The sequence below is a fragment of the Chenopodium quinoa genome, unplaced genomic scaffold (assembly GCF_001683475.1).
Source record: "Chenopodium quinoa cultivar QQ74 unplaced genomic scaffold, ASM168347v1, whole genome shotgun sequence".
NCBI lineage: Eukaryota > Viridiplantae > Streptophyta > Magnoliopsida > Caryophyllales > Amaranthaceae > Chenopodium > Chenopodium quinoa.
Window position 1 is genome coordinate 3,974,494 of NW_018744626.1, and position 138,023 is coordinate 4,112,516.

The 138,023-nt window shown below is 35.9% G+C and overlaps 10 protein-coding genes, 1 long non-coding RNA gene and 1 pseudogene across 14 annotated transcripts; 5 read left to right on the forward strand and 7 right to left on the reverse strand.

Annotated features, from left to right (window-relative positions):
- Window positions 1-16,956: 16,956 nt before the first annotated feature.
- LOC110700796 lies at window positions 16,957-17,337 on the reverse strand. Its single transcript, XR_002507277.1, has 3 exons — window positions 17,257-17,337; window positions 17,114-17,171; window positions 16,957-17,015 (listed from the first exon to the last, which is right to left on the reverse strand). It is a non-coding gene; the product is annotated as an uncharacterized LOC110700796 (long non-coding RNA).
- A 13,330-nt stretch (window positions 17,338-30,667) lies between these two features.
- Window positions 30,668-34,209, forward strand: LOC110700573 (protein FAR-RED IMPAIRED RESPONSE 1-like). Of its 2 annotated transcripts, XM_021878129.1 has the most exons (3): window positions 30,668-30,797; window positions 31,448-32,759; window positions 33,313-34,209. In XM_021878129.1, the coding sequence occupies exons 2-3, from the start codon at window positions 31,867-31,869 to the stop codon at window positions 34,112-34,114; spliced, it is 1,695 nt and encodes a 564-aa protein (XP_021733821.1). In that variant the 5' UTR covers window positions 30,668-30,797; window positions 31,448-31,866; the 3' UTR covers window positions 34,115-34,209. The 2 variants fall into 2 exon arrangements, with proteins under 2 accessions (XP_021733821.1, XP_021733822.1); XM_021878130.1 differs by lacking the exon at window positions 30,668-30,797 and having other exon boundaries at window positions 30,812-32,759.
- Window positions 34,210-46,681: 12,472 nt separating this feature from the next.
- LOC110700574 (protein PHYTOCHROME KINASE SUBSTRATE 3-like) lies at window positions 46,682-48,760 on the reverse strand. The gene has a single exon (XM_021878131.1). It carries the CDS (start codon window positions 48,350-48,352, stop codon window positions 47,141-47,143), a length of 1,212 nt encoding a protein of 403 aa, XP_021733823.1. The 5' UTR covers window positions 48,353-48,760; the 3' UTR covers window positions 46,682-47,140.
- A 1,678-nt stretch (window positions 48,761-50,438) lies between these two features.
- Window positions 50,439-54,616, reverse strand: LOC110700797 (probable methyltransferase PMT2). The gene is made up of 7 exons (XM_021878391.1): window positions 54,428-54,616; window positions 53,405-54,039; window positions 53,001-53,211; window positions 52,569-52,848; window positions 51,865-52,254; window positions 51,574-51,651; window positions 50,439-51,187 (listed from the first exon to the last, which is right to left on the reverse strand). The coding sequence occupies exons 2-7, from the start codon at window positions 54,029-54,031 to the stop codon at window positions 50,956-50,958; spliced, it is 1,818 nt and encodes a 605-aa protein (XP_021734083.1). The 5' UTR covers window positions 54,032-54,039; window positions 54,428-54,616; the 3' UTR covers window positions 50,439-50,955.
- A 124-nt stretch (window positions 54,617-54,740) lies between these two features.
- LOC110700798 (cation/H(+) antiporter 14-like) lies at window positions 54,741-58,452 on the forward strand. The gene is made up of 4 exons (XM_021878392.1): window positions 54,741-55,338; window positions 55,811-56,779; window positions 57,136-57,748; window positions 57,866-58,452. The coding sequence occupies exons 1-4, from the start codon at window positions 55,069-55,071 to the stop codon at window positions 58,390-58,392; spliced, it is 2,379 nt and encodes a 792-aa protein (XP_021734084.1). The 5' UTR covers window positions 54,741-55,068; the 3' UTR covers window positions 58,393-58,452.
- A 1,438-nt stretch (window positions 58,453-59,890) lies between these two features.
- Window positions 59,891-62,818, forward strand: LOC110700901 (cation/H(+) antiporter 14-like). Its single transcript, XM_021878482.1, has 3 exons — window positions 59,891-60,133; window positions 60,443-61,411; window positions 61,659-62,818. The coding sequence occupies exons 1-3, from the start codon at window positions 59,891-59,893 to the stop codon at window positions 62,805-62,807; spliced, it is 2,361 nt and encodes a 786-aa protein (XP_021734174.1). The 3' UTR covers window positions 62,808-62,818.
- Window positions 62,819-63,343: 525 nt separating this feature from the next.
- Window positions 63,344-68,299, reverse strand: LOC110700575 (activating signal cointegrator 1-like). Of its 2 annotated transcripts, XM_021878133.1 has the most exons (5): window positions 67,964-68,299; window positions 66,399-67,031; window positions 66,203-66,301; window positions 65,393-65,781; window positions 63,344-63,724 (listed from the first exon to the last, which is right to left on the reverse strand). In XM_021878133.1, exons 1-4 carry the CDS (start codon window positions 68,111-68,113, stop codon window positions 65,431-65,433), a joined length of 1,233 nt encoding a protein of 410 aa, XP_021733825.1. In that variant the 5' UTR covers window positions 68,114-68,299; the 3' UTR covers window positions 63,344-63,724; window positions 65,393-65,430. The 2 variants fall into 2 exon arrangements, with proteins under 2 accessions (XP_021733825.1, XP_021733824.1); XM_021878132.1 differs by lacking the exon at window positions 63,344-63,724 and having other exon boundaries at window positions 65,152-65,781; window positions 67,964-68,298.
- Window positions 68,300-78,596: 10,297 nt separating this feature from the next.
- On the forward strand, window positions 78,597-83,014 carry LOC110700577 (putative pentatricopeptide repeat-containing protein At1g74580). Its single transcript, XM_021878135.1, has 4 exons — window positions 78,597-81,496; window positions 81,604-81,701; window positions 82,098-82,171; window positions 82,491-83,014. Exon 1 carries the CDS (start codon window positions 79,083-79,085, stop codon window positions 81,357-81,359), a length of 2,277 nt encoding a protein of 758 aa, XP_021733827.1. The 5' UTR covers window positions 78,597-79,082; the 3' UTR covers window positions 81,360-81,496; window positions 81,604-81,701; window positions 82,098-82,171; window positions 82,491-83,014.
- A 4,922-nt stretch (window positions 83,015-87,936) lies between these two features.
- Window positions 87,937-89,934, forward strand: LOC110700578 (berberine bridge enzyme-like 15). Its single transcript, XM_021878136.1, has one exon. The coding sequence runs from the start codon at window positions 88,013-88,015 to the stop codon at window positions 89,687-89,689; it is 1,677 nt and encodes a 558-aa protein (XP_021733828.1). The 5' UTR covers window positions 87,937-88,012; the 3' UTR covers window positions 89,690-89,934.
- A 578-nt stretch (window positions 89,935-90,512) lies between these two features.
- LOC110700579 lies at window positions 90,513-94,707 on the reverse strand (annotated as a pseudogene).
- Window positions 94,708-95,151: 444 nt separating this feature from the next.
- Window positions 95,152-96,826, reverse strand: LOC110700583 (glutathione S-transferase U9-like). Its single transcript, XM_021878141.1, has 2 exons — window positions 96,154-96,826; window positions 95,152-95,859 (listed from the first exon to the last, which is right to left on the reverse strand). Exons 1-2 carry the CDS (start codon window positions 96,472-96,474, stop codon window positions 95,494-95,496), a joined length of 687 nt encoding a protein of 228 aa, XP_021733833.1. The 5' UTR covers window positions 96,475-96,826; the 3' UTR covers window positions 95,152-95,493.
- A 13,805-nt stretch (window positions 96,827-110,631) lies between these two features.
- On the reverse strand, window positions 110,632-113,027 carry LOC110700584 (glutathione S-transferase U9-like). Of its 2 annotated transcripts, none has more exons than XM_021878142.1 (3): window positions 112,847-113,027; window positions 112,191-112,526; window positions 110,632-111,247 (listed from the first exon to the last, which is right to left on the reverse strand). In XM_021878142.1, the coding sequence occupies exons 2-3, from the start codon at window positions 112,224-112,226 to the stop codon at window positions 110,882-110,884; spliced, it is 402 nt and encodes a 133-aa protein (XP_021733834.1). In that variant the 5' UTR covers window positions 112,227-112,526; window positions 112,847-113,027; the 3' UTR covers window positions 110,632-110,881. The 2 variants fall into 2 exon arrangements, with proteins under 2 accessions (XP_021733834.1, XP_021733835.1); XM_021878143.1 differs by having other exon boundaries at window positions 112,191-112,530.
- Between the last annotated feature and the right edge of the window lie 24,996 nt (window positions 113,028-138,023).

Consider the following 138,023-nt stretch of genomic DNA (forward strand, 5'->3'; position numbering starts at 1 on the left):
CGGTGGTCACTTGGGGGGTGGCAATAATCTTCTAAAAAGCCACCGGTTCAAAACCGGTGGCAAAAACAAGTATTAACCGGTGGCAATAATGTCCTGCTTTTTTTTTTGGATATTACATATAAATGCCACCGGTTAACCGGTGGCAATAACATACATGATTGAATTTTTTTTTTATTTTGCTACAATTATAATGATAATAGTAATATAAAAAATTGTAGTTAAACTATCAGGCAAATACAATAGGAGAGCAATGAAATATAATTTCATTATATTCAACAATAACAGTAATTGTACAATACAAAAAAAAAATTACAATGAATTATAATAACAATGAAATTCAACTTCAAATTATTATTTTACAATACAAAATCAAAAAAAATATATAATAATAATTACAACATCAAAAACATTATTCCAAAATCAAAGTCTTGAATCTTGTTGCATCAATTAACACCTGCATCAATTAAAACCCAAAAATTAATAAACTCACAAAAAAATGCCTAATAAAAGCCAGAAAATTCGCCTAACAAAACATAGAATATCAGTTAACAAAATAAAACCCAGAAAATTCGCCTAATAATAATCGCATAAAAAAATTAATACGAAAAGGATGAAAATCCTAAAAAAAAAAAATTGTCTGTAGATCCGAAAAAACAAGAACTCTAGATTCAAAAAAAGTAATATGAAAATTAAAGGATGAAAACCCCAATAAATCAACTAAAATTAGTTTTAAAAAAAACCCAGAAAAAACCCACAAAAATAAAAACAAAAACCCCGAAATTGATTTTCATGAACTCAGAAAAAAAAACCCAGAATTAAAATCGAATTAAACCTAAGATATCGAATTAAAATCGAATAAAAAACTCAGAAAATTCGATTAAAAAAACCCAGAAAAAATCGATTTAAAAACCCAGATAAATTGGGTTTAAAAACCCAGAAAAACAAAGAAGAAATCGAATAAAATAGATTAAAATTAAATCAAATAAAGTTCGAATTAAAATCGAGTAAAACAGAATTAAAATCGAATTAAATTTTTTTTTAAAAATCGATTAAAATCAAACCCTAACCTCGATTAAAGTCGGTGTTGCTCATGCATGTGTTCGTGGTGTTATTGTAGCGGCGGTGGTGTTATTGTTGCGGGGGTGGTGGAAAAATTGGTGGTGGTGGTGGAGATCGAAGGAGAAGAGGTGATGGTGAGATCGAGGGAGAAGAAATGGTGGTGGAGATCGAGGGAGAAGAGATAATGGTGGAGATAGAAGGAGAAGAGGTGGTGGTGGTGGTGCAGATCGAAGGAGAAGACCGATTGAAGGAGATGAGAAAGAGAGGAGAGAGAAAGAGGAGGAGAGGGAAGAGGGGAGAGAGAAACGGCTGAGAGGAGAGAGAAAGAGGAGGAGAGGAGAGGGAAGAGGGGTTTATATGAAGAAGAAGGGCTGGGTTTTTTTTTAATCAAATATTGCCACCGGTTCAAAACCGGTGGCCTTAAACATTTTTGCCACTGGTTCGGTTTGAACCGGTGGCAATAATATTTGCCTTATACCCGCCCATTTTTTAAACCACCGGTTTATAAAAACCGGTGGCCTTTAAGCGGTGGCATTTTCAATTTTTCTACTAGTGTTACTGCCGTTTATGCTAGTCCGGCGACCAAAAGAACTGATCTTTGAAGAGAATTAAAAGACTTTGCGGCTACTCATAATAAACCTTGGATGTTAGCCGGGGATTTTAATGATACTCGTTTTAGTCACGAGAGAAGCTCTAGTTGTCCTGAAACCTCGAGGCGTGCGGCTAGATTTAATGAATGGGTTGAAGATATGGGCCTGCTAGAAATTGAATTCAGTGGCCCTAGTCACACGTGGGCAAGGGGAAATTCTGTTGATACTCGTACCAGTGCCAGACTTGACAGGGAATTATGTAATGGTAAGTGGAGTCTAAGGTTTGCAAATGCAGCAGCGAAAAATCTTCCAGCAGTCCAATCTGACCATTGTCCCCTATTGATTTCCCCGAATGGCTTTGATCCTATTTCCTCTATTAATAAGCCATTCAAGTTCCAGGAAGCTTGGCTTACTCATGAGCAGTTTCGGCCTTTTCTTGAGGAGAAGTGGGATAAGTCAGGGCCTCTTATTCCACAATTAAAAAGAGTAGCTTCGGATTTGCAGGAATGGAATAAAAACGTGTTCCATAATATTTTTAAGAAGAAACGAAATCTGGTAGCTCGAATTTCAGGGGTGCAAAAAAGTTTGGCAGAGCAAAAATCTCGTGACTTAATAAAACTTGAAGCCAAATTGCGTAAGGATCTTGATGAGGTACTCGAGCAAGAAGAATTACTTTGGTACCAAAAATCGAGGGTGGAATGGATTAGAGATGGGGATCGTAACACATCCTACTTCCATCTTAACACTATTGCAAGGAGATGGAGAAATAATATTACTGCTATTAAGGAGCATGCGAATGGAGATTGGCTTTATGAGAAGGAACAAATTCAAGATAATATTGTTTCTTATTTTAAAAATCTGTTTGCTGAAGAAGAATATCCCGTACACCTCCCTATGCCTACGGATATTTTTCCCGAGTTCACAAATAGAGATTGGGACATGCTCTCGTGGCCGTTTGCTAGATGTGAGGTAGAAAAAGTGGTTTTCGAGATGGGTGCTATGAAGGCTCCGGGACCGGATGGTTTTCAAGCTCTATTTTTTCAAAAACATTGGGACCTAGTGGCAGAAAATGTGTATAAGGTCGTTTTGGATGCTTTGAATGGAAAGGGCCTATCGGAAAATTTGAATGATACCTTCATTGTTCTTATCCCTAAAGTTGATAGTCCGGAGTTGGCTAATCAATTTTGCCCTATTAGTCTTTGTAATGTGGCATACAAAATTATTACGAAGACTATTGATTAGGGGATTTTGCTCCCACCAATCGGAATGCGCCACGTGGGCCAATCAGGTCCTGCCAAGTGTCCCCCAGTTGTACCTCTCAGGGCTTGCCACGTGGCACACGCTTATTCGTCCACCCTGGACCTATTATGTCATGACACGTGGCATACTTCATGCCTAATGGAGAAGTCGGCCACCTAGGCCCAACTTCCGAGGGAAGCCCAATCAGCCCAAGGTTAACCTAAACCTAGATTGGCACGTTTCCCGAGGTTATAAATACCTCCCTTAATCCTCATTAAGGGGGATTACGTAGATTACGCACATTAAACACTCTCACCTAGAGAGACCCAATCACTTTAATTTCCGCATTAATTACTCCTTAATCAAGTACTAACTTGACCGTCGGAGGCGGATCTCCAATCATCCGGAGCATCCGTTTGTTTTGCAGGTACAGGCGTCCGGTTCCAGTCTCGGAATTGTAACTCTCCCGCAGGACATCAGAAAACCCCGAAACATTTTGGCGCCGTCTGTGGAGAGAGTACTTCTGAGATGGCATCCACGTATGTACCCGCTCCTGAAGAAAGATGTCCCCTGGACGACCCTCTAGTTCAGTCGGACCACGATACTGAGAATGAATTTGAAGTTGAAGCTCACACAGCTTCAGACGGGACCCTAAGGGCCCGACGTACCCGTCATACCGAAAGGAGGGAACGAGAACATCTTTAAACTGTAAGCGAGCCAGCAGGCGCACCGCCTGTTCGGCAGCAGCCGACTGATGGGTCTGCTCCCATCACAAGGAACGAACTCATGACCTTCATGAGGGACTTCAAGGGAGAAATTCAAGAGTTGATCAACAAGAAGCCGCCTGCTCTGGACAAGGAGCAGTCGGCTAAGAAACCCTCCACTTCACGGAAGAGGAAGCCAGTTCAAGGGCGAGAGGCGACCCCTCATCCTAAATCTAGGAAGTGGGAGCCACCTGCCCTTGATTTCACAAAATACCGTTTTCCTACTCCAGGAAATAGGAAACTTGTTCGTCATATTCAGGCGGACGGGTCGAGGAAAACATACACAGACGCTCGGCTACTGCTAGAGCAGAAGAAGAGTGACCGATTGTCAGAGTCGGCCTCTACTTCAAACTTCCAAGACAGTCTGCGAAATACCTCGATGAGGCATACTCAGTCGTATCATGAGAGTCAGTCAGGCGGCACCTCCCGTCAGTCCGGCTTTCATAGCGACCAGGCGGTACCAAACTTACCGTTTGTACCGCAACAACAGTATTTTTTGCAGCCACCTCCGTTTGGTGGACATGCAGCAAAAAATGTCCAACCTATGGACTGGCAGCTACGGTTGCTTAGACTTGGCGAACAGCCGTCGGCCTTCTCCAAGGAAATTACTGAAGCCGCTCAGTCGGCCAAAGTGAAAAATGTATTAGTAGGCGCCTATGACGGCACTACTAACCCAGAAGACCATCTGATGGCATTCACCAACCTGACGTACCTTCAAGGGTTGGATGATCCAACTTGGTGCAAGTGTTTCCCAGCGACTCTCAAAGGAATCGCACAACAATGGTTCGGCAACCTGCCGACTGGTTGTGTAAATAACTTCAAAACGCTTGCTTACTTATTCACCTCCAACTTCGCCATGAACATCCCTGCGAAGAAGACGACCCTTGACTTAGGAACAATTCAGCAGGGCGAGAAGGAGGGGCTTCGTTCTTACATCAGGCGGTTTAACCTGATGAAAATACATATTCAAGGGTTACCGGATGAAGTAGCCTATACTGACTTTTTCAGAGGTCTCAAAGACGGGTCGACCTTCAAATTTGATTTGGTCCGAAAGAGGGTGGCGACTCTTCAAGAGGCCTTGATTGAAGCGGAAGCCTATATACATGCGACTGATCTTTGTAGTACGGTAAAATAGTCAGACGAGAAAAGGTCCGACAAAAGAGAAGGACGACAGAAACAGTCGTCAAACAAAGACGAAAAGAGAAAAGAGGTCTGGGCAACTGATTCCTCTAAACAGCCGTCCCAGAAGAAGAAAAAAGAATTCAAACCATACTCCCCAAAGTATGCGTTTAACAAGGATAGCCAATTTATCCTAAAGGAAATCAAGGGACGGATCTCAATTGAGAAGCCGGTCCCCATGAAGGGTTCTGCAAACAATCGGAACCAAGAAAAATTCTGTGATTATCATGAAGATGTTGGTCATCACACCAATGAATGCATCAGTCTCATGCGGTATCTGGACCGCCTAGCTGAGCAAGGTGATCTTGACACTTATGTCAAGAAATCTACGGGGAACACTTCCTCGAAAAAGCAGTCGGCCAAAAAGAATCAACAGGCCGACAGCTCCGATACAGATGATGCAGTCGTCTACACCATTGCAGGCGGCTTCTCAGGAGGCGACCCCACTATTAGGGGCAACAAAGACAATATCAGACGGCTAGATGTAAATTCCGTTCACCAAGAACGGCCCTCCAAATATTCATTTCCTGAGATTGTCATCACTGAAGAAGATCTAGGAGGGGTAAGAGGGCCGCATGACGACCCTATTGTTATTGAATGTAAAGTGGCCAACCAGAGAGTTGGCCGAATCCTCATAGATACCGGAAGCTCCTCAGATCTCATCAGTAGCAAATGTCTGTCGAAACTGAAATATCAGACTGATTGCATACATCCGGCATCCCACCCTTTAGTAGGGTTTGGAGGAGGAGTCGTCCACCCAGTGGGACGAGTGGATTTACCCATCCGCCTGGGTGAAAAAGGGGAAGGAAGACACATGGTAGTCCGGTTCCTGGTAGTAGAAGAACTCTCGGCCTACAACATGATTCTGGGACGACCAACCCTGAATAATTCCAAGGCTGTTATAATCCCATCTCTTATGTTGCTCAAGTTTGAGAGGGATAATGGAACAGTCGGGTCCCTAAGGGGAGATCAGAGGATGGCCCGAGAGTGCTATCTCTCGGATGTCAAGCCCACTGTTATGGCCGCTGGGTCGAGTGGGGGAAAAATAGATCTTGACAATGTCAAGGAGAGTGCGCCTGTTCAAGAAGCAGACGGCAAGAAGAGAAAGGCATCCCAGACGGGGGCCGCAAGAAAAGACAGAAATAGCAATCATTGGCAGAGGAGCGGTCGGATGAATTCCGCCCTCAGCCGGCTGGTGAGCATACGGACCTGATCTTAGATGAATCGCGTCCTGACAGAACAGTTAAAGTTGGGACGACTGCTCTAAAGGTCCTGGGTGACGATTTTCACAAACTATTGAAAGAATACAAGGACATCTTTGCATTCGAAGTCCATGAAATGCCAGGCATCAGTCCTGATCTGGCGGTACATAAACTGGCCGTGGATCCAAAAAAGAAACCGGTAAGGCAGAAGAAGCGGAACCATGGCGAAGAAAGAAGTCAGGCGGCAGCCGCCGAAGTTAAAAAATTACTTGATGCAGGGTTCATCCGGCAATGTTACTTCCCAGACTGGGTTGCAAATGTGGTGCTTGTTAAAAAGCCGAATGACACCTGGCGAATGTGTGTAGACTACACAGACTTAAACAAGGCGTGCCCCAAAGACAGTTACCCTCTACCTAAAATTGATAACCTGGTCGACTCAACAGTCGGCCATGCTTTGATGAGCTTTATGGACGCCTACTCTGGTTTCCATCAAATTCCTTTATGGAAGAAAGATCAGGAGAAGACGACCTTCGTCACTGATCAAGGGTTATACTATTACACGGTCATGCCGTTTGGTCTTAAGAATGCCCCGGCCACTTTCCAGCGAATGATAAACACTGTGTTCTTTGATCAGATTGGGAGAAATGTCGAGGCATATATTGATGATATGATTGTCAAGTCTAAACTTCAGAAAGATCATCTTTCGGACCTCCGAGAAACTTTCGCCACACTCAGGCGGCACCATGTCATGCTCAATCCCAAGAAATGTGTCTTTGGAGTTGAGTCTGGGAGATTTCTCGGATTCCTTATCAATCAGAGAGGAATAGAGGCGAACCCTGAGAAGGTGCAGGCGGTCATTGACATGCAGTCGCCTCGTACCATCCGAGAGGTTCAGAAGTTAACAGGTTGTCTGGCGGCCTTGGGAAGATTTCTAAGTCGATCAGGCGAAAAAATGCCTATACTTTTTCCAGGCAATTAAGAAAAAGGCAAGGTTTTAATAGGGGCCGGATGCTGAGGCGGCCTTCCAGAAATTGAAAGTTCACTTGCATTCCTTGCCGAGGCTGGTCAGCCCTTTGCCCAAAGAAGTACTCTACATGTACCTGGCCGTCTCTGATCATGCGTTAAGCGATGTTCTCCTTGCTGAAAGAGACGGCTGTCAGCTCCCGGTCTACTTTGTCAGTCATGTACTGAAAAATGCCGAGTTAAGGTATCCCTTAGTGGAGAAATTTGGTCTTGCACTCTTCATGGCTGTTAAAAAATTGAAGCCCTACTTTTTGGCACATGCAGTCGTCGTGTATACAGACCAACCTATCAAGCGGCCACTGACCGTCATGGAGTCGTCAGGCCGAATGATCAAATGGGCCATAGAAATACAGAGCTTCGAAGTTACTTTCGAGCCTAGAAAAGCAGTGAAGGGGCAAGCCTTTGCTGACTTTATTGTTGAGATGACTCGTCCTCCTGACTCTCAAGTTCCAAACCAAGTCTGGAAGGTATATGTGGATGGAAGCTCTACTTCAAATGGTTGTGGAGCAGGCGTCATATGTCAGTCGCCAGAGGGCGACAAGTACGAGTATGCTTTACGCTTCAGTTTTCAGGCCTCAAACAATGAGGCAGAATATGAAGCCTTACTAGCCGGAATCCGCATGTGCAAGGCGGCAGGGGCAAGAAAAATAGACGCCTGTTCCGATTCACAATTGATAGTGAGTCAGTACAATGGCGAATACAAAGCAACCCATCCGGCCATGATCAAGTATTTACAGGCGGTCCGACAAGCAGTCGGCTCCCTTGAGGATTTCCATCTGACCCAAGTGCCGAGATCAGAAAACAACCAGGCGGATGCACTTTCAAAATTAGCATCATCTGCCTCCTGTGATACTCCTCGAATTGTTTTTTGGGAAGTAATGGAGAGGAGAAGCATTGAGGAAGACCCTATTGGAATCTTAGACAGAAGCTCAACCTGGATGGATCCAATCAGGGCATATCTGACAAACGGTACCCTGCCGGATGATCATCAACAGGCGGCAGCACTGAAAAAACGAGCAACCAGTTTTGAAATGATAAAGGGAGAACTTCACAAAAGGGGGTACCTTCAACCCTTCTTGAAGTGTGTTACTCCAGAAAAGGGGCGAGAGATACTAGATGATCTTCACTCTGGTTACTGTGCTTCCCATATAGGCGGTAGGACGCTTGCTCAACGGGCAAGGCGGCAGGGCTACTTTTGGCCTACTTTAGAAGCAGATGCAATGGAGATGGTGAAAAAATGTGACAAGTGCCAAAGGTTTGGCAAGCTAATTCACCGTCCGGCTACTGACCTCACTACCATTCATAACCCACTACCGTTTGCTAAGTGGGGCATGGATATTCTAGGTTCATATACGCCTGCTACAGGCGGAAGGAGGTACATACTTGTTGCAGTCGACTACTTCACTAAATGGGTAGAGGCGGAGGCTGTAAAGGGAATCAAGACGAAGGATGTAATTTCATTCATTTGGAAAAATGTCATCACTCGGTTTGGGGTTCCCATGTCTATGGTCTTTGATAATGGTCCCCAATTTGAGATGCCTGTTCTCAAAAGCTGGTTGGGTGACCAAGGAATTGCACACTACTTTGCATCTGTCGGCCGTCCACAAGCAAACGACCAGGTAGAAGCCTTTAATAAAATCATCTCAGACGGTCTCAAGAAAAAGATTGAACGAGCAGACGGCCTATGGGCGGATGAATTACCACATGTTCTTTGGGCCATTAGGACGACTGAAAAAGGGGCGACTGGAGAAACTCCATTCCTCCTAACTTATGGTGCGGAAGCTGTTCTTCCAATAGAACACTACGAGCCGACTCTTCGAGTAATGCTATATGACGAAGAGGCAAACTAGGAAGCCATGCGCCTGGCATTAGACTCACTCCCTGAAAGGAGGGGCAATGCTGTCTTGCGCCATGAAATTTACCGCCTGAGAATGACTAGATCATACAACAAAAAAGTACACAGGCGTCCACTCAAAGTGGGGGACTTTGTACTTAGAAAAATGGAAGCAGTTGGTAGGGCTAATGAGTCTGGCAAACTAACTCCCAACTGGGAAGGACCCTACCGAATCTGTGAAGAGGTCAGGGACGGTACCTACCGTCTGGAAACACCAGACGGCCAACCGTTGCCTCGAACTTGGAATGTAGATAATCTTAAGAAATATTTCTTTTGAATGATGTAAATAGTCAAGGGCTACTTAATAAAAGTTTGTTGTTTCATTTAATTTTGTACTAAGAGGGGCATGCCTACTAACAAACAGTCGGCTACTCTCCATACTTAGTTTTCGTTTTTACTTAAGAGGGGCATGCCTACTGACAAACAGTCGGCTACTCTCCATGTTTAATTTTTATTCTTACTTAAGAGGGGCACGCCGCTTGTTTCACTCAACCGGCTACTCTCCCATAATACAGTTCACCAAGAACTATCAAAGGCTCATGGCTAAAATGATCAGACCCGGCGTCAAGCCAACTGATCAAAATATAAAAATTCAATTCGACCTGTCCCAACGTTATAGCAGGCGTCCGACGGCATCCATCCGGATGAAATTCGTCGCAGAGAGCAGCTCCCTTTTGGGTGGAACATTGTTCTATAAAATCATTACACGGCCCCTATACGACTGTCTAAACAAGACAACCACGTAGCCGTTTTCCGGACAAGGATATCTCTCACTTAAACTGACTAAACACGTCAAGCAAGTGTTCGCAGTAACCATCCGGGTCAACCGACCGACTGAACTACTTGGGATAAGAACAGTTGGTATTTTATGAGTTAATAGCCAACAAACATTGGCGAATAAAGAGGCAACCGGTACCAACCGCTTGATACCTCTACTACTCAGTCACTTGGTGACTAGGAAACAATCATGTTTACCTGGTCACTCCTTAAAAATTTAGTATGAAACAAAAAGGTGTCCATACAGCATCTGTTCACACTAGATTAAATGTGGCGGGGAACAGTCGGCCTAGACGGCCTAAAGTCTCTAGCCTAAAAACATGACAAGTAGGAAACCACTTTCCTACTTGGTTAATTTTACAAATGACAGGACCGCCTTCCTAAAGGGGATCCAGTCTTTAAAATGGTTCGAATACCGATTGGATAAATGGCCGACTGATCGTCTAGCCTGGAAACAGACAACCAGTCGTCCAGGGGCATAGGCGGCGTGACTAACTATCCGTACCTGTCTGCAACTATCTACTATGTAAAACAGTCGGTATAGTGTACAATTGGATATCAGAATATTCAATACTTAAACAAATTTGAAGCAAAACAAAAATATTCATTAAAAGGAAGCCGGTCATTAAAGACCGGCAAAATATTCAGAGCCCCGGCCCCCTGGCTGGGTAAATACAAACAAACGGCACGCAGGCCGTGGAAAGAAGACATAAAGCTTATGAAGGGGGCAGATCTTCAATATTAGCAGCTGCCGCCTGGTCAGCACTCTTTTTGCTGGACTCGGCTTCAGATGCATCCTTCTTCGATGCATTACCCCCAAGCGGCACAAGCGCCACTACCGGCTGCTTCTCCTCCTCCAACGCCTCTTCCTCAGCAGCCGCCAGGATCTCTTGATTATATCTATCAGAACACTGGCGGTACGTTTTTTCCCAGGAGGCAAAGTCGGCATTGGGGAAGAGGCGGCCCCAAGTCATGCGCTGGATTTGAGCAGAGTCTTCCATCATCTCCCGGACCAGCTCTTTCTTTTCTTGCTCGGCCTTTTCCGAGAGCTCCTGAGTAAGACTCTTCTCCTGGGTCACCAGGCGTTCCTTTACGCTCGCCAAGGATTTCTCCAAGGTTTCGTATGAGGACATCTTTTGGCGAAGAGGTCTCAACTCGGCCTTGAGGTTGTTGATGGTCGCCTCCAGCTCGCTATTCCTCTTCTGGGCCGCCTCTAACTGAGCCCGGATAGCGGCGGTAGCCTGCGCCTGATAATAAAGAATATCAATTGTCAGAACTTCATTTTGGGCAATTTGAAACATTGCCTTATCACAGTCAGAGGCGGCCATAGCTTTGGCAGCCTTTACCTCTTTGTTCTTCCGGTCAAGCGGCTTGCAAAGGCCGTTTACTCGGAGCAGGGCCTAAGTAAAAAGGGAACAGGCGTCAGTTTCCAAACAAAAAAGAAAACAGGCGTCCTGGAATTCAAATACTCAAAAATATGCTAAGTATACCTCAGCAAGGACCCATGCAATCCCGTCTAGGTCAAGGGTGCCGACACCCCTGACCGCCTCCCTTTTAGCTGGAGGAACGACCTTGATCATAGACTTGGCCACCTCGACCAAGTCAGGCTCCTGAGGGCTGGCTGCATCAAGCATAAACAAACGGATTAGACCTAGTAAAGAAGGGAGCAAGTCTAAAATTTACAAGGACGATTTCATAGTTCTAGGTGATCCAGTTGGAGTTTTAGATGGAGTGGCCGGCTGTTTCTCAGCCGCCGCATATTTCCTGGCAGAACCAGGAGAGCTCGCAACAGTCGTCCTCCGGGCCTTGGGGTCCGGCTGTTGGGAAGAAGAAGCTCTTGGAGCGCCCGTCTAAAAAAGAAGAAAAGAGTCAGTATATGCATAAACACAACTCCAAAAAGAGTGAAAGGTTCGAAGCCCACCAAGGGTGCCCCCTTGTTGGGGGAGTCAGTTGAAGACTGTTGCATAATGGAGGCCCGCAACATGGCCGCCGCAGTCTTGGAGGCGGTAATTTTTCTCATGGCGTCCGCTGTAAAAACAAATAGCAAAGTTAATAAAAGTCATAACAAGAAATGCACGGAACAACAGAGTATTCGACAGGCCGGCTACCTCTTGAGCACCGACTGCTGAGGCCACAGGCGGCCAAAAAGTACTCGTCGTAGAGCCATTTGAAGCTCGGGACGCAGTGCAGGGGTACTTGCTCTCGTACCCCTGAAGTAGAGTTCACCTTCGACTCTACTTTGAAGAGTCCTTTATCTAGGATCTCTTTCTTAGCCTTGGGGGGAACAGGCGGCATGCTGCGGCCGCCTGCAAGAAGGGGCGGATTCCCGTTCCACCTGTTGAAGCGCTTGTTCAGCTCTGTGTCTGAACTCTCAATGATAAGGAAGGTGCTCCGCCAGTCCTTCCATTTGTTTGCTTTACCTCTTGTCATGAGGTAGCCCCTGTGGCTCGTCAATTGATACCAGCCGGTACCACCTGCCTTAGGGGTCCGGCTAAGGTAGTTCATGTGGGCGAAAGCCTCGAAGTTCGGCTCCACCCCGTGCAGTTCGCACCCGGCCACATAGCCGAGTACGTTGACCCAGGAGTTTGGGGCTAACTGCCATAACCCTAACTCATACCCATCCAAGATCCGCTGAACAGCCAGATGTAGTGGGAAGCGCAGCCCAGCCTTGATGGCCGCCTCGTAGCAGCCAAAGCAGGCGCCATCATAACTTGTACCAGCTGGCCAGACGACTGTGTCTTCTGGATCCGGCACGAACACTAAAAAGTCGGGGCCCATTGTGTGGTTTGCGATAAAGCTCCCCACTTTCTCTTGCATGGCCGTGATCCGGCCCCGAGGTACTGTGCAGTAGTAGGGGGTATTTTGCTCTCGGTGAGAGGCGGATGGCTCCGCCTAATCGTCCCCCTTCTCAACTGCGTGAGAAAGCCTCGCCTCTTGTAGACGACTGTTTTTCTCTTCTGTGTCCAGAGAAGCATGGCCAGAAGAGCTAGACTCGGATTCGTCCTCGGACGAGTCCGAAGAGGACGACTCCTCCCCTCTCCCGGAGGGGCCCGCCTCCTCTCCTTTAAAAGGAGCAGGAGAGAATGTAGAATTGTCAACTGTAAAATGGGAAGGGGTCACTTTGACTCCTCCCTCAGAACTGCCGGCTTTCAAGCCGCTTTGTTTCACTTCCACATCTGGCGCCTGGTCAGATGTTTCACTAATCGGCACCCTGTGGGAGGAGCCGTCTGAGTTTGAGATCCTGACAGTCTTTTTTGTTCTGGCCATCATGTTCTGCATAGACACAGATACAGTCGGACTTTGTATAAAGGGCAAAGATGGGTCCAGAAAAGGGCAGGCGGCACTCCTAGTCCTAGATTCAGCCGTCCCCGGTGACCGGCTGATCACTAACCTAGGTCGTGTCGTGTGCTTCCGTGGTGCCATTTCAAAAAAGAATAAAGTAAAGAGAAAATTAAGAGTAAGAGAACCGACGGTTACCTGAACGAGTGACGATTGATGAAGTTCTGAAAATCCTTTGCAGTCGGCTTGTCAGAGCAGGCGGTAGGTGGAAAAGGTCCAAAATGTCAGAGCAAGTTCAGGGGTCCGAATGTTCTCTCACAAAGTTCTCAAGTGTGAAAATGACCGAAGTCAACACTCCTTTATATAGGCGAAGTGAGAAGGCAAAGAGTCACTTCCAGAATTCAAAATTTTGGCGGGAGAATCTCTCGGCCTTTCGCCGAGTGACACCTGTAGCAGGCCGTCGCCTGTTACAGGGCGACACCTGTCACAGGTAACACGTGACCAGTCACGTGCCACCTGTGAGGGGCAAATGATTAGGGGATTTTGCTCCCACCAATCGGAATGTGCCACGTGGGCCAATCAGGTCCTGCCAAGTGTCCCCCAGTTGGACCTCTCAGGGCTTGCCAAGTGGCACACACTTATTCGTCCACCCTGGACCTATTATGTCATGACACGTGGCATACTTCATGCCTAATGGAGAAGTCGGCCACCTAGGCCCAACTTCCGAGGGAAGCCCAATCAGCCCAAGGTTAACCTAAACCTAGATTGGCACGTTTCCCGAGGTTATAAATACCTCCCTTAATCCTCATTAAGGGGGATTACGTAGATTACGCACATTAAACACTCTCACCTAGAGAGACCCAATCACTTTAATTTCCGCATTAATTACTCCTTAATCAAGTACTAACTTGACCGTCGGAGGCGGATCTCCAATCATCCGGAGCATCCGTTTGTTTTGCAGGTACAGGCGTCCGGTTCCAGTCTCGGAATTGTAACTCTCCCGCAGGACATCAGAAAACCCCGAAACAACTATAGTGAACCAAATCAAACCAATGATGCCTCATCTCACTTCTTGCACACAAACTAGTTTTGTTCCCGGAAGACAAATAACGGACAATATTGTCATTGTTCAAGAGGTCATACATACTATGCGGAATAAGCTAAGTGGAAAAGGTTTAATGGCTATTAAAATCGACTTCGAGAAAGCTTATGATCGATTGAAGTGGGATTTTATCTGTGATACTTTGTATGAAATCCGGTTCCCCCCTCTTATTACCGAGCTTATTATGGAGTGTATTACCACCTCTTCTATGCAAGTCTTATGGAATGGTGAGCCAACAAGTTCCTTCAAACCGAAAAGAGGAATTCGTCAAGGTGATCCTCTCTCACCTTACATTTTTGTGTTATGTATGGAACGGTTAAATCAATTGATTGAAGAATCTATCATTGGGAATTTTTGGAAGCCGATTTATGCAAGTAGAAATGGCCCAAAATTATCAAATTTGTGTTTTGCTGACGACATCATTCTCTTTGCTGAAGCCTCTTTCGATCAAGCTGTCATAATACAAGAGGTATTAGCTCGGTTTTGCAGTGCCTCGGGACAAAAGGTTAGCTACCCCAAGTCCCGAGTATATTTTTCAAAGAATATGGATTCTGATGAAATTGTTGGTATTTGTCACGCGTTAGGCATCGATGAAACACTTGACTTGGGTACTTATTTGGGGATGTCGACCCTTACAAGTAGAGTGACTAGAGACACTTTCTCTTATTTATGTGAAAAGATTGATCGGAGGCTTGCGGGATGGAAATCAAAGTATGTTTCTCTAGCAGGGCGTATTACTTTGGCCAAAACAACTCTAACTACTATGAGTTCTTACGCTATGCAAACGGCTAAGATACCTCGTACTATTTGTGATGATATTGATAAGCGAACTAGAAGGTACATTTGGGGAGGAGATGAAGAAAAAAGAAGAATTCACTTACTCTCTTGGGAAGTTTTGCAACAGCCGAAAGATCAAGGTGGCCTTGCTATTCGATCTGCAAGATAAATAAATACTGCTTTTTTGACAAAATTGGGATGGAGAGTCTTAACTGAGCCTAATGCTCTTTGGTCTCGTGTCTTAAGGGCGAAGTACTGCAAAGGTCGATGTGATATCGACATGTTTGAACCTAAATCAAACATGTCGAATGTTTGGAGAGGAATCTCTGAAAATGCAAAATTTATTTCCCAAGCACTAGGCGAAAAATGGTAATGGCCACCGGTTGAAAACCCCCCATTGCCACCGGTTAACCGGTGTTAATACTAATTATGGCCACCGGTTAACCGGTGGCAATAAAAAATTGGCGCGGTTTTTTTGCTGCTGAAGGCTGACTATTGCCACCGGTTCGAACCGGTAAACCGGTGGCAATAAAAGGATCTAATTTTTGTTGCCTGCAATTATTCCTGTAATTATTTCTGCAACTGATCCTGCTATAATATTCTGCCATATTATTGCTAAAAATTCTGCCATAATATAATTATTATTAATAATCATAACAAGAATTAAAAATATATATTTAGACTACTTTTATAATTAAAAACCAAATGCAATACAACAAATTAAATAAAGTGTGATATATAAATAAATACAAACAATACTAATAACTAGTTAATGTTGTAGTTTAAAAGTTAATAATAAACAAAGTATAATTCATAATGATGCCACATTTACAAATTGAAGGTGATGAAAGATGCCAACATGTCTCGAACTTCATTAAGCTCCTTGCTAGTAAACGAATCCCCCTTTTGCCCCTTGCAAAACTTGGAATATATATAAGTTATGTTAGAATAAATTAAATTAATATGTAAAAAATTAAATACTTGGGAAAATTAAAAACAGTCGCAATTTCATCCAAAATAACCAAAATAAGGCCTATTTGACTTCTACTTGCCCATTTTCTACATTTTAAACAAATGACCAAGTTGTTTCTCATAACATGTCAATTATACTTATTTATAGGTGGCTAACCCTTGAAATCACAGGAAAAGGGCATTTTACTAAGTTTAAGGTCGCATTTTCATCCAAAATAGCCAAAATAAGGCCTATTTGACTTATACTTGCCCATTTTCTACATTTTTAAACAAATGACCAAGTTGTTTCTCATAACATGTCAATTATACTTAGTTATAGGTGGCTAAGCATTGAAATCACAGAAAAAGGGCATTTTACTAAGTTTACGGTCGCAATTTCATCCAAAATAGCCAAAATAAGGCCTATTTGACTTCTACTTGCCCATTTTCTACATTTTTAAACAAATGACCAAGTTTTTTCTCATAACATGTCAATTATACTTATTTATAGGTGGATAAGCCTTGAAATCACAGAAATAGGGCATATAACTAAGTTTAAGGTCGCAATTTCATCCAAAATAGCCAAAATAAGGCCTATTTGACTTCTACTTGCCCGTTTTCTACATTTTTAAAAAAATGACCAAGTTCTTCCTCATAACATGTCAATTATACTTAGTTATAAGTGGCTAAGCCTTGAAATCACAGGAAAAGGGCATTTTACTAAGTTTAAGGTCGCAATTTCATCCAAAATAGCCAAAATAAGGCCTATTTGACTTCTACTTGCCCATTTTCTACATTTTTAAACAAATGACCAAGTTGTTTCTCATAACATGTCAATTATACTTAGTTATAGGTGGCTAAGCCTTGAAATCAAAGAAAAAGGGCATTTAACTAAGTTTAAGGTCGCATTTTCATCCAAAATAGCCAAAATAAGGCCTATTTGACTTCTACTTGCCCATTTTCTACATTTTTCAACAAATGACCAATTTCTTCCTCATAACATGTCAATTATACTTATTTATAAGTGGATAAGCCTTGAAATCACAGAATAAGGGCATTTTACTAAGTTCAAGGTCGTACCTCATCAAGATGTATGGTGTTGGAACAATGAGTCGCTATCTCAAGCATGAATCTCATCACGTATAATCCACAATCAACTCCATTATCTTGTTGTGGGCACTAGCATAGGAACAAATCAAATGAATCAAATGTCACATAAAACCCACAATTGTTTTAGCAATGTTTATTAAGATAATCACAATATGATGTGGCATTACCATAGGTGATTTCCATGTAGGACCCCGTGGAGCACGACCATGTATCTTCTTCATAATACTATAGGAAAGTAAAATGAAATTTGATTAGTTTGACTACTAAATGAGTTAGGTTAAGATACTCAACACTAGGTAGCTATATTTACTTTTGTAGTACAGACATCACGAGGTACTTCTTTGTTGATCGAGCTGAATCAAGGTGAAAGATTGTGTTATTAGCAGGACAAATCACCATGAGGAACCGATGATACCTACATAAATTCACAATACACAAACACATCAATAATTAGGGTACAACAAATAATTCAAATGTATAAAGAATTGAATTACACATGGTTAAACGTACTCCTCATAACATGGGGCGAATATGAACTTGTCTCCCGCACGCATTGATTCCCGAATATTATGGTTAACATAATACATCACCTCGGGGGAGTTGTGTAAGATTCTAGTCTTGGATGTCTGTTCGGGGCATAACCACCCAACTTTACTAGGGGAATCAGTGTCACTTAAGTGCTCCCGTAGTGCTCTACGTGCATGTGCAATGAAAAATTAATTGACATATATATGAAGGATAAACAACACTAATATATACAACAAATTAATTTAAGTGGCATGAGCCCGTACCTCATGAATATTTGAATGAGAGAAATGTTAAGCATTGAACCGCTTAAAAATTCCTTCACATCTTGTTTGTTTAACCATACACTTGCATCCTCATCATAATGGAACATTGCCTTAGGAAGTGCAATTTCAATGGGATCGTCACTAGGCAAATGACTAAAACGATTGTGTAGAAAAGTTAAATCCTTAGTGAGCGATTGAAGGACATTGTCTCCAACAAGTGGTGTAGGTTGCATGGTTGAACCTTTCGAAGAATTCTTCTTCGACACTTGTTCACTCTTCGACCCTTGTTCACTCATCTTCTTTATAGGTTGATCAACGCTTTTAGGCTTCACCACCTTCCTTCTCTTTGATGGTTGACTTTTTTTCGAAATCTGATCAAAACAAAGATAATTAGAGTTTAAAAATTTTTGGCCGGGGTTTAAGCTACTAAGTACGCATCAAGATTTGTTATTTTACACAACATCAAAATAAATATTACCTCATCGATCAACCTCACCCAAGCACGTGGCCATTGCACATAGCTACCCTTTGCTTCCCAAAGAAGAGTAATCCCATCATCCACTATAGGCACCGGTAGTGGGATGTTTTCAAACCCAGCAATGTAAGAATTGGTCCCGACCGAATAATGTTGTGGCCTAAGCGATTGGAAATGGACCGTATCACCAGTCGTTGCTTGTGCACTACCACACGCCACCAACTGCAACTCTCCTCCATTTGATAGCCCCGGGGCTAGAAGTGTACACTCGGTCTCTACCTACACCAGTAACGAAATTCACTTGTAAAAACTGAAATTATCAAAAAGGGTCTTTTCCTACACAATTGATCATGTAACGAAATTCACTATGTTAAAACAAAACACGCTCCCTCGAATCCTAAATTCACCTCTAAATCTGGAAATTCATGGGGTGTTGGATTATCAACCTCCCTCGGGTCCGCATGTGTGGGAGTAACAACCTGCAATAATTAATCAATAATGCCACATTAGATCTCACGTAACTCACAAGCTAGGCCAAAACTAATAGATAGAACACTACCTCATGTATCTCCTCTTCTCCTTGTCCTTTTGGGTGACTACTAGAGTCGACCGGTGTAGTCGAGGGGAACGACAAGGGTAGGTTCATTTGCTTCGCCCAAGAATTGAATTCACCTATTAACTCATTGCGAACTTGTTCCTTGATGGATGCCACCTTGGCATCCAATTCTTCCGGTGAGTTAACACTTCCTCGAGATCTTCCCTTTTTTGTGTATTCTGAACCCATCACCTTCTCCCTCCTAGCAACGTCCCTCCCATACCTACTACCCGGCCTGGATGGTAGGGCTTTCCCAAAGCCAAGGTGAAGGGGTCTTTCTCTATAGTCGGGACCAGCTTGCCTTCAACAACTTCTGTAGTGTACTCAAGCTGTAGCGTAAGAAAAAATGTTAACATGAATACATAAAATGTTTTTGTATGGTAAAGTTATGCTAAAGTTTCAAATAGCTTACAAGTTTATCCGCCACTTTTTTTTTCCGGTTCCTTGATGACCCATTTTTCGGTGTCCTTATCAAAGGTATGTAGGGAACAAATGAAATCGCCAGCACGACTAACCAACGTAGTGATCGTGGAGTTGGAGGGTTCTGAGGATGACCCTTGAGTCAAAGCGGGGTATATACCCTTCTTCTTCCAAGTTTGCCTCCATTCACCAAATGTCTTGGCCCCCGTACGATGGCGGTACTCCTTCTTCAATGAATTTGCCTTGTTTTGCTCTCGAATTTCCTACATAAATAGTAACGTAGCATCATTACTGCAAAAAGAGTCAATATTTTATACAATTCTCATTAGATTTAGTAGTTCTTACAATTTCTTTGGGTCGAGTTCTTTGAATAACAAAGTCTTTCCACTCGTCCTCTGTCACGCTCACTACTAGAAAACAGGTTCTTTGAATAACAATTGCTTTGGGTCGAGTTCTTTGAATAACATTTTCAAGCACGGCAAAGTCCCTCGTAAAATTCCGACGGAATTGAATTCCGTCGTAAATGCCCGACGGAATTTCAGTCGGAAAATGCTTTAAAAAACAAAAAAAAGGCCACCGCCACGATGTACCACCGCAAGCCGTCACCCCACACCACCTACCCCCACCTCACACAACCAGCAACTCACCAAGTCACCTAACCCACACCCAACCCCACCAACCGTATCACCACCCACACCAGAGCCCTACCCACCAGCCACCTACACCAGATCCACCACCCCACTACCCACCTACAACCACCACCGCCACCTAACCATATTTACCACCCCACCACCCACCTAAAATCACCATCGCCACCACCAAAAATCATCACAATCCAGAAATTAACAAAAAAATAAAAAAATTAAAATTCGTACGCAACCCACAAACACGATCTCCATCCAACAGCCACCACCCACCACCACCATAAATTGTAAAAATAAAATCCAATAAAACAACAAAATAAAATCAAAATTGAAAAAAACGAAATACATACCTTAATTAGACCACACATAACCTCGAAATTGGGTTTAAGAGGCCAAATTCGACCATAAAAACTCTAGATCTAGAGTATCATGGTCGAATTTGACCCAAAAACCTTAGTTTTAAGCATGAAGAGAGAGAGAGTAAGGGCGAAATAGATGAATATTATTGTTGATGTTGATGTCGGCGATGGTGTTGTTGATGTTGGTGTTGTTCATTGTTCGTTGTTCGTTGTTGATGGCGGCTATGGTGGGAGATTTGAGGGGAAAGTAGAGTAGAGAAGAGATAGAAAAGGAGAACGAGTGAGATTCAGAGATCGAAAGAAGGAGAACGAGTGAGATTCAGAGAGAGGAGTGAGAACGAATTGAAAGAGAATCAGAGAGAGGAGTGAGAACGAAAGAGAAGGGGAGGAGAGAGAAGAGGAAAGTTAAGGAGGAGAAGAGGCGGAAAAGAGAGGAGTGTTATTCTAGGGTTGATTTTTTTTAAAAAAAATTCCGACGGAAAATTCCGTCGGACTAAAAATTCGTCGGAAAAAGTAATTTCCTACGGAAATATCCGTCGGAAAGCCCATATATTACGACGGATTTTTATTCCGTCGAAAATTTCCGACGGATTTCCGACGGATTTTTAGAATTCGTCGGAAATATCCGACGGAATTAAAATCCGTCGAAAAATTCCATATTTCCGACGGAATAATTGGTCCGTCGGAAGTAGTTCGTCGTTATTTCCCTGTTTTATTGTAGTGGCTTGGCCATTTTTTCCACGGTGGGTCTTGTTCCTCAACATCTTCCTCATTTCCACCTTCACCTTTATTTCCCTTGGAAGCTTTCTTCTTGTGTTTCTTTTTCTTATAGATCCATCCACTGGTCAAGTGGGTCTTGAAGCCTCTGAATCTCTCCGCTAGTAAAGAATCAAACACCCTTCTCTTCTGGGGATCATTAGGAATACTAAACAGCTTCTGCAATCACAAATACAAGCCATTATTATTTTCCATTTACAAACTAACATTAGGTGAAATTATTTGTAATACATGTAAATGTGCATTTGAATAAAACACTTGCCCTGGTATCATCCCAAAATGTTTGAATCAAGCCTGGAGGTACTTGCTTCCAAGAAAGTGTAATGGGGATTTTGCGCGAACATATGCCAACTTGGTTTGCATATTTTCGAATCCATTGGCCAGTAGGTTGGCCTCTTTTGTCATACTCCAACACCATGGGACCGGTTGGCTTCTTAAAACTTGTTGTCGGACCCCTACCCTTTCTCTTAGCTGCTGCCTTTACCCCCACTCCACCACCTGTGTTCAATTGCTCCTTTCCTTGGCTTTGAGTTTGAGGAGTAGTGTTCTCACCAACAATCTCAACAATTGTAGAATCAATAGCAGGCGCACGTTCAGCTAAAATTTCAAATTCATCAAGCCTTTGCTCATAAGCATCTTGTTCCTGATCTTCTGGCTCACCCAAATCAGTCTCCTTGTTGACATCATATGGATTGTCCTCATCCTCATCCTCATCCTCATAGCCATCATCATCATCCTCCAAATCCTTTACTAGTGGGTCATAATCGTCCTCCATGAGTTATAAACACCTGTCAATACAAACATAACACGATATTAGGTCCATAAGAGATAAAAATGTTGACATATAGGTCATAATACATGTTAGTATATAAAATATTAAATTCTATCATTTTTGATGTATTTTGACATAACACTAAAAAAATTAAATTCTATCATAATATGTCAATTTTGAGATATACTTCATTCATTAACAAGAATTTGTGAAAATTTAGCAACTAAGATAACAATATCATACATTTTCCCTCCAACTATTCATAAAATTACCTAACTTCTGATTAAATTTAATAATACTTTTAATTGCTTACAATTTCAAATTAAATGGTATAGTACCTCATTCTAATATTCCTTCGTTGTGGTCTGACCGCATATAACATGTCTGGTCGTCTATGTCATTTGATGCAATAGGTCTAGGAACAGTGAAAGGTGCTGAATCATCAAATGCATCGTATTCTTCCTCATCTTCAACATCTCCAATGCCTAGGATTCTTCTTTTCCCAGCTAGCACAATGGACCATCTTGAATCGACTGGGTCAGTTACATAGAACACTTGCTTAGCTTGAGAAGCTAGGATGAACGGTTCCGCACTATCATTCAAGTGCCCAAGATATACAAGAGTAAAGTCATCATACTTGACATTACGCCTGATATTATCAACCCACTTACATTTGAAAAGAGCAACCGTGAAGTTACAATAATCAAGCTCCCATATTTCTTGAATTCGACCGTAGTATGACAATTTTGCATCGACAGGTGATTTATCCTTAGCACTTGCAAACTCCCTTGACGATGCCACAAGCGTTACTCCACTGTTTTGGGTCGACGTAGATTTCAAATCCCGACCCTCTATCCAAAAAGTGTACCCATTGATGTCATATCCCTCAAATGAGCAAACATCATCCCTAGGACCATAAGCAAGCCACCTTACTGTATCGGTGACACTATCATCCAAGCGACTCATCACTTGTTGACTAAACCAACTCACAAACCTCTTATTATGCAACTGCATTAGTGCCCTTTCACCTTTCAATGGAAATTCATCACGCAAACTAGCCATGTGCTCATCTAAATATGGGTGAACATCAGTAACATGGTGCAACACATAAAGGTGTGCTTGTAAGAACTGATCTCGATCCGGTGACATTCGTTTCGACCCAATTGTGCCATGACCATCTAGTCTCCCTTCATGTCGAGAAGCAGGAAGACCAATAGGTTCAGCAACGGCTAAATAGTCGGCCACAAAATTACCAATCTCCTCACTCACGGTCCCTTGAATCATGCTTCCTTCCGGATGAGCCGGATTCCTTACTTTATCTTGCAATGTGCCCATATGTATTTCAAAAGGATAGCACCACCTCAAGAAAACTGGACCGCACAACTTAATCTCACGCACCAAATGAAGAATGAGATGCACCATTATGTCAAAAAAGGGGGGTGGGAAATACATCTCAAATTTGCACAAAGTCACAACCACATCCGTTTGGAAAGCATCAAGTGTACAAGGATCAAGCATTTTGCTGCATATTGTATTGAAAAACGAACATGGGCTTGTAATATATTCTCTCACGTGCTTCGGTAAAATACCACGTATTGCAATCGGTAGAAATACTTGCATCAACATGTGACAATCATGGGATTTCATACTTGTCAGCTTCAGTTCTCCACTTAAGGATACAAATCTTTTCATGTTAGATGCGTACTCAGATGGAACCTTAATGCCGTAAAGACATGCACAAAACATCCGCTTTTCTACCCTTGACAATGTGTAGCAAGCCGGTGGTAAATACTTCTTCTCAACCTTGCCTTTACCCTCATCTCTACTCTTTGAAGCATCCGCAGCCTTTCCCTTTCCCTTGCTCTTCCCCTTTCCTTTTTTCGAAACATTTACAGTTTCTTGCTCCGGTTCCTTTCCCTTTCTGTCCTTCCCCTTTGTAACCTTGTCTTGAGGCCACAATTCCGAACGAATCCCGATCTCTTCCAAATCTAACCGTACACCCTTTTCATCCTTTGTTTTGCCTGAAATATTAAAAAGTGTTCCCAAAAGAGCATCACACACATTCTTCTCTATATGCATCACATCTACACAGTGCCTAACATCATGTTCTTTCCAGTACGGAAGCTTCCACAAAATTGATTCTTTTTTTTAAAGAGCTGTTGAGACCGGAGCTTTTTCAGATTTTCCAAACACTGTTCGTATACCCTTAACTTGAGCATAAACCTCAACACCGGTCAATGGCCTAGGCGCAATCTCCTCTTCCACTGTCCCATCGAAAGCCTTTTTTTGCCTACGGTACGGGTGATCACGCCTAAGGAACCTTTGAGTCCTTATATACACATCTTTGTGAGAATTCTTAAGGTATATGCTTGATGTTTCATCAATACATATGGGGCATGCTTTTTTCCCTTTAACCTTGTACCCACACAGGTTGCCATATGCAGGGAAGTCATTCATGGTCCACATAAGGGCTGCACGCAATGTGAACACCTCGTTCTTATGAGCATCAAAACAAGAAACCCCTTCGTCCCACATCTTTCTCAAATCGTCAATTAGTGGCGCAAGGTAAACATCTATGTCATTTCCAGGTTGCCTAGGCCAAGTGCTGTGTTGGGTACTAAGAGTGCCAAATGGATTCATCCCGTCTGTGCACAACCCAAGTCTTAAATTTCTGACTTCATGACCAAACTCCATAAACTTCAAATCAATGTTCTTCCATTGCGAGGAGTCAGCCGGATGCTTCAGCATTCTGTTTTTCTTCCTTCCCTCGGCATGCCACCTCAGGTTTTTAGCGTCTTTTGGTGTTGAGAATAGACGCTTAAACCTTGGAATAATAGGAAGATACCACAACATCTTAGCAGGAGGTCCCTTCGTACCAGGATTGCAACTCATGCGCTTGTAGCGCGATTGCTTGCATCGTGGACACTCCTCCAATTGTTCATTCTCATTACGATACAAAATACAATCATTAGGACAGGCATGTATCTTCTTATACTCTAAACCAAATGGACACATAAGCTTCTTTGCATAATAGTAAGACGTAGGAAATTTCATTCCCATCAGGCAACATCTCACTTAATGCGGTCAACAAAGAAGTAAAACTAACGTCCGTCCACCCATGCTTCGACTTAATGTTAAAAAGTGTTAGCACGGCAGAAAGTTTAGAGTATTTTTTGCACCCAGGGTACAAAGGCTTTTTGGAAGCCTCCGATAGTAATTCAAACACATCACCTTCGACATTATGCAACATCTCATCCACGTCATTATCCTCGACCTCATCCACTAGATGATCCTCAGCTTCATCCTCACCACTATCAATAACATATTCATCATTCTCCCATTCCTCGTCCACATGAATCTCATTGCTTTTATCATGCACATCATTCCCATCAAGATCCTCACTATACTCTCCACTTTCACCATGCCAAATCCACACATGGTATTTAAGTCTAAACCCACGACAAAGTACATGATCTCTAATGATTTCAACACTATTGACCACCTTCACATTATTACAATCAACACAAGGACAGTATAAGCCTTCCTCACCAATTTTGCGCTGATAAGATAAAGCCGTCTCGCAAAACTCTTGAACCCTATTCCAAAAATCCATTGTATCACGTCTACCATACATCCAACCACGATCTTTTCCCATTTAGTAAAGTGTCTCTAAACATATATAGCAACATATTATCAATAATGTACAATTGATACATATCTTATGTAAATCAACTTCAAGTACACATCGTGAATATACCATTCATATAGTGAACAAATGCATGTTTCCAAAGTGTCCTTATCACTCCAACCTAACCCATCCTTGAATGTCTACTCTCACTAGTGAATGTATGTCAACTTTCTAATTTTAAGGAAAATCCGGCAGCACTTCCCCCCAGTTCTCCAAGTACAAGATGTAGATAATAACTTACCCACATATGTACCCAACGAACATGGAGAAGAAATGGACATCCAAGATGTTCCTTAAAATCGAAAAAAAGACATACATTCACCACCTAAGTGAGAGTAAACATTCAAGAACAGTCCCAATCGGGGACTATTCAAGACTTTCTCCTAATGAGAAAGCCTTGAACGGGTATCTAGGCATATGATGATGCAAACATTCAACATATTATTGTAATTATTTATTCTTAAACAAGACACAACTTGTAATATCATGAACAAACTTTTATCAAATAGATAAATAGAAAGAAATATATATAGCTTCATAAAGTTTATAGTTCATACCAATATAACAAGTATAATGGATGTAATGTCTCGAACTTCCCACTTGAATAGCTAATAAACTTGTGCTTCACTACATATGAATCTACAAAAATAAAAAAATAAAACAACAAAATAAAAGTTAGTAATTTTGTCAAGAACTATAAAACAACCTAAAATTACACATTAAAACATACCAATTAATAATTACACATTAAAACATACTACCAAAATTCACCTAATTAAGTAACAAGGTTACTAATAATCTCTAATTTAATAAAAATTACCCATTAAAACTTATGAAAATTCAAATAAGTAACAAGGTCATAAAAGGTTCATTTGACAAAATTGGCTTGGTGGCTTTGTATTGACCAATACATAAAAGGGTCATTGTAACTCAGGTAAAATTAGTTCCAGAAATTGACAAAATTGTCTGATACAGCAATTGTTGCAGATCCGTGGACCAAGCATCAGTCTTTATCCTCACAATATTCTCCTTTCCAATCCAAATAAAACAACCATGAATTTTTGAAAGGCCACAACCCAAAGTTCATCAATGTGCACCTATATGACTGATCGTCTCATGCGTCTTGTTTTCGGTATACAAAACTTAAAGGCATTCAAATAAAACAACCTAAAATCCAGAAAAATTAGGGTAAACTATATTCAAAACTTAAAATTTAATTTGCCTAAACATTGTTCAAAATGCAAAATAAATTAAAACTAACCATAGGTGGAGGTGGAAAAGGAGAAGAGATGGTCGGTGGTGGAGGGACCGCAGTGTTGAGCGGCGGCGTGGCACAGTGGCGCGGCGGCGAGGGCGAGCAGGGCTGCTGTCTTGATGGAGCAGGGCTGATGAGGGAGAAGAGATGGTCGCTGCTTCTTGCGGCGAGGGCGAGCAGGGCTGCCGCGAAATTGGTGCGAACAGGTGGTGGAGGGGGTGCGCAAAGGTGGTGGTGGTGGAGGGTGGTGCGGTGGCGGTGGAGCAGGGCTGTTGTCTCGATGGAGCAGGGCTGATGAGGGAGAAGGTCGTTGTTTCTTGCGGCGAGGGCGAGCAGGACTGCCACGAAATTGGTGCGAACAGGTGGTGGAGAGGGTGCGCAGAGGTGGTGGAGGGTGGTGCGGTGGCGGTGGCTTTGTGATGGTAGGGTTCGTTGGAGAGTGAACTTAGTCGATTTAGCGGTGAATTTGTAAATGAAACAGGAAAAAGAAAGAGGAAAGAGAAGGAAGAAAAGAGGGAGGAAAGACGCGATTTTTTTTTAATATAATTAGTTATTGCCACCGGTTCAAAACCGGTGGCCTTTATCATTATTGCCACGGGTTTGGTTTGAACCGGTGGCAATGTGGTTTTGCCTCATCCCGCCAATTTATTAAGCCACCGGTTTTCAAAAACCGGTGGCCATTGAGCGGTGCCTTTTTCAATTTTTCTACTAGTGAAGGTTTAAGGGTGGCAGTAAACAATGGAGCTACAACATTATTCTTGGATCATAATTGGGTAATGGCTGGTCCTCTCCGTGCTGCTGCTATTAGTAATATACCTGATCAAATTGATGGTGCTATCGTTGAGGAGCTCTGGGATGAGGAAAGTGGCTGGAAGTGGGAGGTCTTCGCTGACCTGCTACCAACAGACATACTCCAATTGATTGAAGCACATGCGCTTTGAAAAGATCCAAGTATGGGTGCTTTGATGTATTGGGGTGGCTCGAATCATGGCAAATTCTCTATCAAATCTGCTATGGAAATTATCAGAAAAGATGACAATTTGGCTAATGACAACACTTGGAATTTGATCTGGAAATTGAAGGCTCGGCAACTCGCAATGGTCTTTATTTGGCTTGTTATGCACGACCGTATTATGACTAATGCAAATAGGTTCAAAAGAAGCATTACTAATGACCCTTGGTTCAAGACTTGCAGCACACATGAGGAGACAACCTTACATGCTGTGCGTGACTGTAAGGCTGCAAGGGAGGTTTGGAGGCAGGTGGGTGGTCCTGCCCATTCACCATCATTTTTTCAAGGCAATTTGAGGCAATGGATTGCAACTAATATCAGAGTTTAGAGTAGGAATGATCTTTCTTTGGAGATTTGGCCAACTTACTTCACTATTACTATTTGGTGGATTTGGCGTTGGAGAAACAATGTGGTTTTTTATAGTACTCAGGAAATCCCTTTTGATATCAATCAATTTTTGCTCGCCAGATTTGAGGAGGTTTGGAGAATCTTGGGGGATGATGCTACTAATGTGCAAAGGCCTGTGGCTGCAAGAAGGGAGGCATATATCAAATGGTAAGCTCCACCATCAGGCTGGCTAGCCTTAAACACTGATGGGGCTGCCAAGGGAGCTTTGGGGCCTGCAGGTGGAGGGGGATTAATTCGGGATAGCACAGGGTAGCTCCTCCATGGTTTCTCTATCAAGATAGGAGCTTGCAATACTTTTATGGTTGAACTAAATGCTGTTGAATATGACTTACAGTTAGCAAAAAGGATTAGGGCTGCTAAAATACAAGTCCAAATGGACAGTTAGAGTGTTCTGGCAGCTTTAAACAATGAAGAGGTTCATCGAGGACAGGGTTTTCACATCATTCAGAATTGCAAGAAGCTAATTGAAGAAGGTAATTAGAAAGTGCAACTTATTCACATCTACAGAGAAGCAAACAGAGCTGCGGATTGGCTAGCAAATCAAGGTATCGTCCAAAACAACAAAATAGAGTTGATTCAATTCCCTTCTATCGAGTTAGGACGTATCTTGCATGAAGACATTGTAGGAGTGGCTTTGCCACGTTTTATTTCTGTTTAGTCTTTTTTATTTCCCCGGGCTTGGCCCCTCGTGAGCAGCAAAAAAAATAAAATAAAATATATATATATGTAATTGTAATTTGTAATTGTTATTTATGCGTAATTGTTCAATTTGAATCCTTAGATTTCACGTACGTACTTTTTTTTTGGAATGTGATGCAAGGGAATGAAAACCATTGGAAGAGTGAGAAATAATAAAGTAAGAAAGAGTCACATATTAGTGGGTGAAGATATATTATTAAATTGTAAAAGATATCTAAAAATGGAACTCTAGCTTATACTAAAAATGGACGAAAATAGTAATATCTTATAAAAAAACAGATGGAGTATATTTTTCTCATTCTTCGTCCTCCGTCTTCTTACTCCTTTGTATTTTTTTTTGTGTCTTTGCTCGTGAACTACCATCTTCATAGTCCTCCTTTGTTTTCATCTTCTTTTCATCTTCATCTTCTTTGTCATCTACTCGTGATGAATCATCATTTTTATCACCATCAGTGAAAATCCTAAGAAAATGGAGAAATAAGTTTATAGTGAACCACAAAGGGTAGAGATTGTTTTCTTCCTCCATGAAGATGCTTGTGAGTTTCAATTTCTACATTGGAAATGTGATATCTCCATTAAAGGTCTTTGAATGCTATTGATGGGGGAAAGAGAATGGAAGAAGAAGAATTGACGCGCAAGAGATAATGTTAGTTAACATATGAATTTTACAATATTTATTTCAATTATAATATTCAAAATGATTCCCTTAAAAAAATTCAAAATGATAAAACATATGGAGTATTCTTTAAAATATGGAGTACCATCTTTTGTTTATCAATAAGAGAAACTTATAATTACCTATAAGGTAGTGACAATTGTTCAGTGATCGTCAATGACCCGACTCGAAAAAGTGTGGGTTTGGGCAATGCCAAAGATGATTTAGGGTTTTTTAGTTCACCTTATTTTTGCTTATATGAACTTATTTGATTTAGTCTGATATGATATGAACTTATGTGATCTGGTCTGGTCTGGTCTGATCTGATCTGATATGATATGATTTGACCAAACTTTGACTTTTAATGTACGATAGTCAGTAAGGAAACAATATATCATGTGAGGTGTTGTTAGATTTGTAATAATGTGTATTTTTTTTAAACAAGTAATAATGTGTATTTTTATTAATATGTAATTTCATAATTTTTTATTACAATATTAGAGATATTTAGCGATAAAAACCGCATATAAAACAATAATATGATTTGTACTTTCTGATCTGATCTGACCTGACCTGAAAATATTTAATCTGATATGAATTTATTTTTCTGAAATAAGTACGAGTAAAAATAAGTTGAATTAAACAAGTTTTTTGAGAGAAAACAAGTGTTATTAAGTTCAAAACCCAACAAAAAAAAAGGCCTGAATTGTCCGCTTTAATGGTTTAACCCAAGAAGCCTGACACTATTTTGCCATTTTGGACACAAGATTGTATGCATGGGCCTGGTCCAACCCGATTTCTGATCACCTCTACGTTAGGCCATAATTATACGGACTTTATAAAAGACGCATGAACCCATATGTGATATGTCCTTTCATTCTCCCTATTTCCCAATTCTCCATTGAAGCGCACTCCCCGAGCTTCCCCCAGTTAATATGTAATATTAACGTTATATGTTAATATGATGGCATTCTCGTTATTATTGTAACAACTCGCAATATTTTAATGTTTTTGGTGTTTGAAGCTGACATGGCAGAAAACTTGCGTCGTTGGTCCAAAGTTAACGCTGTTTCAATCCCGTTTTGTCTTGACACTTGGGAATCAAAAGAACCCGTTATCGAGTAATCTGGAGAAGAGCTTCAGCAATCTTCCCCTTCTTTGACCTCTTCTCCATTTTTCCTTTTTCGAGCTGGTACTCCCTTTGTCTCAGCGCGTGAGTGAGCGACTTACAAATTTGATGAGTGGAGTTCTCAACCCAACCTGAAAGTGCGTTCTTGGTGTTCTGAAGCTCCAGCTGACTGGTAAACTCTATAGCTTGAAAACCCTAGTATTTGCTAATCAATCAATTCTTTTTAAATTTTGCATTCGATGAGGTGGGATATTGCATTTTTAGAATTTAATTTATAATGTAGTTGATTGTATTGAATTTTATCCTTTATAATTGCAAAATTGAATTTGTAGTTTTCTAAAATAATTGGATTTCATTTGATTTTTGCAATTGTTGAGATGGGGTAACGCAATTGGTGAAGAAAAGTGTGTACTTGGATACTGTTGGTGTGATGTTAATTGTGTAATGAAAAATTTAGTTTGTTTTTGATATGAAATAGGAAATGGAATTATGAATTAGTAACAGGAACTATGTAAGTGAGGATTGCTGCAAGTTCTGTTCTTGATTTTGTTGATTGGTTGGTATTATTGATTGGAGGAGATTCCTGCTAGTTGTTTTCCTTGGTGTTGTTGATTGCTTCTGGCATGAGTAGTCATTTGTATGTTTATGAATCCTTTAGTCAGTGCTGGAATTATGTGGTATTTTCTCTTGTTTAGGTGGGTCTGTAGTGTTATTACCCCTATCATGTTGACTATAGATGTATGTCTATTGCTGGTTTTAGGAGTCTAATTTTAGGGAACTTCACTACTGATGTATGATGCAAAATGAGGGAACATATTGCAGGTGCTATTATGGATTGTGGTTTTGAATCTGGTGAAATGGGTGAGCCTGTTGGCATAGCATATAGTGTTGGTGGGGGGCAAGTGATTTCTTCTGGAGGTGAGCCTAATGGTCTACCCTCTCTGAACTGTATGTCACTGAAGATTCCCAACTCAGCTGAGAGACTAGCTTCCCTGTCACCGATTAAAACTGTTGAAACGGTGGAGACCATTGTATCAACAAATCAGGTTTGCATGTACATTTCTGTTGAGTCACCTAGGTTAGGGATGGTCTTCAAATCCTTTGAAGATGTATAAAGCTACTACAAAGAGTATGCTAAGTAGAAAGGTTTTGGGGTTACCCGTGTTGCATCATCATTTTCGAAGAAGGACAAGGAGCGGAGAGGGGCCACTTGGAGGTGTGAGTGTTGGGGTCCACCTGATATGAGGGCAAGGAGGGAGGCCAAGAAAAGGGCAAAGCTAATGGAATTATGTGGCACGGGAGGGATTGTTAACGGTGAAATAGGGGAAGATATCATGCAGCGGGCGAAAAGGACCTCCAAGAAATGCGAGTGTGGTGCCATGTTATATGCCGGGGTTGATAGTGATGGGCTGTGGGTTATTAGGAAATTGCAAAATGAGCATGATAACCACACCCCTAAGCCGAGTGATGCTAAGTTGGTTAAGGAATATCGAATGAAGAATTACACGTCAAATGTGAAGAAGAAACTTTTGAATTTCTATGAAGAAGGTGTCTCTGTAAGGCAAATTCATGGGTGTATGGCTACGGAGACCGGGGATGATAACCTTCCTAGTGTTAAGGACCTTGAGCATGAAGTATCTAAGGAAAAACGGCTGAAAATGGAAGGTGGTGATGCGGCTGCAATGATGGCATACTTTGATCGTATGCAAGAGGATAATCAGAACTTCTATCATGCACACCGCTTAGATGAAGAGGGCCGACTCAAGGATGTATTGTGGGTGGACGCCCGAAGTAGGGTGGCATACGAAGATTTTGGGGATGTTGTTTGTTTTGATGCAACTTATCTAACAAATTCGTACGCCCTACCCTTTGCCAACTTCGTAGGGGTTAACCACCATGGCCAGTCTATATTGTTGGGCTGCGCCCTTGTATCACATGAAGATTGTGACACATTCGGTTGGGTATTTAGGCAATGGATTTCTTGTATGGGCAATAAACAACCCGGGGCAATTTTGACAGATCAAGCAGCTGTTATGCGCAAGCCTTTAGCTCAAGTAATGCCGAATGCTCGACATCGTTGGTGCATTTGGCACATAATGAAGAAAATCCCGGATAAGCTTGGAAAATGTGAACAGTAAGTTCTCTGCTGCTGTTTTGCTGATTGCTGCTGTGTTAACTTGGAAAATGCAATTATATTTTTTCTTACCGCTGCAATTATATAACGCATAGCTTGTTGCTGCTGTGTAAAGGTTGTTCTAACTTGATGTAAGTTATGACATATACCTCTGACTATTGTTCTGTGGTACTGGTGTGTACTGAAGTCATTACAGCTAAACTTTACCCTTTGTCTTGATTATGTGCATTTTGTAAAATATAAATATTCAGTGTCATTTTCATATTTGTCATCCCTCAAAAACAGAGGTTTACATTTTCAAGTCATGTAATTTACTTTTTATGCTATTTAAGATATGTACTTGTAACTTTTTCATGATAATAAACTTGTACATTTTTTAGATACATCATCATTAAATGCAGATCTTTCCTAGTATGTAGCTGTGGAATGACCTGCATTAGATATGTTTTTTTCAACCTTATGTGTAATTGTGAGGAAGTCTTTTTTTTGTGTTTGTTTACCTGGTAGGATTAGACAACTGTCAAGTGAGTAACAAGTTTTGTAATTGATGCAGCTACCATGACTTTAAGAGCCCTCTAAAGGCTCTTGTGTATGAGAGCTTTACAGTTGCTGAGTTTGAGCGTCGTTGGATAAACTTTATCAAGCATTTTGAACTGGAGGATAATGACTGGTTAGCTGATTTGTTTGAGGAACGGCACATGTGGGTCCCAGCTTTTATGAAAGAACACTTCTGGGCCGGGATGAAGACAACACAGAGGGTCGAAAGCATAAATAGTTTCTTTGACGGGTTTGTGAATAGGAAGACAAAGCTTTACGAATTCCCAGATAAGTACACTAGGGTAATGGGAAGGCGTGTTAAAGCTGAAACTGATGCGGATGCTCGCTGTGGCAAATATTTGAGGCGGCTCGTGAGTGGTTTTTTTGTAGAACAATTCTTTCGGGACATCTACACCGACACTAAATTCCAGGAGATTCAAATAGAGTGTTGTAGACTTATGCATTGCTCTGGGAGGGAGGAGCGTGTGCTTGAAGGGAACATGTTTCAATACCTACTGGAAGATCGGGTTTGGATCATCCCAGAAGGGAAGAGCGAAGAAGAGATAACTGACAGGAGACGATTCTATTGTGTCCTTTACAACACAGTTACGAAGGACGTGTCCTGTGATTGCTGCAAGTTCGAAACCTTTGGTATTCTTTGTCGTCATATCATTCGAGTTTATGACCAAAATCGGGTGTTTGAAATTCCTTCAAAGTATGTACTCGACCAAAATCGGGTATCATTATTAATTAGGTATGGGCCCCTAGTGTTTCATTCCACTATGATTGAAAATCCATATGAATTAATTCCTCACTAAGAGTTTGAATTTTAGGGTTTGTAACTTAGTGGTATAATTATCAATCAGATTGTAAATTGTAAGATTTATTAAATAAATTTTAGTCAAATATGTGCTTTTACTATGTTCATGTCACTTAAATGCACAACAACTCTGCGAATCTGAATGAGTATTAGGGTTACAAATCTATGTTTACTAATTGCCTTATTTTGTATTTTGAACATAAAATCAGCCGGGTCCCGCAACTGATCCAACGGTTTGGTTACGGAACAGAGACAGTGACAGCGAAGGTAGGCCCGAGGATGAGAGTGATGACGATTATGATTACATTGGGGCATGGTTAGTGAATTCCGGCCTCGATGATGACCCTTCAATCCATGATGAAGGGTGGTGCTAGATGAAGACGGGGGGTGGTGCTTAATCAATGCAAGGATTACTTTAAATAGTTATGCTTAATCAATGCTAGGATTATTCTAAATTATTATGGTAGACATTAAAGTATGTTAGAACTTATTGTGTTGTGTCTTTTGTTGCTAAAACTTGCTTATGAATAGCCTTCTTATGTCTTGACTCGTTTAGTAATATGATTGTGATTAATTGCGGTGTGTGATTGATCTTAGTTTTTTTAAATGCTAAATGTAAGCAACAAGTGGCTTAACCTTTAATTGACTATAAACAAAATTAGTTTTAGTTAGTGTTAGTGAAAAATGATCATTAAATATTTTAAATTTTTCTTGAAAATGTATCATTAAAATAAAAAATTAAATAAAAAGTGAAATAATGTCAGAATCGTGAATCGTAAATCATCATTGTGGCTTAACCTTTATTTGACTATCAAATCTCATTGGTGACATGGGAAAATCTAGTATTAAATAATGGCTTACGAGGTAGTGTTGTTGTTATCGGTTTATAAACAATTAAACAATGAAACCCTCTTATTAGCCATAATTGCACATTATTAAATAAAATTTATATCATATAATGGACTATACTATCCATGTAAGGACACTGAATACATGTAAGGACAAAAACCCACCATTTTTCTTTCACCACAAACTAAGGTCAAACATGTGCACTCGAAAAAAGAAAACATTTTGGTAACTCCCTCCAAAATGCAATTCCCCCGCCAAAACTAGGTAGGGTTTACTTCATGGAGTGTTTATAAATAATTCCCTTGTCTGCATGTATATCCTCCTCCCAGCCACCTAAAAATATGGCCAAAAAAAAATTAATTCCTGTTATAAAAACAGAGAAATATTGTTCCAAAAACCTCTTCAGCATATCCATTTTGAAGGATGACACATCATAACTGTTCATCACTACCATGTTTTCTTCACCAGTATATTCCATTGCCTTCTCCCCTTTACATTCATCTGGGTAGATAGATCTACCACTTGCTTTCTCCCCTTTGAAATCATCTGGGTACAAAGACCCAGCATTCCGCACATTCGTCCACTTTTTTGAGGTGCTTTTTCGTGCTACCTTACTCTTGTAACGAACACTTGCACTGGCACTATAAAGAACCTGTTACATTGAACTACAAAATGAAAAAGTTGCATAGATCTACAAGCCATTGAACATTTATTATCTATTAAACTCCTAACCTTTTTATGGTGAGGAGGGGAGAATGTATGCAAGATATCATTTTCTGCCAGAAGCTTATAGAGGATGATAGATGGGAAGTTAAAATCAAACATGTGTATCATGAAGGCAATCGAGCGGCGGATTGGTTGGCCAACCACGAAGTAATTCAGGACTCTCAATTAGTATTCTTTAATGATGCTCCGACGGAGCTTGGTCGTATTTTAGAAGAGGATATTAGGGGCGTGGCTATGCCTCGTCTAATTCCTCCCTCGCTAGTTGAGTAGTTGGTTTTTGTTTTTTCGTTTTGCTGCTTTCTTTTTCTTGTTTTGTTTCTTTTCTTTCCTTGGTCTTTGTAACCTCATTTGGATCAAACATATATATATATATATATATATATATATATATATATTATATTACATCTTTCTCATCTCATGATCCCCACCCAAACCCACTATTACTTTTTTATTATATCTTTCCTCTTACATTCATTATTTTTCAATAAATTATTAACCCCACTATCTTTCTTTCACAATTTTTTAATACTCCAAATACCCCATTTACCTCTTATTTTATTTAAGTCAATTAAATTGCCTAAAACTATGTGCTGGTCAAACTGTAACATTTAAAAAAAAACACGGAGGGAGTAGTTTGAATTTTGACCAATTCAATGATAGTGATCACAATACAGTACGTCTTGTGTAAAGAGGTGTCAATTTGGATAACCGAATGGAGTTTGGGTCGGGTCTATTCGGGTCGGGTCTGTTCGGGTCAAAATTATTATTTTATCTCGGATCAAATCGAGTCAAATTCGGGTCATGGTCTGTCGAGTCGGGGTCGGATATGGGTCGGGTCAACTCCAGATTGTTTCATGTGTGGTTTGGATAAATTCGGATTGGGTTCAAAACGGGTTTAACCGGGTTAATTTTGGGTTGGATGAATTTGGGTCGGGATGATTTCAGTTTGGATAGATGATTTCAGTTCGGTTAAGTTCGATTCGGATGATAAGGTTGATCCTATGATTCATTAATTGGTCAATTTTGATTCAAATCCTTTTTGTGTTTGGTTGAATTTTAATCGAGATTACCCAATACATATCTCAATAAGGTTATTTTTAAACTAGAGTTATTATTGAGTTTTTACCTTATTCTTGGGTCAATATCAAGTCATTCATGTAATACCCCGTATTTTCATACGTATTTTCTAATTAATTAATTATGAATTATTTTATAAAAAGGGTATTTTAGTAAATTCATTAATAGGAGCCAAATAATATTTGAATTTTGGCGCCAAATATAAGTATTTAATCATTTAAATAATTAATTATTTTCGGATTTCTAAATTAATAATATAGGTTTAATTATCTTTTCCAAGGTCGGTCCATATTTTATTATACTAACTATTTCAAGAGAAAAATAAATAAAAATAATTGTGAAACGTGATTTGATCATGTTTTGAAGAGTGATTGTTATCACTTTAGTTTGTTAATTATTATATTTTAAATTAACCTCTAATTATCTTCTTCACTATCTCATTTTGTTCCTATCTTTCTTCTCCCAACCATATGTATATCCATTTAAATTTTCTTATCTTTTAACCCAACTATTAATCTAGACTTAATTTGATTCAAGTACCTTAACAACCCTAAAAACTTATCACATTTTCTAGTAATCATATCACACCTTAAGCTCTATCCTTTCTACACCCTCAACACTATAAATAGACCCCTAATTCTTCCCATTTATTCACACCAATTCTCTACTTTTCTTCTCCTCTTTTTACACAAATCATCCCGTTTATCTTTGAAGCCAATTTTCGGGCACTTCTGGTCAGTTTTTGGGTATTGGCGTTTCACTGAAGATTGTTCCTCGCGAAAAATGCTTGAGGTTAGGCTCAAGAATCACCCAATTCAGAGTTAAATCGAAGGAGTTATAGCCTCTGCAAGTTCTGCCTATTCTTTCCAACGCAAATCCAATTCTTCTCTTTTCCTTGGTTTCTTATCTTTTCTTATTCTCTTCACTTATTCAATTATTGTTATTGTTATTGTTATTGTTATTGTTATTGTTATTGTTATTGTTATTGTTATTGTTATTATTATTATTAAATAAATATCATGATTAGTTTTAATCATATTTTGAAAGGTTCATGTACATATAGTTGGGAGGTTTTAATTATTTGTGATTATTTGTTAACCTTATATTGATTAAAGTTATATTTATTTGTAGGGTGTGTTCAATCAAGGTTCTTGAGGTTCTTTTTGTGTGGTTTTTCTAGCAAGGATTAAGGTACGTTTAGGTGGCTAGATACCTTTGAAAGTAACTGGTTTGAAGGTATTTATTTTAATATAAGTATTTGAATGATTGATTTTTTTTTTATCATGTTTTAAATGGTTTGGATTACTTATTGTGTTTGAGTAATATTGGGACTATTGGATATTAAAAGGATTCATTGAACCATTAAATGCTTTATAAGCATGTTAGTAATCCCACTATGCGGATTTGGTTTATTGATAAGGCCTTGGACTTTGTATGACCGGGTCTTTCCTCAAGAATAGCCTTGTAATATAAAGAGACTAGTTTGGGGGTGTGCACACTTGGGTGAGGAATTGGATTAAAAGGAATTGGTTTTATTAACTATTATTTTGAATATTGAATCATTGGAATCGGTTTTGGAATAATGAGTTTTTAATTTATTGGATTAATTATTGGAATTGGTTTTAAAAGAATGATTGCAAATAATTTGAGTTTACACTATCTTGCACGTACTTTTCGTACTTAGCATATTTTGCTAATCTGTTTTCCTTTTTGTTTTGGTTCGCCCTGTTTACCATTTTGATAAGCCGTCCTGATTTCAGGTGTGAAGTTGTTCGTGCGCATACTAGAGTCGGGATTGGGATCATATAGTTAGGAATTAATTTTATTTATGTATAGACAAGTTTTTATTGGTTTATTTTGAAACAGTTATTATGGTTATTCATATTATAGATAAAAGTTAGTTATTTTTCCCTGCAATTTGAGTAATTTATAAAGCCTTACGTTTTCACGTGGCGGTAATACGCCCAAGTCTATCTCTACGGTATTTGTATACGTATAAGTTTAGTAATTACGTAGAGGGAGATTTGGGGGTGTTACAATTCATGTATCATTTTTTGATCGAGTTGAAAGTAGAGGTTTTAATGTTCAAGTATTACAAATTATTTGTAGCAAATTTTAGATGAGACGAATATAAAGCTTAGAAAGTAATTTTATATAATTGGTATGTACATAAAGAAAATAGTTAACTTATTAATAATTAGTAAATATTGTAGTATAATAACTTGAATAAAAAGGTCAATAATTAATTATGGTCGGGTTTAATTCAGATCGGGTAAAGTCAAATCGAGTTAAACTCCGGTCGGGTTAATATCAATTCGGGTCAAAACAAATCGGATTAGATCGAGTTGTGCTCGGGTCGGGTCAAATCGGTTCGGTTTGAGTTCAGGTCAGGTCAAATCGGATTCAGGTTGAGTTCAGGTCGGATCAAATCGGTGCTGGGTTAAGTTCAGATTGGGTCAAGTTCGGATTCGGGTTATGTTGAGGTTCCAGATCAGGTTTGGGTCTTGAATTTCTCGGATCAATCAGATTGGTTACAGTTCAAAACGGATAATTTTTTTCGGGTCGGTTCGGTTTTGACACCTCTACTTGTGTATATAGTAATGTTGAAAATGTCTAATGAATATATTATTAATATTCAATTGTTATATTTTATACTTATTGATAATTATAATACATATGTTATTGGTCAAATTTTTACATCGACATAGACGAAGATTGACCTGATCCGAATTGACCCGACCCGAACTCAACCCAACTCGAATTTGACCCGTTAATTGAACTCGAAGATTGACCCGACCCTAAATGACTTGTTTGGAACTCAACCCAACCCGAAGTGTTGACCCGATACCTGACCCGACCCAAATTACCATTGACCCGAAACCCGAATTGACCCAACCCGATCCGACCCCGACCCGAAATTGACCCAACTCGAATTGATGCGAATCGTACCCGACTTGAACGACTCGTTTACCAGGTCTAATTAGAATCTTATTAGAAAACATTATTAAAAGTTATAAACCATCTTATAGAATGTTTTATCAAGTTCCTTGGACTTTAGTTATAAATCTATTGAAAGAGATTAAGAGGGATGAAATAATTGAAAGTAAAATCTATAAGACCATGATTTTCTTCCACGGAAAAGAAAAGAAAAGAAAAACAAAATTCTTCTTCCTAATAGGGCTAAAACTCATGTCATGTTCCTTAAAAAAAATACTCATATGCCATATCTTATGTATTACCAAAAGAAATTGTTAAAAGATCAATTCAACTAAAAGCTTAAGATCATGATTGGGCCCACGAATATGTTTCATATTTTATGAGAAATATAATAACAATAATTTTGTCAATGTCCTTATTAGCTATTTTAAGAAATATATATATATGATACGTGCCCACTTATTTTTGCTTATAGTGCATAGTCTTAACACTCTAGTAACATAACAATTGTGTAGAGATCATAACTAAATAAATTGACTCTAAATAATAGTCTATCATAATTAGCCGTCATCATTCAAATTATTTTTATTTACTGTAATTATTATCACTTTTATATAGTGAGTAATATATTCTTTTAAGTTAAATACATCATCATTATTAAGAAAAAAAAAACCAAAATTCAATTTTAAATTATTGAGTTAGAAACTATTATTTGAAATATAAAACAACCTAATATAAATATACAAATATAATTTATTGATGAAAAGAAAAAATATTGCAGGGATAATGATTAATTACCTATATAATGCAGAAAATTCATTTGGATTGGGTTTGAACGGTTTGATTGTACGCCCAAAATCAAGTAGTCCAACTTTGACCCCATTGCCATTTACACCAAATTGTTTTGGTAAATGAATATCCAAAAAATCCAGTGAATGACAAGTATGTTGCTCTGATAAGAAAAAATAGAAAAGTGATTGTCAGTAAAATCATGTTAAAAAATTACGAAAAACAAATTAATACGAGTGTATAAAGTGTATCAAAATTGAAAACTTTGATACCGAAATGATTGGCTTCTTCCATGGTCTTCCTCATCACAACCTTACATTTTAACAGAGAAGATAGTTAGTCAAGCCAATTTTACTGAACGATAATTTACTACTAGCTATGCATAAATGCATATTTCATTTTTTTTTATTTTTTTTTTTTTGAATGGAAATCAAAGCAGACTAAAAAAAAGGTCTACCATAATTTTAGATATGTATTTTGTTTATTATAGGTTAAATATTTTTCAAAAAAACTAGGCTTCTGATCAAGGGGGCCTAGTGCTCTACTACGGCTGTGAATTCTGTCATATTAACCCAATAACATATATATATATATATATATAGTAGGTATGAGGTATGAGTTTGATTAAGAAAATTACGGAGTACCTCATATGTTGCTCCTTGTTCGTGTTCAACTCTCTCTAGTGCTACTAACATCTGCATGATACCAAAAAGCATGCGATATCTCAAACAATCAATCTCCTTTAAAACAAAGAATATATCAAACAATCAATTTCACAATACAACATGTGAAATCATTATCATAGAATCGGTGCAATACCTCTGCAATCCCATCCAAGCTGTACTTCCTTAATGTATCGTGATGCATAAAAGAACAAGCAATACTAGGATCATACGGCCCACTACACCGCAAGAGTACACCACCTGGGCTGCCTAAAGAACTTGAAGATTTATTAGCCAAAGAACTGACTTTCCAAACTAATATTGAGTCCATCAGCATGCGGAATAGCTCCATATAGATCATGTCGTAAAATATCAAGCTTTGAAGCCTTGGGACTGAAATACTTGGCTTCTGATCTTAAAGTAAAAGCCTCCACCCTCTTCCCCATCAAAGCCTTATACATTTAAGGAGAAAATAGATAATCAAACCATCTTAACAAATAAAATAGATTATTAATTAGAATCGTTTCAATAAATAGATTATTAATTTTAAACTGTTATAATTTATACTTATTGATATTTAAAGATATTACTAATTACAAATTTATATCGGAATATGTGTAATGAAAAATAAAGCAAGTAAAAAGGAGTACGTGTCATCCTGCTCGCTTGAGCAGTTGAGCGTTCTTTCAAAAAAAAAAAAAAAAAGGAGCACATGTCAAGAGAAACATTTCAATTAAGGGTCAAATCTGATTAACTGAATTGGACTGAACTGATTATTTTATGAGAGAAGGAAATTAAGATATACATTGAACTGAAAATAGGCTGAAGAGATTAGAGCCTAAGTAAAAAGAAATAGTGAAGTTTTTTATTTTAATTTTTTTTTACAACCAATAGAGTTAAAAATGATAATTTACTTTAAAACTTAGTGGTTAAGCAGCGCCAACAGTTAGATTTATGACGTAAGTTAACTTTTCTAATGTAATTTTGGGAGCATAACCTTCTTTAGCAGAATAGCAGTTGGCCAAAATGATGATACGTTTTACTAATATGGTTATTTTGGGAGATTTGGAGTTTATCTGAATTATCTTCCCTTGATTTTGTGCGTGTTGTCGAAAAAAAAAATGGTTATTTTGGAGTTTGTGCTTCAGGGAGAATTTGAGGCATGTGTCTCTCTATTCGTCTTCACGTGTTTGTGTTGTAATTTGTCAATGTAAAAAAGTAATTCTCAACTCCTCGAAATTTATAGTTCATGTTTGTGTTTTATTACGGTATTTAAGAAATGATAAGAAAGTGAATGAAATACATTAAGTGAAAAAAGTAAAATTATAGATAAAAGTTGAAGAAGCAAAGTGAAAAAAAAGTACTGTGAAAAATTCAAAAGTAATTTAGAAAATTTAAAGAAAAATGATCGCTTGTAATTAGAGCTGGCAAAAGCTGACCCGACTCGACAATCGACCCGAACCCAACCCGAAATAAATGGGTTTTGATTATAATTTTAAACCCGTTTATGTAATTGGGTCAATCCGAACCCGGCTTGAAAATAAGCGGGTCAGGTTCAGGTTGAGAATCCCAACCCGAAAATAACCCGCCTTACCCGTTTAACTAATTTAGGTCAAATATAGGTTGGGTCAACCTGATCACGACCTGTTTAACCCATTAGCAAATTCATTTTTCTGGGCCAAGCCCAATGCAATACATAGTCATATAAATATAATCTAACCCCTAAATGAAATTGATTCTACATTTTTACAGTCTCTCTACTCTTTAATCCTTACTAGACTCACTCTCTCTCCTGATCTCCTTTATGGTGGCTCACTCAATGTCACTTTAAGTATAAATTGTAATACTAAATTTATACAAAGTAGCACTCCCTCCGTTTTTAAATACTTGCCCCATTTTTCATTTGCGACCGTTTTTAAATACTTGTTCATTTCTTTATTTAGAAAGTTTTTACAATATTTAAATTTCTCTCACCTAGTGGACCTAGCATTCACTCTTCTCCAATTTTCTCCACTACTATTGTTTTGTTTTTGTTTTTGTTTTTTTTTTTACATTTTTTTAATTTTCCAACAACCCCACTATCTCCATATTTTATTCATTTATCCAATTTCTCCTAAAAATCCGCGCATGGATAAATGGAGCAAGTATTTAAAAACGAAGGGAGTACAAGTATTAGATTGTGATTGTAAATACGTATTAAATGATTTGATTTTTTAAGAATATTAACGGTTACAGTGTGTTATAAATAACTTTATAAAAATTCAGGTTAAATGGGTCGGGTTCAGGTCAATCCGTTTATAAACATGTTGGGCCGGGTTAGAATTTTTGACTCGTTTATAAAAATTTAGGAGTTGAATTTAGGGTTCGGGGTGTTGGGAATTTCATTCCAAGTCCCACATGAAAGAAATATCAAGGGAATGAGCTATTTATAAAGTGGTACCCAATACACTAGTACAAGGCCTTTTGGGAAGGAGCTCAAAAACAAAACCGTGCGGGCTTGACCCAAAGCGGACAATATTGTACTAGTGTGTGAATGAGCATGCTTCGGCGGCCCAACAAATGGTATAAAGCCAGGTTGGCTCGATCCGGGGTGGGTGGCTGCCGTGTACTATGTGGGGGGTGTTCCTCGTGTGTCCTCGAAGTTTGGTGATTTGTGCCCTTTGTGTCGAAAGTCCTCTTGATGGTGTCAAGTTGGTGGGACCAGGGGATGTCCTGTAACCGATGGGGTTGCCCTGTAACTCGTGGTTGGAGCGAGTGGGCATGGTCTGATGGTTTGCGGTGAACCTGTAACCGGTGGGGTTACCCTGTAACTCATGGTTGGAGCGAGTGGGCATGGTCCGGTGGTTTGCGAACCATGGTAGCTGATCGGGTTTATCGTTCGAGGGAAGGCCATGACTGATGATGTGGTCCTTGGTCTGAGGGAAGGATTGTTGGGAATTTCATTCCAAGTCCCACATGGAAGAAATAGCAAGGGAATTGAAGACTCAATACACTAGTATTGATTCTGGTCCGGTCCTTAAAAATTAATAATTCAAGTCCTTGTCCATTCAGATCCGATATTAGACCGGTGTACAACCCTAAGAGGGGGTGGGGGAAATCGGCCTGGTGAAGTTGTTGTTACTTCAGTAGTGAAGCTCTAATGTAGTACAACTACAAACTCTATGGCCCATTTGCACAAAAAAAAAAAAAAAAAAAAAAAAAAAAAACAAACTCTATGGCCCTTATATAACCAATAGAAGTATAATGTAACCTCTCTTTCCGAATTCTTATCTTCCACCACTTCTATACATACTCTGATCACTTTCACCTGTAAGGCTGTAACTATAACAACTTATTACTCTATGAACTTGTTTATAATAAGGTCCATATATATATACTAGTATATATCTATGATCATCTCATGAACCAACCTTTTTCGAAATCAACCAGTGATTGGAGTACACGTAAAATAAATAGCCCCTCCGCCCTCAATTTTAGTTGCTATCATATATAGTATCATGGTTTTCAAAGCAAGGCACACTCGTAAAGAATACTACTAGTAAGTACGAGAGTAATAGTGCAAACAGTCAAATTATATCAATTATTGTGAAATAGAGGTAGAATAAAGAGAATCGAGAATCACAATGGATACCATATGGCTCAACATAGCACAATTCCATCACTCAAACTAGTTATGAAGGCATGAATATTAGGATGGTTGATCTGAATTGTTAAAATCATCAAATTGTTTTAGCCAAGAATGATTCAATTATCGTGGTACCTCTATGGTGTGGTCCATATATAATATATATAGAGCCTTTGATTATATATAGACCTAAAGATTATATATTGGTGTGTTGCCATTATGTAGATCAGTTGGCCCCTTCACAACATTCCTGGTTGTTTATGTCTTGAATATCTCTTCATTTAAGTAGTTATCTTTAAGCAAATTAAGACCAAACGTTGGTAAAGTATAATATAACAAGGTAAAGCATATGTCTCTACTTTGGAGAGAAAAGATGTAAGACAAATCACTATCTATTGAACATAAAACAATGAAGACTCTTTATTCTATTTGCGAGTATTATTGAGTGTTATCTATTTTTGTTGGTTTTTATTAGTTTCTATTAGACCGGTTTTCATTTTTCTTCTCCGTTTATATATTTTGAGATATTTTTGAATTTACAATATATACCGTTCAAAAATCTAAAAAGTATAAACCTAATCTCATTTCAGGTATATTGAGATATTTGTAAAAAATAACAAAAGAACGTGAATTTCTATATCTTCTGAACCAACCAAAAGAAAAACGTTTGTCAATTATTGTGACGGAGAAGGTATCCTACGTTTCTTTCAAACTTTTTAAGAAAAACATTTTACCGTTTAATTTTCCACATAAACAACTTCACTACTGAAAACACAATTACTGATAACAGTGACATACTTCATTAGTGAAACTAGTGTATTACAAACTTTGGCCCATATATAAACAATGTAACGTAACTTCACTATCCTAATTCTTATCTTCCACCACTCCTATAGTTCTATACATACTATGATCACTTTCACCTGTAACTATAACAACTTATTACTCTATGAACTTGTTTATAATAAGGTCCATATATATAATCATCACTTGAACCAACCTGTTTCGAAATCAACCAGTGATTAGAGTACACGTACAATATACAACCCGCGCTTGATTTTAGTTGCTATCATACATGGCTTTCAAAGCAAGGCACACCCTTAAAGAATACGAAGTATAATTGAACGATAATATATATTCATATTAAAAAAACATATATAAAGAGTAGTAGATAAGAGACTTTGAGATATGTTTTTAGTATACTTAAATATATATCTGGCTGCTATAGCATTGTGGGTCGTTTTAGGGACATTCTTTAGCAGCTATTATGACTAGTACTTTAGTTGTATCCTCCCACCCCAACCCCCACTCCCACCCTCTTCATTCCTTCTCTTGTAATTAATTAAGGCTCATCTCTTACCTATCCTCACTTATCCCCACTTAGAATTGGCTAAGGAATAAGTGTCGAACGCCTTCATTATTATTGTTTGCTAACAATATTGCTCATGAGGGCATGTTTATACTTCATACAAACATGTATTTGACATTTCAAACTTTTTTTTTTCATGGGTTAATAATGTACTCTTTTAGCAGGGGCGAAGCTAGGAATAAAAAATTATCAGGATCAAGGTTATTACTTTATTACATGTATCACAAAATTTCCAGAGGTGGGTATGAAAAAAATTGAACACTGAAAATTGGGGCCGGGACCCTGCTAAAACCATATGACTTCGCCATGTCTTTTAGCTTAGTAGTCTAATAATGATACCTCAGTACCTCCGCCCATATTTAGTTGTTATATTGCTAGTTTAAATTATACTAGCAGGTAAATTAATAACTGTACTACTAAGATCTGAAGACTCTTCACCTCCACCCACCTAAGCCTACCAAAAGGAAGAATAAAAATTCTACTAGTAGAACGTGTGAGAAATGAGTACAATAATCGGTAAAATAAAGTGACAACACAAGAAAAAGCCAATAAAACGATTTTGGCAAAGAACCAATGTAGTGTGGCAATGTGGTTAGGCAAATGTGCATCTAGAATATCAATTTATAAAAAATCATGAAAGAAAAAAAATAATCCGGGTTCCCATTATTTGTCCCATTAAATGTTCTAACTTTGGTTAACAAGAAAGCAAAGAATAAAGCTCTTGTTCATCATTGCTATAAAGATATTAGAAATGCATATCATATATCATTCTCATAGTAATTTTGGTAGGTCTAATACATGATTTCATACCTCTAATTCAATAATAACAATATCTTATCTTACCATATCACTAAAGTAAAAAATAATGTACTACTAATCATCATAACAATGCCATACATTGACATAATTGTACGAAAATCATACTAAAGTAACCATATTTTTATAGATATTGGCATACACCAATAACAATATGGTACAATCGATGTCGATTCATGGTTGATGGTAGTTTCTTACAACATCGACGGCTTTGTGACTCGTACACCCTAGGAACATTCCACCCGAATTTGAGTTTCTTTGCATTTTTTTCCTTTCTAGGGTGATGTTCTTATGACTTCTTTGTCGATGGATGGTGTTTTTGTGATCATCGTCGAGGTCAGAAAAGGAAGAGAAGTTATCAGCCGCGCTAGCAGTAACCACGCTCCATTCGATGCTCCTTTCACTAGGTGCATAATAAGGGGTTGATGTTTGACTACCGGGGACACCGGAAAGATTTCCAATCTCGAAAAGATCGGAGCTTGCATCACTACACATATCTTCATCATCTTCGGTCTTTACACTAGGACTAGTTGTTTTCTTTGCTAATGAGATGGTGAATGGAGTAGTAGGAGAGTTTGGGATCGCGTCCCATGATAGGATCGAAAGCTTCCTCTCGAGGTTGTGTTCGATTTCTTGCTTGCCTAGTTGGTGAATTCCAAACACATCTATTGTTTTCTTAGGTTGATCTAAGTGAAAAGAAGCCGTGTCTATGATAGGGAATGCAAAGTGTTCTTGATGATGAGAAGACCGGCTTTTTCGATACCCATTCTCATTCCCTTGGTATGACTTAGGAGAAGATTGAGGTTTTTGATGAGAAGTAGTGTTTGTAGTATAAACGGATTTCTTGTCAAAACAAGAACCTTTACATTGAAAACCGGAGAAAAGTTTCTTAGGCAATAACAACCCAATTTGGGTGTTAAAACTTCCTTCGGATTTAAGACTTGGAGTTGGTGACTTAAAGCTACTAGTACTACTAATATTACTCCTTGATGATTTTGTTCCTTCTAACAAATCATCTCCTTTCTCTCTTCTATGATGCCTATGCCTATTGATCCCGCCACCACGACCTCCACCCTTTCTTGATACAACGACACGACTCCTACCGCCTTTTTCATCATCATCAATATTTTTATTAAAGTATCTCTCGGCTCCAAAAACATCCGATTCACCACTTCTTTGAGCTCGAGAAATGTTCCTCCCCACGATCACTGCTCGTGGGGTGGAAACTTCTCGAGCAGGAGAGGGACTATTATTAATAGATTCCGCTAGACTCCTAACAAAGTCCCTCTCGGCTGTATCAAGGTACGAGGAGAACGATACATCTCGAGGGTAGGTTACACCACCCTCGTTACCCTTGAAATTAGGTGAGAAAATCGCGGTTGCCATAGATTAAAAAAAAAAAAAAAAAAGTAGTAATTGAGACTTTGTGAGTGAAGATGAGAAGGTGAAGAGATAATTTAAAGCAAAATGAAGTTGTATGAGGCCCTTAGCAATAACTTAGTGCAAGGGTTGTATATAAATAGAGAGAATTACAAGTAAAATTAATAAATGGATGGTAAAGTTACAAAATAAGTGGGGTCAATATGCTTGAAGCTTGAATGACAGTTTATCACCTTTTTCCTTACCTCCAGATGAAATGCCTCCAAGATCTATCTTTGTCTTTCACTATAAAATTTCCCCCATAAAGGACACAATCTTCTATGGCTGCTCTACCAAACTTTTTTTTTTTTTGGTATCCTTTTTTAAAAATTGTTTTCCACTGTTTTTTTCTTTAAACTAAGTACACAACTTCTCTGTTTGAAAAAAAAAAAAAAAAAAAAAAAACCTAAGTACACAACTTTATTAGACTTTTTTATGTTTCATTTCTGATTTTTCTTGATTTAGTTAGTCAATAATTTGTTGAAAATACTTTTTCAGATCATTTGTAGAACATAAAGCTAGGTGCATTTTAGGAAAAAAAAAATATATAGCAATTAAGAACATAATTAAGTGTTGTGTATGTATATGATCAAGATCATCCGATCCTGCTGTTGTATTAGGTAGGATTTATAATCTTTCTAAGAACTGATTATGCATGAAAGAATTTATGTATAATTGTCTTGATTAGAGGTTTGATAAACTATTGACACTTTTCATTCACATTGTGTCAACTTGTTTTAGTCTAAAATCATTAATCAATTGTTAAATTGCGGTTTAAATAAAATACACGAGTAATAAACATGGTTAGTAATTGAATTAGGTAATCTCAAATTCATAAGGCTATAAAGTAATTGAATAATTTGAGTCACCCCTTAAACTAAAATGTAATAAACTCTCTATTTTTATCGCGACTCACACATGACTTTGCATAAGTTTCGAATATTAACTCCCAACATAATTAAATTGTCCTTACTCCTTATGGCCACAAGATATGAACACGGTATGTATACAACACATGATCGAACTGTCCTTATACACATAATAGATTATATGTGCTATTCCTAACTTTACGAGTTTCCCTATCAGAAAATATAATGGATAATATAACGACCCACCATGTCCAAGGCTAGTGACAAAGAGAAAGAGTTCATGACTAAAAGGAAGCTAGTCATTTGTGATATTGCAAAAAGAAAGATGAAAACTTAGATACTAAAAAAAGAATAACACTATTTAGCTAACATTATAATGTATGCTTTAGTAACATTATTATTATGATAACAGTAGAAAATATAATTTAATGCACTTGTTGAACAGGAGATATAATTTGACAAGGGTGGACATCATAGGTTATATAACAAGTGGTTAGCAAAAAAGTAGAATATTAGCCATTCATATCTAAAAATAGGGTCCCTTTTTCACAAGTAAATGACTTTGTTCGCCATAAATAAGGAATTTAAATGGGGTGATTGAGACGCTCGAATATGACATTGATTTTGAGAGTTTATCGAAGTTGTTTTTCCACAAAATATTTGCTGTTTGAAATTATAAAGTGGCCAACATATAGCATATAATCTTAGTTGTTGATTGGTTAACTGTCTTTTAATATGTAACTTTTTTTTTTTGAAAAAAATGTTGTAGATCCATCTAATCTTAACTATAGATTAGATCTTACACAGTATTATATGGATTCTTTCAAATATTTAACATGTCTAATGTGAATCTTTTTATTTAGGGCTATCTCAAAATGTTTGGTCGTTAGGAAATATTTTACGTGTCTAGTATTGAACCTTGAATTTTTTATTTGACACAAACGTGCTTTATAGTGCAACATCTACATGTCTATTTTCTTTGGCTTTTAAGATATATGTCTTGAAATATTGTAGTAAACAATAATGACATTTAGATGCTTCCTTCCCTAAGTTCTATATATAGGATCAAATGAGGATGCAATTGATGGACCATTAACGTTTAGGAGGCTAGTAATTTTAATCATCAAGCTCAAATATGGTGTAATCAGAAGCTTTGGGGTGTTTCTTTCATCAGATTTTCGAACGATATAGCACCACAATCATCAGTCATGGTCATCGAATGAGTAACGTTTAGATCAAAAGTTGGTGAAACAGGGCCAAAAGAAGCCTAAGAGCATGTTTAATTAAAGAATGTATCAACAAAATAATTGACCAAAAATTAATTATTTGGAACTACAGAACTCTCACTAGTAAAGTACAAACAAAACTATCACAAAAAATACAAAAAGTACTCCGTACAATATACTTCTTAGATGACAAAACAGATAAAACATAGCTGCTTGGCATCTGTATACATCAGAAAACTGAAAAACACTAAGCAAAGTTGTTCACTTGCAGATGCAGTGCACTTGCAGATACGCGTACAGTGCATCTGCAAGGAGTGCAAGAAACCTCGACAAAAGGATGGTGTGAATGCTTGCTGCACATTGAGGACCTTGCTTCGATATCCATACTCAAGTGAACAAAAAATTACTCGAAAATTGTGGTTGCCTGGCCTGTATCAGTAACTGTACTAAAATTGTTTCTACTTACAGACTTAAGTTACACAGAAGTGGAATTGTTTTCACCGGCGACCCAGTATTGCTTGACAGCAAACAACACCTTTTCAGTGAGGAGAGGACCATCTTCATGATCCACCATTTTGGTGTTCCATCTCATTCCAGCTGCTATTCTCTTCGCCTTCATAAGTACATCTACTTCATCTCGGAATATCACTGCCCCTTCAGGCCGTAGGATGCGATCCATTTCTAGTAGGATATCTTCTGCATTACATCTGCAATGATTTACAACAGATTTAACAATGAATTACATGATTTAGCCGAAGGATCATTAGCTGTATAGCGCAAACTCAATAGTCGATAGGCCTAGTTTGTGACCAAAAACCTCACTAAGGGGTGCAACACATCTTGGAGTGTAATTTGCTTAAGAGTTGCATAAGATATATACTGTCTATTCAGATTATATTTCACAGTTCTAATATGGTGGACTAATGACACAGGCTTAAACAGAGGAGTTGAAAATTTTTATAAGAAGTTATTGAATGATTGTTAGATAGCTTTTTTATTAGGCATGAACATTTTCAACAACAAACAATAAAGACAGGCTACCTTTATTTGTAATGAATGTAACGAAAAGAACGAATGATGAAATGTTTCTTACTTATTCTTGTACAAGCTAAAAAGACGATTTGCATGTATCAGGTCATAAGTCCTAGGGTATGTAGAGAAGGCTTCACACCTGCAGACACATACAGAACGAAACATTCAAGCTATTAACACGAAAAAAAAAATTTAAAATCTCAAGCAGTTAATTGATGGAAATTGGTGGGAAGAAAGAATAGTACGCTAAGATGACATGAAACAGCGCAACCAAATCTTTTGACACAAACTTTGCACACAGGCATTGCTAAGTCCTGACATAACAGAAAGCAGAAGTTTACATAAGGCTTACCAGTCATGATATATTCCTATCAGACCTCGCTCATAAATAACACCCAAAGTATCCTTCTCTGCAATCGTGGGCATAACATTCATAACCCACAAACTAGGGGAATCAAGTACTGCAGCAAAACTTCCTAGACCAGCATTCATATCCATGATGTTGCGGTACCTTCCTGTATCAATCAGTTTGTTCACCCTTTTATAGTAATCGACGTGTTTTGACCAAAGTTTGATATCATCCTGAAATGTTACAGCTGTGACTCCAGGAACAGAACCACTCTCTATTCTGTAAGGAATAACATTAAGTCTGTCTGGAAACTGTTTCCACTCTCCGCCAGAAACTTCATCAGGAGAACTTGTTTCAGGGTACGGAGTTATGCATGTCTCCATCTTTTTATACCTGTTATGCACAAGGCAAACGACAATTCTAAGTACTGCAATTTAAGAGGTAGAGCAAAACTTCTGATTATGTTACTCTGACTCTTCATTTCACTTAAATACTTATGTTACATCCTGAACACTTTCAAGATGAAGTGGAGTGTAGTAATTTGCCAATTCATTTTGAACTAATAACATGGACATATCTATGCCTGACATGAGTACACGACTACAAAAGTCCAACTAACATGGCTAGCTATTGGTCTGTCATAGGTTCATTTTGTCGAAAAATCTACCAAAAAACAGCAAAGAAGAACAGAATGCATAGAAATCTACCAAACATCAGTGCCATATTGTGGATCACACATAGTAGCACGAGAAACTCGTTCCCTGCAATTCTCTCTTTTTCTCCAAATAGCAATTTCACCTTTCTGAGATTTTTTCTCCCAGCACAGAAGCTCAGCAATCTCTTCAATTTTCCTTTGTTCTTCTTGAAGCTCCTCCTTGGGACGCTGCCATGCTACATGATTGTTTTCCCAGTTGATGGGTGGACCTGAGAGTATCCAGTAGCCCCCGGGTCTAAGGACTCTATCAACTTCCATCATGTAAAGTCCACCTACAGAGTATCACTTCCTTAGTAACTTGTAATATTAGACAAACTAAGCAACAATTCATTCATTCTGTTTTCTTTGGCAGCTTGGGGGTTTAGGCCTTTATTCGGGTTTGTAAAATTCAGTGTTAGTACAACAATTGACAAAATCCACTTACCATTTGCACCCCACGGAATCAAACACCTTGAGCAGTGAGACATATCGAATGATCTAGGGGGATACGCGAGCTTTATAGTTCCCAAAACACCAATAATAGCAGGAACTCCTCTTTCTAGAGCAAATTGAACTTGTGCCTCATGTGAGTCTCTAGGTGCAATTGACATCGCTAGAACATTTTTCTTGAACAAATATGCTCCCCAACTTGCAACCTAGCTAAAAATTTGTCAATTACTCTTATAAAACAAGTAATCATCAAAATTGCTTATAACCCTTCATAACACTCCCTCCGTCCCATATTAATCTATAGCGTACTAGCTTAGTATATATAGAATATTACAAAACGGAGGGAGTATAATATATAGTTACACAAAAAAGAGATCGAATAACACGAATCAGACTTACCCCACAGCCAGTATCCAGAGCAGTTCTAATCATCCCATTATCCAAAGGAATGACAGAGGCTAAATCATTAATATAAGCATCTGCACCTTGAGGGAACTGCGTTCCTCCACCAGGGAACCTAAACAAATCACCCTCATACTGTATCCAATTCTGGACCGCCTTCTCTACTGTCAAACTCTTGTAAGGCGCGTTTGCATAAGGTACATAATCGCGACTCTTGGGCCAAGCAAAGGGGGTGACATACCCCTTAGGTGCAGGTATCTGACAATCCAATTTCTCCTCCTGTGGAGGACAATGTCTCTCCCTATAGTTCATATTCTCTCGAGGAAAGGTCATTGCTCGCGCCTGGTCATGACAGGGTGTGTAATCGATGAAATGATCAGGACATGGTTTAAATTTCTTGACTTCATTAAGAAGTTCACCTCCATGATGTGTCTCATAGCTTAGATCAGTAAGGATACTGCAGTCTGTCTGCTGTGTGATCTGTACCGCGATTCGATCACCCTTGCCGAAGCCACTGCGCTGCCATGAACCCAATAGATAGAAAAAACAACACAATCCAAACACAATGAAAACTGATAAAGGGCTTCTGGCTTTATTGTCTCCTGAGTTTCCTTTTGTCCCCATTTTTTAACCTACATCAAAGTTAACAATTTTACATGGTTCACTAATAATGTGTAATGTGTTAGCTATGCCCACGAACATATGTTAATCATACAAAAAGGCAAAATTACATTACCCAAGTTACTAAAGGTATACCATCAACAATCAAAACAACATAAGCAAAATTCAACAATTATAAAAAAAATCATTTGATGATTCTCAAATCATACAAGACATTAGTATTAATTTAAATTTTAGATGCTAATTATCCCTTTATGCCGATCTAGGAAACAAAATCATCTGGATTATTAATCCCACAAATTGTGTTACATATAATAAGATCAATAACTACTACACAAAAAATAATTCAGAATTAAAAATGTTACACCTTCGAAAAATAAAATTACAAATTTAACTCACAATAGCATTTGCGACTGGTGATTGTGAAAAAATTCTTGCTGTTTTTTAATTCAACGAAATCATAGTCGCATGATCATGATTATGATCTTTTTTTTTTTTTTTTTTTTTTTTTGAGAAATGATCTAACTTTTTCTTTTACAATGCAATAATTCGTTTAATTTGTGATATTAATTAATTTTTCTATTTATAGAAAATAAATGAAAAACATATAGTTTTTTTTTTTTTGTTCTGCTGTAACAAGTTAAAAAAACTACTTGTATTGATGTATTTCCAACAAAAATAATGTTAAAAAATCAAATCAAGGTATATTATTTATTGTTTGGTGTATGTAAAGACACAAAAGATAAAGAGAAAAGGTAACAAAACTTACGTAATTCTGGTAAAACCCAACTGTACACACTATTTTTCCATTGGGCATCCTAAATTCCTATCTATAGTTAATCTACCAAAAATGCCTCTCTCTAGCAAGCTCATAAACATTTCTCTCTTATTTTTTTTTTTTTTTTTTTGACAAACTCTCTCTTATTTCTTTAAACCTCTTTTTAAAAACTTTTTTTCTCTCATATTCTCCCTCAAATTTGCTAACGCTACCCACCTGTAATAAATCCGTCTCAAAATCAAACTTTACATAAAAATTAGCTATGGACCCAGGGGCCGCAGAACAATTGACAATAAAATCAAAATATGATCCCTTAAAGTTGTGGAGTACGGGTTCATGGAATGGGACCGAAATGTTATGCCAAGAACGACCTATATATTTAGGGTCTCCAACCATATGGTCCGACCGTTTTTATCCTCATGGTTCAGATTCATCTACATTTATCCTTCTTTTTTGCATAATCTTGCTTATTATTACCCTTACTTCCTTCATCCTTAAACCTATTGGTTTGCCAGCCATGGCCAAAATGTTTGTAAGTTTCACTTCCCTTCATTATGTCCTCATAAATATATTTTTGATATTTTATTTCAGCACAATGATATAATTTGGACATTGTTTTATGAATGAATAAAGCAACAATATTTTTTTAAAAAACAAAAAAATTAGAGAGTATAAATGCTTGTAATTTTCTATAGAAATGTGATGCTTCCATAAATTAGCTTACCATTCTTCCAAAAAAAAAAAAAAAAAGAAGAAGAAAGCTTACTAGAAATGAATATGATCTGTAGCATCGTCCGGACCAATAACTAGCTTACTAAAAATAAGAGATAAACATCAAGTATATTATTCCAAACTTTACAACCAAGAATATGTAATAAAATTAGAATAATTGATAGTCAATATTATTCATGTATTTTAAATCTTTTAAGTATAATATTATCATTAAACATATAGTAAAAGTTTAATTTCCTAACATGAATCTTTCTTGTTTATGTAATGTGCAGGGTGGATTCTTTATTATTGGACTATTATACTCAAAAAATGCCCTTGGTTTTCAAACATTAGTCCCCCCAACAGTTTACTACTTCATGAACAGTTTCTCACAAATAGGGTTCATATTTTACACATTTATATTTGGTGTGGAACTTAATTTGTTAGCATTAATCAAAAAAGTAAGAAAGAAGGCTATAATCATATGTTTTTCAGGCTATTTTACATCATTAGCATTTGGTTATTCCGGATTAAAAGCCCTAAATATAAAGGAAGATGAAGCCGGTTATTTAAGGCAAATGATCCTTCATGCTCAAACCTTCTTCATGGTTACTTGTAGTCATGTTAACGACCTTGGCATAAGCAACTCGGAAATCGGTCGTTTAGCTTGTGCTATATCTTTAGTCATCGATGTCTATGGAATGGTCTCGACTTTCATGATTTTCAATGTTTATATAGCTTTCAAAGGTGGACATTTTGTGCTACCTTTTTATGTTATCGCGGTCTATCTCTTTATGATGTTCATTTGTAGGCCGTTAATCTTGGTCATTATTAGTTACACCCCTGAGGGACGTCGTATGAAGGACTCACATTTCTTGGCAATCATCGTGATCATTCTCGTACTAACAATTCTTAGCTTGCTAGTTGGTCAGCCCATGATAGTATTCTTATTCGCGGTTTTCCTACCAGAAGAGCCACTTACCTCGATTTTAAACGATCGATTAGATCTCATGAACTCTAGTGTCTTTTTGCCGGTCTTTTGTGCTATGCATGGATTTATAGCGGATTTTAATCACCTTGGCAAAAAATCTTTAATAATAGAGTGCATTGTCATCTTGAGTATCAGTGGCAAGTTCCTAGGAACTTTTATATCTTCAAGGATTTTCGGTGTACCTTTTTGGAGCGCTGTTTCCCTTGGCTTCATCTTATGTTCCGGCGGTTTCCTTGACATTGCAATGCTCGGCATATTTCGTCATTCCGGGGTAAGTCATGCTATCTTCTCTATATAATCCCCATTATGAGATTATGCTAATAAATTAGGCCATGTTCACTTCAACTCGAAAAATCCAATTTCAGTATAAATCAGAATCAATTTGTAAAAACTCTGTTTTCACTTTTCATCAGTTGATAGTTAATTGTATGCGACAAAAACACGAGTAAATTAGCATAAATCAAATGTTAAGAATCGATCAATTCAAAATCAAGCAAAATGAGCTAGTAAAGCTGTAAAATGTTGCATTTTATAACATCCAGCTAGTGTACTCTGTACTAATTTAATTAAATTTTCATGTGTACAATTGTAACATTTTTCGATTTGTGCGTGTCATTGAAACTGCAGGTTATGGAACCAGAACACTACACCGTAATCGGGATACATATTTTGTTCTGTACATGTGCATTTCTGCCTCTTGTAAAGTTTATGTACAATCCATCAAGACAATACTCGACGATCTTAAGACAAGGTGTGATTGCATCAGCTGAAACAGGCACTTTGCAAGTATTAGCATGCATTCACAAGGAAGAAAATCTACCAGGAATTCTCCGTCTCCTCGAGGCGTTTAATCCTACACACGAATCGCCTCTTCCAGTCATTGCTCTCCAACTCATTCAACTCACTGGCCGTGTCACTCAACCTATCCTTGCCCCCTTCCATGAAATTCAATCCTCGGCTGCTTTCAGATCCAACATTGGTCGTTGCAATCGTATAATAAGCTCGTTGTTGAGCCTCGAACGCAGGACTGATGGTGCTGCTCGTCTGCAGCATTATATTTCAGTGTCTGCATATGCTACTATGCATAATGATATATGCAACCTCGCGCATGAAAAGAAAACCAGCCTTCTTATTCTACCTTTTCATGTACAATGGACTGCAGATAGAGAAGTGGAACACTTATCTGAAGCTATAAGAGATGTCAACAAGATGGTTTTCGAAAAGGCACCGTGTTCTGCAGGTAGGGGCGAATCTATGTTTCTGACTTGTGGAGTCAATTTTAGAATATTTTCTCTAGGAAATTTTTTGTTATTATGTTATTAACTTACCAATCCCCTGTTTAATTTGGACTCTGCAGGTCTGCTAGTTGATCGAGGGGATAAAGATGTTACCATACTCGATGTTGAGTATCGTGTTGCTATATTCTTCATAGGAGGGGCAGATGATCATGAGGCTCTCGCGTATGCCACCCTATTTGCTAGTCATCCAAGCATTAGGCTTACCGTCATATGGTTAAAATCGAAAATGTCAGAGAGTAACACCCACAGTTTTGATGACTATACTGTCATTCAAGAATTTCACCATAAACTGCAGGGCAATGAGAGAATGTCAGTACAGGAGATAGTCGTCAGTGATGGGGCTGAGACAACGAATGCTGTCATTGCCTTTAAAAATGAAATCGATTTAGCCGTTGTAGGTAGATACCATGAGCCTGGATGTACACCCTTGTTTGGCCTTACAGATCGATGGTGCGAGTACCCGGAGTTGGGGATTTTGGGGGACATGCTAGTCACACCAGAGTTTAACTTCTCGGTTTTGGTTGTGCAAGAGGAACCTCATAAGACAACAGAAAATGATGACCTAATTGATGATTTTGTAATGTGATAATTATGCTTAGTTTAATCATACATTATACTTTGTTTATTTTAGAAAATCTGATAAACGTATGAAGTGCTAACATTGAGTGTAACTAATTTTTTCCATTATGCTTGATTTCATCATACATAGTACCGTTTTTATTTAGAAAATCCGAGAGATGTATCACATTTATGATGTACTAACATTGAGTGCAACTTAAAATTTCCATCTTTGAACTTTTGAAAATATGTGTATCACATTCTTTTATTATTGCAATATTTATTTTCACAATTGTCCACTGCAATTACATGTCTATATTTCTTTTACTTTCTTTGGGAAAATGGCCAAGGGGTCACAACTTTCATTTACGCGTGACTAAACAAAAATCAGTGGCAATTACATCTTCAATAATAGTAAGACACACCCCGGCCCCACACATATATGTGCCACTTCATTAACCTCCCTAAAAACATTTGAAAACTTGACAGCAAAACATACAATTAACAAGGGACAAAATCTCACTTATAATTACTCCTAGGTAAGACCCATCACAATCACCATCTTTCGCCTTCTTAATCATTTGCAGGTAGCATGGTCATTTTCTAAGAACAATTGACAAATGTTTTACCTAGGGTTCCTTTCTGATTACCTGCCTATGACTTCGATTGGATGATGAACACAACATTAAAAGATAATCGAGTTGCGTTCATTCCATGACCATACTAACAATAGCATCCATCTCCGCGAATTGCAGGTGTTTAATACACAAAAATTGAACCACCCCGGATCACTTATATATCCAATGCAACCCTTTCATCAGGTCATATGACTTAGATTGAGCCTAAACATTAGCTACAAATTTGTAACTCCATGTACAAAGCTACAAACTATGCATCCTCCTTGAAGCACTCGCATTGACATCCCTACATAGAAGTACATTTTTGTCGTTTCAATTATTCTTTTAGAGTTTGTTAACTATAAGAAAATATGTGTAATAAGGAAGAGAGATTTGGAATTCGGAATCAGTTGATCTTCATTGTAATCTCCAGCTTGCGTCTCACAAGGCTACTCAGTTGTGACATTGTGCGCGTCAAATTATTGATTCTTTGTGTAAATTTAACTCAGTTAACAACACCAAGCTAAGCCAGCAAAGAATTTTAAGTAATTTATTTTAGAAATATTGTTGGCCTGAAAAACCTTAGAAATCGTTGGTGCATGTCATTACTCTAAATTTAGATTCATGCATGCCAAAAAGTACAACCATTTCCAAGCATGATATTTCTTTATTTAGGAAGCTTAAACTAATTAATTATTTCTTATACCTAATATTCATCCCAATTTAATTTCATTATACAATGTATATCATCATAATTATAAGAGCTGAGCCTATTCCTTTCCTCTCTTTTAATCTTGTAAAATCTTCACAATACACTTCTAATAATCTCAAGCACATTTTCGCTCAAAATCTTTGTACATTGTGATGTGAAAAACAAAATCGAGTTACAAATTAATAAAGAAGTTAAACATGGCATCAACCTCAAATGGAATACTCAAAATGTGGAGTCAGGCTACTTGGAACAACACCGAGATGATGTGCCAAGAATGGCCTTTCTTATTAAGAACTTCGAGTGTATGGTCCAACCCATATTATCCTCAAGGTTCAGAATCATCAATATGCATATTGCTACTCGCTATAATCTTGCTTACCATTTCAACAACTTCGTTCTTGCTTAGACCTCTTGGCTTGCCAGTATTGTCTAGGATGTTTGTAAGTTACCGAATTTTCATTACAATCTAAAACATTACATACATTCCCTTTCTTAAGTTTCCTATGTTTTACAATCAAATCCAATGCAATCATCAACTAATTTTACTAATAATAGCATATAATAACCATAAATTTAAGGGAATGTTATCTATCCCACTATACATCCTATATACCTCTGTATGCTCTTAAAAATCCTCCTGTTATACATTCATGCTTTGTAACCGTTTGTAACTAGTTGTGTATCGCCTTTTCCCCCTATTTTACTATGGTAAACTAACCCTTACTATGTTTTTTTCCTTGTCCATACAGGGTGGATTTTTTGTAATTGGACTACTATGTTCCAAGAATATACTTGACTTTCAGGCATTACTCCATCCGACGGTCAATTACTTGATAAAAACCTTATCATACTTAGGTTTCGTATTCTACTCATTCATATTAGGAGTGGAAACTAATGTAGGAGCATTACTGAAAAGAATAGACAAGGAAACAGTCATCATAAGTTTTTCTGGCTTAATCGCGTCATTGGCATTAAGCTATGCTGGAGTAAGAATGCTTAACTTTTCTGATGGAATAGAAGGAATAATCAAGGTGATTCTACTCAATGCTCAAACCTTCTTCATGGTTACATGTAACCATGTTAATGAAGTTGGCATAAGCAACTCTCAGCTCGGTCGCTTGGCTTGTGCAGCATCTTTGGTGCTTGATATCTTTGGAATGTTTCTAACTTTCCTGATGTACAGTCTTATAAACCCTGTGCTTGCCGGCGAATTCTGGCACCCAGTTATGGTTTCTGGAACCTACATTTTTATGTTTGCAGTTTGTAGGCCATTAATCATTTATATTGTTAGCTATACACCCGAAGGCGAACGTGTAAAAGACAGCCATTTCATGGTTATCCTCTTGATTGTTCTTTTATTAGCCTTCCTGAGCTTACAAGTTCATCACCCTCTCATGGTTTTCTTGTTTGGATTCTTCCTGCCTGAAGAACCACTAGCCTCGATTTTGTCCGAAAAATTAGACACCATTACTTCATGTGTTTTTTTCCCTATCTTTTGTGCTATGCATGGATTTGAAGCAGACTTCAATTCTCTCAGCTCAAACTCTCTTATAGTAGAGACTATTATGATTTTGGGCGTATGTGGTAAATTCTTGGGAACTCTTGTTCCCACTATGTTTTTCGGAGTTCATCTCAGGACCGCGATTTCCCTTTCTATCATCATGTCTTCGGCAGGTCTGCTAGATATAGTTATGCTTGGCCAATTTCAAGAACAAGGGGTGAGATACGTACTTTTTTGTTCTTAATTTCCTATATGAACTTATCACGACTTATTTTAGTTGTAAGTTTAAGTTTCAGTATACTTATTTGAACTTATATGAATTTATTATCTCTTATTTAATATCATTTGAACATGTTATTCCTGCGTTTTTTAAGTTGATTAATACCGTAGCCATGATTTAATATATTGTTAGAATTTCGAGTTACAATCTGTTGTATTTACATGATGTTTGCATAACACTGCAGATATTGAGCGCAGAACACTACACAACTTTGTCGCTACACATTCTGTTTTGCACTGGAACCTTCTTACCCCTAGTGAGATACATATATGAACCATCAACACAATATCGAACGATTATAAGACAAGGTATACTTACATCAGCTGAAACGGGCACTTTGCGCGTATTATCATGCATATATAAGGAAGAAAATCTACCCGGAATTATACGCCTTCTTCAAGCTTTCCACTCTACACAACAAAAGCCTTTACCCGTCATTGCCCTCCAACTTATTCCACTTACTGCTGGCCGCGTCTCCCTCCCTATCCTAGCGCCCCTACACGAGATCCAATCCTCATCTGCTTATCGCTCCAACCTCTCTCGTTGCAACCGCACAGTAAATGCCTTGGTGAACCTTGAACGTAAAACTAATGGTACTATTCGCCCACATCATTACATTTCAGTGTCTTCATACACGGCCATGTACAATGATATATGCAGCACTGCACATAGCCATAACGTGAGTCTACTAATCCTACCTTTCCACGCACAATGGACTAACGATATGGGTTTCCAACATGCATCTCAACCCATAAGAGACGTCAATAAGATGGTTCTAGAAAAGGCGCCATGTTCCATAGGCATGCTAATTGATAGAGGTGATCAAAATCAGACTCACCTTAGCGATGTTTATCACATTGCTATTTTCTTCATAGGCGGGGTGGATGACCAAGAGGCTCTAGCATATGCGACTATATTCGTGAATCATCCAAATATTAGGCTCAGCGTAATTAGGTTAAATTCGCTGAAGCCTTCATATAACACCTTTAATGACTATAATGCTATCCAAGATTTCCAGTGCCAGTGTAAAGATAACAATAGAGTGTCATTCGTAGAGGTAACGGTTAACGATGGTGGAGAAACTACTGATATTGTTGTAAGCATGAAAGATGAGATAGATTTAGCGGTAGTAGGCAGATACCATGAGCCTGGATGTACTCCCTTATTCGGGCTTTTGGACCGATGGTGTGAGTATCCGGAGTTAGGGATTTTTGGAGATATGCTAGTTTCTCCGGAATTTGAATTTTCGGTTTTAGTTGTGCAAGAGCGACCTCATAAGACTAAAAAGAGTGTTGATCAAAATGATATTGAAGACGATGAGGATGATCTATGATGGTTTAAGAATCTGATGGTGCCGGCCGGAAGCAAAAGTGTGAGATAATGTCTTCTAAAGAGTAAAGTTGGTTCCTAGCCATAAACGGACAATTTTTGAGGGTGTGGTAGGTGTGCCATAGTCAATTAGTTTGTACCACATTTACCTCACAAACATGAGGTTGGAAGTTTCAATCCTTAACAAGGCACACAGACACTCGCAGCCCCCTCCCTCTTCTCCGGGCATGATCGATACCTTATTGACAACTATAAGTGATGGGCAAAATAATGAAAATCCGACCGCAGGCTATCTAGTATGCATGTGTATAAACGCATTTTGGAAAATAGTGAATCTATTGTTATACTAATTAAACTCTCATCAATTTTGATGCCCCCTCCCCTCTTAAAGTCGTAGTTTATCAATTTTGACATTGTTTTCACTCATATACAAGGAAAAACATTACAATGTATTGTACAAACATAACATGAAATTTAATATGAATATACATATATTCACATAATACAAATCAAATTACCAGTATCATTTTCTCAAGTAAAGAAGTTGAATGTATACCACTAATTGATTAAGAACAAAAGCATAACAAAGCATCCAAATTAGAATGAATTTTTTCCAAAAACTTCAATATCAACCCAGAAAGCATAGAATAATACCAATTTACTTGAATTTTAGGCAGATGAGAAGCATACATACCTCAAACCTTAAACTTAGTAATTTGATCAAGCGATCATGCAACAATCAACTAACACAGTCTAGCACTGGATACAACACATAGTTACGTACCTTGACCACCAACCCTGAAATCATTAAGCACGTTTTTATTCCTTCCTAGCCTTCTTCAATGTTGCAGAACTCTCGACAAACCCAACGGAAAAGCCAACGTGCACTGTGCTTATTGTAACGGAGCTGCCTGAAACAAGCTAAAGATCCATAACAATAAGCACAAAGCACACTGGCTGTAGTTAGGGAACTTGAGAGCTACAAATTTGACCTCCACAAAAATAAGATGCTTAAGTTGACTTGGTATATGCAAATAAAAAAAAACTCTCATACCACCGGCCACACACAAAAATAGATGACTTTCATAGACAAAGTTGAGTAACACATCAACGACGAATAGTAACCAACAAGAGTATTATAAAACAAAGCAGCCGATAATAGATATAACATGGGACATATTCCTAAAATTAGAATTTTAATACTATTAGTTGGATCAGATTTAAAAATTCATAGTACTACACCAAAGGCCCAAAGAGATGTAGTACATGTACTGATGTACATCAACTAGTACTAGTATTTGTACTACCCAATTCTATTGGATGAGAGTGCTATTGTAATCACAAGATGATATTGATCTGTTTAATATTAGGGGTTTATTAAAATCTTATTGCATCTACTACAGACTGTACAAGTTGTCCGATAATTCTTCCCCGTATATGACATCATATAACAATCATACTTAGATATATCATGTCAATTTTGAAAACTAACACAACAAATTGAAATTAACTTGGGTCATGAAATGTAAGATAATATCATACCACAAACCAATGTATGTGAAGTTTCTAGCACTACTCCTTATCCTAGACTACTCTGTAACACAATACAGAGATTATTTGCATGTTCCACCATGCTCTTCTGCAACCTTTCTGGGTTGCTAAATGCCCAAATCCCTAAAACTAATCACCTACAAGTTCTACCTTGCATCCCTTCAACAAGGGCAGTCCAAGGCTTAGGTGTGGCAACACTTGGGAGGCCCAAAGTGCTTCCACAGAATCAAGAAGTCGGCCTTGCAATATTCTTTGAAGGTAAGAGTCACTCGGCAAACTAATTTACAAAAAAAGAAAAAAAAAATAAAAAAAAAAAGGTCAAATGCCTACCCCAAGGGCTTGAAATCCAATCGGCTACCCTTAAAATGGATTTCAGTAGTAGGCCCTGCTTATTAGCAAAGAAAAAAAACACTGGTATTCTCAGAAGAACAACTGGTACAAGAGTAATAAGACACCCTACCCCTTAATATTCAACCTGATTCTACTAGAGCTACACATTTTCTTATACCATGTCATCAGGACAGCTAAAAAATTAAGATTAAATAATTATGGTAATGAATAATTTTCCACTTGGGGAAAAAAAAAGATGACCTACGTAGAATGGCAAATTAAAGAAGATTAACAACAGTAATACTTCGTAAATTATAGTGAAACTGTAAATAAATTTGTAACTGTGAGGAAGTTAAATACTGTTTTACACTAACTGCAGACCAATCATACGAACATCTGAACTATAATTTTCCCAGTGAATGCAATGACTGGTAATTAATGGTAAGATGCAAAACAAAACCAAAACCTGAGAAATGCAAAATCCTTCACATACAGTCATACAGGTAATATTAAAGCTACAAATTGGTATATGACACCATGACTTTTGAGTAATGGCCTCGCCATCTATTTTATTCATGATGATCGGATAGTATAACTTGGTGCACACTAAGATATGCACATGTCGTAAAATCTGGAGAAATTTGGCAGGACAACAGAATATACACTTGTATTGATAAACAAGTATTCAGAGACAGAATGAGCTCATACCATAGTACAGTTAGGGGCCTAAACCTCACTATGTAATACTAGTATGCAGAGCACTCAGCATCATCTTCCATGTGTGTGACACCATTCCAAGTTAGCCCTTGCAAATAATCATTTGCTGAAGAAGATCCAAGAGGTTCCTCCACAAAGTGCTTGAAATCACTGCGATCATGTTGCACCCTTCCACTGATCTCCAAACACAGTCCCTTGTTTAGACCTTTGTTAGAGCGCTTGTCCTTGAGAGGCTTTTCCCTAGGGCCGGGATCAATGAAAACTGGTTGCACCTGAAGGGTGGGATTTGGTTTGACTCGGCTTGCTTCTCTCTGATCAGGTGGCCTTAGAATGTTGAGTCCAGTTTCAAGTTCTGAAGTGTCATCTTGGTTTAACAATACCTAAGCAAATACATAATACAAGTCAATTGAAATTAAAGGTGTCATTTGAAAGCAATCATCTTATGCTTACTTCAAGAGAAGACACATAGCGTAAGGCTTCTTTGACCAAATTGTTCACATCTTATGTAGGTTCTCACTTTTTTCAAAAACCACATATATTCAAAAAAATCTCCTACCTTGAGGCCAAGGTAACCCCCAAGAGATCCAACCTATTCTTGTCAAAGAAACCAAATTTTGACCTAATACCAATTCCATTATCCCACATCATTTACACCACAAGAACAAGAAATCCTGATCTCAGAATTGAAAGGAGCCGTAAAGGGGTAGCTAGGTATATGTCCATCTGTCCCATAAGCTTGAGAACATAAGCCAGCAGAAATCAACCAAATTTCATCATATATTTGAAGGGAGATCAACTTACCCTACGGCCAACCAAGTCAAAAGCCACAACTACTCTCTTTCGTTTTGCTTCCTCATCTGCTTTAATCTCCTCTTGCTTCTTCCTTAAAAGTTCCTTTTCCTGCAAAAGGATATATTATCCAATGAAAATCTGCATTCATATTCATGTAATATGAAGAGGGAGGTTATACAAATATCTGTAGAATTTGATCATATACCTCCATGGACAACCAGCTGTTACCCTCATCATAGTAGTCACTTTGGTCATCAATAACACTTGTGCGTGCAGCTGCATTCCGATCAAAATCAACAAGCCTCTTGGCATAAGCATTTGCAGCTACCTCAGCTTCCGTTTCAGGTACTGCAGACACCTCCAAACCAGCATATGTACTTCCTTCCTTCAGGACTAGAGCCCCACAAAAATTACAAGGCCCTTCCCCTTCCTGTTCACATACTATTTTACCGCAAGATAAGCAGTTGCTCACCAATCTATGTCGACGTGCCTGGCAAGAGCATGGTTTGCCTTGCTGATATACGATAGTTCCCTTGGCAGCTTCTGCAAGTGATATAACCTTCCCACCCTTTTTCTTTCTAGAGTTATTTTGTTGCCTGTTTCCTGACTCTGCAGCCTCTATTTTTACCTTACTATTTTGGTTATTAGAAGCTGAAGCCTCTTTCTGTGCCCTGGATGGTTTCTTGGCTCCACTGGTCAAGCCTTCATCAGCACTTGGCTTGACATACGCCTGTAATTTGGAAGCAGAAGCACCAACTGCTTCAGGTGATGGTGAGTAGCCCCTTCGTCTTAAGTATTCTTGTATGACAGTTTTGCCTGCTTCCTCACCAACGATGTTCTGAAGTCATCACAAAATGAAAAACATTAAGTGAGAAGCTTAAGCATTTGCTACAACCAATCTATTTCTTTCAACATTAGAAATCCCCAGCAATCAAGAAAGTAAGAATAATAATTCATTCTCTATTTTATCAGAAAATTCAGAGCTCTCTACACAATTGCTTCCATAAGCTTTCCTGACATCTGATAGCTTAGATATTTGGAAAAAACTACAATGCAGGTACAACGTAAATCAGTATATGTACAATGTTTCTAAAAGGATTGCATTCCCAGCAATCTATTTTTGGTGACCATTCAACTTCATGAGTTAAGACAAGGGATTTGAGAGTTAAATTTAATTCATATGTTCCAATGCATTCTAGCCAAAACTGACAATCTTAACGCCCAAGCTCTCATACCATTCCAGACCATTAATGGTGTCCTCTCCAATGCTCAAAGAAATTCAAGCCTAAATCAACAAGTAATACAAACACACAATCTGGAATTCAGTTCATATGTTCCAATTCATTCTTTTCCTCAATTTTTTTTGAGAATATATCAATTTCTGATGAACTATGCAGACATACTGAAGCAATACAAACAACATATTTAAACACCCATCTCCATATTTCTGTTGTAATTTGCAAATTATAATCTATGATCATAACCTTTTTCTTAATCAACCCATGTTCAACAAAAGATCCATAGACAAGATTAGGTTTTTACAAGAAAAATTCACAAATCAAGATAAAACCATAGCATAATAACAATAAGAAATCATAAAGCTAATCAACTGTCCAATTATAGAAACACCCCATTATATTAATTTAAAAAAAAAAAAAAAAAAAAAGCTAACGAACAAAATGTTAATTTCCCGAAAATTAGACAGGGAAAAGAGTAGTGATAAAAATGGAAGAAAAAAAGGGGAGGAGAGGAGAGAGAAGATGGAATTACATCAAGGTATTCTTTGGCGTCGAGCGGAGGAGCAAATTCACAGTAAGAAACAAGGCCGGAAATCATATCAGAATCAAAGTCAAAAGGAGTGTCTACTTTTTTGCACAATTCATTCAATTCCTTCTCTAGCCATTGCCCCGGCGACTCCATTCTTCAATTTCTCTCTCCTACAACGGCGGCAATGGCGATGGCGACGGCGACGGCGGTGGCGGGTTTTGTTGTTGATTAGCGATTTTGGTTGTTGCGCAGTTTGTGCTAGTGCTAGTGCTAGTGCTTGTGCAGTTTGTGCTAGTGCTTGTGCCTGTGAGGAGAGATTGTATTGGCTTGTTTAAAAAATAAACTTGAGTCCCGGTCGAAGCCATGTTAGGCCGGTTAACTTTACTTTTTAAAAAAAACTAGTTTTGTGTCCGTGCAATGTCCGGGTTGTTTATTGAATTTAAAGATAAAATAATTAGTTTATTGATATGTTTTTGTGACGATTTACTATCTAGTAGGCATATAATGACTAATACTAATATTGGTGAATTGTTCGATTTAATAGTTTAAAAAAATAAACAAATAATAAATTAAATAAGATAAATGTTCAAAGCCCGTTGGGTTGACCCGAACCCAAAACTTTGGGCAAGGGTTGAACATTTATTGACTCGTAACCTAAAGTGACCCAATCCGAATGATTCATAACTCAACCCTAATTGACAGGTCTATGTAGTAATAAAATTATATTAGTTGTGAAGTATATTATTTTAACCTTAGTATATATTATAAATAGATGTTTTACACTTTAAACTAATTCCTTCGCTCCAAAAAAAATATTATGACATAAAAAAATTTAATTTTTATGATAATTTTTAAGAATTATAATCTAATAATTTTTTTTTTTTGAGAAATTATAATCTAATAATTTCTTTTGAATAAAATTATATTCAATTTGTATCTCTTAAATATTGGTCTTTTATCGAAAATAAAATTCTAAACTTTAAATTTTATCCTAAAATTCTTTTTTTTTATCTTTTATTTAAATTGCTCCAACGTTGCGCGACACTTGGCGAAAAGTTGGAACGCCAAGTGTCGCAACGTCATGGCCTGGCTAAAAGTTTAGCTTTATATATTAGTTATATGATATTAGAGCAACTCCAACGGCAAGCTAATTGCCAAATTAGCCTTAGCTTGCCATGTCACCTACGATTGCAAAGTATTCTTCCTTCTAGCTAATTTATGCCACAATGGTTAAGCTAATTAGCATTTAGATTTTTCAGCTTTATTTTTTAAATAATTAGTCTTTTATTAGAGACAATTAATTTCTAAGCTAATTAGTTTAGCTAAGCTAATTTGCTTGGCATTAGCTTGGCCAAGCTAATTATTAAACTACTCTCCAACGGTTTGGCTATTAACTTGAAAATTATTAAAATTGCAAGCTAGTCCATAAAAGCAACCATTGGAGTTGCTCTTACTCCCTCCGTTTTTTTTTTATTTTATTTGCATCACTTGCAAGTGAGCGAAGTCTTAGGAGAACGAATTAATAATGTGAGTGGATGAATAATTTATTAAGGTAAAAGTAATGTGGGGACCATAAAAGTGAAAGTATGTAAGAGAGTAGTGGGGACCATGAGATTGAGAAATGATAAATTAATTTTAGTGGGGTTTAAAGTAAGAGAGAGAAATAATAAAATATAGTGTAAAGTTATTATACTTGCTCCGTTTTTATTTAGTTGACGCGTTTGATTTAAGCACATATATTAAGAAGAGAAAAGAGAGTGAGAGAGAATGAAAAAGTAAGGCCCTGTTTGATTCACCTTAATTTTGCTGAACTGAAATTATTTTTACTAAACTGAACTTATTTTTACTGAACTGAACTTAATTTTACTGAACTGAACTTAATTTTACTGAACTGAATTTAATTTTACTGAACTGAAATTATTTTTACTGAACTTAAATTATTTTTACTGATTTTCTATTATAATTCTTCTTTAAGAAAACTGAATTTTACTGAACTGAACTTATTTTTACTGAACGGAAATTATTTTTACTGAACTGAAATTAATTTTACTGAACTGAACTTATTTTTACTGAATTAAAATTATTTTTTCTTAATATTATTTTTTTAAGGTGAATCAAACAGGGCCTAAGTGGGGTACCTTGTAAATGCAAGGTAAAAAATTTACCCCAAAAGGAAATGTGTCAACTAAAAAAAGCTTCCTAAAAAAGAATACGTGTCAACTAAAAAGAAACGGAGGTAGTATATAGAAGTGATGCAAATTAAAAATTAAAAATTAAAAAAAAATTAAAAAAAAAAAAACATAAAAGGAAAGTGATTTAAATAAAAAAAAACGAAGGGAGTATACGGTATGATAATTTTAGTTTAATAAAAGTAATTTCAGTTCAATAAGAAACGGTAATTATAAAGAAGAAATATGATTGAGAGTTAGCAAAAATAAATTTAGTCCAACATAAATATTTCAGTTTAGTAAAATTAATTTAAGTTCTGTAAAATAATTTCATCACAGTAAAAATAATTTCAATTCAGCAAAAATAAGGTGAAGTGAATGAGACCTTAATTGTTAATCACATTGATAGACAATTGAGGTCGAAGGGGTAAAGTTGTCATTTTTTGGTATATAGTGAAGAGTATTTGTACAAGTTACAATGTGTTTGATAATTGTGTAGGTAAATTTGTAACTGCAGTAACCCTCAAAAGTAACGTCATAGGATGATGTTTCGGAAACCTAATTAGAGCATTGCAAGAATTGGATAAGCAAACTTATTCTTGTTTCTTTCTCTTTCCTCCCCTTCCATGGTCATTATTAATCCCAATGGAGAAAGCGCACTGGCAGTAGCTAAGCTTGCTTTATTCTCGGGTTAGGCTAGCGGGTCGAGTCGAAATTGATCACCTATTGTTTGGATGAATTGTGCATTGGACTATGGGTAATTAATCTTGTTTGATTCCTCTTTATAGGAACGAATGGAGTGTGAATTCTAAAAATAATTATTTTGATTATTATTGTAAATTTTTACTATAATGGAAAACTTCTTTTGTTATTTTACCGTGGTAACCCTAGCTCTTGTCGGAGGTCAGACATTGCCAAGCCCTGTTCTTCAACATAAAGTCATAAACCCTTAGCTTTTTATTTCTCTATTCGAAATGCTTAGTTCACAACACAAAATTTCACTAGCAAAATCAATTGATTTGTCTTTTATGAGGTTCTATCATAATGAAGGAAAAGTTTAAAATAAAGGAAAGTGTCTTAATTATACAAAAATAAGGAGAAATTTAGTAAATTAGTTTCAAGCTCCTTAATTAGTATGCTTTAATCTATATCTATATTATTATTAAAACTCCAAGGTAAGGAGTGCTTTTTCGCCATGTGTCAAATTTTTTGTTTTAACTCGCCACATCATTTCTTTTCAACATATAAACTTGCCACATAAGCAATGCATGTTAATGATGTTTCAATTTATATCTATATCTATACTTAGTATTTAAAAACACAAACCATCATCCTCATCAAGCCACATGTTAATTTTGTTTTTCACCAATGCCACATGTCACCTCATTTAACTTTTTTTTTTTTTTAATCCCCTTTCTCATTTTTTTTTAAAAACACTTTAATTTAAATACATGTATGAAAAAAAAAATGAATGTTGTTTGCATGGTTCACTTTCCCAAACTTAATATCTTCTAAAATTACATTCAGTTTTTCACCCCTTCTTCTCCTTTATGAACTATTTATTTTTATAAAATAACAAATTATATTGTATATCTATAAACAACCCGTGTATTACACGGGACAGAAGACTAGTTATTAGTAAAATAAAAGTTTTTCCAATTCAAAGTTTGTAACCGACAATATTTATAATGGTTTTAATGATTGTTCTGTATGAATTATTATATCATTATTGAATTGCTTGAATTGGAGCAGTTTGTAAATTGTAATCGATGATCATTTGTCAATCAATTGAAATTCTACAACTGAATAATGAATGGGTGAGTAATTAATGAGTAATTAGTTACAAGTTCATCACTATAAATAATTAAACTCAAATTATAATCGTTGGAAACAATCACTAACTCTGGCCTCTTAGAACAAGTTTTTTAGGTGAGTATTTTGACTTCTTATTTGTATACAACCTTATTTGTCTTGACATGCAATAGGTGAATTGTTTTTTTTGTATTCATGTTATTATACATTTATCAATGCAAATAAACTTTAGCCTATATTGGTTTACACTTCTTTTACAAACATATTAGTTTTAATGATTGTGTAAATATATGTATGAATTAGCTTAGCTATGGAGTTTATAGTCTCGGATTCCATTACCTTTTGTTTTTAACTTTACATAATATCAGTGGCGGATCTAGAATTTTCGAACTTATGAGTCACCATCAATAATTGATCACTTGTTTCAATCCAAAAATTATATATATATATATATATATATATATATATATATATATATATATAAATTATATTTCACCAAAATGATTTCAATCCAAAAATCTATCTATCTATATATATTATACTAAAAGACAAGCGCCTCAATGTGAGGATGACAAATGTCACTCTCTCATTGGCTTATCTTTTATGTATAAAATATATCTATATAATTACTGTTTACATATTTAAGCATAGTTATTTTTGTTAAAATTCAAACAATAAAAGCAAGTTTCTATACATGCATAAGATTTTCATGATTTCCTAACATAAATATTGATTTAATTTTTTATAATAAATATATGGAAAATCTGTCAAAAATAACACCACCTTTGGGCGGTCTTCCTAAAATAAAACAACCTTTTGATTATTCCATAATAAAACGAACTTTGACATGCATCTGCTCAAAATAGAACAAAAAACTTGTAACCTGCTTAAAAGGTTAAGCCCGAACACGTGTCATACTGTGATTGGCTAAGATTATTTTTCCAATTTTCTTTTAAAAGAATTGATTTTTAATTACAAAAATACAATTAAAAAAAAAAATTCTCTCTCCTACCCTCCCCTAACAGTCAGCCACCGCCCACAACACCACCAAAGCCTATCTCCCTTTGAACCTTACAACCCCCTAACCACCTCTGCAGCCCCTCCGATCCCCTTCCTCTCAGCCACCACTCAACCATCTGCAACTCCAAAACCCCACCTCGTAACCATCGTAAAACCCACCCCACATCCACAAAACCTTCCTGCAGCCCCCTCGAAACCATCCCCCAGCCACCCCCGAAACCATTACCACTCCCTTAAAACCCCCTCTCCCATTCCACACATCCTAAAACCGACCTTATATCCACCTCTTAACCACCCAATCTCCTTGAAACTGCCTTAAAACTACCCCGAAACAAACCCACTAACCAACCTAAACCCCCAATCGTTGAATCTCACACAAAAATGAATGGAGGTTGGAGTGCGATTCGCCAATATATGCTAGAGTTGGACTGGATTTTCGCTGTTGGCGTCAGGATTGGGGGTTGGGGTTGAGTTGGGTTCACGATGGCGAAGGCTGGGGTTGAGTTCACTGACCGTGGAAGGACTGGGTTTATGGCAGGGGTGGTGATTTTTTTTAATATTATTATTAAAATCATTTCTTAAAAATAAGAAATAAATTGTATATAAAAAAAACCAACCTATCGCATTGCTATACGTGTCTCATCAACCTGTTCAATAGGTTATCAGCCGGTAGCATTCTATTTTTGGCAGATGGTTATCAAAGGTCGTGTTATTACGGGATAATCAAAAGGTGGTTTTATTTTGGGAAGACCGTCCAAAGGTGGTGTTATTTTTGACAAAAATACTACAAATAATCCATAAAATATTTCCAATCTTTATTTATAGTTAAGTTAAAGAATAATAACTAATTTGAAGCAATATGATTAAAGTAGCATAATTAAGGAAACAAATATTTCGCATTTTGAAAGGCTAATATTGTTTTTTTTTTAATGAAAATTAAATAAAATCGATAATATTTAGTTTGACGTCAATTATGAAATAAATACAAACATTTTAAAAAAATTAGATGTACAATAAAATATTGTGCACCTATTATAAAAGCTACCCTGTAATGAATGAAAGTTATTTATGCTTTATTGATAAAAGTTACCCAAAATAGTCTACAAGTTATCCTAAATTCAATTCAAGTAATCGGATGAATACAAAAGTTTTTGATAAAGATACAAAATAGTGTAAAAATTACTTTTATTGTTTGTTGTACTCCTTGACAAACACTGAATGTTGAGCTGAAATGTTGTTTTGGAAAAAAATACATAATCTTGAACATAAATTTAATTTTAATCGGCCTTTCATTTTCTATACAATATATTTTACAATGACCTTTTGTTTTTTCTTGCATTAAAAAAAAAAAAAAAAAAAAAAAAAACCTGAACCAATAACCAATCTAAACAAGAGGAATAAAAGTTAAATTGAATTAGACATTTGACGGAAAAGGAATAGATATAAAATGTATTATAACTATTACTCATGTTTTAAATTGTAATATTCGTATTAACAATGCTATTAATTATGATTTTTTTTAGAAAAACTAACATTTTGATTTAATTTAAAAGTCGTGCATTGCTCATGTACTATACTAGATATATAACAATCATGTGCAATAATTTATGTTGTTTTATACATAATAATACTTTTAACTATAATAGTATGTGTATATAATATAATATTTTTTATAATATAAAAAAGTATATGTATATAATATAATATTTTATAACACGTGTCCTCCATTCCAAGTGTAGTACCAATCACCACTACACCAATTGGTTGTTGGTGTAGTGGTGATTGAGACTACATTTGGTAGGGAGGACCTGTGTGCTCCCCTGCAACAACAATCGAAAAGGGAGTGGAACCTAATAACCTAGAACTTATCCTCAAATCTGGATTAGCCCAAAGGGTGAACCGGATAGAACACCCAAAACTCAATGCATATATGACGGGAATTAACTTATCCTTTATCTATCTTATACAAAACTCCAAAGTCTTTTTTTTTCAAAATATGATAATAACATTTGTAAATTTTTGTTAATATGAAAGATATAAACCTATCAAAATGTATATATAGTTAAATTGTTTAATAACTTATATCGAATGCGTAGTTTTATTAAAATTATTTGCATGTAATCATTAAATGTGTTGGATGTTGTGTAGCTATGCAATGTCCAAAACTTTAGTTGAGCGACTTTGATTTAGTGATTGTACGGTAAAAAGATATTGACTTCGATCTTGAAACCTAATAGTCTAATAATTTCTAAATAGAAAAATTAAAACAAAAGGAAATGAAAATAGTAAATGGCTTTAAATATTGAAATAAACACAACCTTTTAAATCAATTTAGCGAATTCAAGAGACAATTTTAAGGCATTTAAAATTAAATGGGGGAAAATATATGTAAAAAGAACATTTTTAGATATATAACTGTCCATGCACTATTATAAGAGTTTTGTTAACCTTTTTATAATTAAGGTAGGGATAAATCTTAGTAATATATACTCCGTATATTTTATTTATATAAAATTATCAGTATCCATACCTATATACGAAGTATTTGTGTCGTATACTATATTTAATCAATTGTTGGTTATATATATGACTATTATATAATATATATGTTTTGGCACAATGCTTAACTTAGGAAAATATATGTTCTGGTAGGTCAAATATAAGGTTATCATTGTGTCTATAGATTTAATGAGTGAGACGGGTAAATAAAACATGTATATATTAGATTGATTGTAGCAACTGATGCGGATGGTATGATAAGAAAATTTTAGTTTTTTCTCAACGGGAGATATAAATAAATTAGTCCACTTCTTATATAGCTATGTGGAGTATTATTCAATTATTTTTCAATTAATAAAATAACATTATAAAAAATTAAAAGAAATTCAAATAACATAAAATACTATTCAAATAACGTTCCTTTAATTTTTTTTATTGACCATTAGTACAAGTCCTTTAATAGTAAATGAATTACCTTTGTTTTTATTTTTATTTTTCCTACGAGTTTAATAATTTGATTTATAATCCGTGCATCGCACGGGCACTATGCTAGTAGGATATAAAAATACATACTATAAAACTATTACATTAAACTAACTTTATGATTTTTTACTTAAAAATAAGAATTATTTTTAAAAAGTAAGATAACTTAAGAGACCGGTTATTAAATATAACAGGTCTCTTTAATGATAATGAAAGCAGCGCAAAAAATTATTCTAATGGCTGACAAAAAGAGACCTGTTATCTAGAAAAGGTCTCTAATGACGTGGTGGCAATAGCAGCAACAAAGAGACCACCTATCTGATATTTTAATAGGCGGTCTCTTTGATATTTAAAAAACTGACAGTGGACTAATCTCAAATAGAAGAAACAAAGAGACCGCCTATCTGTAATAGACGGTCTCTTAGTGTTTTTTTTTTTTTTTTTTTTTTTTTTTTTTTTTTGTGTGCTGGTGAGTCACGTGACTCACTGTGCACCTTAATAGATCCGCCCCTGCATAATATTCGCTCATGATATTTTATTAAAATTTTGAGTCATGCATCTTTATTTTTATGTGCATTTTATCATATACAGTAGGTATAGAGTAATATTTAGTAGCAGATATATGAAATAATAAAAATTTGATACATCCTATATATATCAATGCAATTAAATAATTACTATTATTATATATTCATTCACTTAATTATAAAGTTGGCTGAACATTAATGTTATAAATTTAGTTTTGATCAAACTTATAAAATTATAATGATACGGGGCATCGCCCAGGCCAATAACTAGTTTTCTATTTAATGGATCTTTGCAGTTTGATGCTTTCTAATGTATTTTTTTTCCTTGTTATAATCAGGGTTTGTTAAGTTAATATGGGGAAATATGAAAGTTTGTTAAGCACATTTTATGGGTTTTAAAGTTGGAAAAATTGTCCGGAATAATCCCACCTTTGGGCTGTTCGCTGAAAATAATCCCACCTTTGGATTATTTTTTAATACTCCCACCTTTATACCCATTCCGCTATAAATGGTCTCATTTTACTTGGAACCAGTTGAGCAGGTAATTTTTTTTTATAAAAAAAGTAGAATTTACACGCGTCGCTCCTTGATTAGTCAAAACAATAAAAATAAAAAAGTAGTAAAAAAACCACCACCACCACCTAAGCCACCCCAATTCAGCCACCACCACCCAACCTAAACCTTAGAACCACTATCCCACCCACACTCGAAACCACCAAGATGATTGGAATCCCACCGAGCCAAGCCAACCTAAACCCAATTACCCATTAACCCAATCGGCAACCCCTTAACCCCATTAACCATTTAACCTAACCCCTCCTCTGTGGACGACGACGACGCGGCTGGAAACGGTGGGCGGGGGAGACGCGACGCTACCAGAATCTGGGGATGGGGAGGACGACGGTTAAGGGAGTTGGTGGGTTTTTCGCGGACGGAGCCTGGGTTTAAGGGTTGGGTTTTCACGGGGGTAAGAGTGAGGGAGAGAATTGGTGGTTCATAGGAGGGGGAGGGTAAGCCGGAGCCGCGTGAATGGGGTTGGCCGGTTGGGGGTTGGCTTGGTTTCGTGAGGATTCAAGGGTGGTTCATGTGGAGGTTCGTGAGGGAGGGTGGGGTTCGAGGGTGGTTCAGGGAAGGGGGTTCGACTGTGGTTCAGGGGAGGGATGGCAGGGGAGGCCGACGCGCTGGGATTGGTGGCAGGGGAGGCCGGCACGCCGGATTGGTGGCAGGGGAGGTGGTTTGGCTGGTGGGTGGTTTCTAAATTAATTAATTGTTTTTTTTTTGTTTTTTTTTAAATTTTATTTTTTGGACTAATTGGGTGCCAACACGTGGCTAGTAACTTGCTATAACAAGTTAACTAACCGGTTGGGACCAATAAAAAAGATCGGGGGGTAAAAGTGGGATTATTAAAAAATAATCCAAAGGTGAGATTATTTTCAGCGGACGGGCAAAAGGTTGGATTATTGCGGACAATTTTTCCTTTAAAGTTTGGGCACTTTTGGGGGGTTTGTGATTTTTGCGGTATTGTTTGGTTCATTAAGTTCGCCTGAATTTCCTTGTTGATTGTGCTTGTTACTTCGAAAATTTCTTAACATTTTGCTCCCCAAATAAATGTTTAAGGCCATATAAGGAAAAATAGAAAATGCTACACATACAACTCTAATTTGTCATATTTTTATTGGCTAGAATAATGGGCCCAAGTTCCATTACATTCAATTTATATTTGATTTCTAATTTTCTTCCCTTTTTCTGATGATGTGTCAAATTTCTAATGGTGTTGTATATAGGGACAAAATACAATGATTGTATGTGTTTCAAAGTTTATACCACTCTATTTTCATACCTAGGAGAATTTCCAAGTATAGAAAAAAAATCCTATAAGGCTATAACTAGTTAAAACGATTTTATTGGTCTCATCTCCAAGACAATACAAGTTTATCTAACATTTTTGTAAATAAATCAACAAAACATTCCAATTACTCATTTTTATAAAAGTCAATATTTATGGGACCCATTTTTATATAAGTTGTTAACTTATTTACGAAGATGTCATGCTAAGTGAAATGTTTTGTTGATATTTTACGAAAATGCCAAGATGAACCGGTTTCAATTTCATGTGTTTGGTTTGAACAATAAGTTCTGCCGTTGTATACTCTGTGTTTCCCTTTTCTAAGCTTTCTCTAACCTCTGCCTCACTCTCGGTATTGAACTTGTATTTCCACCTTTCATCAATTTAATTTCAGTTCATCTTGCTTCATTCATTCAATTACCCACTTTCTTTTATTGGTATAAACCTCACTATCTTAATTCCAGGTACATTCTAAATTTCTGATTCAATTTTGAATTTTCACCTGTTTGTTTATCATTTTTAAACTCGAAAACTCCATATTCTACGAAAATCAATTTATATACGTTCAATTGAATGTCTAATCAAGAAGAAATAACTTCTGGGTATTGCTAATTGTGATTTCTATTGCTTTTTCTTGTTTGGATTTGTGCCCACCACCTGTTCGATGAAATGACAGTGGTTCTGTTTTGCCCTGTTTCATGGTATTGGTTTTGAATGGTTAAAAAGGGTGAAGCTTGAAATTTGGGATTAGGGAGATTTTCTTTGTAATGAGTAGACCCTTATTAGCAAAACATGTAGCAGCTGTTATAAAACATCAGAAAGATCCTTTGAAGGCGCTCGAAACGTTTAAATCAGTTAAAAATGAGGAGGGGTTCAAGCATAATTTGCTGACATATAAATGTATGATAGATAAGCTTGGTTCATATGGGAAATTTGAAGCTATGGAGGCTTTGCTTTCGGATATGAGAATGGATATTGATAATAGGATTGTGGAAGGAGTGTACATTGGGGCAATGAAGAATTATGGAAAGAAAGGGAAACTTCAACAGGCTGTTGATGTGTTTGAGAAGATGGATTTTTACGAATGTGAACCGTCAGTTATGTCGTATAATGCCATCATGAATATCTTGGTTGAACATGGTTACTTCAATCAAGCTCATAAAGTTTATTTGAGGTTAAGAGATAAAGGGATTTGTCCTGATGTTTACACCTATACTATCAGGATTAAGTATTTTTGTAGGACTGAGAAGTTTAATGCTGCTTTGAGGCTTCTTAAGAACATGCCTTCTCATGGGTGCGACGCCAATGCAGTTGCATATTGTACCCTCATTGGTGGTCTTTATGAACAAGAATATGGAGTTGAAGCGTCAAAGTTGTTTTGTCAGATGCTTAGCCTTGGACTTTGCCCTGATATTTTTACATTTAACAAGCTGATACATGTTCTCTGTAGGAAGGGTGATGTCCAAGAAAGTCTAAGGCTTTTTAGTAAGGTTTTCAAGCGGGGGACTTCACCAAATTTGTTTACTTTCAATATCTTTATTGAAGGCTTTTGTGAGAATAATTCAGTCAGTGAAGCTACTGGTTTACTGGATAACATCATGACTGAGGGTTTTACTCCAGATGTAGTGACATACAACTTACTGATACGTGGACTATGTAAAAATACGGGGGCTGTTGATGCTGAACGCTATCTGCATCAAATGATTAATAAAGGGTTTGATCCAGATTCTTTCACATACAACTCCATCATTGATGCTTACTGCAAACTAGACATGGTACAAAATGCAGAGATGGTACTCCATAATGCTAAATACAGAGGATTTGCACCTGATGAATACACATATTGCTCTTTAATTGATGGCTTATGTAAGAATGGTGATGTTGAGAGAGCCATGTTCATATTCAATGAGGCTGAGACGAAGGGATTGAAGGAAAAAGTTATTGTGTACAACACTTTGATCAAAGGCCTATCACAACAGGGTCTGATTCTTGAAGCATTACAGATGATAAATGATATGGCGAGAGCTGGTTGCTCCCCCAATATATGGACATATAATACAGTGATAAATGGACTATGCAAAATGGGTTGCTTGTCTGATGCGAATAACCTGGTGGATGACGCTATTGCAAGAGGATGTTTACCTGACATTTTCACTTTTAATACTCTAATTGATGGGTACTGCAAACAGTTGAAGTTGGATACGGCGATTGAACTTGTAGATAAAATGTGGGATCATGGTGTTACTCCAGATGTTATTACATACAATACTCTGTTGGATGGGCTTTGCAAGGCTGCAAAATTTGAAGCTGTAATGGGAACTTTTGAAACAATGGTGGAAAAAGGGTGCATCCCTAACCGTATTACATACAATATACTTATGGACAGCTTCTGCAAGGCTCATAAGCTAGATGAAGCCTTAGCGTTGCTGTCGGAAATGAGGTGCAAGGGTCTGACACCAGATCTTGTAGTTGTTGGCACATTGATAAATGGTTATTGCAAGAAGGGTGATTTGGATGGAGCATACCAGCTTTTTAGAAAGATTTACCAGCAATATGGACTTTCACATACAACAGCAACATACAACATTGTGATCAATGCATTTGGTGAAAGACTGAATATGGACATGGCTCAGAGGCTTTTTCATGAGATGATTGAGAAGGGCTGCCCTCCAGACAGTTATACTTATCGTGCATTAGTAGATGGATTCTGCAAGGCAGGTAATGACGATGCTGGCTACAAATTCTTCCTGAAGAAGATTGAGAAGGGATTTACGCCATCACTCACAATATGTGGAAGGGTACTCAATTGTCTTTGCTTGAAACAAAAGATCCATGAAGCTGTTAAAATTATCCACATTATGGTGCATGAAGGTATTGTTCCAGATATTGTGGAGGGTATTTTCAGCTCTACTAAAAGGGAGATAGCAGCACCAAAGATTATTGTGGAGAACTTGCTAAAGAAGAGCTATATAACTTATTATACATATGAACTCCTATATGATGGTGTTAGAGACAAAAAGCTTTTGAGGAAAATTCTTCCATGAAGGTTTCTGAAGTGTCTTCCAGCAGGATTTTCGTGAGCATTTGATATTGTCATTTGATGATTGCACTAGGAACCTATGCACAATTTCCTTCATATGCTCCTGGAACACAAAAAACTATATCATGAACGAAGATGGGGGTAATGCTAACATTCGTTATCTAATTATATCTTCTTTAGCTGTGGTTGTCTTGCTTGTTTCTTCAAAATTCAGCAACCATAAGTCACTGCCGTTTCCTTGTATGAAGGTCTTTTATTGGTTGATTTTTTTTCCTTGGAGAAGCTACCATGACATTAGCTATCATAAAAGGATCTCATTGTTGGATGGTAGCAGATGTTCAAATAGGTAAATATCAACTATGCCATTTGTGCATGAATTCCCTTCTAGAATTTTCATTCCAGTTTGATGAATATATTGGCTGTGTTGGACCTGGTTGCCATGATTTGGACCCTACTGCTTCTGATTCCCATAATTACTTATTAAGTAAGCTTGTAGCATTGTACACTGCTTAATTTTCTTCATTTGTTCAGCTGGATGGATACTAATATGGTTTAACTTCAGAACTTATGGTGTCTTCTTAAAAGAAAATGGTCAAGCTATTTGATAAGGGACATTTACTGATTATAATTTATTTCTCTTTCAAGTTGCATTGTCATATGAAATTATTAAGAGTAAAAAATATCATATATGAGTATAGAATACCTAATTACTTATTATAATTAGAACTGTTTTGGAATGCAGAGGCTATATGGAGGCTGGAAACTAATGCTGTATCAATCTGTTTGCTTCCGAGAATTACAATCTGTGTACATGAGGTAACTGCTACTCGATGATTTGAGCATAAGTGCATTAGAGTATTACTAAATAAGTTTGGAATAAGGAAAATCTGTGTTATAAGACTGTTTTGACTAATCACACAAGCCTATGAGTATGGACTGGAAGTTCTGTGGGGTGGTCATTTGGTACTATTATCTCAAACCATGAGTTTGTGGGTTGAATCCCATTATCATTGCATTTTGTTGTGGAAATAATTTTGTTGTATGGCCCTTAATGTTTAAGTCTCCCCTCCCTCACTCTCTCCCCTATTATCTCATTTATCTTGTTATCCCGATCTGAGATTTTTTTTTTTGTCAGATTCCTTGCTCAACTGTTCACCAGTCAATGTATATGACCGTTTGCCAGAACATGTTGAAACAAACAGGAGGAAAGCACAAGCTACTCATAGTTGAAGAGTGCTTGATCTCCATGGGTTAGATCATCAGGTTACTATGGCTAACCCAATTCTCTGCAGCAGCATGGATTGATAGCATAGCAGATTCAGACATTCAAATTTGGTTCCGCAGCCTAAGCAGATGCAGCAACCCATACAGGTATGCTAGCGGGAAAAGCTCATATCTATCTGCATGACGAGATGCATATAATTCTATCACTCTATGTTGTGTTAATTGTATGCTATCTATTGCTAGGGTATTAGATAAATTAGCTGAATACTGCTTACCACACTTCAGAAATAACTAGTACTTTGTAAAGTACTTGCTAAGAATTTAAAAAATTAGGGCAAAATTCAATCCTTGTAAAGCTATACTTGCTTAGTCAAAACAATTTTCTGAATAGTGACTACTACATGTCTAAAAGATACTTTTATTACAAAATTTATTTGGAAAAATGATTACGTTATACACAGCCAAGCTCTTGATAGAAGGCTGTAGTGTGGAGACATATGAAGCTCTCTCGAAGAGTAAACTAAACCTGTCTCTTCAAACCGGAAAAGAATGCTAGTTTCCAATTGTATTTCACAACTAGATGTTTTGTGGATCAGAGGGAGTACTAGGCCAACAAAGGTCAGTAATAAAACATGCATTGAGTAAGCATCCGGGCAATCTGGCATGATGAGCTGCGGTAAAATCACATCAAATCAAGACATATTATTAGGTGACTGACTTTGAGGATGTAACCATTTTACAATGGCAACCCATTAAGCCATAATAATCATAGACATTAAGCTTAATCTTTCATTAAAAGCCAAAATTATAACATAGAACATACTTTTTGACCAAAACATCAAATTTGGATTTGAACATGGAAAACAACCTTAAGATTCAACTTTAATTGAGGTTTATTTTCTTTAAAAATTACTTAATTCCATGATATTTTTTTTCTTCTTTTTCTTAATTCCACACGTTGTCCACTGGATGACTTTGTTAGCTGGAACTTTAGAAGACTTCAAGATTTTCTTTTTCTACACATTTTATTTAAAAAAGAAAGACTTTACTTTTTTGAAAGTTGCCATACAACATCTTGCACCCTAAATTTCACTCAAGCTAGTGCATTTTCAAATGGCAGATGCTTTGCTTCATCAAAGTTTGCTTTATACGGAGTAAGAGTTACTCCTATATTGTAACGAACATTCTATAGTAAATGTATAATATATCATTATATACTACTCCGTATTAATGTAACATAGTAAAAGTAACATGCACTATTGCAAAAAATAGTGGCGTTAGGAGTTCCTCTAGTAAAGAGGGTCTCTTAATCCGTAAAAAAATAGACACTGTATAAATTTATGCATTCTAAAATCGAATTGGAAGGTATTTTTAGTTGTTTAAAAATTACACAAAGATACAAATACGGTTGCCGAGACATAAAGGGTGTACAATAGTCCAATGGTAGTTGTACTAGTATGGTACATACCAATTTTTCTCCAGCTCCATGTCGGGGGGAGCCTCCCATGCTTAACGGATACGCTGATGATTTTGGAATTTAAGATGCGCCAAATTATTACAAGAGTGTATCATGGACCTATATTTGTGTCCATTTCCCACTAGTCCACATAACACAATTTAATAAATTATTTAAAAATAGTTAAAACTTGATACAAAGAATGTTGGTATTTCACCTAAAAGTTTTACTGCACAACAATTTATGTGGGTTTGATCAATTGAAGTATAGTACCAATTTTGGACCACCCCATTTGAAAAGGGGTATCCAAAATCTTTTGTTGACATTGACAACCAATTATATTTTGACTATTTATGTTTGTGTTTTTTAGCTAATTTCATTAACTGTTTTCTTGATTGTCTATGTCTAACATATTTTGTACTCTGTTTTTAGTTTTAAGGGTGTAGATTAATAATATCAGATTGAATTCAATTTAGAACTACAATAAATCGAACACTAACTATACTTTATATTATGATATTTTCTCTAGGATTGTCCGTCTTTCTACCCTACAATATCTTTATACTACATGTCAAACTAAAATTATTATTGTGAATAAATTAACATAAAGGCCGAGAATATAACAATACACAACATGGGACAATGTTTACCATTAATTAAATTTGAGTCAAAAGTTGTGAAGGTATAAACACAATCTTAATGATCTAAATTTATTTTCTTTAACATTTTTGCCAATATAAAAATGTAATACTTTAAAATTTATAATTACATGAAGATAATAAAGCCAACCATAGCTTCCTTGTTGGGGAATAAATGTGAAAGACATCAATTTAGTTTCTTTAGTAGGTGAGGAGTATTATTGAAGGTTGATCTTTCTCTAAAAATAACATGCTTTTGTAAAACATATTAGGCCCTCACCCTTAGGAAAACGAACAAGTTTATTCACCTTTATAAGTCTAACTCTATGACTATGTTTGGAAGATTGGGACCCAGGAAAAGTTTAAGTCATTTCACATCCTTTTACTTTTTAATTTTTTGGATTATAAAAAAATTTCATCAATTTATCAATTACAAAGTTTGGTTATGAGTGCACACTTGGATTATGTGCAATAATTACCTCTTTAATCCCTTCATCAAGGTGGCTTAATGGACTAGTCTTCAATCATGAGAACACAAATTTACCTTATCAAGTACACTTAATGAATGCTAATAAGTTGCAATCAGCCCTTATCATCCAAATTTTATTTTCTAATTGCCGTGGTTTTTGGCTTTAAATTAGTGTGGACCTTATCGCGTATGCATGCAACACATCTTAAATATAATATTTCAACAACACACAAGTAATTTTTTGAGGAAAACAACACACAAGTAATTGGTTATTTGATCTGTGCAATACACTAAAATACTATAGACATACTACCATACAGTAAAAGAGACAAAGTTAAAATTTTTGGGTATGTGTATGTAAGAAAGATCAAATTAAAGAAATTTAGTGAAAAGGTGAATTTATGGGGTAAGAGGGTTAAAAAATTGGCTGTTAAAAAAAAATAAGGTAGAAAAAGGTTGGAAAAAAACCCTATGACAAAAAGTAAAATAGAACAAAAGAAAAATGAGTAATAATATAGGAGCAAGAACATAAAACTTCACGAGTCACGACTATTTCTCCACGGAAACCTCTATTGTGTAATTATCAATATTTTGGTGCAGCAGGCTATATCATGCGACAAGGGTTATCAGAGTTTTTTTGTTAGGGGTTATCAGAGTTTTTCAATCAGGGGTTACTTGAGGAACTCGGTCAAGGGTTACATGAGGGATGCGGATAGGGGTTCACTCGGTTAATAGTTACTCAGTCAGGGGTTACTCGAGTTTTTCGGTCAGGCCGCATACAAAAATTGTGACTCGAGTAACCCCTGATCGAGAAACTTGAATAATCCCGGCAACTCAACTAACCCCTGGCCAAAAATCTTAAGTAACTCATGACCGAGAAACTCAAGTAACTCCGAAAACTCAAGTAAACCCCTAATCGAAAAACTCAAGTAACCCCTAAGCGAGAAACTCAAGTAACCCCAAAACTCAAGTAATTCCTGCCGCATTAAAAAATTTTGTAATACGTAATATATATGCTAAGGAGTGAGATAATAGTATCCACCTAAAATATTTAAATGTCATAAAAAATTCACTTATTCTTTCAAAATAATCAATCCTTGTAAATTTAGAAATAATGAAGCACACATCCATAGCAGATTAACAGATTCATTTTATGTATATGACACCTGAATTTTTCTAGAATTATCTTTTTAAAGTTAATTGGGGGATTCACGAGGAGGGTCCTGGTCTTATCATGTAATTCCACATTTCCACTTCATATAATTGAAAATCAAATAATTAATCATATGACCATATAAATATATATACAAAAAGCTACATTCATTTGTACGTATTACCATCAAACAGCGATGTGCTTAATAAACTATAATAACTTCCTTATTTAGCTAACTGTTAGTAATATTTTTTGGTGCACGTAACTTTTTTATTAGTTCATCAATCAACCAACAACATAATTAGCAAGAAACATCACATAGATAATTTTGCATTAACAATAGTATTGGTGTAACTTTTTGGGTGATTAGCGTGAACTTGTAAAGGAAGAATGATAAGTGGAGTTTGTGCACATGACAATGGTCCAAAATTAAGGTAGATACTATAATCTAAATTAATGAATGCTTGGAAATTATTAAGAATTGAGGAATCTCTTAAACCAACTTCCACTAATTACAACTTTATCTAGTTTAATTAGCATCAAATTATGATAATGTTTTATAGATAAGAACTTACAAAATTACAACCCCAAGAAACCTCAAAGGTTAATTATGCCATAATCTCTTGTCTTCAACGCATGGGATCAACATATATAATACTAGCAAGTGTATAAAATTATTTATTAGGCCATTACTTAATTAAGTTGTGGATTTACACTCACCTTATGCACTATTATATTCTTAATTTTATCTAAATCTTTTTCTTTGATTTCCAATGATATATATATGATTACTACAATAAACATAAAATTTGATCAATTATGAATTTAATATAACAAATTTACATCATAAAATCTAACACTTCTGCATGACTTTTATAGGCTTGTAGTATGATGACAATAATCATTCATCAAAGGATTTGAATATTTCACATGAACTTGTGCAATGAAAGCCTATCCAATTTCTTTGACACCACTCAAAGAATTGATATTATTGTTGCAAAGTTGGAAAATAATAATCAATAAATAAAACAACATTGCAATAATTTAAATTAATAGAGTAAATTTGGGTACACAAAAACATGCAATTCAACCGAAGTGAAAATAATAACATTGGTAAGTGAGACGAATTTTTTTATTAAAAAACACTTACAAAAAATACTAATATTAAGAGAAAAGAACATAAAATATAATGAGAATTATCGAGACAAATAAACAAAAAATAAAAAATATCCCTCTGTATCTAAATAAATGAAATAATTAATCGAAAACACTTTACAATTGACATCATAGTCTGGAACTCAATTGTCTCATTACCAAAGTTGGATTGGAGGCTTCAAGATTGTGGCCTAAATTGTGGGAAAACTTGCACTCCAAATTTTCTTATCTTATTAATCACAATATTATAACAACCCATGATTACAATCACTCTTTACCACTGTATAAACTATTGACCAAATTTTATCCCACAATCCCCACTTTAAAGTGGACATACATGCAACTCCATCCATTTTTTCCATTTTCACAACTTTTTCATAACATTGACTATAAAACACAAATTTAAACACCAATGTAATAATAATCAAAGCATGACGATTGCATTACCTCAATTAAAAGTCATCATAAAACTCATATAAATACTACCTTACCATAACCAATTTTATTCACAACTTCTCCCTCAAAAAATACATAAGCTAAGATCATATCATAGAATAAAATCATGGGTTTTTTTAGTAGTGTTATTCCACTAACATTGCTCCTAACTTTCTCACTATGTTCATCTTTAGCATATTCAAATGATGTCCAAGCTAATTTTCTTCATTGTCTTTCTAAGAACATTAGTCCACCCAACCCATTTCCTACATCATGTTTCACTCCTAACAATAATTCCTTCACTGCTATACTCAACTCGACCGCGAATAACTTAAGGTATTTGTTACCTTCAGTTGAAAAACCACAGCTGATCTACATGCCCTTAGATGAATCCCATGTACAAGCTGCTGTTGTATGTGCCAAAAAGCTTGGGATTCAGCTAAGGGTACGTAGTGGGGGGCACGACTATGAGGGTGTTTCTTATGCCTCTGAGATGGGTGATCCATTTGTTGTTATTGACATGTCGAAATTGCGGTCTGTTATAGTTGATATCGACGATAACAGTGCGTGGGCTGAGGCTGGGGCTACGACTGGGGAGCTTTACTATAGGATATCTGAGCAGAGTAAGGTGCACGGATTTCCTGCAGGACTGTGCACCAGTTTGGGTATAGGTGGTCATATTACTGGTGGAGCTTATGGCTCTATGATGAGAAAATATGGTCTAGGAGTTGATAATGTGATTGATGTTCGGTTGGTGGATCCTAACGGGAAGATCCTCGACCGAGCATCAATGGGGGAGGACCTGTTTTGGGCTGTCAGAGGTGCTGGTGGTGGTAGTTTTGGGGTAATTTTAGCATGGAAGGTTAAACTTGTACCTGTTCCTGAGACTGTAACAACATTTACAGTCATAAAAACGTTAGACCAAGGTTTGACAAAGCTCTTGACTAAGTGGCAGCAAGTGGCAGCTGATAAACTTGATGAAAATCTCTTTATCAGGGTAGAGATCATGCCTGGTACAATCCCCAACACCACTCAGAAGACTGTACAAGCCTTATTTAACGCGCTGTATTTAGGCAGCGCGAATCAATTGCTTAGGTCCATGGCCCAAACTTTTCCTGAATTAGGCCTGACTAAACAAGACTGCAATGAAATGAGTTGGATCGAGTCAGTTGTCTATATTGGAGGGTACCCTACCGGGACTAGCACTGATGTTTTGCTCCAAGCGAAACCTTTGTTTAGGAACTACTTTAAGGCCAAGTCAGATTTCGTTAGGGAACCAATCCCTGAGGCCGGGCTTGAAGGACTATGGAAGAAGTTGATGGAGGCAGAAAGCTACATCATGATATGGAATCCTTATGGTGGGATGATGAGTAGGGTACCAGAGTCTGACACCCCGTTCCCTCATAGAAAGGGGACTATCTACAAGATCCAGTATGTTGCAACCTGGATGGATGGTGAGGTTAGCGCGAAATCAAGCATGGCTTGGATTAGGGACTTGTATCAATTTATGGAGCCTTATGTGTCTAAGAACCCTAGGGAAGCTTATGTTAACTATAGGGATCTCGATTTGGGTATGAACAAGGATGGTAACACTAATGTTAATGAGGCTCGCGCTTGGGGTTTGAAGTATTACAAGAATAACTTCGATAGGTTGGTGAAAATCAAGACGAAATTCGATCCAGAGAACTTCTTTAGGCATGAGCAGAGTATTCCTCCACTTTCATCACCCAATAGGAAAACGAAAAAGGATAAAAAAAATCACTATCATAAACTTGGGAAGCATCACAAGGGGAAGGGGTGCTAGTTAGCGAAAATTAAGCTTTGCAATCATAGTCTCGAGTCTTATAGTAACTAATTTATTCTCTGATGCTGAGAACAGGTGATGTGTATTTCTAATAACATAAGAACTGGTAATTGTTTTTGTTCGTACAAGTCATTTAGTGTGATTAGTCATGTGCAATATTGTGCATAAGCACGCATACGTCGAGGGCTTGTAGCTTTGTATGAAGTGTTGTGTTTGCTAATGAAATCAAGTTTTTTGTGTGGAACAGTCTCTAAATACCATATAATATCTTAAACCAAAATTTTAAAGATCACAGGGCCAGAGCATGCTCTGTATCTGCTTATAAATTGTAGTTAAATTAGTTTTATGTCAAAAACTTGATTGATTCATACGTTACTATTTCTTAGCATATAGTTTAAGTGAAACTAGTACATTATGAACAAGATCCTGACAATCATGAATTCATGATTAAATATCTTTTGGTATACTGAACTGCTAATCATTGTTCTGATGATGAATATCAGAAAATGGCTTAGGTTATGAATCATTGGGTTTTGATAACAATCATTTTCTTATGATTCTTCCCATAGTAAGACTACTACAGTAATATGCTAGTGCATTATAATTTAGTAGTACAATCTTAATGAATATTTAATATATTATGGTCTTAAATTAATCATCTGTTTCCTCACTAAATCTAGGAAATATGCTCATATTCAAGCATTAAGTAGCCCGACCTTAATAACGAATGCCTAATTATGAATAGTATTTCATAGTAACCAAGTAAAAATAGACACGGATATGTTTTCAAAAAAAAAAAAAAAAAAAAACACGGATATAATTTAAATGAATGGAGCTAAACTGATTCAAATTCAATTTAAATAACTCAATCAAATCCAATCCGAACAATCATTTTGTTTAATTTTTTTTTTATCAAAGCAGCTTAGCCTGCCTATCTAGTTGATAGTGTACTTAACACGTAGACGTACACCTTGTCTAATTTCTTTCTTAGATCATAAAGATGGAAGTAGAGCAAAAAATTGATGTGGGAACTAAAGAAAATTACATAGTTCTAAAAAAATTGTCTAATTTTTCTTAGAAACTTGACCAGATTTTCATGTTTTGGAGCAGACTCTTGAACAACTGAAACTCCATCACCGGATTTCATCCATGAAAAAGCCAAGGGAAAATTTTCAGGGTGTATGAACTTGATAGAAAAAGCTTCTTCAACACCATTAATTATTGGCAACAAAGTGATCATCAAAATGTCTAAGATATCCATGGTTTCACCACTAACATGTGTACCTCCTGAATATAAATCCTTCACATTTACTTCCAATTTGTTCATATTTTCTTGGATTTCTTTGATGATTTTGTCCTCTTCATAATCATTGGGGGCTTTGACAACCTCACGAAGTTTCTCAAATAGCTGTACACACATACATAAATAATTAGTGACTCTGTAATTGTAGATCCGTTACATGAACCAAGATTTTATAGATTTCATCATATAATCGATTGATAATATAAGGATTAGCTCATCGAGGTTTATAAGCTTATGTGATTATTAGAGATATTGAACGTCATTTTTGTCAACATTAGGCATTGATCTACACGAAAGTTTAGCTGAATGTATTAAGAAATGAGCTCTATAATGTTGAGTGTGGTTCAACAAAATAACACAATCAATCTAGGTTACAAATTAAATGCAACATTGTACTAATAGTGCTACACAATAATTTAAACAACAAACATACGAAGTATATATTAAGTATAATTACCTAAAGGTCGATAAAATTGACCCAAAACCGAACTTTTTGGCTCGTTGATAAGGATCAAAAGGTAAGAGTTTTGGTGAACTTGTCCAAGTCTCATCAATATATTCAAGAATGACCAAAGATTTAGGAATAGGCCTACCTTGATGAACAAGAACTGGAACCAACTTCTTAACTGGATTATGCTAAAGGAGCAATTGACTCTTGTTTTTCATGTCTTCTTCAAAGTAATCATAGGATATACCCTTAATTTTAAGGGCAATTGTTACCCTTCTTACCCAAGGACTTGCCCACATGCCATGTAACTTCACCTCTGCTTTTGTCTCTGCCATAATTTTGTTGCTAATATTGTTTTACTTGGTATATGAAACTATAGATTATATGCTTCCCTTGATGTTTTATGAATGTGGCAATTTTGATATTGGTAGATATAACTAGTTTGGTAGAGGCTAAAGTTAGGCTTACCTAAAAGGGGGCCATGAGCCCATGAGATAATACTGTATCTGACAAGATTAACCTTGGCCATCCTGTCCACAATGATTGTATTTGAGCAACCAATCAATATTGTCAAATATATCGTGCTGCACCAACTTCTCCCTCCAATTTGATATCAATTTGTATATGATATATTATTAGAAACCTATGGTCAAAGACAAGATATAAATAATGAAAAAAATGTCAAACGTGCGAGTATTTTGGGACGGATGGAGTATATGTGACAATCTTTTAGAGACAAAAAACTAATACATTGACATGTATTCCAAGTTTTAGATGTCAGATCATTAATTTTGAGATAGAGGGAGTACCAAAAGATGGTGTCCTTAAAAGATTATCTCTTTGTTTGTTTGTTAAGTTTTTCAACTTGCAACCCCCACTTGCTCTCTATCTCTATTCCTCTCCTCCTCAATAATTTAGTAATCAACAATATAATCTTTCGTAAGTTATGTCAAAATATAGTGATGATTTGAGGAATTAGCTAGGTTTTGCAGGATGTTTGTCGTGTTTGGTGATTAGCTGATTGTATTTATAAGTTTGACTAGCCGGTTATATTAGTTTATTTGACTAGCTAGTTGTATATAGCTGATTGTGTAAAAGTGTTTGGTAGATAGCTTTTTATTATTAGCTGTTTTAATGTATTTAATACCTGAAAAGCTAATTCTTCAATAAGCTAATTGCAAAAAGCTCATTTTGGATCCAAAAAACTATTTAAATAAGCTACTTACCAAACACCCAAATTAGCTTTTTAAAATGGTCAAACCTCTAATAGTGGTCAAGCTTTTCAAAAAGCTCTTTACCCAAACAAGGCCTTTGTCATATCCAATATCCATTGTTTCATAGGTTCTTCTTCACCTTTTACCATTGCGAGGCCACAAATAGATGCCATCCTTGACAATATCAATGGTTATTTTCCGGATTCCATTAACTTCGTATTGAGGTTGCCTTCTATTCAAGAAATGGAGTGTGGTGAAGGACTAAGGGCCTGTTCATATTTACTGAATTGAGCTGAACTGAACTGAACTGAACTGATTGGAGCTGAACTGAACTGAACTGAAAAAATTAAAATGCATAAAACTGAACTGAACTGAACTGATTAGAACTGAACTGAACTGAACTGATTGGAGCTGAACTAAACTGAACTGAAAATAAGTAAATATGAACAGGCCCTAAGCAATATGTCTAGCATCCTCATATTGCATGTAAAAATAATTAACCTTCATGTTTTTTCATAGAATGTTCAAATTCATCTTGACGTAGTTCTTGATGTACTTTTATCCTTCTATTATCGGTCTAGACATAATGTTTCTTAGAGACATGACAAACTGTTACATATATACATCAACAATTTAATTTAATTAATACGCAATTAACTAACATATAGTCAAATCTTTCCTTGATAATAAAAATAAAGTACTCTGTAGAACATAAAATTGATGTCAATAAGTTGGAGAAAATTACACTTTTCTAAATAGTTGTCTAAGTTTTCTCAGAAACTTGACCAAGTTTTCATGATTTGGAGCAGATTCTTGAACAATTGGAAGTCCATCACCGGATTTCATCCATGAAAAAGCAAAGGGAAATTTTTCAGGGAGTATGAATTTGATAGAAATAGCCTCTTCAACACCATTGATTATTGGCAACAAAGTGATCATTAAAATGTCTAAGATATCCATGGTTTCTCCACTAACATGTGTACCTTTTGAATATAAATCGGTCACATTTGCTTCCAATTTGTTCATATTTTCTTGGATTTGTTTGATGATTTTGTCCTCTTCATCATCGTTGGGGGCTTTGACAACATCCCGAAGTTTCTCAAATATCTGTACACACATACATAATTAGTGACTCGCCAGTTGTAGATTATGGAATCTGTTACATGAACCAAGATTTAAAAGATTTCATCATAAAATCAATTGACAATTTAAGGATTAGCTCAGTGAGGCTTATAAGCTTATGTGATTTTAAATTTTTCACCATTGTATAATTAGCAATATTGTCACATTAGGCATTGATCAACATGAATGTATTTAAAAATGAGCTCTATAACGTTGAGGGGGGTTCAACAAAATAACACAATATAATCAATCTAGGTTAAAAATGCAACATTGTACTAATAGTGCTACACAAAATCGTAGTGAGTATAAGTACCTGAAGATCGATAAAATTGGCCCAAAACCGAACTTTGGATCGTTGATAAGGATCAAAAGGTAAGAGTGTTGGTGAACTTGTCCAAGTCTCATCAATATATTCAAGAATGACCAAAGATTCAGGAATAGGCCTACCTTGATGAACAAGAACTGGAACCAACTTCTTAACTGGATTATACTTAAGGAGCAATTGACTCTTGTTTTTCAAGTCTTCCTCAAAGTATTCATAGGATATACCCTTAATTTTAAGGAAAATTGTTACCCTTCTAACTCAAGGACTTGCCCACATGCCATGTAACTTCACCTCTTCTTTTGTCTCTGCCATAATGTTTTTTGCTAATTTTTTTTATTTTTTATTTTTTACTTGGTATATGAAACTATAGAATATATGCTTGATATTTTATGAAGGTAACAATTATGATATTGGTAGATATGACTAGTTAGGTAGATAGATGCTAAAGTGAGGCTTACCTAAAAGGCCATGAGCACTATCTTGGATCTGACAAGATAAACCTTGGCCTTCTGCTGTCCACATAATTGTATTTGAGCAACCAACCAATATAAGGAAATATATTGTGCTGGTGCTGCACCAACTTCTCCCTTCGTTTGATATCAGACGCCTCTAAAAGATGGTCTCATATCTCTCATACGATCATATCTCTCATACGATATACGAGTATTAAAAGATGATGTCTTTATATATTTTCATTCCTTATTTGTTAAATTTTTCATTTGCAAACCCACTTATTCATTCTCTATTTTTATTCATCTCCAATCCACTAAGTGTGTCCTATTAATAATTAACCATATAATATTTCGTATATTCACTTCGATTAAGCCATTTAGGAAAAGCATAAGGAGTAGTGACACTTTTATTTTGAAATATTCTAGTGTAAAAAGTTAAAATAGAAGAATTAGCTAGACTTTGCGGGACTTTTGTTATATCTATTGTTTCTTAGATCTTCTTCAAAAGAACTGAAATTGCAACGTTACAATATACGCTATATATTGGAATTAATATGTCTATAGGCTCGAAAAAATTCAATCAATTTCCCATGAGATTGGGTGGTGCCTTTTACCATTGCAAGGTCACAAATAGGTGCCATTGATCCTTGATAGCAATCGCTCCATATATTCACTACAGGAAGGTGAGTTACATGGAAAAATAATAAACCTTCCTGTTTTCTCCTAAAATGTTCAAATTCACCTTGACATTCTTGTTCTTTTCTTCTTCAATTACCAAACTAGACATAATTTTTCTTAGAGACGTGACAAACTGTTACATATATACAACAACAATTTTATTAATACATAGTATGTAATCAACGAACATCTAGTCAAAATTCTTTCATTGATCATAAAGATAAAGTAGAGCATAAAATTGATGTCAAAAAGTTGGAGAAAATTACACTCTTCTAAATAGTTGTCTAAGTTTTCTTAGAAACTTGACCAGATTTTCATGATTTGGAGCAGATTCTTGAACAATTGGTAGTCCATCACCGGATTTCATCCATGAAAAAGCCAAGGGAAATTTTTCAGGGTGTATGAATTTGATAGAAATAGCTTCTTCAACACCATTTATTATTGGCAACAAAGTGATCATCAAAACGTCTAGGATTTCCATACTTTCACCACTAACATGTGTACCTCCTGAATGTAAATCCTTTACATTTGCTTCCAATTTGTTCATATTATCTTGGATTTCTTTGATGATTTTATCCTCTTCATCATCGCTAGGGGCTTTGACAACATCCCGAAGTTTCTCAAATATCTGTGCATACACATACACCATTAAGGACGTACTTAATTTTGGTATATAATGGGATCGGTTACATGAACTAACTATAATTTAAACTGTGACTTCATAAAATCCGAAATGATTCCATTGTAAAATTAAAATTATCAAGATTAACTCCGTAAGCTAAGACTTTTTTTTTAAGGCATTTTAGTCGATACTTCAATGTGGGATGGATTTTAACAAGATAACACAATAAATGTAGGCTAAAATGCAACATTTTACTAATAGTACTACACAAAACTAAATTGCAAGCATATTAATAACTACCTGAAGATCGATAAAACTAGCCCAAAACCGAACTTTAGCTCGTTGATAAGGATCAAAAGGGAAGAGTTTTGGTGAAGTTGTCCAAGTTTCATCAATATATTCAAGAATAACCAGTGATTCAGGAATAGGTCTCCCTTGATGAACAAGCACTGGAACCAACTTCTTAACTGGATTATACTTGAGGAGCAATTGAGACTTATTTTTCAAGTCTTCCTCAAAGTATTCATAGGATATACCCTTAATTTTAAGGGCAATTGTTACCCTTCTAACCCAAGGACTTGCCCACATTCCATGCAACTTCAAATCCTTTGTTTCTGCCATAATTTTTGGTTGAATTTGTTCGTAAAAAAAATTAAAATTTGGTAATTAAAATTTGATTGGTTTACTATGATATATGCTTGATGCTTTATGAACGTGACAATTATGATGGGTGGGTCGACCGTCGATGATTAATTAGGCTTTATTTTTATCCATAAAATTGAATTGCAACTGACAACATGTAATCTTGGCCATCTATTGTCCACAAATTTTGCATTGAGTAACCAATCCACGTAGTGAAAATATACAATATTATGCTCCACAATCCTCCACATGAGGCTAACGGCTAACGCATTACGCACCAACTTTTTATCAGACATTTTAACCTCTTTTTTTTTTTTAAAAGAAATGCAGCATGGCTGTATGGACATTTATTAATTCAAAAAATTCAGTTACGCCAAAGTTTTAATATTACGTGGAAAGTGTAGGAAAGATGACTAATAGCAATTAAAGTATTTAAAAGGTTTATCTGGAAAATGTCGTGGCGTGACAATAGATCACTGCCCTAAAGTCGAATTTGCCCCGCACATGTACACACGGACTCAGAGAGTTAGATTGAAAATACCTTTGAACAATGCTCAATAGAAAAGGAGGTCATAAAGAATCATTTTAAGAGAGGATATTTTTCACTTTTTCTGTGTCCAAAAGGGGACAAAAGCAGATGTTTATACAGTTATGAGAGTGAACCAGATACAACGAATATGGTCATAAATTAGACCAAATACGGCTAGCATTTAAATACTCCAATTAAGTTTAAAGCAATTTGACTTATTGAGCATAAATCAAGGAATTGGCTTAATTTTAGAAGTAATGAAAAATACGTTGACAAGGGAGAAATTAACTCTTTTGAACAATTTATTTAGAGTTCTCTACCTAAACTCCAACTGAAAGAACCATTATAAAAATACTCCTAGTAATTACTCATATCCCACCTACTTGCTAGTCTGCTACAAATAGGTATAATGGATTATGTTAAATCTGATTTCGACCCTACAGGATGGCGGAGGGTAAATCTAACTTCGAATCCAACACCGACTTCAATAACTGGCCTTTGACTCCAACTACGAGTTTTTTTTTGTTTATCCAATATATATATTTTGAGAAATTAGGCTATTTGGGCCTTTGCAATCCACACCCACTGCCACCACGACCCACAACCAAATTCACAATCCATCAGAGTCAAATAATCCATTGGAGTCGGATTTTTTATCTCGAATTTTTTGCGGGATCCGACCGCGTTAACGAAGTCGGACTCAAATTACTTTTTTCTTGGATGCACAATAGATTTTTTCCCTTAGATCGGGGCGAGATAAGGTCAGATTCGAACTGAATTGCCAGCCCTAGCTATATATGTAGCCATGTAGCTAGATAGTGTATATAATAAGCTAGCTAGTGTATGTAATAAGTTTCGAACATATAAAGAGTATTTTTCTTATTAGACTTGTACACTACAAATTTATTATTCATTCATTATTTTTTAAAAAAAGTCTTAATATATTTTTCTTAATAGACTTGTACACTACAAAAAGTACGTGTTCATTATACTAATCTTTTATTAGCTTATTTTGATTTATTTTTTAATATTAAAATTTATTATAAATTATTGATTTAATTTTTAAAATTAATATAATGACCGTAATTTTAACGAAAACTGACAAAGAACTGTAGAGTACGTGCTCAATAAATGTGAATTACAATCAAAGCAACAAGCATTATTTTTCCTACTTTATACAATTATACCAAGGAACTAGTTAGTGACCCGGGCAATGCCCGGGCTTGTTTATCTTCTTCATATTCAATTACGTACATGATAAATAATTACATGGATTATATCCTTTTTAAAAAAATGTACTCCGTAGTATTGTTTTCAAATTGGATGCACGAATGGATCATCAAACCAATATTCAACCACCGAGCATAGGTAGTGAATAATGAAAAATTTTACACGCACTAACTTTTAGAGCTTTGAGTGAACTATAAAGAAAATCAACCAATGAAATCTCATATTAAAATATAGCAATTCTTACATATTACGCAATCATCAAACCAAAATGCTACTTATTAAAACATATATAGCCCATAATTAATTTGGGGTGATTTATTAAAAGTGTAAAATTATGAGTTAAGTATGCAAAATATATCCATTGCATTCCAAGGTAGGTAGAGTAAACAAATACTTACCTAGCTTAATACTGGCCTAGTAAAATGTTTCTCCAAGAGGTTTAGACCATTTAGTATATCATTTCCTTTGATAGTTAATTTATAGGGATAAATATATTGAATACATATCGGTTACATATTTTACAAATTAAATGGGTCAAAGCAATTTTAAAACATTTTAATTATTCATCTTATCAATTGTGACCAAACTAAATACTAATAATGGCTAGCTTATTGGTTTGCAAGTAACTAACATCTTCTCTTAGCTTTCTTTAAATTTGGAATCAATATTTGATTGATCATTATTATAAGGTGACGTGGCAAAAAATTTAAAGTGATCATTATTATCAAACACATTATTTAGATACAATATTACAATTGCAAAAGTGACGTGGCAAAAATTTTAAAGTGATGTGGCGAAATGACAAAAAAGAATTGACAAATGGCAAAATGACACTCCTTATCTTGGAGTTTTAATAATAATATAGATATAGATTTCCTTGGCATTATCAAGAAATGAGGTTTTCCTCAAACCACTTTGGTGTAACAATAACATATGCTAAACTTTTTAAAAATTTCAAGAGGTAGAAATAGAGAAAATTTAACATCAAAAAATAAAATAAATGTGTCATAACTTAGGGCCTGTTCACATTTACTTAATTTCAGTTCAGTTCAGTTCAGTTCAGCTCTAATCAGTTTATTTCAGTTCAGTTCAGCTCTAATCAGTTCAGTTCAGCTCGCTTCAGTAAATGTGAACAAACCCTTAAACGTGAAAATAAAAGTCATACAACTCTCATAATGTATTATCATAAGACTCACTTATTTATAGTATACAAAATCACGAATACGTAATTATATGAGCCTTGGTAATATTGTGTATCAATATAAACCATGCAATGAGGGATTGCACTTGGTATTATAGATTGGAAGATAACTTCCTACGAGGTCGATACAATTTGACCAACCTCTCATGAGGTGGTGCAGTGTCTTTTACCACACTGAGGCCCCTTAGAGATGCCATTCTTGAGGTTGTCAATGGATATTTTTGTGGTTCCATTAACTTCAAATTTAAGGCATCTACTACGGCTTTTATTGAGCTTGGAATAGCGCATAACAATATGTCTAGCATCCTCATATCTTCATTACAGGAGGGTGCATCATATGGAAATATAACCTTCATGTTTTCTTCTAGAATGTTCAAGTTCTTTTGAGATTCTCCTATGAGCTTTTCTTCAGTCCCTTGACTCGCTATAACTCTCATCAAAGACATTAAAAGCTGTTACAATGGGTACATGCACACCAATTAGCTTAACAGACTAGCGCACGACCAAGCTAACACAATTGAGAATAACTTTGGCATGGTCAAAGTTATTAATACGAAGTAACATATCAACAAAAAAAATTACTATATACGTCTTTGAATAGCTGACACCGTTTAACATATTTATCTAACCTACAAGTTTGACAATTAATATAAAGATTTATTATTAAAACCTATGAAATTTCATGATAGTGATTGCATAAACACACTATACATGCAATATACATGCATGTGGTTAATAATAAATAAAAAGGGCAAGAAGTCAAACTATGTCAATTATATTATAATAGAGATGATACCAATTCAATTAACATAAATGTGATTTTTAATACCCATTAACTGCTATGTAATACTTCCTCCGTTCCGTTTCTTTATAGTTGACACGTTTCTTTAATTACGTTTGTCAATACACAAATTAAATCATTAATATCTTTAATTATCGATAAGAAAAAATTATAAAAAGTTAATATTATGAAAATGTACATTGTGATGAATCTAACAAGATATCACTTGACTATATTTTTCCTTGCATATAAATCACAAAACATGGTCAAAGGGAGGTGTGTGAATAGTGTTAAAGTCAAAACGTGTCAACTAATAAAAAAACGGAGGTAGTAATTGTTTAGGGTACAATTCTCCTAATATCACAATGGTTGTATTTTTTTTTCTCTTTTCTAACCTACTAATGATCTTTTTTTTCTTTTTTGAAAAACCTAGTAGATGATATTGAGTTATAGTGAATCAAATATACAAAAACAGTAACAAAAGTGCATACTAATTTTGCATATCAGGGACTTAGAGTTGTTTAACTAAGCCCCACTAGAGGCTTTGGGTGGGAATTTCTTTACCCTTCCCCCTTCTTAAAGGGCCTAGCCCGTAACCCATTTTGGGTGAACCTTTGAGAGATTCTAGTCCAGTCGAACCTTTTTACTTACCAATCAACCAAAAATAAGTTTTATTATGCTATAAGTCCATTATATATATACTACCTCCGGTCCAAATTACTCGCAACTTTAGAATATTTTATATCTCACAAATAAAAACCCCAAAGTTGCGAGTAATTTGGACTGGAGGTAATACACGAAATTCCGTCGGAAGTATCGCCTAAAAATCGCCGAAAAACTGCCCTTTTCCTTCCCGAGAAAGTCACCTGAAGCCATCCTGAAATTGACCAAAACCGATCCTAAAATCAGTGCCAAATAGTCCAAGAACTGCCATGTCGAAATGCCTATGATGTCGCCTGAAAATCGTGTATACTATGATGTATGCATATCACCTAATATTTTTTGTGTTGTCATCGGGATTGAGTACTTTTGCTCACAAATTTTCGTACTATAGAGCTCGTGCAAAATGAATAATGTGCATCCATTATTTTTCCATGTGAACGTATGGTCATTGTACCAATGGGGCAATGGACCTGTCTCCCATGCCAATGGCCATAAATTCAATATGCACGTGAATAAATTAAGGTACTCCTACCTTCAGTTGAAAACCACAGCTGATCTGCATGCCCTTAGGCCTTATATGAATCTCATATCCATCCATGCTGAAAATTCTATGTTAATAATCTTTAAAATGACTATCTTTATATTAATATGGAAAAATTACAATCTTTGACTCATTCTTCTTTAATATAATAATACAATCTTTTGATTATTTTTTTAATAATATAACCTTTAAGGGGAGTTAATTTTAAATATGACAAAATTGAATATCTAGTGGATTTCGTGGTTATGATAGGGGAAGGAATTAGTCAATCAGATGAGTTTTTGGTGGTAGCGTTGGGGATGGGGAAGGGGAAGGGGAAGTTATAACCTTTTTTAGAGACATAGAGAAATTACCTTTAAAACTTTAAAAAGCAAATAAATACCAGTAGTTAAAGGGACCCGACCAATCCAACTAATAGTAGCATCAGCATTCCAAAATTGAAAAGTGTAGGAACTAGATAGAAAAAGATGATATTGAGTTTCATCATGACAATTACAGAGGGGCACATAGAAGAAATATATCCAACTGACGATGAACAAAATTAGCCTATTAGGTAGAACATTGTCAAACAAAAATTTTCAATTTTGGAAAAATATTTAATTTCCAAATCCAAGAAAAATCCCATTTAGTATGAGATGAGATATTATGACAAGCCAAGTAGGTGATTTAACAGTAAAATCACTAATGTTAGAGAAACCCCAACAAGGCTCAACAGAAGAGGGAAGTGAATGGGATTCCTTAAATAAGATCAAGCTAATGAGAATTCAATAAAATCATTATTCTTACTAGACTTGTACACTATAAAAACTAAAAAGTACTCAAACTAATGTGAAAATCAATAAAATCAAGCTAAGCGTTCTCCAATTTTTATTGGCAAATCAAATAATGGCAGCAATAATAACAACATGACTTTGGCATATCAAACATGTGCTGATACCATTTTCTTCCGTCTGAGAAGTAAACTTTAGAGATTACAAAAAATGAATGCCTTTTGAAGGCAAGGTATATGGACTTGGTTTATCAACATATTTCAGATGTAAATTACTCAGTTATTAAAATTAGATTAGATTTGAAAAAAATGTTAAGATCAAAATTTGAAAAGATTGCCACCATTAATCCGAACTTTGCCTCGTCTGCCAATAATAATTCCTACTTCCGTTTATTCACCATCACTCCCAACTTTGTATACCTTTAATTTCTATCACCCCTCAACCGGTCATCTAACTTGATATAGCAAATTACCTAGACACGTGTCCACACGTGATAGGTCCAAACAACATTAAAAAAAATTAAAAAAAAACTACCAAACCCGGCCCCTACACCTATCCTGAAAAACACCCACCCCCACCCCACTGGAAAATCGCCCCCAACCCCAAAAACCCCTCCCCCGCTGCTGGAAAACGGCGCCCACCGGCCCCTCCCCTCCCCTCCCCTCGAAACCCACCCATTTCCCTTCCCCCACCCTTGATTTTGCAGCCCAATGCAGCCAAAACAATCCTCTTCCCCGCCGATTTTTCCCCCTTATTACCCGCCGATTTCACCTACACCTTCCTTTCCCCGACGAATTTCGCCCCTTTTCCCTTCAAAAATCGGCGACAATCAGCCACGAAATGGGCCACAAACTGCCGAAATCGGCCAATTTAGGGTTGAAATCAACCATTCAACCCCAACATCGCTGATTTTGGCCATTATTTGTGGCCAATTTTGGTGGTCGATTTTGGGGAGGGGGTTGTTTTGGCTGCGCTGTGATGTTTTGGTTGCGCTGGGAGAGGGTGTGCGTCGGTGGTGGTGGAGGTGGGGCGGGTGCTGGATTAGTTTTAGGTAATTTAAATTTTTGTTTTACATTTTTTTAATTTTCTATTTTTTCAACCAATTAAATATTGACACGTGTGAAAAAAAATCTAATTCACAAATGTTAACATGATTAATCGGTTGCAGGTCATATGGGGGTGATAAAAATTAATATGGTATAAAGTTGGGAGTGATAGGGAATAAACGAAAGTTGGGGTTAATATTGGCGGACGAGGTAAAGTTGGGCCGGGATTAATGGTGGCAATTTTTCCTTAAAATTATTATTTTCATTTTCTTATTTCTAAATATATATCTTTAGTTGCGTATTAAAGAATTTATGAAAAATAAATTTACATATTTGAAAAGTACTTGATCAGACGAATCTTATAATTAATAAGATTGAATTTGTTAATGTTAATTCTTACGGAGTATACATTTGTGTAAAAATGCGATAAAAAGTTTAATCAAGTCAAACAAGGTTAGAAAAAATCGTATCATCTTATTTCCTCCATTACATATTAGTTGCAACTTTGGTATTTTGTATGTCTCACAAATAATACCCCAAAATTACAACTAATATATAATGAAGGAAGTATTAAAAATCAGATCAGTGTAGCTTATTTTAAGGGAAGAGAAACTAACTTTAGTATCAAGAACTAGTTATGGAAAAGAGGGTACAAACTAAAATTAAGCACGCATGTTTGATTGTAGAGACCCTCTCTCTTTAATTAGTACATGGTTTTGTTTTTAATTTTAAGAATAGAACTACATACATTAAGTGAAAGATTCAATATGGATTCAGTAGTTCAGTTGAACCCATATTGGATCTGAAAAAAAGAATGTTTAAACTAATTTTAAAATTGAACATTAGCATATAGATATGTTGTCTAGAGAATAAGAGTTAGGGTTTATATTTAAATGATAAATTATCCTTAATTAAAATTAAAAATTTAATTTGTTTGTTTTGAGTAAGTGAAGAGTATTATTCTCCCCAATGACTTTTTTTTTTTTTTTTTAACAACAGAAAAAAGAAACAAAGTAGAAAAGCTAGAAAGATTTATTCTTCATTCGTTAGCAACCAAGTGTGCTCTTGTACTTGTACTCTGCTCACCTTCCAAACCACGCAAGTTTGTAGCTTACTTGCTATCCACAAAATGCCAATGTTCAAGTCTTGGCAATTTTGGAGGATATTGACCAGATTAGTAGAATCCAAGAACAAAAAAAATCTTATGCCAGCTTTTAGTGCTAGCCCGTCTGATGGCCATGAGAAAAGCTATAGTTTCCGCATGAATAGCCAAAACCGCTCTACAGTAGTGTCCTTCACCTTTTTGAGACTCACCATCAGCACCCAACCCAACCCTACATTGCCTGTAATTTTCTGCCAATAACCATCAATTAGAATTGTAATCCCCTAGGAGCTGATCCCGTTTGTCTGGAGCTAGAAGTCCTCCATCCCTAAAGATGCATAGAGGAAATCCGGGGGCTTAGTGCCTAAAACACTATCCTGTTGAGAAATCGGCATGTTCTTAAAAATCTCAAGTTCTTCCCTTGCCTTGTCAATATGACGGAGAAGAGCTACCATATCGTTATCGTCTCCTCTGAATACCATTTCATTTCTATAGATCCACACTATAAAAATAGTGATTATGTTTCTATGAATACCATCCTCGCTATAAAAAAAGTAGGATATATTTCCGAATCTATTGTCGCATTGAAGTAGATTTAGCAAATTCCTAGTCAGAACCAAAGACGTTATTTTCCCACGCAAACTGAGCCAGTATGTAGTCTTGAAAAAGATGTTGAGTACTTTCTTCTTCCTCCCCACAAAGATCACAAGTCACTCGTACAGATATGCCCCTATGATGCAAATTCTCCTTTACAGCTAGTCCATTCATGACTAAGGGCCTATACTCATTGAATGAACTGAACTGAACTGAACTGAACTGAGCTGAACTGATGAACTGAACTGAACTGAGCTGAACTGAACTGAACTAAACTGAACTGAACTGAAATGAATATTTTATAAGAGAAGGAAATTAGGAGCTGAGCTAAACTGAACTGAACTGAGCTGAGCTGAACTAAACTGAACTAAGTTGAAGTGAACTGAATTTCAACGTAAGAGAACATGCCCTAATTTCCATATGAAAATACTCCACTTTGGAGGGATGTTGAGGCACCATAACACTTTTAAAAAAATCTGGTGTCAGCCCACTGTCATCAATTCCTGAAGCTTTCATCCTTTGAAGGGAAGAACACTACTAGAAAACTGCTGAATACCGACGGAATCTTTGCGACGGACACGAAATTCCGTCGGAAATTGCTTTCCGACGGATTTTTCCGTCGTAAATTATAATTTTCGACCGAATTTACATCCGTCGGAAATTTCCGACGGAAATTCCGTCGGAATACTATTTTTTTTTTTAAAAAAAAACTTTTTTTACTTAAACCTAAAACGCGTTCCCTTGCCCTAAATTCCCAGAAATGTTCCGCCTCTCTTTCTCCTTTTCTCCTCCTCCTCTTTCTCTCTCCTCTTCTCCTCTCCTTCGTTCTTATCTCTCCTTTCTTACTGCTCCTCTCTTTTCCTCTTCTCCTTCGGTCCTTCCCCTTCTCTTTCCTCTTGTCCTTCGGTCCTTCTCCTTCTTGTCTTCTCTTTCCTCGAGGTGAAAAATCGACCATCAACATCAACAACAACAACCCACACATGAACATCAACGGCGCAATAACGAAGGTTTTTAGGCGAAAATTCAACCATGAAAAGTCTAGATCTAGAGTTTTCATGGTCGAATTTCGCCTCATAAACCCAATATTGAGGTTTAGGAGGTGGAATAAGGTATGTATGTCTTTTTAAAAAAATTGTTGGATGTTTTTTTCGATTTTTTTTAATATTTACGGTGGTTGGGGCTGTTTTGGTGCCGCGATGGGTGGTTTAGGTGGGCGGTGGTGGGTGGTTTAGGTGGACTGTGGTGGGTGGGTCGGGTTTAGGTAGACCATGGTTGGTGGGTTTAGATCTAGGTTTAGGTGGGGCGTAGTTCGGGTTTAGATCTGGGTTTGGTGGGTTGGTAGTGTGTGGTGGGTGGCGCTGGCCACTAGGTTAGGTCTGCGTTTGTGGGGGGGGGGGGGGTGGTTTGGGCTTAGGTGGGTTTAGCCGTTTAGGGTTAGGCCATGTAAGGATAGTTAAGATCTAGGCTTAGGTGGGTTTAGGGTTGGATAGGGTAGTGAAACGCGATTGGAGGTGGTGATACGTCGTGCCGGTGGTGGCACGGCGTATTTTTTTTTTAATTTCATAAATGAATTTTCCGACGGAATTTCCCTCGAAAATCTCCGACGGAATTGCGTCCGTTGGAGATTTCCGACAGATTTTGCGGTGCCCGAAATCCTTTCCGACGAAAGAATTCCGTCGGAAAAGTGTTTCCGATGGAATTTTCGTCGGAAAAGATCCTATTTACTACGAACCCTTTTCCGACAACCTTTTCCGACGGAATTCCGTCGAAAAGGTGTTTTCCGACGGATTTTGAGGTGTTTTCGACGGAATTTTTCTGTCGAAAATGAGGTTTTTCTAGTAGTGGAATATCATGTCTTAATAGTATATTTACTTAACTTGTGATGCCTCTAATAATACAAAATATCTTCCTCCTACACTTTTGATAATTCTGAATTCAAGGTCACCCTCGCACTTTCCCATTCAAAGCGACCTCTCACACCTTGGACATCCCACCTCTTAGGCCCCCTTAAGATTGAATCACCAACCAAACTCGTCCTTACTCTTCTTAAAGGCTGTTTAGAAGCAAGAACAGGCACCGTACCACACCATTTACCAAATTTCATATTTGCTAACTTTATCATTTCCCCGAAATCGATTTTCCAAGTAAACCCACTCTAAGAAGATATTAGTTACCCTATGCAAAACCTTATTTCCCCATGAAAGATTTTTCCTCACCGTAGGAACCTTTTTCCCAGTATACAAGGGACTCAAATCATTCTTATAGAGCACTTTAGAAGCCGAAAGTTGAGGGTTGCAATGCATTCTCTGAACCTAGCTAAACAACATTGCATCATTTAAAGTACCTGCCGATATAAACCTCAACCCACCCATTCTCTTAGGGAGATGAATGTTATTGTAAACACCTTATTGTGTCTCCCAAAAAACCAAACCCAGTGACGAATATCTTTCACGTCATTTGATTATCAAGCAAGGTGAAATGTGAAAGAGTCTTGTGATTCCTCTATTTTTAATAAAAATACTTATTTTTGTTTTCAAAAATCATTCATTCGTACCCTATTTATGAAAAATGTCCAGTCCATTTTAGTTTGGTCCATGATATGGGTCCAATAATGGTGTAGTTGGATGAGGCTTGAAAATACCTTTCCAACAATACATAATTATAAGCCCAATTCCAATGAATAATGAGGAAGTTATGGTCAAACTACTTAGGCTCAAACCGAATTTTACCTACGGCCCAATGATCACAGTGGGACTCAAGTGTGGAATGCTTGAAATATTCCATACAGTTATCCTTCTTGACCCAGTGCATACCTTTTTCCCCTTTCGAGGCTTAGAAGAATCTAGGAATGATGGAGCCGATATCATTAGCAATAGAGATAGGTAGCTTAAAGCATTTCATCACATGAGAGGAGACATAAATGAGGACTATGTTGATCCAAACGAACTTTGCCAATTGCGAAAGCTTCAAAGAGCTCCAACCCATAACATTTGTAGCAACTTAATTTATCAACCAAGTATCGAAAGGTGTCAGCCCTTTTATGAGAGAAATCAATTGGGGCCCCCAAATGAATTCCTACTCCTTGTTTTCCATTCTCAAAATATTTTTTAAAAACTGTTTAGCCTGTAGAGTTGAGGCGGTGCTAAATTTATAAAGATTCAATTTACCCACTTTTCTGTAAGTCATTGTTGCCAATACTGAAACTCCATAGCACAATTCAAAATGATAATAGTAGTATTATTTACTGTTTCCCTATTACATATTCTTCCCCTTCACTAACCGTTGAAACAACCTCCCCTTGGAGTGACAAATTGCTTGTGGCGTTTCTCCAATTCACGCCCCCAAAAAGTTTTATTGTCCAGACATCATTTATGAGCTTTATGTTAAGAACAAGTTGCTAAACAAGATGGGTGATCAAATATTAAATGGTAGTTTCACATTAATTAAGAAACCAATTACATACCTAGCTGCTACATCTAGCTTGTGGGCTTCTATTACATTAAGTCTATTGACTTTTACATTTGAGTTTATTCATTATTGCAAATATATCTTATTCGTATATCTTTGGAAGAGAATTGAAGGTACCTGTTGCAAAAAACATATAAACTGGACCAAAAACTCATACTCAAGTTACCTCTAATGGAGATTGATCTTATAACCTTATAGTAGTTATATAGTTGTGGGGTACAAATGTACAATCCTAATACATTGGTATATACTTTACTGAACTTACATATTCTTACGTAATACTACGTATTGTTTAATGTATTTTAACGATTTCATCATATATGAAATCCGTCTTAGAAAAGTTGGTTTTTTCTACTCCCTCCCTTTTTAAATACTTGTTCTATTTATATTGGACACACATGCCGATGTTAATATTTGATTATTAATATCTTTAATTACCAATAAGTATAAATTCTAATAATTTAAAATTAATAATCTGTTCATTGAGATGATTTCAACAAGTACCCACAAGACTATATTTTTTTCTTACGTATAAATCACAAACATTAGTCAAACTAGGATAAATGAATAGTGCAAAAAATAGAAATAGAGCAAGTATTTAAAAACGGATAGAGTACTATTCTAGAAAGTGAATTACATGGTTGAAAAATTTAAATGTTGGGTGCTAATCCCCTTATTTGACACATTTTTTGTAAGGGCAATAGCAATTAGAGGCTTGTAAGAACAATTTAGAGGTTTGTGAACAAACCTCTTGTTGTGGGTTGAGTTTGTTGTGGAGAGGTTTTGTAGACAAACCGGTTTCTACTTGCTTAGTTGGTAAAAATTTTATGCTTTTCTCTTTTTTTCTTTACTTTTGGTTTGGATGCTTTTAATTAGTTGTATTGATAGTGGGTCCTTTACATAAACCTATAAATAGGTTTATATGAGGAAGTATAAATCAAGGGTTGTGAGACAAATGAAAATATCTCACAATCATTAAAATTAACATAAAAATATAAGGAAGAGATAGAAAGGAGGAGAGTGATAGGAAGAGTGAAAAAGGTAGTGTGGGCCCTACTAAAACTTTTCAGACATGTATCATGAGCAAAAACGGACAAAAAATTTTGGGGACCACTACCACTGAGTTTATATTTGTTCCACTAAAACTCCAGATGAACTTTTTGAAGTACCACTGAGACTATATTTTGTACCACCGAGAGTATTTTGTACCACTGAAACTCCAGTGATATCATTTGGTTGCTCAATGAGACAACTTTAAATTGACACCTGAAATGTCTATATTACCCTTGTGAGACATGGCTTTATTGTCTCTCAACCCTCCGTTTATATAACTTCAGGTTTATCTATTGTTGATAAAAGATTTATTAGGGAAGAGGTTTGTGTAATGATGACGTGTCAAGTGAACAAACCGATTTGTTATATTGTGGATGCCCTAAATAGTATACGACACATTATTAAAAATGAAATTAGACCATCTATTATAGTAATCAATTTGAATGACCCAGTATGGCCTACTAATTTACTCATTTCAATAAAATTTGCATCCACTCCCACTACACTCCACTTACATTATCATACCGACTTTACCTAAATAAAGTACGAGTATAAACAATTCAATAAATTAATCCACTACATTTTTCTTAAAGTTGTGTAATGAAGAATGTCTAAGATGTTGTGTAACGGATATATACCCTCAATTTTTAAATACTTACTCCATTTTTTCATGTGTGAAATTGTAGGAGAAATTGGAGAAAGTAATAAGATATGAAGGTAGTGGGGAAGGTGGAAGAATATTAAAAAAAATTACTGTATAAAAAGCAAAACTAGTGAAGAAAAATTATAAAAAGCAAAAGTAGTGAAGAGAATTGAAGGAGAGAAAATATGAAAATAATAAAATATGATATGGTTTGTTTTATGAAAAAAGTTTTAAAAATTACGGAGTAGTTATTTTCAAAAGCAGTCTATATTTGACAAAAAAATTTAGAAAAGAAACAATGGGTGATATCCAAAATTCCAAATATTTAATTAGTTAATTAACCTAAATTTTGGCAGTAGAAATTAAGAAAAATTACCATGAAATTGGTTTTGTTAAGTAGCTAATTAAATTACATTTGAAATTTTAAAAAGTCATACATACCAATCTCGCAATGATATATGAGACCAATCAATTTATAGTACAATAATAATCAGAGTTATTATGAAACTGACTTATTGTACAAGCTTTATTATTGATTAACTAACCGCGAATACATTAATTAAAGACGTAATTGTCTGTTATTATTAATCCAAAGTCACAAATACACAATACATCAAGCAACAAGGAATTGCAATGAGAGTAAGAGATAACTCAAGTGATTAGATCTCCGTTCCCCTCTTGTTTCCACATCAGGACGGAGGTCTTGGGATCGATTCTTACCACTCGCTCTTATGGCTTTCCAAATACCCAAAAAGGGAATTGCACTTAGAAATTGTAACACAATTTCCTATAAGCTCGGAAAAATATGACCAACCTCTCATGAGATGGGGCAGTGTCTTTTACCACATTGAGGCCCAAAAGTGATGCCATTCTTGAGGTAATCAAAGGATAATTTTCTGGTTCCATTATCTTCAAATTGAAGGCATCTTCCATGGTTTTGATAATGCTTGGGAAAGCGCATAATAATATGTCTAGCATCCCCATTTCTTCATTACAAGAAGGTGCATCACATGGAAATATAACCTTCATGTTTTCTTCTAGAATATTTAACTTCATTTGGACTTCACTTTTGCTATTTTCTTCTTCAATCCCTTGACTACTTGCTATAACCTTCTTCAAAGACATATCAACCTGTTGTACGTTTTACATGCATGTAATAGTTAGGTATAATATAATTAGCTCATCAAATAGCTAGCACACACATCCAATTCATAACACAAAAATAAATTCAAGTGCGCTATCTTACATTTTTACATGGTAATCTCAGATATATTTATGTTCAAAGCTAATATATGATTAGTACAAATAAAAAGTTAAAATGTGTCAATTTTTTTAATAACATAAAGTAGTATCAATACACAAGAAATTGATTCATCTTATTACCTATTAGCTTAGGAGTTATTGCCAATCAATTACAATTATCGTTTTGACAAGGAAATTTTGTGAAAAAGCACCTTTTAAATCCTTATTTTGTGATCACCTTTTAAATTAATTAATGTTGTAAAAGACCACATAATACAAATTTTTTGTCATAATTTGCCACCAATAAATGAACAAATGGCCATTAAATCGTTAATATTCGAAACTCATTTTCTTGCAGGTGATGAATTACAATATAATTAAGATTTAAATTGAGTGGTTTTTTACAACTTTTTTTTTTTTTTTTTTTTTTTTTTGACAACAAGGATTTAAAAAGTTTTTTTTTTTTTTGACAAATTTCCTTTTGATTGCTGATTATTGCCTTGAGGCTGACTACATGATGTTTGTACGAACACTTTACCATCATTATTAATACGTAATACCAATCATCCAAAAATTATGGTGGTTAGTTGCATTTTTAATTTTTTTTTTTCCTGATAGCTAAATTTAATTTACTAATAAAAGATTGTAATGTTTCATGGACCAACTGCGCATAAGTGCATAACCTTTAGAATAATGTGTATTCACGTGCATATTGATCCCAACGAACAAAAAAGATAAATTTGCAATTGAGTGGTAATGAATACATATAGAACAAAAACACATGTTATGTTTACGCCATATATCAAATAATATGAAATTATAAAGTATGTACCAGATTCAGCATAAAATCTCCCCAAAACCGCACCATAGACCTTAAATAAGGATCGGATGATGGCAAGAGATGAGGAGAATTCTTCCAAGTTTCATCGATGTATTGTAGGATCACCAATGACTCCGAAATAGGGTTTCCTTTATGAACAAGTACGGGAACTTTCTTGTGTATAGGATTGTACTGAAGTAGCGTTTGGCTCTTCTTTTTCAAGTTCTCTTCAACATATTCATAGGGTATGCCCTTGATTTTAAGGGCAATCTTCACCCATCTAGCCTAAGGGCTACCATAAAAACCATGGAGTACCACCTTCTTTTCATCTTCCATCCCTTTCTTTTCCTAGCTTCCATCAATGATACAAATTCATCAATAAAATAAATTTGTAAAGACAATAATGAAAAAGGGAATGAACATCAAATATTCAAATTTATATAGATTATTTTTGTTTTCATTAGAGATCTTGATAATCTGATATATGTGACCGCATGAATAATAGTCAACATAAAATGCCTTCAAAAAAAAAAAACAAATTGAATAAATAAATTAAAATAAAAAAATAGTCAACATAAAATGTGCAAGTATAAAAATCATATGGAATATCGATCCAAAATATGCTAGCTAGGTTTAAAGAATTGAGAAGTGATAGTAGAGAAGAATACCTTAACTAATACGGAGTAGAGGCGAAAACTCTTGAAAAATTCTAAATGAATTATGGACAACCGTACATGTTATACTATTCTTTGATCAGCAATAGTATGAAAATAATATAAACAAACATACTATAAATAGAATAATAGAGAAGTAAGAGTAGAGAAATCTACTTTACCCAGGGCCGTCTCATTCAATTTCAGGGGCCTGTGCTATTTTTGACCCGGTGATTTTAAAATGTGTAATTTTTTTTTTTTTTTACGAAAAAAAAAAACATTAGGTTTTTTTACACATAACTAAGCTTATGTAAATGTATATATTAAAAAAAAAAAAAAAAAGAGAGAGAGAGAGAGAAACCAATATATTTCCTTTTTTTTTTTTTTGAGGAAAGTATATTTCTTAATTATGTATTCTAAATTGTAAGCTTTGATTATTCTGTTTATAAAATAAGTAGCAAAACATGTGTTTTTTTAGGAAAATATATTTCTTAATTAAGTATTCTAAATTGTAAGGTTTGATTATTCTGTTTATACTACTTCTGTTACATATTATTTGCAACGATTTGACATAAAGTAGAGAGGAAAAATGTCTAATCGTTGCAAATAATCTAATACTCCTTACCTAATACTCCGTACTCTAAGAGCATATCCAATGGCAAGCTACAATGCTTTGTAGCTTGCTTTTCCACATCAATTTCTAAGCTACTCCGTACAACACTTTTTAAGCAACAAATTGTTCCAATGGTAAGCCACAACATACTGTAGTTTGCAAAATATAAAATTTTAAAAAATAATAGATAATTATACACATGTAACAATATGAGTGGAGATTATTTGTCTTTTTTTCAATCAAGCATGTAGCTTGGTTGGGCTACAGTTGCTTGCATGTTGCTTAATTTTTTATTCTCTAATGACAAGCATGTAGCTAGGAACTTTATTTAAATTGCAAGCAAGTCCTTATAATTGAACCATTGGAGATGCTCTAATAGTGGTGTAAACTCCTAAGAAAAACCTGAATGAATTATAGTCGACCTTACATATTTTACTTTACTTTGATCAATTTCATGCTTATGGTTGCTTCAAGACATCAGGGATTTTATAACTCGGTTTTCTACGTACCTGTGATCTCCGGAAGGTTCCTCGTCAATGGGTGGCTCCGACTCATTGGTTGGCGCGCAACCCAGGCTCGTCATCGTCGTTTGTTAATGTGGTCGTCCTTCTAGGTTTTTTCCTGAATTGGTTGTTTTTTCTTTCTTCTTAACCCGTCTTGTCAAAAAAAAAAAAGTATTTCTATATACCCGTTCAAAAAAAAAAAAAAAAAAAAACTAAATTCGCCATAATAATGCATGTATTTGTATGGAGACCATTTAGAGCGTATATTTTTTCTTTGCAAATAGGATGGAAATTTTTTTTTTTTTTTGAAATAACAAAATAGTTATTTGACATTTATAATAATATTTTTTATGGTTACATTTGAAGGAATTGTGTCTTCGATAAGTGCAATTACTAGATATATCAAGGATCACTATTATGGAGATAATAAGTTCGTTCTTTTGGGTCGTCATTATCTATTGCTAGACTATGATTAATGATCTTTGGGCTAGTCAAATAGTCCAAAGCCTACTAGAATGGATCCTATGAGGTCACACAACAAGGGTATTGAGTTAAGAAAGTAAGAGGCCCATTAATGGGCCTCATGAGCAACTAACTAATCATGAAATGGTTTGGGCTAGCATAGTTAGATGAGAATTAGGTTTTGGGCTTTTGACATGGGCTCTTATTTAGAGATGAGATCTATAAATAAGATCCTTGCCTAGGGTTGCTGGTAAGCAGTCATAATTCACACACAGTGAATTTTGACATCAAGGCAACCAATCCCAAAACCCTCATTCCCTCTCTAACTCATGGCTCCCTCTCCTTCCCCTTTGGACTCACGGCCGACCACCCTCGGTGGCGCATGTGGTGGTTCGTGGTGGTTCATGATGGTCCGTTGTTTGCACTTCTCCATAGAAGGTCAATTGAAGGGTTCAATTGCAACTAACTAGCATTAGTGGAGGTCTTAATCTGTGCCCGTGGACCAAGTAGAGGAATCACGCTTGAGATTCTTTATCTCCCATTGTTCTTGTTCGATCGCACGTGGAATCACGCTTCAAAGGTACGATTATATGTTCTTTATGTGTTATGCATTAGATCTTGGGATTAGGTACTGTATGAATATGATTCATGTTTATTTTCGCTGCGTAGTACCTATAATTCCCTACAGTGGTATCAGTTAGCCTATTGCATTTACGCATATTGACTATAATTCTTTGATAGTCCACAATTTTAATTCAATTAAGAGGGAGATAAATTTAATTATGGTTCAATTATTATATTTAATGTGATTAAACTTTTGAAATCGATTAAATGTGATTTAATTATGCTCAAAATAGCCATGAAGAGACCGGATTTTAGCCCTAATATGTTCGAAAATTTCGAACTCCCTAACCCTATTTTTCGAATTTTTCGAAATTCCTAGCCCTAAAATATGGTTTTTGTGCTTGATTTTGATTTAATTCGATTTATTTTATGATTCATAATTTTAATCGGATTGATTTATGCATAAAAGTGTTTTATGTATGATGATCAATTTAATTTTAAAAGTTAGAATTAAATTGGGATTAATTTTATGATGAACCCTAATTTTAAAGTTGAATGTGATTTAATTTTAATCTTATGGACTGATTTAATTTAATTTTAATAAATGTTATTTTAATTAAATTAAAAACAAAAACAAAAAAAATTATTATTATTTTGGTCGGCAACCGCGGTTGGGTGGCACAGCCACGGCGGCTGCCGACCAGGTGGTGGTCCAAGAGGGAGGGAAGGGGAGGGCGGAGGTCGGGATGGCTGTGGGCAGCAGCGTGCAAGTGTTGCACGGCTGCTGCCACGGCTGCCAGAGCAGCTGCCCGCTACTGCCTTGCGGCAGTGGCTGCTGTTATGGCAGCCAGCCACCGTGGCTAGCTTCGGCTAGCCAACCACGGTGGCCGACGGTGGTGGCTTGCGGTTTTTTTTAAAAAAAAAAACTATTTTGAAAAATTATTTCAAGATAATTATTAATTATTTTGGGATAAAATCAGTTTTATTTTGGATAAGATAAAATATTTTGAAAATATGATATTGTATTTTTAAAAGATAAAATTGGTTTTATTTGGATAAAATCTTTTATTTTAGGATAAAATCAAATATTCAAAAGTTGTTGATATTATCCATATTTAAAGTTGTTAAATTGGTAATTATCTATAATTAAAGTGGTTAATTTTGGATAAGATTTGTTAGGATATTCTGAGCATATTCCAAAAGGATAATAATTGATTTAAGTAATGTGATTATCCCATAACTAATTTTGGATAATAATTGATTTAAAATTTTGTGATTGGCTAGCAATTAGGATAGAGTTTCCTAACATTGTTAGGATAATCTTTGAAGATAAATATGATTTATCTTTTAAGATTAAAATAAGATTTGATTCTATCTCATGACTAATTTAGAATATATGATATTTTATTGATGGTCATGAATAATATATGATATTATCTAATTACATTAATTAAAATATGAGATATTTTGGTGCCATGTTTCCTTAATTATGAACATTCGATGTTGTAGTTTAGGAAAGCATGATGAGTGATTTATTATGTGGCAATTTTATAATATATGATGTTATTTATTGCTATATAATGACTAGTATGGCCCAGTAGATTACTAAATACGATCTGCGCATCGTGATGTATTTTTGTAATTTTAGTAACGGTTTACGTACCGATTAAGTATTTTTGTAATTTTATTTCATTTTATTTAAGTAGTAGATAGAATAGAGTAAAATTACAGGTTGCAGTTAATCCAAGAAATCCATGGAGTGAAGGCCCAAAGGAGAAAGATGGATGAGATCCATGAAGGTTCAAGTGGGAGCATTTACTTTATTAGTTTTCTTAGGATTAGGGGCCATGCTATGTCTTGTTTATGCATTCAGTATTTTATGCATGTTAGATTTTATTGATGTTTTGTGATGATGCGCTAGAGTTCACTATTTAATCACAACATAATAAATCTAGGTCCCAGTAATATTGAAGTTGCTTTCCCAATTAAAAACCCGATGAAACCTTCGATATTTATGGCAGGTCATGCCTCAGCTGGGTGTCATACTATATCTTAGGGGAGTGGGGGTAAATCACGTTTTACATTTTTAATTGGTTATACTCAACAAGGTTACCTAAAGAGTTTAGAACCTTGAAGCTAAGGGTAATAATTAAACATGTGATGGTTATTATTCAACCAAGAGTTACAAAGAGTTGTAATCAGTAAAGAGTTTACTCACCTTGAAAATGCAATACTTGATGGTAGGGCCTCAGTCCGGTCAATTATTGCACAAATAAAGGACCTTGGAATCATTTTATTCAATAGGGATCAAATTAAAATTGAATAAATGTTTTAAAGTCGCCAATTTAATTCGCTTATGGCACTTTAAATTTTTATTAAACATAATTGAATTTTGCGTTTACTTACAAGTAACATGTCGTTCTAATTTTATATATAATCTCCTCGATTGAAAATAAAGTTGAGAAACGTTCTCAAAAGTTTAAAAGATAATCCATAAACCTATATTCCAATTTTGCTAAAATGGTTCTAAAAGGCAAGTTTTAGAAATCCATGTCACATGTCTGAGTTGGTTTTATTCAAAATGTTTGAGTAAAATGCCAACACATCTTCATTTTGAAAAGTGTTTCAAGGGATATAATGAGATGGGAGGTACAAACCCTCTAAAAGACAAGTACAGAAGTCCAATAAAATCTCTTATCTTCAATATGATTGAATATAAGAAAGTGATTGGAAATCTCTATGATCAAAAGTTGATCAAATGACACTATTCTTCATCCACTTTATATAAGAGTTAAATAGTTGATTAAACTCTATTATAAATAATGATTGAATATACCTAGCAAAATCATGAAAAGTGCTTAAAGTAGTTAAGCAAATCATCATTTTGAACCTAAGAGAAGTGTTCTAAGTGGATCAAATGGGAAAGGTTTAGGAATATATGAGGATTGCATTAAGAAGTTATAGGCCAAGAAATGCAAACAAGTTGCTACTTCTCAAACCTAGAACTGCTTACATGCTAAAAGTTGTTATGAACGGCAAATGTATCAAATTAAATGGACCAATTCCAATGGATTAGAAACTACCTCATATAGTTGGAAGGTAAAAGAATGGAAATGTTCCAATTTAAGAAGTATATTATAGAAATTGATTTAGCACATTGCTACTTCTTGGACATATGATGTCTTGTTTAGTTCTCTCTCATTGAGAATGAGTTTGAACTAAATGAAGAAGTATGGCTAAAGGAGAAATAAATCTACAAGTTTAGAAGCAAATTTTGCTACTTCACAAGTAGAGTCTACGAGTCTGGAAGCAAAAGTTGCAACTTTACAAGTAGAGCCTATATTTCATCTTACCTTGTTATTGGCTAGAATTAAATAAATGTTATTCAATTTTTCCATTATCAAAACACCATTCAATGTTAGTAATGACTAAGCATCGAAGATTAAAAAAACGTGGAATAAATGTTATTCTATGCTTCATTGAGTCCTAATGTGTTTTGAGATTGCTAAATAGGTTCAAAGTTCTATATGATAGAAATTATTAAACCATTTCTATATATATAAATTGTCTCTAAAATGTTTATTAATTCGAATGAAAAATGAACATTGCATGCGAAAGATCCAAAGGGATGGACTTTCAATATCATTGGATTATGAATCCATTGATATATGTAAATATCATTCTAATTTGAAAGTATTGACAAAATCACCATTAATAGAAATGATGATGTGAACTCAAGGTCGAATACATATCGATGTAAGAAAACCAAAGGTTCAAAGGCTAGAGATGGACAATGAAACTTCATTTGTGATATGATCACATGTGCTTAGTTGAAGCATAAGTATGAAAATTTTGAAAATGTTCAAAAGGTTCAGTATGAAGTTCACTATCAACTTGACAAGATAATGATTGCATTACAATATGATTGTAATTGTGAAAATTTAAGTCAATACATATACTTGGCAACACATTCAAAGTATTGCGATATGATCGTAATAATGAGAATTTAAGCCAAGACTTTGATGAACATCCAAGAGTTGTGAAATCGTTTTACGACAAACTCCGAAAGAAAACCTTGTGAAGTGTTTATGAAGGGAGCTATCAATCTATATAAGATATATTTTGATAATGGATGTAAATTACCTATCTTCCAACCATTGTTCAAGGGATATACTTTTAAGATAAGCTACAAAACTAAACAAAGAAACATAGGTCAAATCAAAATGTAGCAAAGGTTTCATATGTGATATGGATAAGAAGAGTTCTTATAAAGTCTTTCTACAAAGCAAGGAATAAAAGTTGTATTAAATCGTTTAATGCACGATCAATTCCTATACAGAGCACGGGGTACTACTACACAAATCATACTTAGCACAAAATGTTTGTTGCTCAAGTAGGTGCCCTTATGGAAATTGTTCCAAAAGGTCAAGTGGGAGTAGTATTAATCTCGAAAGAGTTCGAGAAAAGCAACAAACAAACATGGCTCAAACCATGATTGGTTCACCCTATGCTAAAAAGTGCCTCCTCAAAAAGGCAAGTGGGAGTATAAGAATCTCGAAAAGTTCGAGAGCCTTGAAAGAGTTCAAGAAAAGCTAATTCGAAATTCTTGAAGAAATTTGAGAAGTAATCGAATCAAAGCAACAATATGAGCATGATTCACCTCATGTTACAAGTGACAACGCATGGTCTCGTTAAGTGTAATGGGAATAATAACCATGTGTCGAAGGTAGTACATTCCAAGTGCACATCCTCAATTGTCGTTTCTCAGTGAAAACTAAACAAAGTTGTTGTATGAGTTTCAATTGTTGCATAAAAACCCACAATGATTACTAGCATATGTAAAACTTAGCCAAAGAAATATGATTTCGTATTGACTAAGAGTTCTAAAACATTCATTTTGGAACATGATGATTATGCAAGTAACAAAGATGATTTGACAAGTTATAACTCCAAGTGGTTTAAAAACCAGGAAATCTGAAATAGATTCTAAATATGTAAGCAAGTGTATGACACTTGAATAATTTGCCTAATTGGGTGAGACCCATTAAAGCAAAACAGACAAGAAAGAAAAAAAAAATTCTAACTAAAGCAAAGACTTATTAAAGGATTCAACTAATTCATAGTATGACTATGACTACGATGAAAACTTTATATTAGTCATGTTGCAAAGATCTATTAAAGATATTTTAGTGATTACTACCTTATAAGATATGGTAGATGGACTTCAAAACACTTTATTGAAATTGTTCATGAAAGAAGATTTGTATATGATACAATTAAAAGTTTGAAGATCTAATAATCCTAGGGATGCATAGCATCATGGAGTTAGTGTTCTTAATTTTGAGTTAATCAAATTGTTTGATGTTCTCGTAAAATGAAGAAAAGGTCTTGTGTGTACAAGATGTTTAGTGGGAGCTATGAAGTCTTCTTGGTCTAGTATAAATAGCAAATTATTCATTGCTTGAAGAGTCAAGTGGTGGGTACTGGGTAGTGCATTTTGTATGAAAAACCTTGAAGAAAATGATGAGTACATTTGGGATTCAAAATCTATAGAGATAGGTTTTGATTGATGTTTGATTTTGGTTAAGAAACTTATATTTATAAGATTCTTATAAGGTTCAACATTATATTGAAAGGAGTTTCAATCCCATGTAACATGGCACAATGCTTATGATTCAATACTTTGAGAAAGGTTGATGAAATTAAGGTCTTGAGTGATGATCCTTATGCAGTTTGCAAAGGATGCATCATGCATGTCATGGACTATACTCGTCTATTTGATTCACATGTTTTTAATAACAAGTGATGATAGATTTCAATCAAAATCCAATATAACGTTGGAATACAAATTAGAAATTCCAAAGTTCCTTGCAAAAGGGCGAAGGAAAATTCTTAATGTATGGAGATGAATATGATTATAAAATTTAGAAATTGCAAAATTCGTGTTTATGAGAATGTCTCATGAACTCTACTTACTAAACCCCTTCCATTTCCAAAGCATTAGAAACATGCTAATGAAACTGGATTAAGGCAAATGATGTAATTAGAAGTTATATTTGTTTTTGGAGAAAAACAAGTTACATATGTAATACATTCATTTGCAGAATTATGTTTATCAATTGAAACAAAGTTTCAATCTTATTTAATCGTGGTTTCAAGATTAAATAAAATGTCCAAAATAATTATGGATTGATGGGCTCATCAAGTTAATTTATTTAAATAACCTGGTGAATGAAACCCCACAGGTGAACTAAATTCATACATTATTTAAGTTCCTAGTTCGGAATCATTAAAGTGGACATAAATGATTTCATAAATTGGACTAGCATGAAAGATTGATTGGATAGCGCAGTTTCATGGGCTATAGGAGCGTAGGAAGCTCGGTCAATCACATGGATATGCATGAATGATGCATGATCGAACTATAGACCTACTTTGAAGTTCAAGTATAGAACTTCCGGATATATTAGTGGATTCCTTTGACATGAGTGGAACATTGATTTCATTCAATGATTGATGTAACTGTGTACATTCAAACGTCTTCCCGTAACTAGAGATTATAAAGGGTGTTTCCTGGTTACCTCATGATTTGAGTGGGAGCCTTGGTTGCCACAAGATTGGATAGATTCTACCTATTTAATTAGAAATGTGTCTTGGCCCCTTGAAGAGGGAGAATTCAGAAAATGCATGGCTGTGCTCAAATGGATTACATAGTAACCATTTGTTTTGTAATTCTCACTCAGTTTTCAAGAAAAGATTTGTAGACTAATATGATCACGACATGAAATGCAATCATATTATCAAATCGACACACATTGACTTAAGGAATTTGAATATTGCGCACTTGTCTCAGACAAGTGGGAGATTGAAGGAATTGTGTCTTCGATAAGTGCAATTACTAGATATATCAAGGATCACTATTATGGTGATAATAAGTTCGTTCTTTTGGGTCGTCATTATCTGTTGCTAGACTATGATTAATGATCTTTAGGCTAGTCAAATAGTCCAAAGCCTACTAGAATGGATCCTATGAGGTCACACAACAAGGGTATTGAGTTAAGAAAGTAAGAGGCCCATTAATGGGCCTCATGAGCAACTAACTAATCATGAAATGGTTTGGGCTAGCATAGTTAGATGAGAATTAGGTTTTGGGCTTTTGACATGGGCTCTTATTTAGAGATGAGATCTATAAATAAGATCCTTTCCTAGGGTTGCTGGCAAGCAGTCATAAATAAGATCCTTGCCTAGGGTTGCTGGCAACCAATCCCAAAACCCTCATTCCCTCTCTAACTCATGGATCCCTCTCCTTCCCCTTTGGACTCACGACCGGCCACCCTTGGTGGCGCGTGTGGTGGTTCGTGGTGGTTCATGATGGTTCGTTGCTTGCACTTCTCCATAGAAGGTCAATTGAAGGGTTCAATTGCAACTAACTAGCATTAGTGGAGGTCTTAATCTGTGCCCGTGGACCAAGTAGAGGAATCACGCTTGAGGTTCTTTATCTCCCATTGTTCTTGTTCGATCGCACGTGGAATCACGCTTCAAAGGTACGATTATATGTTCTTTATGTGTTATGCATTAGATCTTGGGATTAGGTACTGTATGAATATGATTCATGTTTATTTTCGCTGCGTAGTACCTATAATGCATGTGTAGTCCAAGTCAAAACCCAATTCCTAATCCCACTCAAACTACACTTAGCCAAATCATACTTATGACTAATTAAATGCTCATGAGGCCCAGTAATGGGCCTCTAACTTGCTTAACCCATTACCCTTGTGTGTGACCTTATAGGATCCATTCTAAAGGGATTTGGACTATTTAACTAGCCCAAAGATCATCTCTTATAGTCTAGCAACAGAGGATGACGCCCCAATAGAATGAACTTATTATCTCCATAATAGTGATCCTTGATATATCTAGTAATTGCACTTATGGAAGACACAATTCCTTCAATCTCCCACTTGTCTGAGACAAGTGCGCAATATTCAAATTCCTTAAGTCAATGTGTGTCGATTTGATAATATGATTTCATCTCATGTCGTGATCATATTAATCTACAAATCTTTTCTTGAGAAACTGAGTTAGAATTACAAAACAAATGATTACTTTGTAATCCATTTGAGTACGGCCATACATTTTCTGAATTCTCCCTCCTCAAGGGGCCAAGACACATTTCTAATTAAATAGGTAGACTCAATCCAATTTTGTGGCAACCAAGGCTCCCACTCAAATCATGAGGTAACCAGGAAACACCCTTTATAATCTCCAGTTACGGGAAGACGTTTGAATGTACACAGTTACATCAATCATTGAATGAAATCAATGTCCCACTCATGTCAAAGGAATCCACTAATATATCCGGAAGTTCTATGCTTGAACTTCAGAGTAGGTCTATAGTTCGATCATGCATCATTCATGCATACCCATGTGATTGACCGAGCTTCACTACGCTCCTATAGCCCAAGATACAGCGCTATCCAATCAATCTTACATGCTAGTCCATTCAAAGAGATCATTTATGTCCACTTTAATGACTCTAGACTAGGAACTAAAATAATGTATGGATTTTGTTCACCTGTGAGGTTTCATTCACCAGGTTATTTAAATAAATTAACCTGACGAGCCCATCAATCCATAATTATTTTGGACATTTTATTTAATATTGAAACCACAATTAAATAAGAGAAATAATAAATTTCTGATTAAACATAATTCTGCAAATGAATGTATTAAATATGTAACTTATTTCTTCCAAAACAGATACAACTTTTAATTACATCATTTGCCTCAATCCAATTGCACTAGTGTGCTTCTCATGCTTAGACAATGGAAGGGGTTTAGTAAGTGGATCAGAGACATTCTCATCCGTATGAACTTTGCACATCTTGACATCTCCTCTGCCAACGATCTCTCGAATGAGGTAATACTTCCTCTTAACATGTTTGGATTTGAAGTGTGACCTAGGCTCCTTTGATTGAGCAATGGCGCCATTGTTGTCACAATGCAATTCGATTCCATTTTGAGCACTTGGTACGATATCAAGCTCAGTTAGGAACTTCTTTATCCAAACTGCTTCCTTAGCTACTTCAACAGCAGCCAAATACTCTGATTCTGTTGTAGAGTCTGCGACAGTGCTTTGCTTCGAACTCTTCCAGCTCACTGCTCCTCCATTCAGACAGAAAATGTATCCAGACTGGGATTTAAAATCATCTCTGTCTGTTTGGAAACTCGCATCCGTATAACCTTTGAAAACCAATTCATCTTCGCCACCATATACTAAAAACATTCCTTTAGTCCTTCTCAAATACTTAAGGATGTTCTTGGCAGCTGTCCAGTGTGCTTCTCCTGGATTTGCCTGAAATTTGCTACACATGCTTAAAGCATATGAAACATCCGACCTTGTACATATCATGGCATACATTATTGACCCTACTGCCGAAGCATAAGGTACAATCGCCATACGTCTCATCTCGTCTGGTGTAACCGGACATTGAGATTTACTGAGCGTAATGCCATGAGACATGGGGAGAAATCCTCTCTTGGATTTTGACATCTCGAACTTATCAAGAACCTTATCAATATAAGTATCTTGACTCAGCCCAATCATTCTTCGAGACCTGTCTCGATGAAAGATTCCCAAAATGTACTCGGCGTCACCCAAGTCTTTCATGGAGAAACAACTCTTCAACCAGTCCTTGACTGACTCAAGCATTGGTATGTCGTTCCCCATGAGGAGTATGTCATCTACATACAAGACTAAGAAAACTATGCTGCTCCCACTGGACTTCTTGTATACACAAGGTTCCTCTTCGCTTTTGAGAAAACCAAATTGTTTGATTGCTTCATCAAAACGAAGGTTCCAACTCCTTGATGCTTGCTTCAATCCATAAATGGATTTCTGAAGTTTGCATACCTTTCCAGGATTTTCTGGATCTTCAAAACCCTCAGGTTGTGTCATATACACTTCCTCCATCAAGAACCCATTCAAGAAGGCGGTTTTGACATCCATCTGCCAAATTTCGTAATCGAAAAATGCAGCAATCGCTAGAAGAATCCGAATTGACTTAAGAATTGCTACTGGAGAAAAGGTTTCATCATAGTCAATACCATGAATCTGTTTGTATCCTTTTGCTACCAGTCTTGCTTTATAGATGTAGGCATTTCCATCCTTGTCTGTCTTAATCTTGTAAACCCACTTGCAACCAATAGGTTTTACCCCATCAGGCAAGTCCACCAGGGTCCACACAGCATTTTCAGACATTGATTCCATTTCGGATTTCATGGCCTCAAGCCATTCATTTGAGTTGGGGCTCACCAAAGCTTGCTTGTAGGTACAAGGTTCCTCATTCTCCAATAAGAAGATTTCAGAATTCTCAGTTAACAGAACTTCAACAAACTGTTTGTTTCTGATTCTGGCAGACCTACGTGGGGTAGGAGCAACAATAGAAATGTTCTCTCCAACTTCTTGAAGATTTTCGCATGAATTAGATTCAAGTGGGACGATAGGAGTCTCGCTAGTCAAATTAGCTTGCTTCGACGCATGATTAATCGATTCATGCACCCTCGCCTCTGATGTGGTGTTATCCACATCCATTTGTTGCTCGTCTCGAATTTCTTCGAGAACCACTTTCCTCCCACTTGGCTTTCTAGATAGAAATTCCTTTTCTAGAAAGACACCATCGCGAGCAACAAACAATTTGTTATCTTCGCGATTGTAGAAGTAATACCCTTTTGTTTCTTTAGGATAAACCACAAAGAAACACTTGTCTGATTTTGGGTGTAATTTGTCGTTTTGTAAACGTTTTACATAGACCTCACATCCCTAAATCTTGAGATAAGACAATTTCGGAACTTTTCCAGTCCATAACTCATATGGTGTTGTCTCAACTGCTTTGGATGGGCTTTTGTTCAGTATGTTCGCAGCTGCTCCTAATGCATATCCCCAGAATGATATGTGAAGATCAGTAAAGCTCGTCATGGACCGAACCATATCTAGTAAGGTCCTATTCCTCCTTTCTGACACCCCATTTAACTGTGGCGTCCCTGGAGGAGTTAACTGTGAAATTATTCCACAATTAATTAGATGTTCATCAAATTCTTGGGTTAAATATTCACCACCACGATCAGATCGTAATGCCTTGATTATTTTCCCAAGTTGGTTTTGTACCTCATTTTGGAATTCTTTGAACTTTTCAAAGGCTTCCAATTTCTGCTTCATTAAGTAAACATAACCAAATCTACTTAAATCATCAGTAAAAGTAATGAAGTATCTATATTGACCCCTAGCCTTTGAACTCATTGGTCCACATACATCCGTATGTATGAGTCCCAAAAGGTCACTTGCTCTTTCACCTACACCCGTAAAGGGTGACTTAGTCATTTTACCAAGCAAGCATGACTCACAATTTTCAAATGATTCATAATCAAAGGAAGAAAGGAGTCCATCCTTTTGTAATTTCTGGATGCGCTTTTGGTTGATGTGACCAAGCCTACAATGCCATAGGTAAGTTGGGTTTGAATCATCTGTTTTCTGCTTTTTATGATCTATGTTGTAGACATGAGTTGCATATTCTAAAACATACAAGCCATTGATTAACTTAGCATTAGCATATAACATACTTTCTTTCGAAACAAAACAACGCTTGTCTCTTATTTCAAATGAAAATCCTTCAGTATCTAAAACTGGAACTGAAATAATGTTTTTAGTAATGCTGGGTACGAAATAACAGTTATTAAGTACTAAAATAAGTCCAGAAGGAAGTCTCAAATGATAACTCCCAATAGCAAGTGCAGCAACTTTTGCTCCATTTCCTACTCGAAGTGTTACTTCCCCTGGATCTAGCTTCCTACTTCCTTTTAAGCCCTGCACGTCATTAACGATATGAGCACCACAACCGGTATCGAATACCCAAGTGGAGGATGAAGTAATTAATCTCTACAACAAAAACATCAAGTAACTCCTTACCTTCTGTTTTCACTGGTGTGTAATGGGGACACCCTGGTGTATGGACTTGCCATCCACCACAATAGAAGCACTGGCATTCTCTCCTTATCAGGTACTCTTCAGCATGGTTAAGTAAGATGTTGATCAAATTTGCTGATGATCCCTCATCATTATGAGAAAGTCTTACTATGTCAAAACCATCATGGAGCGAGAACAAGATAATGTCACGCGCAGAGTCATCATCGATCGGTTTCCCAAGGATATCCATTTGATTGATTAAATCAATCAATTCATTAACATGGTTCCTTACTGACTGACCAGGTAAGAGTTTCTTTGCCATTATCTTACCATGAATCTTGTAAGTCTCATACCTTAAACTGTCAGCCCAGGAATAGTAAATCTGAGGGATCGAGTTAACGACCTCTCTTACATTAGGATCGTTGACACCTCCACTACCCAATGCCCCCATGCCTCCTCTACAGATAGCACGAAGACATTGATACAAGTTGGTCACCTCATACCGTCTGAACCTATTATACAAACAGTTTGGAATAGATTCCAGTATTAGGTACTTGACCCTTTGTGCATCCGAAACTAATTTCGCATGCCTTTCAGGATCCTGACCTAGAGCACACTTGTTCCCAATGGGTACATACAGACGAGCTTCAAGCTTGTGGCTTGTGAGAACATTTCTCAATTCTTCCTCCCATTGCCTGTAGTTTATGAGATTTAGCCTTAAATTGAGTTTCATTGGTAAATCTGTGTTGTCATATAAGTTATTCATCTACAAACAAAACAAAACGAGGCAAAATTCAATAATTATGTTTACAAATTTAAAGTACCATAAGCAATTTCAGAATTTATTGGTAACTTTAAAGCATTTATTCAATTTTAAATGATCCATATTGAATAAACTGATTCCAAGATCCTTTATTTGTGCAATAATTGACCGGACTTTGGCCCTGCCATCAACCATTACATTTTCAAGGTGAGTAAACTCTTTATTGATTACAACTCTTGTAATTCTTGGTTGAATAATTAATCATCACATGTTTAATTATTACCCTTAGCTTCAGGTATCTAAACTTTATCTTTAGGTAACCCTGTTGAGTATAACCAATTAAAAGTGTAGAATTTGTCCTACCCCCACTCCCCAATGAAAATTATGATGCCCAGCTTTGGCATGACCCATCATAAATGTCAAAGGTTTCATCGGGTTTTTAATTGGAAAAGCTGCCTCAATATTACTGGGATCTAGATTTATTATGTTGTGATTATTTAGTGAACTCTAGCGCATCATCAATCAACATAAATAAAAACTAACATGCATAAACTACTAATGCATAAATAAAACATGACATAGTATGACCCCTTAATCCTAAGAAAACTAATAAAGCAAAATGCTCCCACTTGAACCTTCATGGATCTCATCCATCTTGCTCCATTGGGCCTTCACTTCATTGGCTTTTGGATCAACTGCAACCTTATACTATCCTATTCTATTTACTACTTAAATAAATAAAATAAATTACAAAAATACTTAACGGTACGCAGACCGTATTTAGATTACAAAAATACGAAACGATGCGCAGATCGTATTTAGAATCTATGGGCCATACTAGTCTTTATATATAGAAATAAATAATATCATATATTATAAAGTGCCACATAATAAATCACTCATCATGCTTTCCTAAACTATAACATCGAATGATCATAATTGAGGAAACATGGCATAAAATATCTCATATTTTTAATTTATTATTGCAATTAGATAATATCATATATTATTTCTAACCAATCATAAAATATCATATATTTTATTTAAGGTAAGAGATAGAATCAAATCACATTTTAGTTATGAAAGATAAATCATATTTATCTTCCATGGTTATCCTAACTAATTTAGGAGATTCTATCCTAATTGCTAGCCAATCACATAATTTTAAATCAATTATTATCCATAAATAATTATGGGATAATCACATTATTTAATCAATCATTATCCAAATAGAATCTTTTGCTCCATAATTATCCAAACTTAACAAAATTAACAACTTTAATTTTGTTAATTATCTTTTCAAAATTAAAACTTATCCTTTTAAAATTTGAAAATCTGATTTTATCCAAAATAAAATAATTTTTTTTTTGAAAAAGCTGTCGCCAGCCACCGTGGTGTGGCCAGCCGAGGCCAGCCACGGTGGCCGTACACCGCAAGGTGTACGCTGCTCTGCAGCGACGCAGGGCAGCAGCAGCAGTGTCGCGCTGTAGGTGCACGGTGCTGTTGTTGTTGCTGTTCTGACCCGTGCTGCTGCCCCTCCCGCCCCTCCCTCCGGACCACCAGCAACGGCAGCCGCCGTGGCATGAAGTTGGTACTTTTTTGTAAGATTATGCATGAATATTATATTATTAGAAGGTGCCCAGGTTAATTTTTGATATTAACATTCCTCCTTTCACAACTTTATGCATTGATTTCTGTGCCACTTTTTTTTTTTTTTTTTTTTATTTCACGTTTATTATATAAAAAAATACTTCATCCGTTTTTTTTATTTGCATTACTTCCCTATTTGGGTGTTTTTTTTAAATGCAACACTTCTATATTTGGTAACTTTATAAAACTCCATATATTTATCGATCATTTCTCTCTTACTTTAAACCTTAATCAAATTATTTTATCATTTCTTTCTCTTCCATGGTCCCCTAAAAGTATCTTTCATCTTTCACATATGTTCTCTTTATTGGTTCCCATCTTACTTTTACTACTCCCTCCGTGTTTTTTTAAGTGACACACTTTCCTTAAACGACCTTTTTTTTAAGTGACAGTGTGACACATTTCCTCTTTTAGAAATTCCTTACATTTTAATAATATATCTTCACCCCACTACCTCTTACTTTATCATCATTTCTCACTCCTTTCATGTTCCCCACTTCCTCTCACATTCTTTTACTTTATCATTTCTCACTCCTCCAACCTACCCAACTAACATCTTATTTTATTAAAGTCAATAAAATATCCTAAAACTACGTCTCGGTCAAACTGTGTCACTTAAAAAAACACGGAGGAAGTACTACCTCCGTTTTTCTTTTGTTGTAACTTTGGGTTATTATTTGTGATATATAAAATATTCCAAAGTTGCAACTAAAAAAAATAGGAGGTAGTATAATAATTTATTCATCCACTCATAATGTTATATTACTCTCCTAAAACTTTGTGCATTATAAAGTAATACAAATAAATAAAAAAAAACGGAGGGAGTAAAAGAAATACATCATATTGTGAGAGGAGATATATTTGCAGATTTATGAGTTGTCTTAGTAGTACTATTATGCCTCACATTAGTATAATATTTGATGTACAATTTATATACTTTACATACTTATATGTGCCATTGGAAAAATATTTGATGGTATTATTTATCTATTAGATGATATTTTATTCTCATATTAATATTTGCAACTTAGTCAATAGCCATCCTATTTGTTTCAAAACAAATACTTCCTCCGTTCTATTTATTTGACTCGCTTTGACTTTTACACTATTCACCACCTCTCCTTTGACCATCTTCTGTGAATAATATGTAAGAATAAAAAATTCAGGTTCGATTTTTTTGAATTTGTCTTAATAAGTACTATATATATATATATATATATATATATATATATATATATATATATATATATATATATATATATATATATATATAATTTTTACTTATGGAGAATTAAAGTTATTAATAGTTAAAGTTTTGCAATAGCAAGCGTGACAAAAAAAATAAAATAAATTAAAATTTGAACAGAGGAAATAGGTGTGAAAAAATAGGTGCTATGTGCCAAGAATGATTGGTATCTGTAAGTAGTTGTGTGTACTTTAGTAAGATTCCACTTTAGTCCGCTTAGAGCAAGTTTAGCCCCAAGTCTTAAGATTTGGGGTGACATCATCATTTTAAGTTTTAAGACTTATGCTTAAGATTTTTTTTCATTTTTTTTCAAAAATCTCAAGCAAGACTCAACTTAAGACTTGAGATTGGGACCCACTATTCACACCTTACTTTTATTTTAATTATTTCTTTTTTTTTCCCTACACTTTTCTACATATAATATGTCAAATATTTAAGTCTTAGGGCTAAAGTGATAAATTTGTGTAAGTGTTAGTGAGTTTTAACAAAAATTTAATGACATCATTTTCAACGGGTACCACCAAAAATGATGTCACATCCAAGTCCTAAGGCAACTTGGGGCTAAACTTGCTCTTAAGAACCACACATATAGTGATTTGAAATCAAAGGAAAAAAATAATGATGTTGGTGCTAAGAGCCTAAGAGTACAAAATTTAATACTCCCTCCGCCCCATTTTATAGTTCTCATTTTGACTAGGCATGTTTGTCAATATAACATTTTTACCATAAATATCGTTAGTTGCTTAAAACTAAAAAAATATAATAATTGGATATAATAATCTATTCATCGAGACAAATCAAATAAAATCCAATATGATTATGTTATATCTTACTTCGTATATATTAAGAGTAATGTAGAAGATTTTCTCATATTATGAATATTATCAAATTTTCAAATGGGAACTACAAAAAAGAAGGAGGGAGTAGCTTTTAGAGCGTTGCTTCTTGTTTTCGTTGTAGGGAATAAACTGTCTCATTATATGTACGCTTATTTTTATTTGTTGATGTTGTCGGTGTTTTAGGAAGGGTTTTCGTAAGTACTCCCTTTGTTTAAGAATATATATTGAACTTTTTTCACTATTTATATATTTAGCTTTGATAATAAATTTTTTAATAACGTAAAAAAACATATCTTATCATAAAATATGTTTAGGTATTAATATAAAGTTTTATAATAAAATTTTTGAAATAATAATTTTTATTTATATTTAACCATATAAAAATAAAGTCAAAAGAGTGCATTGACATGTGTGCAATATTGACCGTGTCTGATATTTAGAGACGGAGGAAGTGAAAACTGAACAACAAAAAAGAAACATAAGTAACAACAAGATCATGTGTTTGTTGCGTTTGGTCCCTTCCTACCTTAATAATAGAACATACACAGTAAGAGCAAGATTAGCCCTAGGTCTTAAGATTTCAGATGACATCATCATTTTCTAATTTTATGGTCTTAAAACAAGACTTTATTATTTTAAAGCATTTATGAAGTTTGGTCTTAATAAAATCTGAAGTGGAGTCTTGAAAATTCAAGACTCAACTTCAGACTCAATTTAGCACTCAATTATTTTTTTTTTAATTCTAAAAAAAATTAATAATTTAATTTATATGTAAAAAATGAGTCTGAGCGGTTGAAGAGATAAATTTTATCGAGTCTTAAGGAGTCTTACATAATTATAACTTAAAAAAATAATTAAATTTAATCTAAAAAGCTGATGTGACAATGAATTAAAGTCTTAAGATGAGACTGCGCTAATCTTGCTCTAAATAAAATCCTTCCCTATTTGCCGAATTGATTTAATCCTCCAAATGGTAAAAATGTCGCCAAGATCCTATGTAGTCATAAGTAGAATATTACAGTTCATTAATTCTCCAAAGCCCATTTATTGTAAGGTCAAAAGACATGCATTTGCTTCCGATCCGTATGAAACGCCGACAAGTAGAACCCTGCTTTTTGCCTTCCACATTGAAGGAGATAGAGAGAGTCTGTAGAATAAATTAAAACCACCCTTTCTCAGTTTCTCTCATCTACCATTTGCTTTGTTGCCTTCTAGGAAGTTCGGAGGGTTTACGTCCCCCCCTTTTAAGGATGGCAATGGATCCACCTTTGACCCGGATCCGTAGATCCATATCCTTTTTTACGAATATGAATTTGTAAAATTTAGGCCCGATGAATTCGGATCAGATCTTGATCTAGGGTACAAAAACAGATCTGGATGTAGATCCATTCGGATCCAATCCGTTGCCCTCTCTACTCCCTATATGTGCTGACAGGCACTAGTAGATTTGGTTATTAGGTAGTAGGGGTGTCCGTTCGGTTTTCGGTTTGGATTTAGTCCAAATTCGATCCAATCCGAAATATAATTTGGTTTTCAATTTTCCAATCCGATCCGATCCGATCCGAATTTCTCTCTTGATCCAATCCGAATTAGAATTCAGTTATTTGGATCCGATCCGAAAATCCGAATTATAATACATTATTTTTTAGCGCCTAATACAATTATAAAAATAAAGCTTTACAATAAATAAAAGTCTTCAAAATCATGGTTAAAATAAATAGCTCAACGTCAAGTCATTAATTAATTAATACATAGTCTCTCTAATTTATTTTATGTAGTAGTAAGTATTTGAGCTAAACTTCAAAATATACAGAAATCCATATTTATACAAGCTTAATTTTACAATTCGGTTTTCAGTTTGGATTGGATCCAATTAGGGTCAATCCGATCCAATCCGAAAATCCGAATTTCCAAAAAATCTCAATCCGATCCGATCCGATTTAAAGTTCGGATCCGATCCGAATTGATTATTCGGTTTGGATTGGATTGAATTTCAATTTTTATCCAAATTATGGACACCCCTATTAGGTAGGATAGTCCAATGATAAATTGATAATAGGGTCAGGGTCAGGATCAGGGCCAAGCTTAAATAACTAATTTTTTTTAGCTTAAATGACTTTAAATGAAAAGGGTTCTTATTGGGTGGGGTCCATATAAGATCAAAATGTTTTTTCAATTTAATAGATAATGTAACAATAATTAGATAGATAAATTCATATGTACTCCCTTCATGCCTTTTTTTTTATAAGTTAGAGTTACTATTTTCGCCCTTTTTTTTTTTTAAATAAGTTAGAGTTTCATTTTTGAAATTCTCTTACAACTTAATAATACTTCCCTCGTTCCAATAATATTGCAATAAAGATGAAATTACGCATCTCAAAACACATTTTATATGTTAAATATCTATAACTGTGTAAAAGTAAAAATTATAAAAAGTTGATAATGAAAAAGTATCAATATTTTATATCTAAATATACATATTATGTTTTTTTTTTTTGAATAGACATATTATGTTATCTTATGCACCAACAAGAGTTGACTTAAGTGGTAAGCAACTTGATGTCGCTTAAGGGAGGTTTTGGGTTCGAGCTTCACCGTATGCAGAAACTCTTGAGTTGGATCCGGATGTCGTAGTCAGAGCTAAGCTCCAGTAAACCGGGTGGGCATCCAAAAAAAATATGTTATCCTATGCATGAGCACTACGGATACACTAGTTAAAATGCTTTATAATGGCTTTATAACGTTAAGGAAATACACCTCTTTATCTTATAATTTAGGAGATACCCTTCATGGATGGTAATTGCGACCCAAAAGGGCCAAAACCATAGAGTACATGTCAACATCTAAATAAATACTCCGTGTATAGCACATTAACACCTAAAATTTCTGTATTGTTGGTGTGTTCTGTGTCTCTGTGGAGTATGCGTCTATGTTGTAAGTCTGCTATTGTCTATAATCGAGGCTAGAAGGACCTAGCTTCTGACTTGTTTTCACTGCTAACATAAGAGAAAAAAAACCCTAAAATTTTTTAGTTCACAAATTTTCGTACTCGAGAGTCTGAGCATTCATTATTTTTAATGTGCTTTGTAAATTGTAATATATGGTCATTGTAACTGTCACACAATTACCTCATATTTATTAATTAAGCACGTGAAAAATATAACTAAACCTTCTTCAATTTTTTAAGTTGTACAGATGTATCATACTTCGTATTGATTTAAGGTGGAGTATTATTAGGGTTTGTTTACATTTATTGAAATGAGTTGAACTGAAAACTAAAATGAACTGAACTAATTGGAGCTGAACTGAGCTGAATTGAACTGAAAATTTTTTTTGGAGAAGGAAATTAGAAGCTTAACTAAAATGAACTGAATTGAACTGAACACGCCCTTCGAATTTATTGTTATTTATAACTAATAAATTGCTACTTCTATTTGACGACAAAATATTACTCAGACACACATTGCTAATGACCGTCTTACCCTTATTTTCAATTGTTATTACTTCCTCATCCCTACTCACCTTCAAATTAAACCACAAAATTCAAACTAACCACTTCACATCATCTAGATTGCCACCACGAGTAATAACCCGGCCACCGTCACCATACCGCCACCACACCATCATCACCCTCCTTTAATTTTCAATTCTAATCAAGATGTTTGTTAAAGACGTCTACACCACAATATGGACATCTGTGGGAGATGGGAGATGCCCATCTCCTACAAATGTCTATTCTGTGGTACATACATCTCCTGCAAATGTCCACACAACGTACCAGACATTTGTAGGAGACGTCTTTACCGTGGTATGGACATTTCCTACAGATGTCCATAGTTCCATACCGTGGCACGAACATCTTATGCAAACGTCCATACGTTTTTGTGATTATTTTTTTATTATTATCTTAAACATTTACTTAAAATTTAACATTTATTAATTAGATAAAAAAAAACTAATAAACAGACTAATTTCTAATTCAAATGCTTACATTAGGAATTAATTTCGGATTTTAAAATTTTTCAAAAAAAAAAAAAGGCGGTAAACATTAGTCGGAGACTTCTTACCCATGGTAGAGATGTATGTCGCGATGTCTTTACCACGGGTAGGGAAATCTCCATTATACGTCCACAACTCCACATCGTGGGAGAGATGGCTCTACCATGGATAAGATTGATAGAGAATATCCATAGAATATTCTCATCTTAGGTTTAGGATATATTTTGTATAAGTCGAATTTTTTGTCTCGAGGGATGTGAGAGGGGTGTATAAGACGAAATTTTTGTCTAAAGGTTTAATGGTTGTAATTTCGAGAGAATGAAGTGACAATAATGGAGACGTGTTGTCTCCGACCATTGTTGATGATTATTCCCAAGCTGTTTGGATTTACTTTTTATTATGATGGAGAATATATCCATAGAATATTCTCATCTTAGGTTTAGGATATATTTTGTATAAGATTATCTTTGATATCTGTACATATCTTATGTTACCTAATATGATTAGGTTTCTCATTGTAACCCTATAAATAATGATCAATGGAAATCACTCTAATAAAGGAGTTTACATTATCTTACATGGTATCACAGCTTAGGTGAGATCTTGGGATCATATACAAAAATTCTCACCCTACCAGTGGGTTAGAAAATTAAACCCACCGGCGGGATATACACAAATTTTTTATGCTTCCGCAAACACACACATATAGATTATTGTTTTTCTTTTCTCAAAGTTTTTTTTTTAAAATCTTTATGTAGCCTTGCGCCTTCCACCGATAGTAGCAACCACGAAAGTGACAGGGTAAAGTCGTATCCCCTAATAAAAAATAATTACCTAAATATCTAACTAAAGTAGATAGGGAAGTAGGGTCGAACTCCATAGGGAAACAAGTCTTTTTAATTCTAATTAATTATTATAATCTAAATTATTTAAGTAACCAATATTTATAATTAAGTAAGAAACTAAACTACTAAGGTTGAGAATAGTAAGATAACAATATATGAAAGGATCTAGGGCATAGGTTCACCAATAAACAATACTTCAGGGTAAAATATAGTAATCAATCATTGACATTGCATAAATAACACGATTAACAGGCTCTCGCAATTTATTAATCAACATAGATCTAACAGGCTCTCGCAATTTACTAGATCTAAGTTCTTATTGAAAATAGCCTTTAATATCAAATTAACATCTGCTCGATTCATCAATTTAATATTGCTATACTTTTACAAGCCGCAATTGTAAAACATTAAAACAATCCAATAAGAAATTATCATGCAATACTAATAATCAATAATAGTCAATCATCAATGCATCAAATAACCAGATTGTAAAGGGCTCTCGCTACGTATTACAATCACACAATTAATTTACCGGTATTAAATCTTATCTCTCGAATCTTGACTTAACCATTTATAAATTAACTTGTCTATTGAAACTAGACCTAAACATTAATTCTCATCTCTCGATTCTTGAATCAATATTGTCAAACTCATGCATAAAAGATAGGCCTAATCTAGTCACAGAGCATTAAATCAATCAATAGGAAATTAATCTAGCATTGATCATTAACAAAAATAAATTACCCCTTCATATTATTAATGGATCCCCATAAACCCTAGAAATTAAACTACTCACAAATCATCATGACTAAACTAATCAAATAAATAAATAAAAGCATAATCAAGGGAGTAAATAAAATAAATGAAGTTAAAGGGGAAGAAATTGTTACCAAAAAGTAATCTGGAATTAATGGAAGAATTAAGGACAAAAGTTTAGAGAAAGAATTCTAAAAGAATAATTAAGAGAGTAAAGAAAGAGTAAAAAGGAGAGGAAGAGAAGAAGAAGCCCCCCTAAAACCGTATTACGGAGGAGTATTTATACTCCGTACAAAAATCCTAAGCTAAAACAAATTAAAACTACGTTAAACATCAACTAATAAAACACGTGCCCGATCGGGGGCGTGCCTTTTTTTATCTCTAATAGCAATTTCGCGCTCGGCCGGGCGCGTCACCGGGCGCTAGACTAAGCTTCTCCCGCCCGGACGGGCGCGCCTCCGGGCGCCAGCCTTTTTGGCCGGGCGGCTCATTTGGGCCACTATTTGGACTTCGATTGGGCTCCAATTCTTCGGGCCAATCTAGGTTTCCTCTTTGGGTCTTAAATACTCGGTCCAAATGCCCCGGTATCACCTATACCGAGCCCTTAATCACCGGTTCGATGGCTCTAACCGGCCCTGGGCTATAAACTCTGGTCGTGCTTCTCCAATGTTCGTGATTGCTCCAAAATATCTCGGGAAAATACTCCAAAAGTATAAATCCCTGCAAAAGTCAACCAAATCTATGAAAACACTAGAAAACACCAATTAGTAATAAAAGTGGCTCTAAAGAGCCAAAAACACTACTAATTACGACCAAGGGACGGGGGTAAAATACTATATAAAATAGACACATCAAACTCCCCCAAGCCAAACCTTTGCTTGTCTCTAAGCAAAGATCTCATCAATGAATCAATAAATATACTTCACCCCCAAAAAGTAAAAATCAAGCACAAACGATTGAGGGTAAATCAAATAAACATGCTTCAAAGTC

Coding starts and splice junctions, on each gene's coding strand:
- LOC110700574 (XM_021878131.1), bottom strand. CDS start 48,352: ATGGCAACCGCGATTTTCTCACCTAATTTCAAGGGTAACGAGGGTGGT.
- LOC110700584 (XM_021878142.1), bottom strand. CDS start 112,226: ATGGTGCGGTTTTGGGGAGATTTTATGCTGAATCTG. Junction 111,248..112,190: donor GAGATTTTATGCTGAATCTG/GTACATACTTTA, acceptor AACGTACAACAG/GTTGATATGTCTTTGAAGAA.
- LOC110700573 (XM_021878129.1), top strand. CDS start 31,867: ATGAGGGCAAGGAGGGAGGCCAAGAAAAGGGCAAAGCTAATGGAATTA. Junction 32,760..33,312: donor AAGCTTGGAAAATGTGAACA/GTAAGTTCTCTG, acceptor TAATTGATGCAG/CTACCATGACTTTAAGAGCC.
- LOC110700797 (XM_021878391.1), bottom strand. CDS start 54,031: ATGGGGACAAAAGGAAACTCAGGAGACAATAAAGCCAGAAGCCCTTTA. Junction 52,255..52,568: donor CAATATGGCACTGATGTTTG/GTAGATTTCTAT, acceptor TGTGCATAACAG/GTATAAAAAGATGGAGACAT. Junction 51,188..51,573: donor TTTAGCTTGTACAAGAATAA/GTAAGAAACATT, acceptor AAATCATTGCAG/ATGTAATGCAGAAGATATCC.
- LOC110700575 (XM_021878133.1), bottom strand. CDS start 68,113: ATGGAGTCGCCGGGGCAATGGCTAGAGAAGGAATTGAATGAATTGTGC. Junction 67,032..67,963: donor ACGCCAAAGAATACCTTGAT/GTAATTCCATCT, acceptor TGATGACTTCAG/AACATCGTTGGTGAGGAAGC. Junction 65,782..66,202: donor TTGACTTGGTTGGCCGTAGG/GTAAGTTGATCT, acceptor GTATTTGCTTAG/GTATTGTTAAACCAAGATGA.
- LOC110700577 (XM_021878135.1), top strand. CDS start 79,083: ATGAGTAGACCCTTATTAGCAAAACATGTAGCAGCTGTTATAAAACAT.
- LOC110700578 (XM_021878136.1), top strand. CDS start 88,013: ATGGGTTTTTTTAGTAGTGTTATTCCACTAACATTGCTCCTAACTTTC.
- LOC110700583 (XM_021878141.1), bottom strand. CDS start 96,474: ATGGCAGAAACAAAGGATTTGAAGTTGCATGGAATGTGGGCAAGTCCT. Junction 95,860..96,153: donor CTAGTTTTATCGATCTTCAG/GTAGTTATTAAT, acceptor GTGTATGCACAG/ATATTTGAGAAACTTCGGGA.
- LOC110700901 (XM_021878482.1), top strand. CDS start 59,891: ATGGCATCAACCTCAAATGGAATACTCAAAATGTGGAGTCAGGCTACT. Junction 60,134..60,442: donor CAGTATTGTCTAGGATGTTT/GTAAGTTACCGA, acceptor TTGTCCATACAG/GGTGGATTTTTTGTAATTGG. Junction 61,412..61,658: donor GCCAATTTCAAGAACAAGGG/GTGAGATACGTA, acceptor ATAACACTGCAG/ATATTGAGCGCAGAACACTA.
- LOC110700798 (XM_021878392.1), top strand. CDS start 55,069: ATGGACCCAGGGGCCGCAGAACAATTGACAATAAAATCAAAATATGAT. Junction 55,339..55,810: donor CAGCCATGGCCAAAATGTTT/GTAAGTTTCACT, acceptor TGTAATGTGCAG/GGTGGATTCTTTATTATTGG. Junction 57,749..57,865: donor AAAGGCACCGTGTTCTGCAG/GTAGGGGCGAAT, acceptor TGGACTCTGCAG/GTCTGCTAGTTGATCGAGGG.